This window comes from Crocuta crocuta, unplaced genomic scaffold, assembly GCF_008692635.1.
Source record: "Crocuta crocuta isolate KB4526 unplaced genomic scaffold, BGI_CrCroc_1.0 scaffold167, whole genome shotgun sequence".
NCBI lineage: Eukaryota > Metazoa > Chordata > Mammalia > Carnivora > Hyaenidae > Crocuta > Crocuta crocuta.
Window position 1 is genome coordinate 1460369 of NW_027532406.1, and position 107591 is coordinate 1567959.

Sequence of the window (107591 nt, forward strand, 5' to 3'; positions counted from 1 at the left end):
GGGGGGGGGGGGGGAACGAGGGCAGGACAGAGAGCTGAGCTAGCTTTAGAGTGTGGGGGTGAGTGTAATAGAAGAAAATTAAGGTTCGAGCTGTGGTTGAGATTAGGCCTGGGGCTGAGCTGGGTGGGAAACGGTTGCAGGGAGCTCTGCGGGTGTGGGGTGCCAAGAGAGAGGCAGGAATGGCGCGTTCCCCTCCTGCTCTCTCCTCTACACAGGCTTCAGGAAACTGGTAGAAAGCAGATCTCTGAAGAGGCCCAAATGCCCCACTTCCTTAGCACACTTCCTTGAGGTGCCTGTGCTACTGGAGTCTATAGAGCAGCCCTTAGGGACTCTGAAAGATGGGGGGCGGGGGGGCATTGGTCATTTCTCTCCATGAGCCCTGGGCCCCAGACCTGCCTTCTCTCTCCCAGCACCTGTACCCACTTGACCTTACACAGAGGGCTCAAGGCAGAGGCAGGTTTAGGTGGCAGTTCTTGCCCCTGCCAAGTGCCAGCCATTCTGGGCCTTGGGTTGCCTGCCTATAACATGGAGCTCATCTCTTCCCCAGAGCTGGTCGTTACTCCCTGCCGCAGGGCCGTGCCATTTTGCTAACCCGACACTGGTCCTGTTGGTGCTGCTGGAGGCTCTGGCCCAGGTGGATTCCAAGAAGACGGTAAGAACCCAGTGTGGGGTCCGCCCTAGAGCCTGCTGCTCCATCTGCTCCCTCCGGCCGCCTGCTGCACTCCCTGCCAGCCACTGCCTTCAGTCCCGGCAGGTGGGAATGGTCTACCTGCTCAGCCAATCCCAGAGGCTCCTTAGCCAGGGACTCCAGGTTCCCTGGGGTGGGGGGATGGGGGTGGGGGGGGAGATTGGGAGGGGATTCTAAGTGTTCATGATTGCCCTTGGCCACAGCTGCCTCCACCACCTCTCCCCAGGGCTCAGGGGACCCCAGCAGGGGCTGAGCCTTAGCTCCCTGGAGCTCAGACTTCAGGGAGCCCTGTAGCTGTGGCCGCAAGTATGCATTTGTCTCTGTGTCTGTCTGTCATCTGGGGGTATGAATAGAGGAGTCCTGAAATATATATGAAGAGGGTCTCTGGAGAGCAGGAAGGATTCTTAACAGGCCCAAATCCAAGGTCCCTAACTGACCACAGTGGCCTTGGGAAGGACCTAAAACACCATCTTGCTGGCCTCAAGGGCACAGTGAGGTCTGGGTTAAGAATACTTTCTGGGGGAAGGAGGAGTCTGGCAGAGGGCAGAGTGGCTTCTGGACACACAGCCTCTGACGGCAGGCCAGGGCAGGTCTAAAGGCCTGCTCTGAACCCCACTCACACCTTTGTGAAGTGTACCCACACCTCCCTCAGCCTCAGTCTTCTAGATCTTAATCCCAGGCCAGTCCTATAACCCTCAGCCCCCAACTAAGCACCCCTGGACCTGGGTTCTGATGTTGGCATCACTGCCAGTTTGTGTCTGGTGTTGGCTAGTCTCTTTTCTGTCCTCTTCCATGGAAGATCCTTCCAGCTTTAACCTTCTGCCCATCCTTCACACCACCCTCGAAGGCCAAGGGAACTGTTAAAATGGCCTATTGGATCTTCCTTCTCCCTGCCCCACATATGCATACACATCACAAGCAGACCCCCGTGAGCTGCCTCCACTCCCAGCAAGGCCAGATGCCTGGCTGGGCTTGGCACTGACCATGCCAGGGACCCGGTGAGTGAGTTGCAAGTGTCAGGGGGAGGCCAGAAGAGGGGAGAGGCACATCATGCTTTATAATTAAACTCAAATCAAAAAATAGAAACAGCATCAAGTGTGCGGAGACAGGCAGCTGGAAGCCGGCAGCACAAAGTGGCCGTCAGAGAAGACTACAGCCTGGGCCAGATACCCCCACAGGTGGGTGAGTGCCCCTGTCTCAGGGGGGGCCATAGAGCATGCTGAGTCATGAGGGCCAGGGTACCTGTGCCTGTGTGTGTTGTGGAGAGACTGGGTTAGATCGGAGGACAGAGCGGGTTAGAGATAGAGGCACAGACAAAGCAGAGTCGTCAGAGAGATCTGGGCTCGAATCCTGGATCCCATGTGACCTTGAACATATTGCTTAATCTCTCTGAGCCTCAGTTTCCTCATCTGTAAAATGGGGATGATAATGTTATCTGCTTCATAAGGGTACTGTGAGGATCCAATGAGAAAATGTAAGCATTTAGCTCTGTCCGGTACGCAGTCCATCCTTAGTAAGTGGTGAATATAATAACAATTATTTCTGGACAGAGAAAGAAAGCTCAAGAGACACAAAGCAATAGAGACTAAGCCTCATTGTCCTGTGGGGAGGTTACCCTCCACCCAGGATATGGCTGAATCTTGAAAGGGTAAGAGTAATAATAGTAGTAATGATAATAATAGTAAGATACACTGTTTTGGGGGCATCTATCATAAGACAGACCCTGTCGGAGGTGCCTTACATTTAGTATCTCATGAAATTCTCATGGCAGCCCCATGAAAAAAACTGGCTTGGAGAAGACCATACAAATACCAGACCTGAGAACTGCCCAGATCTGTCTTCCTCCAGGGCCTGCATGCTGAGTGCAGAGCCCCACCGGCAGCTCGCATTGGCTGGCTGCCCGCCACCCTCCCCAAGGCTCCCTTTACCAGACTCCTCCTGCCCGGAGATCTCTGGCCTCAACTCTCCTGTGGCCGCAGTCCCATCTGGTCTGCCTGGGGAGGAGGAGGGGGAAGCAGAAAGCCTGGGTAGGAGGGAAGTCTGGGGAGACATCTGGAGCTTTCGGCTGAGGAGGTGGATGGCAACAGCTGCCCCCTGCCCTGAGGAGGCCTGTGCCTTGGCCTGAGGCCAGCAGCATGCAGAGTGGTGTGTTGAGGACTATGAGCTCCTATGAGAGGCTGGGGAGAGCAGCACAGAGAGGAGGAGGGATGCACACAAAGACAGAAAACAAATACCTAAACTTGTCAACAGCAGGAGCACAAGAGTGGAGAAACCCCTGCCCACAGAGGCAGCTGTTCAGCTTAGGGAGAAGACATAGGAAGGAAGCAGAATGAGGGCCAGAGGGAAGGAGAAGAGCCAGGCCTGACCTGTCCATACTAAAAATGGTGGGCATATGCTTCACTCTGCAGTGGCCGAGGAGATGTAAGAGAAGGAGTCACTCCAGGTCTAGGGGCAACAGAAACCGGGGTTGCTGCTGCAGCCACTGACTTCCTTTCCTTCTGTGTGCCTGGAGCTTGAAGGATGAGTCCTTGAGCAGGAGGCTGGACCCCCAGTAGGACAGAGTGGACAGATGTGGGGTACATCTGTGAGCATCAGCATGTGAGAACCTAGGTGGGACCAGATAAGGAGTACCCCAAAGTCCAAGAAAAAGGCCCCCATTCTCCAGGCTTGAGTCTAAGGCCCCTAGGAGGTTGAAACATGGGCTGTGGCCTCGCAGCCCCCAATTCCTGACTCCTCTGTTGGTTCCTCCTCTTCCCAGGAGCCCCCTGGGCCCAGCTGTGTTTCAGCCAGAGCCTGGCTGCCTGCTCCCTGGCACAGCTGGACTGCGATGCACCCATTGGCCACAGGGTGGCGGCCGTACCCCATGCCAAGCTGAGAGGCCAGAGTGGGCCTGCTAGGCTTCTCAGAGCTCCATCTCAGAGCTCCATCTCAGGCAGCTCCGGCTGCAGGCTGCAGACCAGTGTGGTTCTTGGACAACCCTGGGGCCTGGGGCTTTCTCCACCCCAACACACTATGCCGCTCCCTACTCTGTAGCTACCGCAAACCCAGCCACGGCTCTCATTCTCAGGTCAGACCCCTAGGGAATCCTCAAAGTCAGGCAAGGCCTTAGATGTTTTAGGATCTTAAAAATGAGAAAGACCATAGGCCAAACAGAAGGAAAGACTTGCTGGAGACAACGGAATGAGTTATGGCCATGCTGTCCTCCCTGCCTCCGAAGTTCTCTTTCTACCACTTCAGGTAGCTTCCCATGGACACAGGAAGTTCAGGGCCAAAAGCCTTTCATACCAATGAGATGCCAAGCAGAGAGGGTTTAGAAGGACGGTGCTTCAGTCGAGAGTAGCCTAGGTCTGCTCTCAGACCCCACCCCCACAGGCTCCAAGGGAAGGACCTGGAATTCTAACCGCTTCACAGCGTTTGTGTTCTGGGCGGAACCTGCCCCAGCCCAGTTCCGCTCATGTGCTGAGTCCTGTCCCTGTACTCAGTCCCCCATTCCCGGCCCCAGACCATGCCCTAGGTAGGTGGCAGGCCACTCAGCCTGCCCTGAGAGGTCACAGTGGGGGATGAAGGGGAAAGCCGGGTCTTCACTTCCACCCTGCCCACCGGCTACCCGCTGGGTGAGCTTGGCCAAGCCAGTGGCCTCCTGGGTGCCCATTTCTTTTCCTGGTCCTGGCGCTGCCTCCCAAAGAGAAAAGATGTTCTTCCCAGTTTGTACCTTCCCTAGTTACTGGCTGAGGGGGGCAGGGACAATTAGCCAAGATAGGCACTCCTTCCCAGCACAGCACCAGACCCAGGTTCTGGTGCCACTGACACCCCAGCTCTGCAGGGTCCCGGACACCCTCAGCCAGATGACTCCTGACACAACTCACCCCACCTGGGTGAGGCCTGATCTGCAGCACTGGCCTGAGTCGTGGGGGTAAGGAGGAAATTCCCGGGGCCTATAGGCAGATGTGTGACCCCAACACCAGGCTCTCATGTAGAGACAGATGGATTAGTGACCATTCTCTGGAGTCCCCAACAATGGCAACTGGAAGACGTACAGACAGAACTGAAGGAGCACAACTGGATGGAAACCCCAGGCTTGCTACTTATCAGCCATACGGCTTTGGGCATCACTTAAAAAATTCTCTCTGACCTTCGGTTTCCTCCTACGTAAAATAGGGACCTGCAGAGACCTATTTTACAAATGAGGCCTCAGGCCCATAAGAGGCATCAGCTTACTCAGCGTGGAAATACCAACAAATGTCAAGTCATGATCCAGGTCCCCTCATTCCTGGGATTAGCCCTGGAAGTAGCAGAGGAGGGAGCTTGAGATGAGCTGCCAGGTTGTGGGGGCCTTCCTAGGTGCCCTCTGAGAGCCATAGCCATCTGAGGTCCTCATTCCTATTAAGTCCCAAATACCTGTGACTGAAGGGGCAGGGTCTGTGCTGACTAGTTGCCACAAACAGGGAACTCCAAGGGCCTCTTGGCCAAAGCTTCCGCCATCAGGGACCTCTTGGAAGGGGCAGGAGAGAGCTTCCCAGCTTCACAGGAGTGACAAGGGATTGATTCCCTTGTTCCCCGGGGAAAGGGTCTAGGCCTCAGCCCCACCCGAGCTAGTTAATGACCTCATCCAAAATAGCTTGGGCCCTTCCTGCAGCATCCGGCTGGCACCTGGGCACTGCACCATGCCTGGGCCTCTCCATCAGCTGGACCCACAGTTGGGGATCCTGCCCCCAACCACAAGAGCACCCCCTGTGTTTCAGGATGGACTCGCTGCAGAAGCAGGACCTCCGGAGGCCTAAGATCCATGGGGCAGTCCGGGCGTCCTCCTACCAGCCTCCCACACTCGCCTCCCTACAGCGCTTGCTGTGGGTCCGTCGGGCCGCCATGCTGAGCCACATCAATGAGGTCTGGCCCAACCTCTTCCTAGGAGATGCGTAAGTAAAACCCACGGTGGGAGGTAGAGGGGGCAGAAGGGGGACCCTCTCCCAGAGTCCTCCAGGGCTCCCACCATCTCTTTCCACTTGTTCCTTTCCTTCTATATTATTATTAACTTTAGCTGTGGAAATAGAATACACATAAGAAAAGTGCATAAAAGGGCTCATGTGGTTGAGTGTCCGACTGTTGATTTCAGCTCAGATCACCATCCCGGAGTTGTGGGATCGAGCCCCATGTCCGGCTCTGCTCTCTCTCTTCCCCTCTGTCCCCTCCCCTGCTCGCAGAGGTGCGTGCTCTCTCTCTTCCTCTAAAATAAAAAAAAAAAAAGAAGAAGAAGAAGAAGAAGAAAAGAAAAGTGCAAAGAGCACATGTGAACAGTTTCACCATCCAGGACAAGAAATAGGACATTACTTATGCCCCAGAAGCCCCACTGAACCCTTTCTTTGTAGGTAACTAAGTGTTGAAATAATTATCTCCATGCTTTTTTTTTTATATTGTTTTAACACCTATATACCTGAAAATGTAGTTAGTTTTGCTTGTCTTTTAAAGTCATATGAATGGAATCATATTGCATGTGCTTTGTGCCTGGCATCCTTTGCTCAGTATTATAAGACCTACTTGTGTTCTATGCAGCTGAAGCTCGTTCATCTTTCATTGCTGCATACTATTCATTTGTATGACTGTCCCATAGTTTATCTATTCTATTGTACACGGTCATTTGAGTTGTTTCCACTTTTTGGCTATTATGAACAGTGATCCTAGAACATTCTAGTACATGGGTCCTGGGAACACACACACAAAGTTTCTCTCTCTCTCTCTCTCTCTATATATATATATATATAAAGAAAGTAGGATTGTATATCATTTCCTCAAAAGTTTCCTAAAATTTGGAATATATGGATGAATATATATGGATTTTCGACATGTTCCTTAATATTTAGAAAATATGGTTCAATATCTTGTTAATAATATGGCAAATATGCTATCCCCCCCACCAGATAAACAGTAATAAAATCTTTGTTGACTTTTTAAAAATACACACACATATGGGGCACCTGGGTGGCTCAGTCGGTTGAGCCTCTGACTTCAGCTCAGGTCATGATCTCACGATCCTTGAGTTCAAGCCCTGCATCAGGCTCTCTGCTGACAGCTTGGAACTTGGAGCCTGCTTCGGACTCTGTGTCTCCCTCTCTCTCTGCCCCTCTCATGATCATGCTCTGTGTCTCTCTCAAAAATAAATAAACATTAAAAAATAAAAACACAAGGACACATACATAAATGCTTTTTCACATTTTTTTACAGAAATGATACCTCTTTCTCATCCCATTTTGTCATCTATTTTATTAGATTAAAAAATTTAAAAAGTTTTGAAAGCTTTTTAAATAAAAGCACACATCCTTTGAAAACATTTTAAAACCAAGTTGTGTATCCTACATTTAAAAAAAATTTTTGAGTGTTTATTTTTGAGAGAGAGAGAGAGAGAGCATGGGAGGGGCAGTGAGAGAGGGAGACAGAATCCGAAGCAGGCTCCAGGCTCTGAGCTGTCAGCAAAGAGCCCAACGTGGGGTTTAAACTCACGAACCGTGAGATCATGACCTGTGCAGAAGTCAGAGGCTCAACCGATCAAGCCACCCAGACACCCCAGTGTCCTGCATTTTTTTACAAGTTTATTTATTTATTTGAGAAAGACAGAGAAAGTGTGAGTGGGGGAGGAGCAGAGAGAGGGAGAGGGAGAGAGAGAGAATCCCAAGCAAGCTCTGAGCTGTCAGCGCTGAGCCCAATGCTGGGCAAAAATTCACGAAACTATAAAATCATGACCTGAGCCAAAACCAAGGGTCAGACACTTAACCCACTGAGCCACCCAGGCACCTCCATGAATCCTGCATTTTTCATAGGTGCTCAATATAGCACAAATACCCTTCCTTGTTTACCTGTAACTATCTACAACATTTTAGTGGTTGCATACTATTTCCTTTAGCTATAGCATACTCAGTCTCCTATTACCAGATAGTGATTTTTTCCAATGTTTCACTATCTTGAATATCATTAGGTCCAGTTTATAGATGTCTGTGGGCACATTTTGGGTTTTTTTCAAGTTCCTAGAAGGGATGTTGCTGAGGCAAAGGATGTATATATTTTGTATATTTTTAAGGCTTCTGATGCCTGTGGCCAAACTGCCCTGTAGGAAAGTTGGGCTGCGTGAAAGGAGTCTTGATCATCTGGGCCTCTTCACTCTTTTCAGTCTCACATTTGGAGGAGAGGTGACAGAGGAGGGAAGGGGACAAGTTCCAGCCCAGCCAGAGGTGACCTAGTGAGACCTGCCCCACCTCTCAATGTCCCCACGGCCTCCCTGCAGGTACGCAGCCCGTGACAAGGGCAAGCTGACCCAGCTGGGCATCACCCATGTCGTGAATGTTGCTGCAGGCAAGTTTCAAGTGGACACAGGTGCCAAGTTTTACCGCGGGATGACCTTGGAGTACTATGGCATTGAGGCCGATGACAACCCCTTCTTTGACCTCAGTGTCTACTTTCTGCCTGTTGCTCGATACATCCGGACTGCCCTCAGTGTTCCTCAAGGTGAGCTGCTGGGGAAGACGCTGAGGTGGAGGTGGGGACAGGGATGGTGGTAAGAGGGTAGGATCTGGGGCACTTTTTCCAATAGTGCTGGTGGGTGGGGTGTCCAGAGCTACATACCTCTTCAACAACCCTCCCACCCCATGGAGCAAATAGCTACTACGATTTAGTGAGTGTCCCCTTCAGGGGACCAACAATCAGCTAAGGTCTGATGTGGTTCAGTGTAACCATCCCTCAGCAAGAGGGCTGGTGTTGGGCAGAGGTACACAACCGAGCAAAGGCTGAACAGGCCCCTCTAAGATGAGGCTTTGGCATAGGGCTGCAGGGAGGGTAGAGAGGGAAGAACTAAGCAGGTTGGGAAACTCCACATAATCAGCCACAAATCCAGGGGACTCTAGGAATATTGTCCCCTCTCCCACCCTTTACAACAGGATAGCAGAATTGGAAAGGATACCAGAGGAAACACCTTGGACCTGGAAAAGGGAATCCCAGCTGTTAACCTAGCTGGGCCACTAACTTGCTGTGTGACCTTAAGCCAGTCCCTTTCCCTCTCTGGGCCTCAGCTGCCCCATCTGACTGTAAGAACATTGTCAGTATTCCAGGGTGCTGTGATAGGTGGGCTGAAGGATGGCAGGAAGCATCTCCAGTTCCCAATGGGGTGGGTGGTCAGTGTGAGGGCAGGTAGCTGACGCTAGGTTGGGTCTTTCCCACAGGCCGTGTGCTGGTACACTGTGCTATGGGGGTGAGCCGCTCTGCTACAGTTGTCCTGGCCTTCCTCATGATCTGTGAGAACATGACACTGGTGGAGGCCATCCAGACGGTGCAGGCCCACCGTGATATCTGCCCCAACTCAGGCTTCCTTCAGCAGCTCCAGGTTCTGGACAACCGACTGGCGCGGGAGATGGGGCGGCTCTGACATAATGAGCAGCCAGGAGCCCTGACCCTGGCCAGCATGGCCCAACCCAACAGCCTGGCCCTGGGGACAGCAGCCTCTACTGTTTCCAATGCCCTTGAGGTATATATAGCAAGTGGGGGCTTAGCTGAGGCAGAAGCAGGGAGAACTGAGTGGTGACCTTTAGCAGGTGGATTTCCCTGACCCAATCCAAAGATTCTTTATACAGAAGACAGTTCTGTCTGCTCTATAATAAAAGATTCATCATAATAAAGACAGGAGATCTTCTGGTGGTTTGTGGGGGTGGTGGCTTACTTCCAGGATAGCCACGAGGCTTGCCAGCTCTGAGTCAGCACGTTGGCAGCCTACAGAGAGAGTCTGAGTCCATGTGGAGTCTTCATGAAGAAAAAGGGCACGTGAGGATCAATTAGCAGTATCTGCCTGGGGGGGGGGTAAGGGAGGGGTGGGGGTACCAGTGCTGAGAATTACCTGATCTTTTCCTTATCTTGTCTTTCTCATACCACCACCTGAGAGCTAGGTTGTCTGCATAAAGACCAAGGTTCAGTGCGTCACCATCCTCCTCCACGCCCGCCCTGTCAAAAGCGATAGTCAAAACTTGCTGTGCAAATAGCATCTCTTAAATCTTTACACTTACACTGTACTTTCAAAAGGACAGACTGAAAACAAGCACCAACTGAAAGAAGAGGGTCTAGGGAGGAGACAGCCCAGGAATCCTGGATGAAGGATGGTGATCGGATGCAGTGAAACATTTAGTTCCAAGTTTCTACGTTTTGTGCCCTAATACCACAATATAAAAAGCCCCAGGTTCCTCATCTGGAATAAAGTATCACAAGGACTAAATGGGCTGCTTTCCTCCCACCTCTCAGGCTGCTCTTATTTAGCCTTAGTCTCTTCCAGCTGACCCTTAAACCTCAAGGTTTCCAGGGTTCTGGCCCCTGCCTTTTTCTTCTTCACAGTTCTCTCTGCTGGGGGGGGGGGGTTCCTTTGCCCCCAATCCCAGCCTCAATTCACATCTCTAGGCTGATGACTCCTCTGAGGCAGCCCAGTTCGCTCAAACCTCTGCATCCCGCTGTCTGCCTCTATCTGAATATTGCACTTGAATTTCAAACTCGGCTGAACTTTTCCGCAGCCCCGCCCCACCAGCTGAACTCTTCCTAGTTCTTCATTTTAGTGAAGATTTCTGACAGCCAGCGTTGCTCAAGTCAGTGATGGGTGTCATGTCCCCTTGGGACCCCTGCCTCTCATACAATTAGCCTATTGATTCCACTTCCTCAATACCATTGGGGTCTGCTAACGTAGCTTCATCTTTGTTGTGAGTACCGAGTTCAAGCCACCCTCACCTCTCACCTGCTATTGGTCTCTCTGCCTCCAGCCTTGCCCCTTCAATCTCCATGCACACATCTTACTAAAATGGAAATCTGCTCACATCACCACTCTGCTTACAACCCCCTAAGTACAAACACCTTGACAAAGTATAAAGATGCTCCATTATCTGAGAAACTTCTTGTATCTCTAGTCTTCTCTCTTGTAATTCTTGTTCCTATACACACTGTGTAATTAAGAAATGGTAGAACCACTCGCAGTTTCCAGAATGCACCACATTCTCTTACCTCTGGTAAACATGCTTTAGGTTGCACCGCCTGAGTGTACCACCCTCCCCCACTTTCACTGGGGTCTCTATGAGGTCTCAGTTTAGCAGTTACTTTTGGGAAGCCCCCCCCCCCGACCCTCCAAACCTGAGAGAAGTACTCCTCTTCGGGCCACCAAGATGTCCACCCACCATTTGTGGCATCACCTGTTACTCTGACTCACAATTTACTGGTGCCTTGTCATTCTCTTCCAACAGGCTGTTTCTGACCAGGCTTCTCATGGTCTCAAAGCTCCCATGGCTCCTAAACTCTGGCTATGACCCTGCCCTCAAGTACAGCTCTCTGGTTGTGTGGGCCACAACTACAGGTTAGCATCACTACCCCTAGGCCTTCTCTATGGAGGTCACCAGGGGGCGTGGGTCCCAGCCGGCTCCTAGAGCAGGCCTGCCTCCGGAGGGTACCTCTCCTTCCCCCAGCTCCGCCTGCATGCCCACCCCTTGGGAACCCTGACACCCTCTTCCCAGCCCATCTTGTTCTTTGGCCCCCCTGACGCTGCCTCCTCACTCCCTACCAACACTCTCTGGGACCAGCCCTGCCTTCTGGGCAGAGGGTTCCTTGCCCTTCTCTGCCATCTGGCCTATTCCCAGAGGGCAAATGCTTTTTGTTTGGAAAAATCAGACAAGGTGCCCCCTTGGGAGCAAACCGGCCTTTCAGGCATAATGGCTCCTGGGCTGGGTTGAGGAAAAGGTGTCCCTTTCTCCCAAGCAGACATAGCTCCGGGTCAGGGTGCCCGTCGGAGTGAGCTGAGCACAGGCTGTGTTTTAGCCCCGCTCCTCCTTCCTGCAAATCATAAACTGCAAACCTATGCTGCCTTGTCTGAGACACAGGGATTAACACTCCCATTTTATAATGGAGCCACCCAAGGCTCAAAGAAGATGAAACGTGGCTGGAGTGTTGCCACAGGGATGCAGGACCTCTGGGCTATGGCCTCAAAAGGCAGAAACTGCAAGCCAGCTCCCTGCTCTCCTCCCTACAGCACTTGGTCCTATTAATGGCTGGCTGTTGGCTACCTCAGGTGCTCTCTGAGCCTCTTCCAAAGGGTAAACATACATCCTAGCTGGAGGGCTGCAGAAGGGCTGCTGCTGTGCCCAACCAGGCGGGGCGCCTCTCCAATCTGGGGACGGAAAACGGTTCTCCATTTATCCTCAGGTTGGTGGGGCCTATAATTCTCCAGAGTAGAGAAAGCTAGCCCCTGCTCAGTAGACCAGCCTGTTCACCCCCAGTTCTTGTGGATTCCCCCCTCTGCCTGACAACTCAGCCCTTGTTGCTATTTCTTGCTCGTGCACTGTCAGCGGGACCCAAAATAGTGGATCCAGAAGTCAGTCTCTAAATCAACATCCGGGTCTATGAGTGTGGGCAGCCTGTCCCTGCTGGCTGGGCTGGGGTGCCCAGAATCTAGGACAGAACCACACCCTGGGGCTTGAGTTACAGCAGGTCATCTTCCTGGAGCTCTGAGGCTTGGGCTCAGAAAGTGGGGCTGCAGGGAAAAGAGGGAGGGAAGCCCTGAGACGGCACGTGGTAGGAAGGCCAAATATCCCCCAGAGCATCTGAGCTGCAGGCTGACACCTCCATCAGGAAGACTTCCTGCCTGCCACACTTGCCCTGGGAAGTCTATGATGATGCATCTGCTTCCCTTCTTCTCTAGAGCAGCCTCATGAAAGAAGAAGGGGTCTTGTTAAGAGCATGACTTTGGAGCCAGATTACCTGGTTTCAAATCTGACTTCTGCCTTTTACCTGAGGTTGTGACCTCAGTTAATCTCTCCAGACCTTAGATTTTCCTTTTTTCCTGTTCTGCTCCACAGAACAGCATCTTGGACTAAAAGTTGGAAGTGCTTTCAGTGTTGAATGAACAATTAAAAATTAGCTGACTGGGGCGCCTGGGTGGCAAGCTCTTGATCTTGGCTCAGGTCACGATCTCACGGATTGTGGGATCGAGCCCTGCATAGGGCTCTGGGCTGACAGCACAAAGCTTGCTTGGCATTCTCTCCCTCTTCCTCTCTCTCTGCCCCTCCCCACTCACGCACATGCTCTCTCTCTCTCAAATTAAATAAACTTCAATGAAAAATAAAAATTAGCTGACCTAAATGCAACATATATTTTGGATTAGATTCTGGAACAGAAGGATGTAAAGTAGAAAAACTGATGAAATCTGAAAAAAGTTTGCAGTTAATAATGTTACAACGATTTTAATCTTTTTGATGAATATGCCACGGTTATGAAAGAGGTTAAGAGAGGAAGCTGGGTGGTGGGTATACAAGAAATGTCTCTATTATTATCTTTATAACTCTATACATGTAAAATTATTTCAAAATGAAAGTTAAAAAAACTTCCTGACCATTATGCACTGCTTTGCATATATCAACCACAATGCTAAATAAATGAGACATCATTTATTTTTCCAGTTTCATTCATAGGGTTTTATTTCTTTAGGAAAAAAACACAGATCAAATATAGCAAAATGCTAAGATTTGACCATAATGAGTTGTGGGAGTTAGTATATATGTTATAATTATTAAAAGTTATTACATCTTTTCTTTTGTATTCTTAAAATATTCCCTAATTTAAAAAATCAAAAACAAATGGACTTTTAAACTTAGAAACATCCTATTCTTATATTTAGATTCTGAAACCCATATCAAATGGTTTTGAGAAAGTATTCTGAATGCAATGGTACCTATCAGTTTTATTGGCTTCCAACCTAAAATACTGGAAGTTCACCTAATTTTGTTTCAAGAGAAAGGTAATGATAACACTTCATTGTGATTAAAGAGGAGCTAAGCCATTAAGTCAAACTATATATTATTTCATCCAATCCTCACAACTCTATGGGATAGGTTCCCAACATCACCCCCATCGTACAGATGAGAACACAGGTGTATAGGGGTTAGGCCTGAGAGTCCCTGACTTTATTTTTTTTAACGTTTATTTATTTATTTTGAAAGAGAGAGTGCACGCTTACATGAAGATGAGTGAGTGGGCGAGGGGCAGAGAGAAAGGGAGAGAGAGAATCCCTAGCAGGCTCCACACTGTCAGTGCAGAGCTGGAAGTGGGTCTCAGTCTCATGAACCATGAGATCACAACCTGAGCTGAAACCAACACTAAGATGCTTAACTGACTGAGCCACCCAGGTGCCCCAGGAGAGCCCCAACTTTAATTGAGAGCTTAGTATGTATCATTGCATTAGTCAGGGTAGGCTAATGGCTCTGACAAGTAAACTTTATTTCTTCCTCGCAACACAGGTTGATGGGGGCATGGAGGGTAGGGGGAGCAAGCACGGAGGATGGAGAGGCCAGATATATCTTGTCCCTTCTAGTTCCATGGGCAGAACTCAGTCATGGTCATATCTGACTATAAGGGAGGATGAAAAATGTAGTCCCGCAGGGCACCCAAGAAGAAGAGGAAACTGCAGATACTGGTGATCATAAGCAGGCTTTTATACAGCAGTTGTTGATGAGACATATAATTATTTAATTCTCATGGGTCATAAGAGGTAGATACTATTACAGTATTCCTATCTTATAGATATGAAGACTGAGGCTCCAAGGGTTTAAATAACCTTTCTCAAGGTCACTCGGGTAACAGTGGTAAAATCATCCCACACTTCCTGAACCGTCATTCTGGGTTGGCCTTAGTTACTTGTTCGCCAATAGAATTTTGAGAAGTAGCAATCTGGGACTTCTGAAGCTGGGTCATAAGACGCCTTATAACTTCTGCCTGGGTCTCTGGGAACACCCTGGGAGCCCTGAACCCACTATACAAGAAGTCATCCTGCTCTAAGACCACCATGCTAGAGAGTCCATGTGTAGGCAAACTGGTCAACAGTCTCGGCTGAGGCTAGCCTTCCAGCCTCCCTTTCAAGGCACTGGAAAGATATTTAAATGAATCCATCTTAGACTCTCCAGACCAGTATGTCTGGCAGCTAAATACCACTGAGTGGCCTCCATCAATGTCACATGGAACAGAAGAATAGTCCATCCAAGCCTGCCCGAACTAAGGACCCATAAAATCATGAGATATAAGAAAAGGCTCTTGTTTTAAGTCACTAAATTTTGCGGCAGCTTATTATGCATGAATACATAACCAGCACAGCAGCAGAGCCTGTGGCCAAAAGCCCTGGCTTTTGAACACCAAATTAGCCTCTAGAGGAATGGGGTGAATGAGGGAGAAACAGGGCAGCCACATGTATCCACTCCACCGCTGACAGAGTTCATGAAGATGAGCTCCCACATCTACAGAAGAAGACAGAGGACAACAGAGGTCTGTCTTATATCTTCTCATAGCCCCGCTCAAAACTGGAAGATAGGTAGGGGCTCAAGGGGAATATTGGTGGCAAAGACCTTGAGGTGGACAGGGTGGGCACCTCCCTCCCAAGCTCTGTCCTAAGCCTCACCCACCCTACCTACCAGGCCAACCAGACTCCTGCTGAGGAGCCCAAGACTTCCTGGCTACCAGGGGCCCCTGGGGATCTGCTGGCCTCTACCTCTCAGCCTCATCTAGACAGCTGCCTCCTCCATTTCCTTCCCCTTGGAGGGTAGGGAGGGCGGCTACAATATGGGCTCTGCAGCCGCTGGGGCCTTGAGGAAACCTGGTTTGAGGAAAGCTCAAAGGGAAATAATACCCCACCCCCACCTCCACAGGTACTGCCCTCCCTGACAGGCAAGAGCACCAGCTACCAATATTCTCACTTTTCTGAGATCACTCTGCTCTCCCCAGTTTATTCCCCCAGACTTCTGCATTAACTTCCTTACCCATGCCTCCTGAGCCATTTGATATCTGGTCAGCCTGATCCTCTCTCCTTGAAAGCTGTTAGAATTTCCCCTCCTCTGAGATTTCCTGCACCCCAGCTGCCACTTCAGAACCTTTCATCACCCCATCTGTGTGTCCTCCCTCCCTCCAAAGCCTTCCCTTTTCACATGCCTTTACAGGTATTTGAGCTTTGCCTCCTATATCCTCTGAGCCTAAAATGGGGCTTCTGAAACCTACAACTGGGACCCCAAAAGACTAGCTGTCAAGCTTCCCAGGACTCTGGCTTAGTGCTGTTGCCTCCTAGGGCTATCCTGACTTTGGCAGTGACTGGGATGAGGGTTGCTGCTTAGGCAGACATAAGAAAAATACATAAATAATTGAGTACAGGTTGATTTTCCCAGGATCGTGTGCAGGCTTTAAAAGGGCTAATGGGGAAGGCATTGTTTTACTTGAATGGTGAACTTGCAGGCAGGACAACTAAGTGGAAACTTGGGGGAAGAGATGAGGGGATCTTTCTAGTTCTGCTTAGACCATACCACACAGATAAATATATGCACCCTGTACCATCCATGCAAGGCCCCCATCATGCCAATACTGGCCTGTAGTCCTTTCTCAGGTATTGCTGGTATCACACACTCTCTACCATATGGTTCTGCTGTCCTAGCCATAGGTAGATACATCAGGATGGGCACCTGGGCACAGACTTCTCCTTGCTCCCCAAATCCTCCCTTTTTGGTAAAGAACCTCAGTTATTAGCTGGCTCACGATGTACCCAGCTAACACAACCTCCCTTGCTGGTAAGTGTGGCCAAGTGACTATATTCTGGCCAATCAGATATAAGTGGAATTACTGTGTAGAACTTCTGATAAGTCTCTTTAATGGGTACAGGAGAGTGTCCTTGGAGTTCTCCTCTCCATGGTGCTGCCTGCGGTGTGAATAGCAATGGCTGCTCCCTGCTCATCCTGACTGCCTCTGCTTCCACACTAAAGAAAGAAAGGCTTATCCTGTTTAGGCCACTATTTTTCAAGTCTCCATTACTTGCAGCCAAACTGGGCCTTAAAACTGTTAAGTCTCCTGACCCACAGGTAGCGAGAGGCCTGTGGGGTGGTCTACGTGAGCGCCTGATGGGCGCTCATTCCCAGACAAGACTGCTGACCCAATGAGGTCCTCTCTTTTGGAGAATTTGAGTGGGAGACGGTAGCAGGTAGCAGGATGGTACAGAGGTACCCCGAAGGTCAGGAAGCAGGAGCTGTAAGGAGGTGGGAGTCTTGAAGTAGAGGAACAGAGGGATTCAGATGGCAGCAGCAGGAATATCAGAAGCCAACCAGAGAAGAGCCGAGTCCACAGAAAGCCAGAGTCATGGGGTGAGGAGCAGCCTGCACTTGAGGAGACCCCATGTTAACCAGGGCAGTAGAGTCACGGTATATCCTAGGAGACATTCCCATTCTCCAGGAGATCCTTGTTTTCAAGTGTGTTCTTCCAATGAATCTCTGAGGTCACTTGATTCTGAATCTATCTTTTGGCCCAAAAGAACTTCATCTATTCATTTCACGAACTTCAATCAGACCACAGGCATGCCCTGACAACAATGAGTCCGTCTGGCAGGACAGTGGGTCAGTGGATTCAGGACTGTCCCAGAAATGGCTGCTGGACAGAGGTGCCCAGCCTGACCTCTCTCACTCCCAATCCAGCTTTGTCCCTCCTAAGAAGTAGCAATACGTGTCTAGCCAAGGAGACTATAATATACACCACTACCGCCATCAAGTGGAGATGTCTGGGGTGGGAGTAGAGTGATGGGAAGAACAGGAACCTTGGATATATGCAGACTTAGGTTTTCACTCAGACTCCATCCTTTAACAACCTGTGTGAGCCTGAGCAGATAGCTGACCCCTCTGAACCTCACATTCCTCAAGAGTAAAAATAAGAGGATAATAGCATTGCATAGCTCTGGTGCAATGAAGGATTGAATGAAAGATGAAGACAGAGAAGGAGCCCAGCACTTAGCACACAGTAGGTGCCCAACAAAAGCTTGAGTTTCTTTCCTTCCTGCTGAAACAATCAGGGGGGTTGGGGAAGGGCTGGATCTCCATCCTTCCTGGTCAAAGAGACCTCAGGACAGATGCAGTCTTTTCCTACAGCTTCTTAGGACAGCAGTGGGGCACAATGTGGCGGTCACAACCAGCCTGTTTCTAAAAGGCCATCATCTGGATTTAGTTTCGCATTCTTTAAAAGAAATGTATATGATTTATAAACTTTTACCAAGCAGTTTAAATACATAACAGGCTCTGCATTCTATTACAGGTTTCTTAAGTAGGGTTGTAAACTTACATTAGGATATTAGGCTGTAATGACAAACGCAGCCCTCTTATATAAAACCTCAAGTCTCCAAACAGTAGAATATTTGTTTGAAAAGAGTTTTACAGGCTCTCCAGACTCCCAGCTCATCTCTATTTTGGTCCATAATTTAGAGAAGAAGAGAGAAAAATTATATGTCACACACACACACACACACGCACGCACGCACGCACACACACGCGTATGCACGCACACACATTTCTGAAGGAGGCTTATGAGGAAAATCTGGAATGTCTTGGAATTTTTTTCTTTTCAATTACAGCTCAATAAAAACGTCCTCATAAAAATTCTAGGTAAGCAATCACTTTGCCAGCAGGATAGAGCTACTCACATCCCAAGGAAGACTGCCTGGTGAGATGAAGGGTGAAGGGCAGGAAGCCAAAGGTGATTCCTTCACCATCTCTCCACCCCACATCCTCAAACACACATGCCATACACATACACGATGAGTTCCTCTAAGGAACTGGAACATCCTTTGCTAGGGAGGAGGTAGAGGGGAGCCTTCTTTCTGAAGCCCCTCTAAGTCTGTCCAGCCAAGAGGCCAGCAGGGGGTAAGACTTATTTGGGGCATAATACAGTATTTTGGAAATACTGTACAGCTGTGTTTTTCATTGCTCTTTGCCATAGCCAAGTTCCCTAGAAGTAGAATTACTGGAGAAAATACAGGACACCTGGTAGATTTGAATTTCAGGTAAGCAACAAATAATTTTTTAGTATAAACATTGCAGAGAACTTACACTAAAGATTTACTTGTACATCAGTCACCGCTACCTGGAAGTCTCTTGCCCTTAAGGCCCCAGAGAAATGGGAAAGGAAGGCCAAACGGGAAAGGAAGAGGCCCAGGGGTTTTCTGGTAAGAAAGGAAAAGCAAGTGGATGGTTGAGGAAGAAGGGGGAAGGGGAGCTGGCAGTGAGGCCTACAGATGGTGACCTCCATTGTCCAGTCAGTGTCCCAAGGACAAAGTGAAAAGTGGGGCACTTATTCTTTATCCACTTAGGCATCTGGAAGGGAATCATTTTGTCCAACAACAGCAGCAGCCAGGCTCAAGGGGCCCCCCAGCATCAATACCTCCTCCCCACCTTGCCTCTTGCAGTAAACCCTGAGGTACATCCATAATCCATCTTGGGGAAGAGAATTCTGAGAGCTTGAGCTTTTAACTGGGAAGAGACTATTGTTATTATTCAGCAAATTAAGTGTCCTGAATTCCCAGCAGGGTGGGGTGGGGCTTGTGGGGAAGATTAGATGAGGTAAAGGAAAATAGAGATGCCTCACTTTATTTGTACATCCCAATCAAAAGAAGAGCAGCAACATGAGGGGAGTGAGTGACATAATATGTCTTACTGTTACTTTTCCTTCAGTTTCTAGAATACTGCCTCCCACATAGTAGGTGCTATATGGGGATGGACAGACTGAGTGAATTTTCAACCCACTGCAAGCCAGACTGACTGCAGTGATGAGGATCTCTCTGGGTCTGGGCTGTACTCTCTCCCCAAGACTGGCCTCAGGGGCAGTCTGAGATTGTGAGCATAGACACCAAAGTAATAAGTTGCTTAATAAAACATGAATTTCTTTCCTAACTCAGTCCATCAGCACCTTGTGCAGGAAAAAGTTACATCATCAGGGTCAGAAAGCCTTTATGAAAACAACAACAAAAATAGTTATATTGTTATGTAGTTCATTTATTCCTGAACATGCAAACTCCTCAAAGTCAAAGTTATCAGGCGGTTCTTTATCATCTACCATCAAAACATATGCAGAATCTGAGCCACTTCTCACACACTGCCACTACTATCCTTGACCAAGCCACTAGCATCTCTTTCCTGAACAACCAGAATAGTCCCCTCACTGCTCACCTTTTGTTTACCACATTCCATTCCCCACATACCAGTCAAAATGTTCTTACAAACGCGAAGGGGACTTACAAATGCCTGGGCGGTTCAGTCAGTTAAGCATCTAACTCTCAACTTTGGTTCAGATCATGTTCTCACAGTTTATGGGATCCAGCCCTGCGTTGGGTTCTTCACTGACAGTACTGAGCCTGCTTGGGATTCTCTCTCTCCCTCTCTGCTCTTCCCCCACTCATGCACATGTGCTCCCCCCATTCTCTCTCTCTCAAAATAAGTAAACTTAAAAAAATGTTAAAAATGCAAATTAGATCATGTAAGCATCCTCCCTAGAATAAAATCCAAACTCCTTCCCATGGCTACAAGGCCCTGTGGAAATAGGCTCTCATCTACGAATGTTCTCTCCCTCACTCTCTGTTCTCTCCTCACACTGGCCTTTGAATGTATTAGAGTAGGTTATTATAACAGACACTCCAAAATACAATGGTTTAAATGGACAAATGTTTATTTCTCTCTCGCACTGCTGTAGGGAGGTAGTCCAGATACACAAGGGGACTTGGCTTTAAGAAGTCATGTTGAACCCAGGTTCGTTCCACCTCATTGTTCTGCCATTCCTGAGAGTGTTGTCCTCATCTGCTGGGTTGAACACATCTACATTCTATGGCTTTCCACTGTTGCTACTTTCTAAGTGCTTCAGCATTACTTGTTTGTTCCCTTAACCCTGCTCATACTCTGTAATCCCTTCATTAATGTATTTTCTTTTTTAATTTATTTTTTATATTTTTATTATTTTTGAGAGAAGAGAGAGCGCACGCATGTGAGTGGGGAAGGGGCAGAGAGGGGGGAGATAGAGAATCCAAGAATCCAAAGTGGGCTGTATGCTGATAGCAGAGAGTCTAATGCATGGCTTGAACCAATAAACTGTGAGATCATGACCTGGGCCAAAACCAGACACTTAAGTGACTGAGCCACTGAGGTGCCCCTAATATCTTTTCATGTAGACCATCCCTGGTGAATTCTGTCCTTTGCTGGACCCTGACTGATCAGGGTGCACAATGTGTCAAAGTCAATCCCTTCCTAATACTGAGATCACTCCAAAAATTGGACAGTGACATGCAGAAGAATGAACCTGAACCACTTTCTTATACCATACACAAAAATAAATTCAAAATAGATGAGAGACCTAGATGTAAAACCGGAAACCATCAAAATCCTATAAGAGAAAACAGGAAACAACCTCTTTGACCTCGGCTGCAACTTCTTACTTGGTATGTCTCCAGAGGAAGGGAAGCAAAAGCAAAAATGAACTATTGGGACCTCATCAAGATAAAAACCTTCTGCACAGTAAAGGAAACAATCAGCAAACTAAAGGGCAGCCTACAGACTGGGAGAAGATATTTGCAAATGACATATTGGATAAAGGGTTAGTATCCAAAATCTGTAAGGAACTTATCAAACTCAACACCCAAAAGTGAAGAAGTGAGCAGAAGACATGAACAGACACTTTTCCAAAGACATCCAGATGGCTAACAGATGCATGAAAAAATGCTCAACATCACTCATCATCAGGGAAATACAAATCAAAACCAAGATGAGATACCACCTCATACCTGTCAGAATGGCTAACATTAACAATTCAGGAAACAACAGATGTTCGTGCGGATGTGGAGAAAGGGGAATCCTTTTGCACTGTTGATGGGAATGCAAACTGGTGCAGCCACTCTGGGAAAACACTATGTAGGCTCCTCAAAAAACTAAAAATAGAACTACCCTGTAACCCAGTAATTGCACTACTAGGTATTTATCAAAGGATACAAAAACGATGATTTGAAGGGGGCACATGCACCCCAATGTTTATTGCAGCACTATTGACAATAGCCAAATTATGGAAATAGCCCAAATGTCCATTGACTGTTGAATGGATAAAGATGTGGTATACACACACACGCGCGCACGCACGCGCGCGCGCTGGAATATTACTCAGCGATCAAAAAGAATAAAATCTTGCCATTTGCAACAACATGGATGGAACTAGAGTATATTATGATAAGTGAGATAAGTCAGTCAGAGAAAGACAAATATATTATTCCACTCATATGTGGAATTTAAGAAACAAAACAGATGAACATAGGGGAAGGGAAGGAAAAAAAGATAAAAATGGAGAGGGAGGCAAAACGTAAGAGACTCTTAAATACAGAGAACACACTGAGGGTTGCTGGAGGGGAGTTGGATGGGGGGATGGGCTAAACGGGCGATGGGCATTAAGGAGGACACTTGGGATGAGCACGAGTGTTATATGTAAGTGATGAATTACTGGGTTCTACTCCTGAAACCATTACTACACTGTATGTTAACTAACTTGGATTTAAATTAAAACTTTTTTTTAAAAAATTGAGCCCATCCTGGCTGGTAGTATTAGTTCAGGGTACCTGTCATGACTAAACTATTATGGGTTGGCTAATGCCTATCATTGAACAAAAGTTTCCATGACAGTTTGAGGTAATATCACTCTCATGGCAACATGAATTTACTGAGTGCCTATCGGGGTCATGGGCGACCAGCATATTATCATGTGACACTCCCGTCCAGCCTTCTTCTCCCAGTGCTAAAGTTGGCCTTCACAGCCCTCACTCACTGAGCTGCTAATGTTCACTGGAAGCCTTGCTTCCCTACTGGAGAGTGAGTTCACCCAAGACAAGGCCTGATTTCCAGCCTCCCTGTTCTGCCACCTGCTTCCAGAACAATGCCTAGATGCAGAGTAGGGTGTCACTTCAGTAAATGTTTGCTAAATCCACAGGAGATTTTGGCTTCTAACAAACAGTTTGTTAATTTCTTTTTTCTTATAGTTTATTGTCAAGTTGGTTTCCACCCAGTGCTCATCCCAACAAATGGCTTCCTCCATGCCCATCACCCATTTCTCCCTCTCCCCCATCCCCCGTCAATCCTCAGTTTGTCCTCAGTATTTAAGAGTCTCTTATGGTTTGCCTCCCTCCCTCTCAACTGTTTTTTTACCCCTTCCCTCCCACTATGATCTTCTGTTAAGTTTCTCCTGATCCACATATGAGTGAAAACACATGGCATCTGTCTTTCTCTGACTGGCTTATTTCACTTAGCATAATACCCTCAAGTTCCATCCACATTGCTACAAATGGCCAGATTTCATTCTAATCTAATTCTTTATAGGGACTTCTTAATCCATGCAGTAAGCACTAATACAATTAACCAGAGTTGAAGGACAATGAGAAAAAGAATAGCAATGACTAGCGTGTATTGGTTGCTTCTTCCAAGCCAAGAGCTTCACATGTATTATCTTATTTAATCGGCACATTAATACCTATAGAGTTATCATTTCCAATGGACAGGCTCAGGTAAGTTATGGGACTTGCGCCAGTTCAGAGCCAAGTGTCAAGGACAGGATTGGAACCCAAGCCCTTATGCTTCAAAAGCACATGCCTTTCACTCCTCTGCTTTCCTGCCTCCCACACACGAGTAATCACACACTGTCAAGCCTCATCAATGTCACTTTGATGCACTAACAGGCCGTGAAGAGGAAACAGCCATCTATCTGTAAAATAAACAAGTTCTGGCATGAAGACAGAGGTGCTAATAGAGACACAATTTACCCATTTGCCGAGATCACTGACAGATTCGAACAGGGCTCAAGTGGCATTTAACCCCCTGGGAAAGGGAAGAGTTCAGGGGACCCCTGTTCCACTGCCCATGCCCTGGGCCCTAAGAGCTCCAGAGCCCCCCAGCGGGAGGCTGGCAGCAGGCACTCCCAGTGTTTTGACAGCCAGGGAGATAAACAGAGGTATCAATTTCAGAGAAACATCTTTGGCCCTTAGACCTTCTCTTCAAAACACAATGTCCTCACGTTGCTTGGCTATCAGAGTCAAGAGCGACAGCTTTACAACAGACGTGGCACGGCCAGCTGCAAGCAAACTCCCAGGGGGCGGAGGGCGGGCACATAAACTTGTAAGGCGTCCACACAACAGGCTTCAGGGGCTAGGGACAACACAGGCTGGGAGGAGGGATGGTCTATGGTCATCCAATGGGAGAGAGGCAGGCCAGGCCTGGTCAGAAGGACAAATGCAAGTCCCCAGGCCATATTACCGTCCCCACACTGACTTGTCTCATCCTCATTGACCTAGACCTGGACTGTCCAGTATGCAAGCTACCAGCACCATGGGGTTATGGAGTACCTGAAATATGGCTAGTCCAAGTTGAGGTGTGCTGTAAGTGTAAAGTACTCACAGATTTCAAAGACTTCATATGGAAGAAAATAATGTCAAATATCTCAATAATTTTTCATATTGGTTACATGTTGAACCAATCATTTCCATGTATATTTTCAGGAGAGTTCTCTTTCTAAAACATTCAAGGTTTCTATTAAAAATAAAAGTCGGGGGGCACCTGGGTGGCTCAGTTGGTTAAGTGTCCAACTTCAGCTCAGGTTATGTTCTCACAATTCATGGGTTTGAACCCCGCATAGAGCTCAGTGCTGACAGTGCAGAGCCTGCTTGGGACTCTCTCTCTCTCCCTCTCTCTCTCTCTGCTCCTCCCCTGCTTATGCTCTCTCTCCCTCTCTCTCTCTGTCTCTCTCAAAATAAAGAAACTTAAAAAAATAAAAGGGAATACATAATTATTGAATATCAAAGTTTTAAATCAAAATTATCTAAATGAATCTGAAAATATTAACTGACTGTTTTGAAAGTTCTTGTAAACTGTTATAAAAATAAAATCATCGACAATTCTATTAGCCAATGTATAGAACTGGCATTATTCTTAACACTCATCACATCTGGACCTATATACGTATACGTGAAAGAATACTATGATGAATCAATGCACCAACATACTTATTCTTCAGCTGTTGTGGAACAGTTGTGACTGTCACACGAATTCTGGATCCTATCCAAAACCCTGAAGCAGAAAACACAGACCCCAAGGGCGCTCAGCACCACAGCCTTTTGTACTGAGTGGACAACTGGGTGAGCTGAGTAAGACACATTCTGTCTCACCTAAGCACTTCCACACGTGGAATCCCCCCATACTCCAAGGTTAGCAGCAACACAACCCACCAACCTGCATGGAATTCAGACTCAGTCACCTTTTGTTTTGAGGACACAGAGCAAGAATGGTGGGTGTCAATCACAAAAGCGGATATAGCTTCAGGTCACGTTCTGCCATGTCGAAAGCCAGATCTCAAGTGAAAGAGGTACCCATGTATCCTTTTTATTTCTAAATTTATATATGGCAAAACTCACTCCTCTTGCTTTTACAGACATACGCAGTTAGTTGTGTAACCATCACCGTGACCAAGACACAGGATAGTCTCAGCACCCAACAGTTCCCACAGTTTGTGTGTATTTGTTTTTAGCCATTTTAATAGGTATGTAGCAGTATCTCAATGAATGTGTGTCTGTGATATGCAGAGATCTCTAAAACACAAGCTTAGGGTGGGGCCTCCTGGTTCCAGGGTCTATGGATGTTATTATCTAGGGGAGTCAAAAAATTCCCCTTTTGGACTGATGGCATATCTAGGAAAATGCCTAGTGGGGGGCTTTTTCATGACAGAGGGAGGCCCTGAGCTTAGCCTGCTTGGGAAACTGGGACTGAAAGGGAGCACCTGCTCTGCGTGATCCTAAGGGAAGAGGGATCTGGAGCCCCCTTGAAAGAGTCAGTTCTAGAAAGGAAGGTGAGAGACCAAGAATGGGAAAAAAAAAAAAAGGAAACCTGTGGTAGCACATACAGAGAGGAGTCTTGTAAAGAGGACAGGGACAGGGACAGAAGTCTGTGGAGGGAGAAATTCCCTGGGGAAGGGGCCCAGCCAACAGTCTTCTGATAGGAGGCCAGACATTGAATTTGGAGTTGTCGTCTGCTGTACCATGGTTCCTTCTGCCACAAAGAATGGCATTGGGTGGGTTGTTTGCTTTGTTTTGTTGTTTTTGTTTTTAAGCTTTTATTTTTATGTAATCTCTCCACCCAAGGTGGGGCTCGAACTCACAATCCCAAGATTAAGAGTTGCATGCTCTACTGACTGAGCCAGCCAGGTGCCCCTGCTTTGTTTTGTTTTTTAACAAGAAAGAAGAGAGAGACCTCTGGGAGAGCAGAGGACTTATGGTCATCAGACTACACACATCTGCTATGGAGATATGGAGAGGAAGAGCCCTCTCACCCCTGGGCTCTAGCTGGATTCAGCGTCCACATAAACTCGGGTGTCCACAGAGCACTACGATCCCTCTGGATGTTTTGGACTCAGAAAACTCATATATTACTCAAATCTCACATATTAGTTTCCTACTGCTGCAGTAACAAATTATGTCAAACTGAGTGGCTTAAAATAACACATTTATGATCTTACAGTTCTGGAGGGTAGAATTCTGACATGAGTCTCACTGGGCTGAAATCAAGGTATTGTCAAGACAGCATTCTTTCTGCAAGTTCTAGGGGAGAATCTATCTGTTTCCTTGCCTTTTTCAACTTGGCTGTGGCCCCTCCTTCCATCTTCAAAACCAGCAATGGGAGTTGAGTCCATATCACACTGCATCACGCTAACCTCTTCTGCTACCCCTCTCTTCCACTTTTTAAAGTTTTATTTATTTAAGTAACCTCTACACTTCACGTGGGGCTCGAACTTACAACCCCAAGATCAAGAGTCACATGTTCTTCGTACTGAGCCCACCACGTGCCCCTCTCTCTTCCACATTTAAGGACCTTTGTGATTACACTGGACCTGAATGATCCAGGACACTCTCCTTATTTTAAGGTCAAATGATTAGCAGCCTTTTTTTTTTTTTAATATACTCAACACCTTTTCTTTTTTTTTTTAAATTTTTTTTAACGTTTATTTATTTTGAGAGAGAGAGAGACAGAGCGTGAGCAGGGGCGGGGCAGAGAGAGAGGGAGACACAGAATCTGAAGCAGGCTCCAGGCTCTGAGCTGTCAGCACAGAGCCTGACATGGAGCTCAGACCCATGAGCAAGATCATGACCTGAGCCGAAGTCGGACGTTTAACCGACTGAGCCACCCTGGCGCCCTGCAACCTTACTTTCATCTGCAACTTTAATTTCCCTTTGCCTTGTAACATGAAAAATACATAGGTCCCAGGGATTAGGATGGGGACATCTTTGGCTGGGGAGTTCATTCTGCCTACCACACCTTGTCCCCCTGGGCCTAAGTGGGATTCTGAGCCAAAGAAGTTGGGGCAAAGAGTAGTGTCTACCTATATTTGAAGGTGGAGAAAGCACAGAGAGATTCTGTGGAAAAGAAGTTTGCTGACGAAAATAACGGGGGTCACAGAAGTGGCGTAAGGAGACACTCATGTTAAATGATGCTGTAGGTAAATTCCCAAGAAGCTACAATGAAAATAACAGCTGCTTCTACAGATCATACTTTACCTGTGCCAGCGCAGTCTGCTGTTGCACAGAATCCTGGAGGACTATCTTTGGAGTTTGGAACAGATAGAGACATCTTCCCAAGTCTGGCCAATGGTTACCTGGCTCGCTCCCATGCCGGCAAACTGGTGTGTCTGCTGAGTCCACATAAGACAGCACTTGGGGGAACTACCCATTGCCTGAGTTCTGCCCTGAGAGTTGTGCAGAGATTGCTATTGTTTCCATCACAGGTCATCCCTTCAGCTGCTAGAAGTTGGGTCACACGTCTCCTGACACCACCACCACTCTTTCCTAATAAAACCTTCCCAGGGCTTTCTATAATTCCTTGTAATTAATGATGTGGTTTTCCACCCTACTCTTGTCACCCTTTTGGGGGCATACTTGATTATTTTTTTAAGTGTTTATTTATTTTGAGAGAAAGAGAGAGAGTGAGTGGGGGAGAGGCAGAAAGAAGGGGAGAGAGAGAATCCCGAGCAGGCTCCGCACTGCCAGCACAGAGCCCAATGTGGGGCTTGATCTCACGAACTGTGAGATCGTGACCTGACCTGAAACCAAGAGTTGGATAATGAACTGACTGAGCCACCCAGGCATCCCGTGTCACATGTTAATGTGTGAAGGATTGGGGGCATTCAGAGTGTGGGGAGAGGGTCACCAGTCTTCTTATCAAGTACATGTAGGGTCTGCTCTAATGCAGTGATAATCCAGCAACTCATCTCATTCTTTTCTCGGCTTTATTTCAATATCCCTCTAGACAGTGTGAAATATTATCTCCCACGCTTATTAATCATCTATCTCAGATGTCTTTAGATATTTGATTTTTGCCCCCTGCTGAACCTACATCTTCAGAGGCCCCTTTTGCTTCCTTAACCCCTGACGGGCTGGAGCTAGGGTAGGGGCTGGGACCAGCTCCTTGGGCTCCTAGCTGTACAGAAATCATTCTTCAACCTTTGTCAATTCCAGCATCTCTGACTCCTTTAGTTCCTGGGGTAATTGCAGAAGGGCATTTTGACTCTGCCGCTCTGACTCCAGCACTTGACAGCAAGGACATTTGGGCCCTGATATTTTGACCTTCTTATACACTCAGGTCCCGAGTCTCTGCCCTGTGACAATTCTTTGCACCAGGAAATCAGTAAAAGCTGTCTTTCAGCTATTTCACAATGAAAAATACTAGTAGAAATAATCCCCCTAAATAAAACTGGCAGTAGCTAAACATGCAAATTATGAGGAAGATCTTTGGTTTGCAGAGTACAAAGCTGCAGAGGACGATATAATGACCCCAACACAAGAAGACTGTTAAGTGAAGCATATGGGAAGACTGGTGACCCCTTCCGCTTCCCCCTAATCTTTCACACATTAAATAGTATGTTCAAAGGGATGGGGTGACAAGGATGGGGAATGATGGAAAAACACTTCCTCATTCATTATAAGGAAGTGTAGGAAGCCCTGGAAAGATTCTTGTCTTACGTGTATTTACTTTCGAGATAGAGAGTGCTAGCAGGGGAGGGCCAGAGAGAGGGAGACAGAGGATTGCAAGCAGGCTCTGCACTGACAGCAGCGAGCCTGATGCGGGGCTCGAACTCACGAACCCTGAGATCATGACCTGAGCCGAAGTCAGACGTTCAACAGACTCAGCCACCCAGGTGCTGCAGCCCTGGAAAGATTTTAATAGAATATTAGAGAAGACTTGACAGGACTATGGTTCTCAGCAGTAAAAAGGAGAGCCATAGTAATAGACAAAGAAGCCTAGAAACAAGGAGATGGGAGGTTGGCAGAAGGCACCACTAAGAAAAAACACCTGGTCATGACTGTTGGATTGGAAATATTTTGGGCATCCCAATATCATTGAGCATTAAAAAAATATTTATTTTTGAGAAAGTGCATGAGAGAGAGGGGAGAGAGAATCCCAAGCAGGTTCCTCGCCATCAGCACAGAGCCCAGCATGGGGCTAGAACCCACGAACTGTGAGATCATGGCCTGAGCCAAAACCAAGAATGGGACGTTTAACCGACTAAGCCACGCAAGCGCCCACTATCATCTAGCATTTTTAAAGCGTTTACCATGTACCAGGCACTGTGCTAAGTATTTTCCATACTTCATCTCATTTAATCCTCATAACCACAAGAGAACAGCATTATGATTATTTTCCCCACTGAAGCCTGGAAGGGTTGGACAGTCGCTGGAGGTCTCACATGAAATGACACAATGCAAAAGAACTCAAGCTTACAGAGTCTCTATCTGCTGTTTCACTGATCACAACCCACCCATACTGCAGCATCTATTCCATCCACCCCCCCAGAGACAGCTGCCCAAACTCCTTGAAAAGACGGCAATGGAGAGTCCTTCAGTCTGGGTGCTCCCAACCTTCCCACAGGCTGTACATTAGCTGGCAAAGCTCCCCTGTTCCAGTTGTTCTGGAACAGAGCCCAGGGCAGGGCCCCACAGACACCTGGCCTCGTCCATCCCAAGAAAACAAAACTGGAAAATCTCCCGTCTGTCCCCGCCCTGGACAGTCACGTGGCCTGCCTCTGTGGCTGGGCCAAGGGCAAGTGTGTGGGCTCCAGGTACAGGTCTCCCAAAGTCAAGGGTTTCAGGTCACACTGGCACATCATTTTGCAAACAGATGCCACGGGTCTTTTCTCAGACTGGGCAGCACGCAAGGTCGGCGTCAGCAGATCTGACCCTAAAAATAGGCTCTTGGATGCCAGTCGAGGTGGCCGGGTGTACAGCTGCCACACGCCCCACAGACCAGCACCTCCTGACCCACCCAGGCCCCAGCGCACACAGGTAAGGCCCTTTGGTGGGGAGGCTGACTCCTCTTGGGTCTGGTCAAGTATTCTTTGGGGGCTGGGGTGTGGGGGTTAGAAGACTCCTTTCTACTGTTTCTAGAGTGGCAGAGAAAAGCTGACATCTTTTTAGTATGACAGGCTTCCTGTTGCCCCATCTTTCTCTAGGGACTCCATGGAATTTTCTCTACTTCCCTCCCTCTAAATCCAAGTCTCTAGATCAGTGACCATTTGTTGTTTTTTTTTTTTTTAATATTTTTATTTATTTCTAGGAGAGAGAGAGAGAGAGACAGCGTGAGCAGGGAAGGGTCAGAGAGAGAGGGAGACACAGACTCTGAAATAGGCTCCAGGCTCTGGGCTGGGAGTCAGCATAGAGCCCGACAACAGGGCTCGAACCCACAAACCGCAAGATCATGACCTGAGCGAAAGTCGACGCTTAATCGACTAAGCCAGCCAGGCGCCCCATCAGTGACCATTTCTAAAAGACAATAGGGTGGGTTAAAGCTCACGGGGCCCTTGTGAGGCACTGGATGCATTGTATCACATATCATTTTCCAGCAAAGGTCTATATTTGTCCATTGAGCCAGTGGAGGGGGAAAAAAAATCTCAGCAGGAGGGGAGGTAGAAACACTATAGTGACTCACATCATGCATAGGGCAGCACAAATTACAAACACAGTACTCAAAATCCCAGGGATGACCATTCTTTCTGTGTTCTGGATAATGCTAAGCATCATTTGGAAAAGAGTGGCCATTTTTAAAGCTTTGCCCAGTCCTGGTGGGGGGGTGAGGATGGAGATGACTGCCCTGGTAGAGGTAGGGAGACTGGGTCACTGAGGGACAGAGCCACTTGACCAAGACAGCAGCGTGTGTAGGTAAGAAGGTGGGAAGTCATCCTGTGTCCCAGAGCAGGGCTCACCTCGTAGACCCTGGTGCCCTTTTCCTGTGGCCCAATGGCTCCTCCTGAGCCTGGAACCTGAGAGCTGAGGGGAGTGTGAGCTCTGACTGCTCAGGAAAGCTGAAAATGTTCAAGGGAAAAACTCCCAAGTCAGAAGGGAGGGGGCATGAGGCGCATGTTTAGAGAGGCCTCCTTACTTACGGCCCCAGCACCAGTGTGTCCCTGGTACTTGGTATTTGTTCAGTTGCCCTGACCTATGGCTTGTAGTCCCTCCTTGTTCTATTTATGAAAAAATCACTTTGGTCCCACAAAGGGACATTTATAAACAACAGCTGAAGGGCCCCTGAGCTGAGACTTGTACAGGGAAAAGAGCCTTGGGCCTGGGGTTTAGGGTTGGGACGTGGGAGAGGGTCTGAAGAGTTAGGAGGCTCTTCAGGGGCAAATGTGTGCTAAGGGTGACAAGGCAGGCAACGGTTCTCCACCACTGGAAGCCCTCACTGGAACATTTCTGTCCTGAGGTGGACTGGGTTGGAGGGGACTCTGAGTCCTCTCTGAGGGTGGAGCTTCCATGGCTACTGTCTATCCCACAAGGGATGAGGAGCAGAGCAGGGGCACTGAGGCTGGAGGCGTGGCTGTCAGCGTCTCCTGTAACCCTGCCGAGGCCCAGCTGAGTCCACTTGGGGAGGGGGCAACCTGCCCTCCACAGAGCCAGAGCTTGGCTCTGCACCACCCTTGTGGATCTGTAATGTTTCCCGGTGCTGACAGTGTGTCAGGCATGGTTCCAAAAGCTTTTAAGTATTAGCTCGTTTACTCCTCAGAACTGCAGCAGCCCTATGAGGGAGGTACCTCATCATCTCCATTTTAAGATGAGGAAGCCGAGACACAAAGAAGTGAAGTGGTTTGCCCACGTCACACAGCCCAGACAGTGGCAGAGGCCAGAAACCAGTGTATCTTAGAGTCTGATGGCATAGGCCCTGTGCTCTGGGGCCCCACGGTGAGGTGGGGGTGGGGGTGACATCTCACTCCCCTGGTTCCCTTAATGCCTGAACTCCAACCTGGGCCTGGCCCCGAGGGGACAGCCACCCCAGATAGTGGGGCCAGGGGTCACAGCTCCATTTGTCCTCTGCAGCCTGACTCCAGAGCAGATGGTGCTTGAACTTTTGCTTCCCTTGATGGTCTGGGCCCACCACTTCCACAGCAAACAGGGAGTCGAGTCTCATAGCAGCCTGGCATGGCCACCAGACATCAATAAGATGGAGAGAGTCATTTCTCCACTCTCCTCCCCCCAAGCTTTCTTATACTTTGCACATGAGCAAATGAGCCCCGTCACCCATAGGAAAATGTTCAGACTTATTTATGCGCCATCCCATCTGCCATAACAATACCACAGAGACGCTCTGCCCTGGCCAAACTGCTCTACCTACTAGTTCCTACTTTGGGCTCAGCACTTAGCTTCCAACACAGTTGGAAACTCTCTATCCAGCTTCCCAACTTCTCCCTTGTCCCCTCTCATGGAACATTTTCTGGGTCTATGTCAGTGTGCCAGAGACTTCTATCATCTCATTTAATCCAGTAACCAGTTAGGTGGTGTATTATCCCTATGCTTAGATGAGGAAGCTGAAGCCCAGGTATGTGAGACTCGAAGGCCAGTGAGAGCTCTCTCCACGACTGCACATCACTCTAGAATGCACACTGGGGACGAAGGCATAAAACTGAAAGGCACACACCCACCCCTCAGGAGCATAAACTTTGTGGCCAAGAATATAGTGACCTTCTATCGACATGGGTTGGGATGTTTGGCTGCCTGGGTGGAACCCCAGTCGTACCATTTGGTGTCGTGTTACTAACCTCTGACCCTCATTTTGCTCATCTGTAAAGTAAGGGCAGCTATTCTCTGTCTAGAGGTTTTGGGAGTATATTATCACTGAGCACACAATAAAAGTATAGGGCACCTGGGTGGCTCAGCTGTTAAGTGTCCAACTCTTGATTTCAGCTCAGGTCGTGATCTTGAGGTCATTACCAATCAGTGTGAAGCCTGCTTGGGATTCTTTCTCTCCCTCTCTCTCTGCCCCTCCCCTGCTTGTGCGCACTCCCTCTCCCTCTCTCTCTCCCAAAATAAAGAAATAAACATTAAAATAATTAAATAAATAAAAGTAACAACTGTATGATCATTTCCCTGGGTCCTGCCAGGGCTTGATTTCTTAGGGAACTTTCATGGCAGCTTCAAATGTTAGTGCTTCGCCCAAAGCCTTCCCAGGGCCCAGAACCACCTCTGTACAGCACTGAGAGTCAGGTCTAGCAAGTAACAGTGGCCCATGGTGACGGCCACACCCCTAGTCTACCCCACCTCGTCTTTTCGAGCTTCAAGGAAGCCTCATGCTCTGAGGTGATGCACAGTGGGAGACACTTCTTGAAAGTTGTGGGCTAAAAGGCCATCTAGTCCTGAATTCACGAGCTGTGAAGTTGTATACAGTATTTCCACACATCTTCAGAAGAGGCAAAAGCTGAGCTGTTTAGGAGTCAGGAACCACAATATCATGGTCTCTCGTTCCCTGTGCTACAGCCTCCTCTTCCTCACCCGGTCCAGGCCACAGAGGTAAAGTCCATCCCAGCCAACTCCCATGTCTGAAAAGGAAGCGGAGTATGGGCCTCCAGCCTCCTCACGGTTTCCGGGAGGCTCAACTCTGCCAAACCAAGATTGGGGAAATCAATTAGGAGTTCATAAATTACCACCCTGAAGCGCTTTGAAACCATTTGAAGAGTTAATCAAACAAGTTATGACATCAACACCATCACAGAAGGAATATTAAATTACCTCTTTAAATGAAGGCATTTCTGTTTTTTTAATAAAAGGACTTTATATTAATTCACATAATTGCCTCCCGTTAACATACTTGCCAGAATCCAAAAGAAAAAAAAATCTGTTAAACTTGGATTGTGTCAGATATGTTAGGAATTAAATTATAGGCAACAAAAAATTCCTGGGTTTTCACGTCCAGGTTTTAATTTTTTAAAAATCCACAACTTTTATTTTCTAGTTGGGATCATTTTTATAGATTTAAGATGCGTAAAGACAAGCACTGACTTGCAGTAAATTAAAAATGTTTATTTATATACGTACACCACTGCCAAATTCCATCCCTTCACATACCCCCACAGAAGGTATTGCTCTCCTAATAGAGTAATTTATCCAACCACAGTAACATTTTTACTCTCCCTCTTCTTTCAAGGCACATTCCAAGCCCAACTTGGGTGGTGGCATGGAAGAAATGTGGTTTGCCATGTATTTAAATACAGACTAACTTTCCCCCATGATCCCAGTGCATCAGGGAGATAAATACACAATGTACACATATGCACAGATACAGAATGACTTCAAAGGGAGAGGAGATTGTCTGAAGATTAGTTTATAAATTGCTCCACAAGGCCAAAAACTTCTAGAAGGCAGAGACCTCTCTGGGCCAGCCCATACCTAGTGCTTAACAGAGGGATGTGTGAGGAAAGCCTGGGGGTGGAGGGCAGGGCCAGGTCTAACAGATGAGGTGAAGTCAAAAAGAAAACGAAGACACTCTTCATGTCCATTCTTGACTGGCCAGACCACCCCTGATGCTGGCTGACTCAGACTAAACCAAGACTAGGTAAGGCAAGTCCAGGATGCTGGCTCTGACGCCATGAGGCAAGGAAAGGGTGCTGCCCTCTTCACCTGAGGTCTGTCTCCAGTCAGAAGGGAAGGAAGTTTCAGAGGTAGATTTACTCCAAAGCATCAGAACCCTGCACTTACATGGGCCTCTTCCAAGGCCCTGTAACCTATTTGGTTTTCCTTTTTATTTTTGGGGGGGAGAGGGAGAGGGCGCAAGTGAGCAGAGAGAGAGGGAGAGAAGCGGGGCTCACCCGAAGCAGGACTTGTGTTTTACCAGAAGTGTGGCTCCTGCTCATCCGATGTGGGACTCGAACTCATGAAGCTCGAGATCATGATCTGAGCTGAAGTCAGATGCTTAACCCACTGAGCCACCCAGGCGCCCTTTGGTTTTCCTTTTCCTTTTCTTTTTCTTCCTTCCTTCCTTCCTTCTCTTTCTTTTTTAATGTTTATTTGTTTTTGAGAGAGAGAAAGAGTGTGAGCAGCAGAGGGGCAGAGAGAGAGAGGGAGACACAGAATCAGAGGCAGGCTCCAGGCTCTGAGCTGTCAGCACAGAGCCTGACATGGGGCTCAAACTCACAAACTGCAAGATCATGACCTGAGCTGAGGTCTGACACTCAACGAACTGAGCCACCCAGGCACCCTGGTTTTCCTTTTCTTACAGAAATTGTATAAGCTTCAGGACACACAAAACTCGATTCTCCCCTGGTTTCTCAGGAAGCACTGAGGGATTAGAATGATCTGACAGGACCTAGGCCTGGCTCTGCTACCAGAGGCCTCAAGAAGGACATGGCTCTGCCTTTGGGGAGCTCACACTGACTGGGAGGGTGCTCAGGGCCATGCGAGATGTAAGGAACACCTGGCTAGGCCTTGTCCTGAAGGTTAACTTCCTGTGCCTTAGTCCACAGGTTACAGTGAACATCTACTTTGTCCAGAACAATCCTAAAATAGAACTTGCACAGGCTTCCCCCCACCCCCAGCCTTCATATACTCAAGTAATACATGTTCAACACAGACATTTTAGAATAGATTGTTCCTGAAAAAGAAGACAGAAAATCACATATAATTTCATCGTCCTAAAATAAGCATACAGCCAGTTAATTATTTCGGTGAACACTACATGCTCTGATCTCTTCTCTCCACCTGCTCAAACCTCTTTCCCTTTGATTTCTCAAAACCACCACCAACGCAGCTGTCTGCTGCATCTAACAGTTTCGAGGTGTAGGTTGACAAAGAGAGGGCTGACATAGCTTTAGGGCACCGCCCAGTAAAGCACTGAGAATCCCTGCTCTCAGCAGAATGGTATGCCCTGGACACTGCACACCTGGCTGTCTGCGACCCTCCCGCCCTTCCCTCCAGCAGGGCCCCTCACTTCTTCTGGAAATGTTCTAGGAGGCTCAGAACTCCCCTTGCTGTCTTATACAGAACAATTTAGCTCTCTTTGGTTAGCACCATGCTTCAGGAGTTAAATTATTCTCATCCAAAGGGTCCTCAAATGGTATTTTTTGTTGAGCAGGAGGCTTGTTCTGTGGCTCACATTCCATGGTTACCTGGCCAGTCTTTGCAGGTGTAGAGGTCTACTTAGAGACTTCATCTTCCCACTGAAATAAGTAATGCATCTCTCCACCTGGTTTCTCCCATCCTCCACCTTAGAAAGGGTTTAGGTTGGCTTTTTTGTTGGTTTTAAAACAATTTTTACCCTTCTTCTTACAGCTCCATTTTTTTAAATGTTTATTTTGAGAGAGAGAGAGCTAGAACATACTCTACAGAGCAAGGAGAGGAGCAGAGAGAGAGAGAGAGGGAGAGAGAGAGAATCTTAAGCAGGCTCCATGCTGTTTGCTCCATGCTGACATGCGGCTTGATCTCACAAACCACGAGATCATGACCTGAGCTGAAACCAAGAGTTGGCCACTTAACCAACTGAGCCACTCAAGTGCCCCCATAGCTCCATGTTATAAAAGAAGAAAGTGGAGCTCAGGGAAGCTGAGATATGTAGATCTGAGAGTCTTCAGTGAGTTTGGGGGCTGTGAGAGCAGAAAAGGGCCTCGAGCCAGTGAATGCAGGGAGAGAGGGACAAGGAGGGAGAGGGGCCCCAGGTCCTGGGAGCAAGTAAGATAGAGTAGAAATCACAAATTAGAAGTCACAGGCAGCTTCCTGCCCAGCTGTTCTGTTTGGTCAACACAGTTTAAAAATATAGACAAGGTTATTTATTATAAAATATGATTATTTATTCAAAGAATCCCAAAATAGAAAACAGAAAAAAAAAAATCTCCGAGTCCTGCCACTTGCTCACAGCATTCACATCTTGATCTTTTTCTTCTAGTTTAAAAAACAGAACAAAACAAAACTATATCAGGTGTTTTGTTTTGTTTTTACATAAAGTCAAATCATGCTGTTGAAATTCTGGTTTTGAATTCATTCAAAGCCTTCCCTCATTGGACAGGGGAATGAGCTGTACCAAACGTGAGCTGTACCATTGAAAATTCTGAAATGGAGTCCCTGTGTTAATTAAAAAGCGGTCCCTGTGTTAATCATTCCTGAAAATAGCACCTCAAAGTCAGGCCACCATTTCACAGACGGAAATGCCACTCTAGGACTTAGTGGTCAAGTATCACTTGGCCTCAGAATTCTGTTACAGTATCTTTCAATGTTTTAAAATTAGCAGTAAGTATCTTAGTTTAAGTTCCCTCAACAACTGACCCTGAGACGACGGTTTGGGTTCAGGCTGTCTCTGTGCAAGGTGCTCCAGAAGTGCAGTGTAGAGGGCAGCGAGTCTGAAGGAAGACAGCCAGGGAAGGATGTGTGTGAGCAGAGTACCAATCAGGGAAACGGGCTGGAGCGCAGGGTGGAGCTTCCAGAAGACAGTGGAGAACAGACTTCCCATTGAGGTCCCACTGAGCAGGGAGGAAGCTGGGGTACTTCTCCACCAACTCCAGCCCCTCATTCGCAAATAACTTTCAAGGGTAACTCCTTTTATTTTAGGCCTGACCAGCGACCAGCGCAAAGCCAGGAAATACCCTCTAGCTGGGAAATACAGGGGCTTGAGGGAGGAAGCCTTTTGTGTATGAGGGAACTGCCCCTTTCTACCACAGCGAAGGAGCTGAGGCATGGAACAGAGCAAGGACAGCATCTCCTTCAGCTGTCTCCATTTAAAAATCCGCAGATTTCTCACAAAACTCTGCCTTTCTGACTTCTTATAAAAATTCCCACAGGGAAAGGCAAGGGGCCACACCCTTCAGGAGAGCATTTGTTTTCCATACTACCACGGTCCCTACCATTCCTTGTCGTCTCCTACCTGAGGGCAACAGTTAGGTTTTTGTTTGCTTCGTTCTTTAACATGCACCCCACTTCCCCCCTCTGTGTTACACTCCTGGCCCCTCCAGGAAGGAACCCAAGTCTACTATCCTTTGAGGAGGAGACAGGCTGATGCCGTACATACACTGAGTAGCCTTCAAGTTGGCATTTGGTTTCCTGGGACCAAACCTTTAAATATGAAGCTGTAACAGAAACCTGGAGGCCTCTCTTGACAACCTGCCCAGCTCTCATTATGACATTTAGCCTGTGATTGATATTGTGTGTGTCATCGAGACCTTGGCAGTTAATCTCTGGGTCGAATCTATGGAAACCAAACAGAACAGATTTGTCTTCCCCTTCCATTTTGGCTGTGGTCTGGGAAACAGACGCTCTCGGCCTCTCTGAGATTCAGAAATTTGGGAGCCATGCAGAGAGGGATGCACACAAGCCGCCTTTAGGATTTGGAAAGATTACAGGTCTGTGGTTTCTAGACTGTTCAGCGCTTTGTTCTCTTCCCCCATCAAATCTGCACACTGGAGGATAATGGATCCCAGAGCTCCTTCTGCGTGCCAAGCTGCTCTGGGTAGACCGCACCACTTCCTCTTCTGTCTGGAAATCCAGCCCAGGCTTTCAGCACGGAGATGGGGATGGGGATGGCTCCTTCCACAGTGTAATGAAGGAGGAACAGCCTCAGCAAGGGTGAGGTCAGCTTCAGTGATCAAAGGAGGCAGGCAGAGGTTTCAGAATGGAGTTTACTCCAGCGTCTCCTAAAATCACCTCTTCTGAGGCCTCGTTAGTGGTAGACAGGGTTTTGTGGGCTGGTTCCCGCAACGGAAGTTTCTGGCTATCCCTGAAAACAACTCCTCCCTTTGTGACCGGAACAGCAGCAGGCAGGCCCCAGAGCAGAGTCTGGGCCTGAGCAACCACAGAATACTATCCGTCCTGCATCGTGCACTTTGCTCACCTTTGTCCCTCCTCCATTGGCCAAAAGGCTCAGTCCTGCCTCATCAGCTCTGGCTGAGTCCCTAGCACAGGCCTCGTGACCCCTCATTCATCCACCCCTCAGTCAGTCATTCACTCCCAACACTCATTCACTACATGTCAGACACTGGGCCTAGAGAAATAAACACAGGGCAGGGAATCCCTGGGAAAGGTCATCCAGCTCTTCCCTCCTCCCAGTCCTGCACCTTATTCTGGGCTAAAGATATGGCCTCTATTTCAGTGAGAGGATAGAAAATATTCTTGTTATCCTTCCTTTGACTCACCAGCTCCTTGACTCTTTAGACACACCCTTGGGCAATCATTATCAATCCTGAGTGAGCATCAGACTCACTTGGGAGCTTGTTAAAATACAGACTCCTAGGTCCCTGGCTCTAGTCCAGGATGCCACCCAGGAATCTGTATTTCTAGCAAGTGCCAGATGATTCAGACAGATGTGGTCTTTAGATCCCACTTTGAGAGAATCCAAAGAAGCACCACCTCTGTTGCCTCCACCTCCAACTCAGGACACTACAGGACAAAGTCATGGATCCTGGCTTCCAGGATCCCCAAACACACACAGCTGGCTAGTGATCGTTTAATTCATCAGCCATCCGCCTGGGTGGCTCAGTTAGTTAAGCGTCCGACTTTGGCTCAGGTCATGATCTCGTGGCTTGTGGGTTCGAGCCCCGCATCGGGCTCTGTGCTGACAGCTGGCTCAGAGAGTGGAGCCTGTTTTGGATTCTGTGTCTCCCTCTCTCTCGCTGCCCCTCCCCTGCTCATGCTGTCTCTCTCTCTCTCAAAAATAAATAAAACATAAAAAATATATATATATATAATTCATCTGCTGTAAACCTGGGAGAATCCAGTTCCCCATTTTCAGCCCTCTCCTTTACCTCTTAATATTAAACAAAAATTTTTTAATGTTTATTTATTTTTGAGAGAGACAGAATGTGAGCAAAGGAGGGGCAGAGAGAGAGAGGGAGACACAGAATCCAAAGCAGGCTCCAGGCTCTGAGCTGGCAACACAGAGCCCGATGAGGGGCTCAAACTCACAAACTGCGAGATCACGACTTGAGCCCAAGTTGGACGCTTAACTGACTGAGCCACCCAGGCGCCCCCTCAAGTATATTAGTTTTGAAGCAGATCCCAGACATTATATCATTTCATCTGTGAATATTTCAGTACGTATTTCTAAAAGGTAAAAACCTAGCATACTGTACATACCGTGTTAGCCAATTTGACAAATAATTGTATTTAAAATTTTTTTTTTAATTTTAAAAATGAAAAAAGTTAAACAAAGCAAAAAAATAAATTAATCTAAAAAATTAAAAACTAAAAGGTAGGGGCACCTGGGTGGCTCATTTGGTTAAGCGTCTGACTTCGGCTCAGGTCATGATCTCATGGTTTGTGGGTTTGAGCCCCATGTCGGGCTCTGTGCTGACAGCTCAGAGCCTGGAGCCTGCTTCGGATTCTTTGTCTCCCTCTCTCTGACCCTCCCCTGCTCACGTTGTCTCTCTCTCTCTCTCTCTCTCAGAAATAAACTAAAAAAAATTTTTTTAAACTAAAAGGTAAAAACCTATGGTATAATTTGGCTGTCCTCTGAATCTCCTGGAAATTAACTGTTAGGTCTAGACTCTGAGGACTCTGCTAAGACAGGTTTTTCTTTGGTGAGACTCTTGTGGTGATGGTGTGTTCTCCCAACAGAAGGCCCGTAATATCGGATTATCTCTTCTGTTGTGGTCAGAGCTGAAAGCCTATATCCATTAGTTCATCAAGTGTTGTAAAAAGGGGCTTTCTTCCATCTTTATTATCTGGAATGCTTCTATAAGAGAGCAAATTTTCCTCATCTACCCAGTAGTACAGTTTGTATCAGAAAGGAACAGTAAGTGCTAGATTGTTTCCCTTTACTTAACTGTCTTCAAAATAATGAGCTGGTCCCTTACATCTTCCAACAGTAATTGTTTTGGGTGTCATTATGATTTAAATGTTTGATTTGTTTCAACCTACTGCAGTTATTTTTATTATTCATGCTCCAACTGTCCCCTTTTTGACAAGTGGGAGCCTCTCTGTGTTGCGTTCTAAGTCCCTGCCATGAATCTAGCGGTCTTTGAAGTTAGCAAACTTTTTTTTTACATTCTTCAAATCCCTGGCTTGCCCCCCTCACGCTGTACCCCTACCCTCACCCCCACCCTCTCAGCAGTTATTTGCTTCTCAGAAGACTAAGACCATGTGTTATAAACAGCCTCAATTTACAATGTTCCTCATCTGTACAATAGAGATAATAATAATGCCTACCTCACAGGGTTGTTAAGAAGATTAAATGAGTTAGTAATTGTAAAGCACTTGGAACAATGCCTAGTGCAAAGTAAGTGCCAGCTAAGTATTTGTTAAATGAATAACACTCTCTCCCCATCACTCACCTGCAGGTTTCTCAGTCACTCTGCTTTTTTTCTCCTTGTCTCTAGGCTCAGAGCCTCCCCTAAGGCTGTCTGAGTGTAGATGCATCAGTCACTCAGCTCAGGGAACAAACACTGCCCAATTCCACAGCAAATTCCTTTCCTTGGGGACAGTGGGAACTCTTCTCCCACATTCCATTTGCAGAGCCTGACAAGCTCTCCAAATATGCATTTCAATCTGCAAACACAGCTTTCCAGCTTGGAATATCTCTTCTGGCCCCTGGTAAGTTAGCACAACTGCCGGCCCCTAGCTTGAGAGCAGCCAACATTGCCTTCAACATCCTAACATGTTGAGGGACCCTCATGCAGCCATGCCTCCTTCTACCCGAGGGCTCCTAGAGCTTCCAGAATGTGCATGGCTGCTCGGCTCAAATGGGCTCTGGATTTACAGGTGTGCCCTGTCCACTGGCTGGTGGGTCCCTGCAGGTGTTGAATACCCCAGGCCTGGAATGGTAGGGATCTTCTGGCCCTTCCTATTAGGATTCAAAATGGTCAGAGCCAACAGATTCCAGTGAGATAAATGAAAAATTAGGACCAAAGAAGGGGTAAAAGCTAAAAGAAAGGAGGCAAAGGACTGGTTGCCCAAGGGATTTCTGAAGCTTGAAGCCGGTCTTGGCTCTGCTGCAAATCCTCCTTGGCCCATGTCAGAGCACTACTGTGCTGAAGGACAGTGGCATGTTGGTGAAGTGTTTAACTGCCATCATGGCCCTCCTTGGTTACTTCTGTGGCCTGGGAAGAGAAAGTGGGAGCACAGCAGGCGGCGGAAACGCCTGCTGAATCTTAAGATCAGCTTATTCCCACCTCTTTTTGTAAAGGCCTTTCCTACCTCTGTCCCCTGCTAACCCAAATCCTGACCCTCTCTCATGACCAATCACAGAAAGGGAAGAAAATCCCTTGGCTCCAAAATGACATCCAGAGAACCAAAGACAAGCCTCAAAAATGCCTACCCATCTGCCAAGAGGCTGCTGCCGAAGGTGGAGAGGGAGGCAGAAGCAGAGGACTACTGTACCCCGGGAGCCTTCGAGCTGGAGCGTCTCTTCTGGAAGGGCAGTCCCCAGTACACCCATGTCAACGAGGTCTGGCCCCAGCTCTACATCGGCGATGAGTAAGTGTCCAGGCTGAGCCTCACCTCTGGCCTCACGCAGGAGAAGGCAGCCACCCCCACCCCAGCTCACACCCCTCTCTCCCTCCTAGCCATGAGCTGTTGTTCTTTGGGTTAATGGTATTGTGAGAACTCAATTAGGGCTGGGTTTATCCTCAAATTATAGAAAACCCAGAAAAGGGGCTTATGCAACATAGAGGTTTATTTCTCTTTCATATAAAAGAAGTCCAGAGGAAGGTGAGCTGGGGCTGGCATGGTGACTCCAGGGCCATCAGGGTCACAGGCTCCTGAGTTCTGCTCCACCATCCCAGAGGTGTGGCTTCCCTCCTCAAAGCTGTTGCCTGGGCCAACAGTGCTGCTAGAGCTCCAGCCACCATCTGTGGGATCCAGGCCACAGAAACATAAAGAGAAAGTAAGTGCATCTTTCCAGAACAAAGTGTCCCCCATGTTCTCCCCTGCCACTAGCTGCAAGGGAGGCTGGGAAATGGAGCCTTTAATTTTAGCTGGGTATAACGGCAGCACGAACAAAGTCAGCTCCCAGGTTGATGACACAGGAACACATCAACTTACGTGTTGGTCTAGCATGGTAGGCCTAGCAAAGCTGAGGTCACTGTCCCCTCCTCTAGATTTTTATAGCCACCAATTCCCATTCCTCAAACAGCAACTGGGAAATGTCTACTGTAAATAATATTAATAATAATACTAATATTAATAATGCCTATCACTTACTGAATACCACGTTCCAGGCACGGTGCTAAGCATCTTGCATGAATGAGCTCATTTTGAGAAAGAGCTCATTTTGAAAGTCTTCTAATTATTCCATTTTAAAGATAAGGAAATCAAGACACAGGGCAGTTAAGCAATTGGTCCAAGGTCCACAGCTCAGTAGGTGGCAAAGAGCTGGGATTCAAATGCAGTTCTGCTCAACCCAGAAGCTTTTATCTTAACCAGTACTCCTGCTCCTCCGTCCACCCCCCAGGGTTCCTGCTCAGCTTCCATCTCGCCCAGGAGCTGATGGCGTAGGAGCCCTGCATCACAGGATGTTAATAAGCACCATGCTGCTTAAAACCCAGAGATGACTGCCTAGTTGTGGGAAATCCAGGGGGCAGCATCCCTTGTCTTTATATTTCCTTAATATTTAAAAAATGTTTTTAATGTTTATTTATTTTTAAGAGAGAGAGAGAGAGAGAGAGAGAGCGCATATGCATGAGTGGGGGAGGAGCAGGGAGAGGGAGAGGATCCAGAGCTGGCTCCATGCTGACAGCAGAGAGCCCCACGTGGGCTTGAGCTCACAAACCATGAGATCGTGAACCGAGCTGAAGTCAGACACTTAATGACCAATGAGCCACCCAGGTGCCCCTCCTTAATATTTCTAAATTGAAAAAGTTAGAAAAATTATGTGCCTTTTTATACTAAATTAAACTAGAGGGTTATAAAAACACATTTCCCTCTGTCCTCCCTTAATTTTGCCACCAAGTAATCAGTATTGAGCTCACTCGCATACTCCCACTACTTTATGTATGCTGCTGCAAATGTAAGGTAGCATATACACACATATAAAGGGTTTTTGCTTCTTTTGAATACTTTTTAGGGGAAAAAAAGGAATCATGCTACTGGGTGCTTTTACTACCCCACAGTAGAGCTGTACTCCAATTTGTCCAATTGTTTCCCAGTTGTGAACATTAGGGGAATATCAGTGAGGGGTTTAGGGGACTCTGTACAGTTTTTTTAAATTTTTTTTTTAAAGTTTATTTATTTTTGAGAGAGAGAAAGAGGGACTGAGCAGGGGAGGGTCACAGAGAGAAGGAGACAGAGAATCCTAAGCAGGCTCGGCTCTGTCAGCACAGGGTCTGACAGGGTCTCAAACCCACTAAGCCGTGAGATCATGGCCTGAACCAAAGTTAGATGCTTAAACAACCGAGCCACCCAGGCACCTTTGTTTTCTATTCTTAAATAACAGCTTTTTTGAGATATAGTTCACATTCCATGAAATTCACCCTTTTAAAGTGCAGAGTTCAGTGATTTTTTAAATTATATTTACAAAGGTGTACAACCAGCACCACTCATTTCAAAGCATTTTCATCTCCTCCAAAGGAAGCCACCTGAAAACTCTCCATTCTCCATCTTCTCACAGTCTTAGGCAACCACCCATCTGCTCTGTTTCTATTTACCTATCCTGGGCATTTCCTATAAATAGAATCACAGTATATGATTTTTGTGTCTGGCTTCTTTCACTTAGCATAATGTTTTCAAGGTTTGTCCAGGTTGTAGCATGGGCCAGTATTTTTTTCTTTTTTATTGCCAAACAATCTCTTGCTATTTTTGCAATTTCCCTAAGATTAACTCTAAAATTAGTTCAAAATTTAAAAAGGTACAGACATATTTGACCCCAAATATCACTTTAAGAAATGTAATTTACAAGTTTGGGGCACCTGGGTGGCTCAGTCGGTTAAGCGTCTGACTTCTGCTCAGGTCATGATCTCACGGTTTGTGGGTTTGAGCCCCGTTGTCGGGCTCTATGCTGACAGCTCAGGGTCTGGAGCCTGTCTTCAGATTCTGTGTCTCTCTCTCTCTCTCTCTCTTTCTGACCCTCCCCAGCTCACGCTGTCTCTCTCTCTCAAAAATAAATTTAAAAAAATTTTTAAAAATGTAATTTACAAAAATAAGAGTATCAATACATAAGGAAATATGCATAACTATGTGTATTTTATCACTGAAGTAGCAAACAAAAAAGGGAGGGGAATCTGAATCTCTTATCTTTTAATTATAAATGCAGGGGCGCCTGGGTGGCTCGGCTGATTAAGCAACCGACTTCGGCTCAGGTCATAGTTTCACAGCTCATGAGTTCAAGCCCCACATTGGGCTCTGTGCTGATAGCTCAGAGCCTGAAGCCTGCTTCAGATTCTGTGTCTCCGTCTCTCTCTGCCCCTCCTCTGCTTGCACTCTGTCTCTGTCTCTCCCAAAAATAAATAAACATAAAAAAATTAAATGTAGCAAATATATGGTTTTCCTACTATAAAAATAATACATGCTTATTGTATAAATATAGAAATCTTAATTTCTCTATTTGTGGTAGGTTAACAAGAGAACCTTCCTCATTGGGTTGTATGGGTTAAATGAGATAATATATGTAAAGTATTAGTGCAGTGTCTAGTACATAGTAAGCACTCAATAAAGGTTAGCTCTAATAATAAAGTAGTGATTAATGTAAGGAAGAAAACTTAAATTTCTCAGAGCAATCACCAAACCCCAGTATTCTGAAGCCACTCCTATTCGTATTTCCAGCTGGAATTTCTGTGTATTATTTTGGTTTTAAAACTTGTTTTTATATAGTTGTAACTATATTATTCATTGTATCTTTTTTCCCACATCGTATCATTCATAAACTTTTCCCTTACAACATACTTCTCATACTTTGAATTATAATATAATAATATATATCAAATAATAATATATCAGGTGAATATAAGGTCATTTATTTAACCACTTCTCTATTGTTGGACACATCAATTATTCCCATGTTCTCACTTTTTTTTTTTTTTTACAAATAGTTTATTGTCAAATTAGTTTCCACATAACACCCAGTGCTCATCCCCACAAGTGCCCTCCTCCATGCCCATCCCCCCCTCCTCCCCACATCCATCAGTCCTCAGTTTTTGTCAGCATTCAAGAGTCTCTCATGGCTTGCCTCTCTCCCTTTCCCCCACCATTTCCCCCCTTCTTCTCCCCCATGGTCCTCAGTTAGGTTCCTCCTAATCCTCCTATACGTGCAAACATATGGTAACTGTCCTTCTCTGCCTGACTTATTTCGCTCAGCATAACGTCCTCAAGGTCCATCCATGTTGCTACACATCCCATGTTCTCACTTTAATAAATAATGCTGCAGTGGACATCTTTATGTATAAAATCTTTTCATAGGATTATTTCCTTACATCTGACCCTGACAGTGGTATACCTAGGGGAAGAAGGATTAAGATTTTAAGATTTATACCGTCTCTGGCTCTTTATCTATACTGTTCTCTTTGCCTAAAATGCCCTGCCCCTCACTTCCTCTCTGTGTCCAGATTCTATACATTTTACAAAAACCACTCAAGTCACTGCTGCCATGAAACTAGCCTCCCCCAATCTGCATAGGAGAAGTAAGTTTTTTTTTTCTCTGTATTTTATACACTATATTTACAGTTGCTACAGCTTATAATAATTAATAACAATAGCTACGTTGTATTGTATACATCTTACCATGTGCTGTGTCCTGTTGCTAGGCATCATTTAAACTCAACAACTCTATGAAGGAAGTACCATTATTACTCTTATTTTACAAATAGGCAAACCAGGGCTCAGAAAGTTTATCTATTTGTTCAGTCAGTATTTAGTGGCACTTTGCTATGGAGCTGCAGGGGATACAAGGAGGAAACTGAGGATCAGAGAAATTAAGTGACCAGACCAAGCTCATACTACCAGTAAGTGGTAGAACTTAAACTCAGATCAAGAAAATGAGGTCAAGGGGCACTAGCTTGCTCAGACAGTGGAGCATGTGACTCTTGATCTCAGGGTTTTGAGTTCAAGTTCCACGTTTGGGTGTAGAGATTACTTAAAATCTTCACTTGATCTTAGCCGAAAGGCCAAGAAGTGATAGACTACTTAAAGTCTTTAAGAGAAGAAAAAGAAATGCGGTCAATCAGATACAGAATGCTGTTTTATAGCTAAGGAGAAGAGATGTGGAGAAATGTAACAGGGAACAGAAGGATAACAGGAAGCAGAGTAGGAGTGTGGGGTTCGAGTCTTGGCTCTGCCAGCCACCAGCTGTGTGATCTTAGACAATTTATTGTACCTCTCTTCACTTTATGTGGCAACAGAGACAGGGCTCAGTCCACGGGGTGAAGATGAGATGAATTAAAACAAGTGCTTGGCACAGAGTACGTAAATGCCTCTAAGTGTTTGGCACTATCATGATTCTGAGAAAGTGTCACAGAAGAGGCGGATTCCAAGCGTGACTCTGGAAGATGGGTAGGATTTCAAGAGTTCTGGGCAGAGGGAGCAGGATGAAGAAATGCATGGAGGTGAGAATAAGCAGGGTGGTGTGTCCAGAATACCAGGGATAGATGTGGGAGATGGACACTTTCAGAAGGTCTAGAACTGAGCCACGTTTGACTGCCACGTGGCCGATTCAGATTTAGCCCTGTTGCAGGAACAGGTGACCCCAACATCTTGGTGGCCTACCACAGCAGAGGGTTATTTCTCCTGCACACGCCACATCCGTGAGGGGCCAATTCTGACTGTGCTCCACATCCACGTCACTCTAGGCCTCAGGACCCAGGCTGACAGGATATATTGCCATCTGGGATATATTGCCAGTTTCCTGGAGAGAGGAGGGCCATGGAAAATCACGAGCTGATTCAGAAGTGACACATGCCACCTCTGCCCACGTTTCAGTGGCTAAAGCAAGTTCAAGCCAAACCCTCGTGTTTGAGGAAAGGCCAGGAAAGTATAACCTGTCAAATATTCCAAATGGTAACGCACAATCAACCCCAGCCACAATCTACTGCAGGTGTAGTGGCTTTGGGCAGGACCTTTTACCTTTCTGGGCCTATTCCCTCATCTCTAGAAATGATCTCTAAGAAGATTCAAAGAAATATGGAATATGAGAACATTCTGTGTGACAAATACAAATCTTACCATTATTGTTACTTAGTGAGAAAGAAACATGGGAAGGTAGGTCAGGGCCAGCTTGTGGAAGACCGAATGCCCGCCAAGCAACTCTCTTCAGAAGACACTGAGTGTCTGAGCAGGACAGTCAAGTTCTAGTTGAAAAACTGCCAGATAACAGGGTGTGATGCAGTAAGATATGCTTGCCTCCTTGACATCTGACCACAATCTTGTTCCTTCAACCAAGAAAATGTCACTGCCCTTTCGATTCATTCCAGCTTTGCCTGGTCGAGCCCCAAAACAAACATACACATACAGTCTAGGCAGGCCCCACGGTCAGTGTGTGTGACCTGCGTGCACAGCAGGGGCAGGGGATGCCAATCAGCATGGCATGGTGCTTCACGGTGCTTGTCCTCATCTCTGCTCAGGGTCCCTCCTAGACACCCGCTTACAAGGCTAATGAGACTCACAAATGCTTATTGAGAGAGCAATTAATTCTGATGCCAGTATGGCCACATGGAGGTTAGAACCCTGTTGAGAGCAGGCAAGGCTGCCTGTGTTTCTTGGTCTCTTTGTAGGTGTCGCCCAAAGCAGCAAAAGGCTCACAGCTGGCTCCTCATGCACAAAGTCTCAGTTTTAATTTGAAAGTTGCATTTAGCTTGATTTTTTTTTTTCCTTAAAAGCACCTACAATTTTTGAAAGGCAAGTATCAAGGGTCTGGAAGTGAGGATGGTTAGGATCCAGGAGTAAGGATGGATGTCCTAGGGTAGTCGGTGATGCCTGGGACCCATTGGGGACCAGACTTAGCCCAAAGAAAGCAGTTCACTTTTTCTCCCTCCTCTCCCTTCAAGGGCTTCTTCATAGAAAGAGGCAGAAGGGCTGAGCATCATCTGCTCCAACGCCACAGTGTCTGGTCAAACACTGGTCCCCATGTGGCCTTGGACAAGTCCCTCATGCCTTCTGAGATTCGATTTCTTTACCTATAAGGTGTGGATCCCATGAGTTAATACATATGTCACTTAGCACAGTGCATGGCACACCCATAAGTGTGAACTGTTACATATCAGGCAGGTTCTGGAAATTCAACTCACAGTGTGAGAGACAGATAAAGAACCTTCATTGTGCTTTGCCATTAAGGGTCCTTCTGTGCTTTTAAAAAAAAAATTTTTTTTAATGTTTATTTATTTTCGAGAGACAGAGTGACAAAGAATGAGCAGGGAAGGGGCAGAGAGAGAGGGAGACACAGAATCTGAAACAGGCTCTAGGCTACGAGCTGTCAGCACAAAGCCCAACGCGGGGCTCAAACCCTTGAACTGTGAGATCATGACCAGAGCCGAAGTCGGACGCTCAACTGACTAAGCCACCCAGGAGCCCCTAAGGGTCGTTCTGTGTTAAGGGCAGCCTGGAGATAGGAAACACTCCTGGTCAAATTTCTCCCATGAGATGTTATCATGAACTCAAGTTCAGGCTACAAGGAAGGTACCTCCTAATGGGTTTTTTCAGGCTCATACATCAACTGCCCCCACAGATACTGTCCTGGCCTGCCAGGCACCCAGCCGGCCTGAGGCCTAAGGAGGCAATGCCACACCAAAACCCAATGGGCCTGTGGATTTCAGGACGTCTACAGCATTTTCACATCCCAGCTTATCCCAAGGGGATTCACCATGTTGAATGCCTGATGACTCCAAGTCTCCATTGCTTACCAGCCCTGGGAGGGCAGAGTTGACACTACCACTGCAGCCCAGTGGGAATCTGGGTGGTGTTGAGTGTGCTGGGTCAGTGAAAGGCCCTGGGCCAAGAAAACAGGCCACTGGTCAGATATTCTCACCAGAATGGCATCCTGGCTCCAGGCACAGCCACCCTCTCCCCACCCATGTCCCGCAGCTCGGTGGGGGTGTGAATCTGCTACAAGTGGGAACCGTAGGGTCAGCATGGAGTAGGGCAAAAGGCCCGAAATGGGATTCAGGGGCACAGAGTTCAAGCCCCCAGTGCTGGTGGTCATTATGTGTGGCCTTTGGCAAAACATTTTACTGTTCTGGGACTCAGTTTCTTTATTTGTAAAATAAAAGGATGATTTCAAAGGTCTCTTCCAGCTCTAAAATAAAATTCTTTAAGAAATGTGCTATTAAATAAATTAGACTTTATTAGGTTCAAGCACATACTTGTTTTATTACTTTTAAGTCATTCAAATTAGATTCAAATTAGGTTAACCAAGTGTTGCCCTCCAGAGAGCCAGGGACTTGCGTCAATGATGAGATAAGAATAATTCATCGCCTCTTATCAATCAGCAGTCCCTAAATGGGTGCTTCAAAAGTGCTTGAGTATGCTTGAAAGCACTGAGTTTCTGTAATTTAAATATTCTCTCTTTAATCTCATTCACATTTTTCATTTGCTTAGAGAAATCTTTTTTCTTTTTTTCCCTTGTAGTCAGCAGGAGGGGAAATATCCTGGTTACTGTCAAAGTGATTGCAAATTCCCAGGCAGGGCAGCCTCCCATAGGCTTGGCTGGAACAGGAAAATTGAGAAATTTCTCCTCTCTCTCCCGATGTCAGCCGTCCCTATGAGCCAATGCCAAGGTGCTAAGTTGCTCTGCCGCTTGAATGGCGGGGGTGCTAAGCACCTCTCCATTTTTATTAAAACTGTAGTTGCCTCCAAGGTCTGGCTTTTGGGGTCATCGACAGGCATCTGCCCTTCCCCCTAAAGCCTGCCTCCTCCTTCCTGTGGTCAGCCCTACTCAGCCTGAGCTCACTTTCAAGTGGTCTTGATATCTCGCCCTTTCTGCTTTTCTCCTCCCAACCAGACCAACAGCCTCGAAAGCAGAGGCATCTCCAGGCCTGGCCTGTAGTTGAGGAGGCTGGAAAGTGAGGTGAAAGCAAGTCAGCCAGCTGAGCCGGCCTTCCGCCTGTAAGTGGGCTTCCGGCCAGTGCACCTGATAGCTGCAACCTCCCTGGACAAAAAGAAGGAATTAATTCAGCCTTCAGGCACCAAGTGTAGCTCAAACTTGACTGCTTCTCCATGGTGGACCGTGGCTGGTTTAGGATGTGGTGAAAACACAGCCATGGTTGCCGATTTAACGTGCTGAATATTAGTAGAAAGAGTTGGAAAGCTGGGATTCTGAACCTCCCAGTACCAAAGGTGACTTAGATACGACTGGGCACCAGGCATGGGCTAAGTGAATGGGAGACCTGGCTGGGCCTTTCCAGCTTCTCAGTGAAGGCCTCAAGCAACATCAACCACTTCCTTTCATGGTTAGCAAAATGCCTAGTGTAATTATTAATAGGACATCACTTCTCAAATCCACGCCTCCGAGTATTCTCTTTCCCCTCTTAGCCTCCATCACAGGGGCAGATGATGAAGAGATATCTGACAAGAATTAAAAATGCTGGGGCCACCTTATATCTTTGAATAGCCAGTGTCTCCTGAGAACTAAGAAAACAACATCTATAAAAATCATGGTATACACCTGCATGTTAAGTGAATACATGACACACTCCTTACTGAAATTTACAAAACACCAAAAAAAGAAGAAAATTAAAATTCTCTATGATCCCTTTACCCAGAGATAGCCACTGATAACCTTTTGCTGTACATCTTTCTGCTGCTTTCTTCCCTTGAATTTATCTTTTAACCTTTCAAAGAAACTTGAGTACTGCATCATTCAATTTACAAGAATCTTGTAAGGAAAAGTACTGCCAGTGTAATTGGTTCAGTTTAACAAAGAAAGAAAGCTGAAGGTCCCAGATGTTCTGTTGTTTTAGCTTGTGCAGCAGTGTAAGTGTACAAACTGCACCTATCAGCCCTGTGTGTTCAGAAGGATCTCAAAGCCAGTTTCATTGTCAGTAAGTGACAAGAACCCCAAGAAACTAGAAAGCCAGGGAATTTGACTTTCATTGATGAAATTGATGGAGAATTGATGGAGATCAAAAGCTAGAAATATGCCCGCTGTTTTAAAATCCCCCTGTAAGGAGTAGGTGTGGTCAAGACTCCAAAGGAGAAAATCCCCATCAGGGTCATAGCCATGAAATAACGCGCGAACACCAAAGTGTCATACACACCAGAACGAACAGGGTGCCAGGGTACAGGATACAGGCTATTGGCAAACAAGAGTCCACAATCAGTGCAGGAAATCAGCAGGTCCTCACAGACACAAGGGTATGGAGAGCACCCAGTCATTAGTGGGCTTTCTTCAGTGCCCAATGTAGAATCCTGACAACGTGGGAGCAGCTGGTTTCCCACGGCAAGGGAGCTTTGGGAGGGCTTGACGAGATGTATATGTGCACGTCCCCCTCCCCTCTGCGCAAGAGCATACACCTAGGGAAAATGGGCTTTGGGGCAGATGCTGAGGTATTTGGGCTGGGACTCAGCAGGGCGCCAAGAGGTGTGGGAAAGTGGAATGTCAGGAGTGCCGCCCAAGGAGACTGCTTCACCAAGAGTGCTCTTATTCGCCATTCCTCAAGGGTGGTGGGTTCAAACAAGCTTCCTGGAGGAACTTCAGAGGAGCTGAGAGGAGGCTGGGTCAGGCCAGATAAGGAGGAAAGGAGGGGGGGACTCCGAATGAGGAAACCGGGCCATGCAAGAAGGGAGTCACTTCACTGGCCTTCCAATCTGGAGTAAGAATCCAGGGCCAGGCCAGAGGTTCACAGTGAGAGGAGATAAAGGGAATTGGGTCAGAAACAGATATGGCAATGTTCTTCAAAAGTAAACTGCATGAGTCCATGTGTGAGAAAATGTCCAACCTTATTGGCAAAATGAATGAAAATGAGACATCTTTTCTTTCTTTCTTTCTTTCTTTCTTTCTTTCTTTCTTTCTTTCTTTCTTTCTTTCCTTTCTTGCTTCCTTTCTTTTTGGACAGTGAAATTAGCAAAGACTAAAAATCAGAATGTAAAATGAGCAAGCTTTCAGGAGCATAATTTTTTAATTTTTTTCCAGGAGGATAATTTAGTAACACATAACAAATGTGTTAATGGGGGGGGAGGGGAAAAAAAAAAAAAAAAACAAATGTGTTAAAAATGCTCATACCCACTGATCCAAAAATTCTACTTAAAAAAAAAAAATCTCTTCTAAGGACATAATCAGAGATGTGTCCAAAGAAATAAAGTTATTCATTTATAGTGTTTCTTATAATACCTGCCACTCCCCCTTCACGAAAGAGATAAAGATAGAGTCAGAAGGAGAGAGAGGAGACAAATCCAGAAGCAGGGGCTTGGTGAGGCAAAATTGAGATTTCCCTGCAGAATGGAACAGCAGGTAGCTACTGAAGGCTGTATGTCCACAGAAGATGTTTACAATTTTTCACCATATCAAAGGTTTTGAAACTTACATACAGTATTGTATCCCAAAACAATTCTCTATATAAAATATATACATCTATGCATAGAAAAGCAACTGGGGAATCTTATATTGAAAAGCAAAGAGACTTTATCTCTAGGGGGTAGAAATACAGGTGATTTTTTTTTTTTGCATGTGGGAGGGAATATGTTTTTCATATTCTTTTTTAAAATTTCTTAATGTTTATTTATTTTTGAGAGAGAGAGGGGCTGTGAGCAGGGGAGGGGCAGAGAGAGAAAGACAGACAGACAGACAGACAGAATCAGAAGCAGGAGACAGGCTCCACACTGTCAACACAGAGCCCGACACGGGGCTCAAACCCACAAACTTTGAGATCACGACCTGAGCTGAAGTTGGACACTCAACCGAAAGAGCAACCCTGGCACCCCTGTTTTTCATATTCTGCACTGAGCAAGTGTTATTTTTGTAATTAGATGACATGTTTTTATGACCTAATTTCTTAAATAAACAATCTGCTAACATTAGGATTTTTTATTAAACAACCAGAAACTAAGGCTCCTGCATCATCTAGATTCTACAGGTAAATTCCCAAGTCTGTCTTTCTCCTGAGCTTTTCTCCTCAACAGAAGCACATTTCTTCATCTCTTTCCCACATGACATATGTAAGCAGATGGTCCTAAAATTTAAAGAAATTTCAAGAAAACAACAGGGTGCTAGGGAGCACCCTCTGACCCATCTCACTCCCAATAATTGCTGAGCCAGGCATTTGGGCCAATTGGGGAATCTGCCTCTGTCACAGCCACTATATACCCAGAGTCTAAGACTTGATCTCTTTGCAGATCCTCATTTTACCATGGATACGCTCCTGAGCTTGCAGTTGGATTCTAAGTAAATAAGGAGGAAAGGAGAGGAAGACTCTGAATGAGGAAACTGGGGGCAATCCCCACAGTGGTGTGTAAGGACACCACCTCCCCTTCCTGGCTCAGGTAGCCACACAACCCCTGAAAACCTGCGGTGGGCCTCAGATACGCACCAGGTCTGATCTTCCCCAGGAGCCCTCTTCTCTCCCTCAGACAGCTAGAACCCGCTCTGTGGGATGGCTGTGGAGGTGTCATGCAGTGAGTCTTGTCACATATCTACCCTGATCCTTGACCCCAAAAGCAACAAAGTGCAAATTGCTATTTATTCAAACTACCATTTGATTATGTTGAAACCCAGCTGCTGAACCCAGAGAGAACAGTCTTTATGGTGGGTAGGAACTTCCTGTCAAGGACAGTTAATTTTAATTTTTCCACTGAGCTCAACCTCAAAGTGAGGTTGATTGCTACTCAGCAAGATGGAATGCATTAGCGGAGGCTTTAATTGAGCACAGATCTATGTCCCAAAAGCATAATGTTTGTTGTATACATACTTTGGGACAAGAAGAAAAATGAAAAACAGGTCTTTCTGAGGAAGAACTGAAAGCAGAATGTAGTCCATAGTCAGGATGGCAGCACCAAAGGCTAGCTGAGTGGGTTAGAGGAACTCTCCACCATCGCATGGCTCAGTTCCAATGGGCTGTTTGCAAATGTTTCTAAAAGCTCAATGTCTGTGTTTGGGTCTCTCCTTCCCAAACACTGGACTCCATCGTGGTTCCTCTCACGACCACGAATAAGCTCCAGGAAACCAGCGACAGATGGGGGGGCCCTTGGCCAAGGGGCCCTGGCATATTTTTCCTGCTGCAAGGCTCCTCTTGGCCCAGGGTATTGATCAATGTTGGCATCCACTATGGTCCCTTCTGTCTACCTTACCAGTCACCTTGAGATGAGTCCTCAGCTGGAGCACAATGCCACTTCTGGCCTCTTCTTGTTATGGTTCCAGGCTCTTGTCATCTTTCCTGAGCTTCAGAACTGCTCCCTTTGTGCTGCTGAAATCTAGTTGGGATCACCCCCTCCTCAAACACTCTCCTTGACCCCTCCAAATACAGATCCAAGCACTTCCGTGTCCCAGCCTCACACTCCTTCTCCAGACTTCTCTCTCCTCTCTGCTCACATCCTATGCTCTGGCCAAACCAGCTTCCTCCTCCCTGCCCCTTTCCCAACCCCTCAGCAAGTCCTGCTGTGACCCCAGCCTGGTCCAACTACCTTCCTCTCCTGGCTGTACAACTGCGGCAGTCTCCAACAGAGCTCCCTGCTTCCATTTCTTCCCCTCTCCAATCCATCTCCAGACTGTCTTTTAAAAAGTAAACGATGCTCCTTCCTTAAAACCCTCTGTAGCATGTGGTGCTCCACCACACTTACAGTAAAATGCAAACTCTTTCCTGTGGTCTACAAGGTCCACCATGACCCAGCCCCTGCCTATCTCTCCGACTTCCTCTTGTACCACTATCCCCCTTGCTACTACAGCCACACTTGTTCCCATTCTGTTCTTGGCACTTGTTCTTCCCCAGGCCTGGATGAAACACTTTTCCTCCAATTCTACCGCTGCCTAACTCCTTCTCATCCCTCAGTCTTAGCTTAAATACCACCTCCCGGCAAGGCCTTCCCCTACCACCTTACATAAAGCAAGACCACAGTCATTCAGCACAGCTTTTACTGCTTTCTAAATTAAAAAAAAATTCTTTTTAATGTTTATTTATTTTTGAGAGACAGAGAGAGAGAGCATGAGTAGGGGAGGGGCAGAGAGGGAGACACAGAATCCAAAGCAGGCTCCAGGCTCTGAGCTGGCAGCACAGAGCCTGACATGGGGCTTGAACCCACAAATCGTGAGATCATGACCTGAGCCAAAGTCAGACGCTCAACCCACTGAGCCACCCAGCTGCTCCGCTTTTTTGCTATTTCATCCTTTGATCATAGTGGGTTTGGGGTAGAAGGGAGTGTCTGAGAGTGAGGTCCTGAGGGACCCTGACTAATCTGTTCACTGTTGCACCATCAGCACCCAGGACACTGACGGGCACACAATAGATTCTAAATCATTATCTGATGATAAATGACTGATTGCAGGAAATAACAAGCATTTCCTAAAAGGCCTTCATCATCTCCAGCCTCCACACCTTAAGTAGTGCTACTTCCCTGTCCCTGCATCCCTCTTTCCCTCCATCACTGTGTTAACATTCATAGTAAGGCCCTCTCCCATAAAGCCTCTCCTGGCCCCTCTAGGCAAAAATAATTCCTGGTTCCTCTGACGACCTTCCTCTGCCGCCTATCCCAAGGCCACCTACTTCAACATGACATTATTCTTTGTTCCTGGATATTCCTGTCTAGAAAGATAAGTCTGTAAATCAGAAAGTAACTTCACTGTTGGCTCCAGGAGCTTCCTGAAATCAACTCAAACAATAGACAGCTCAAATACCTTAGAAAAATGCTTTGCCAAACTAGGAAATGATTCTTATCATTGCAAGGGTTCTGCATGGTGTTCACCAACCCTGTGAACATCAGTGTCAAGAATTTTGCCCAATTTCAATAAAATCCTTGCACTGTAACACCATCTTAAATCAGTCATTCCAGCCCCAACCCACCCAACCCTATAAACGTCTGGAAGGTTCAGAGGAGCGACCTGCTTTAAAGGGTTTCCTGAGCCTCTGTAAAGGTGACCCCCTCCCTTACATTCAGCTTTGCTGGATGAACAGATTATTCTGGTGGCCTTCTCGGGGATTTGGCATGAAACAGTGCACTCCTGCGATCACCATAAGCGTCTAGCACTCAGCTCTTCTGTTTATGGTGAATGATGACAGACTGAATGGATGAGCCACTAGCTCACCTACCGCACCCTCCACTCTCTCCTTTCTTGAAGCGGCCGATCCAGAAACATTCGGTCAAGGGGTCAGTAAGATCAGGGTTTTGGATTAGGGAGGTCCTTCACTACAGTGACTAGGCTTTATTTTGGAGTTTATGGCATAAACCCATGGGCGGGCCTGAGTGTCCCCCCAGATCCAGTCAAGGCACCACTCAACCAACCAGCCTCTCCCCTTGTGCCCAGGGCGACAGCACTAGACCGCTACGGGCTGCAGAAGGCCGGCTTCACGCACGTGCTGAACGCGGCCCATGGCCGCTGGAACGTGGACACGGGGCCTGACTACTACAGCGACATGGCCATCGAATACCACGGTGTTGAGGCGGACGACCTGCCTACCTTCGACCTCAGCGTCTTCTTCTATCCCGCGGCCGCTTTCATCGACGCCGCGCTCAGCCACGACCACAGTAAGAGACCTTGTGACCCCTGGTGGCCCAACCCCCAACAAACGCGCCTGAGGCCCCGCCCCGCGCCCCGGGCCCTGCGCGCACGAAGCCCCGCCCCAAACCGAGGCCCTGCCTCTCACCTTGGCTGGAGGCGGGATCTGCGCACTTTTGAAGCCGGTTCTGAGGCGGTTGTGTGTGGTTGAGCTGGGAATGTCTGAGGCCCAGGATCCTGGGAGCCACACTGAGCATACGGCAGGTGGGGTTCAGGCCTTGATTGCTTCTGTGGGATATCGGGATTGGGAGGGTCCAGAGGAAAGGCCTTTGGCCTGAATACCAATTCCCTAAGGCTCATCAGCGATCCTTGGAGCATCAAGGACGTCTAGAAGGCCCTCAAACCTGGGACTACAGCCCAGACACTAATTGTGCCTGCGCCCAAACCTGACTAATAGCTAGGGGCTTCAATGCCAGAAAACCTTCAGGGAGCTGACTTGACTGGGATCTATGGAGAGACTTCAGATTTTCCTGCCAACCAACCAAGCCGGCAGCCTTCCCCAATCCCCTCCCTCCCACATACTCCGTCTAGTTAGGCCTCCTATAGAAAGTGACAACTTAGCCTTTATAAATGGCGAAATATATTTGAGAATCTGAGTTTTGCACCCATGATGTCCAAATTTCCCAAGGTTAATTATCCATTCTTAACTTTTTTTTTAAGTTTATTTATTTTGAGAGAGAAAGAGAGCAGGGGAAGAACAGAGTGAAGGAGAGAGAGAATCCCAAGGAATCTCCAAGCTGTCAGCACGGAGTCCAATGCAGGGGTTCAATCCCACCAACCATGGGGGCGGGGATGGGGGGTGGGGGGTGGCGCCTGGGTAGCTCAGTCGGTTAGGTGTCCGACTCTTGATTTCAGCTCACATTCCATGAACTGGGAGATCATGACCTAAGCCAAAACCAAAATTCTGACGCTCAACTGACTGAGCCACTCAGGCGCCCCAATTATCCATTTTTAAAATCACCGTGCTAATCCCTGCCCTCAAAATACAGTTTTAGCTGGTCTAATCCAGGTTAAGGCTACAAGGCTATTTTGGAAAGAAAGGCATGGCTTATGTATGCATTGGAGTAAAACAATATGCAGTTATTGCTGCAAGGTGTAACTTAGAGGCCAGAGGTACTTCAACTCCCTCATCTGTGCTCTGATTTTAGGCACATGTGTCATACTCCTTTATGGGGCCATCGCATAATTAAGGTTATCCAGCTACTGAAACCCTTTCCTGCCACAAGAGTCTGGGATTATGAGGCTGACTGACTGACCAGATGGCCTGCTTCAGGATCTTGCAATCTGCAAGTGGGAGCAGGCCAAGTCCCAGACCTTGATGGCCATCCCAAAATGGTCCTGGCCCCACGGGTAGCCTCAGGCACCAATAATTTGCCTTTTTTTTTTTTTTTTTTTGGTTCAGAAAGCAATATCACAATGAAAACAAGAAAACCCCCCAGAGCCTAAGTGCTTATATTAGGGGATGCCTCATTTCAAAGTTGTGCTTTTGTGAGTCTATTTATGGACCATCTTTTGTATTATGCACATTCTGGGTTTCCAAGCAGTATCAAAAAGCAACTGGACTGTCTGGCTCATCAACATGAGGTAAAATTTGCCTCAGATTATTTGAAGTTAACTGAAAACATATTTGACAAGAAAAAACAAAAGGCTACAACAACCCAATCCTTCAGTTTCTGTTTAGTGTACTCTTTTGCCATCACTGGACCTTCAAACTTTCTCTTAATGGAAGGGGTCTGGCAGACTTTGGAAAAGACAGGGTGGGGATCAAATTCACACCTTACTAACAATGTGATTTCTCTAAGCCTTGGTTTCTCAATCTGGTGATGAAAATATTTACCTTGAAATGTTATAATGAAGATCAGCAGTAACTCATATAGAGCATTTAGCAGAGAACTTGGTGCACAGCGGGTTCTCAGATGTGTTTGATAAAGAGAGGTTGTGCACCATGAAGCACATAACCACACTAGCATGTGTGCATCATAATAATAAAGTTTCCAATCCCAAAAGGAAAAAAGACATTCCAACTTTGAACTAGTACAATAGACTCATACGACAGCTTGTTTTCAGTTCCTGGCACACCATTTTAGAGTCTTCCACCCCCCTCCCCTTTACCCCCCACCAAATTAGGAAAGAATGGGGCTCTCAAGTCATGCTTAGCCCTGGGCAGATCAGAGAGCATTGATGTGGAGATGTCAGACCTGTGTTTGGGCCTGACTAATAGACCATGTGGCCAAAAGCACCTAGTAAAGAAAGGGTCAATAGAGGAAAGTATATGCCCAGATCAGAGAACATGCAGGGGTTAGAATTAGTGAGCAGTGGGTATGGGACTAGACTAGTTAGCTGGTGAAGGGAGCCCGACATGACCTCATTGCCAGGAGGGAGGCTGGGGTCCCTTCTCAGTGCCCTTTGCACTTGAATATCCTCAAGTCCGGGGTTCAAATCAAATGTGAACCCTGCAGAATCTGGCAGGGAATGTAAACAAATGAAACTGGCTGTGTGGAAAGCACAGGGGTGTGGGTAGAAGGTGCTGGTGGCTAAGTGGAGAGCCCCATACATTTTCCAAAGGGGGCAGCTGCTATTCACTCTCAGCCGGCATTGTCTTGTGAGAGTAAGTGCAAATGTGGTAGATCTGATTTTTCAGGAAAAGTTTCCAGTCTGGATTTTGATGTGAAATTGCCCAATTTTTAAGTGTTGGCAACAATTTGAAAATTTCTTAAAATACTCCAAAGGCCAAATGAAAGATATCCAGTGGCTGTCAGTTTGTAACCTGTGCTAAGTAGTCAGAGTAACAAAATAAAAATACTCATTAGCCCAGCAATGACATTGTCATAGATTCCATCCAGCGGGGATGGCATGTGCTCAGCCTTCAGGCCACATGCAGTGGGCAGCATGTCTAGTCATTCATCAGACTTCTAGGGGACACTGCTGTAGCATTTTAGAGCCAGGCTCACTCGTATGTTTCTTATTATACTCTTGATGTAAGAGGTGTTGATGGACAGTCTGGCCCAAAGGCAAGGCATCTCTCTCTCTCCCCTCTCTTGTCTTTCCTATTCTTCCTTGGCTAGTTTCAGCCAAGCATACACTGTTTCTCACTGCTGCCTCTCACATCCAATCTTGTTAATTCTAGTTGAAAAACCTTCCTTTTGGTGCTGTAGAGCTGTATCCATGGGGCCCACTCCCACCCCATCCTACTCTGACCCATCTCTTCCAAAAGAACTCCCCGGGCAACTGCAGTCACTCTTGAAAAATCTCAGAAATAATCTAGTCCAGTGTTTTGCCCTGAGACCTGGTGAAACAGGGGCCCAGAGAAACCAAGTGATGTGCCCAGGGTCACAGAGCTAATCAGAGGCCAGTGGGAATTCCCTCTGTCATTCAGGCCTCTCAGAAGAATCCTTTGCCCTTATTTTGAACGCCCGGTGACTTAACTGTATAAGAGGTCACCAAAAATCATGAAAGGTGAGGCACTCCTGCTGGTTATGACATCCGAAACAACTGAACTTGTCACTCTTCAGCAGAAAAAGAAGTACTGACAAAATACTGCCATGGGAACCCCGTTTGGACTGCCTTAACTGCTCCTGCCATGGTATTACCTCAGAGGTGAAGGAGTGTGGTTTTAATTTAATGAAAGCTTCTAAGAAATCCCAGGGAAGATAATGTGAGGCTCTAAAGATCAGATTTTAGTATCACCGTTCTCCTTTTGTTCTTTCTTTTTCTTAAACAGTCCACAGCCTGCCTTTGAAGGCATCTGAAAATGCATCATGGCTAAGGCAGGTATGACTAAACAAAGCAAATCTGCTTTTGGGCAGGAACATGGTTCTCTGGTGCTTCTAAGCTTTAACCAGACAGGGTTTTCAGGGTATTTTAAGGGTCCCCAGCCCCACTGCAGCGCACACAGGCCTGCCCCCCAGCAGTTCAAAACACACTTTTTCTGCTGATTCCCGCACCCCCAGAAGGGTTTTGGGAGAAGTATGAACACTGCCTTTGCAGGCTGCTGAGGGAGGTGAGCGAGTGAGAGACAGGCAAAGGGCATCTCCCCAAAACAAGGAAGGAGGTTGTGTATGACAGCGTGCAGCTGGCAGGGGTGGGGTTGAGTTGAGGGTGGGGGTGGTGGGGTCAGTGGGTAACAGGCTTGGCCTGTATATCGGATTTGTGTGACAGGGGCCTATCTTTTGTCACCAGTGAAAACATGCAACTGGGGAGCAGCAGAGATTCTGGTATACGGGTTTTCTTTATAAGACCATGGAATTCACCTTTTGGTAGAGGCTAAGAGGAATTATTAAGTTGAAATTACCATTTCTTCAACATAGATCGTGACCTATCGGTGTGTCATAAAGTCAGTTTCGTGAGTGCAGCCAGCATTTCTTAAAAAAAAAAAAAAAAATTGAAAAGAATTGAAAATATTAGCATGTATTGCATGTAGTGAAAGTTCATATTACCTTATGGAACTTTGTCTGATACACACACGCTTGTGCTATCACATAGCATTTAAGAGCTTTGAATCTGAGGTCAGGGAGCCTGGGCTCGAATCGCGCACGGTTCTGTTGCTTCCCAGCTGTGCAAACCGGGCAGCTCACTTCTTTGCACTTTATCTCCTCTGTAAAACAGACATGATAATTTCATCATCAGTCTGTTGTGCCGATCGAGTACGGTGAGCTCTGTAAAAATGTACTTGGAAAATCGGGGGGTGAGGTGAGGCTGTGTACACGTACACAGTGAACCGTGTTGTGTGTTCAGAAGGGACACAGAGATGTGAAAGCCACTGATCTAGGAAACATGAGTCCTGACAAAGCTGCCTTCTCCCCGGCCCACGCCCCCCCCGGCTGGTGTCTAGCAGACAGCCTCCTAGTGTCTCCGGTATGGGCCCCGCTGGGAGCAGGCTCAGTGCAGCTGTCCTTGCACTTGTCTCCTGAACCCTCCTGAGAGCTTTCTCACCACCCAGTGCTGGGCCCCAAAGGGTGGTGGTTAGAGCCACAGAGCAGAGGGAGCAGTGCCTGGTGGGGAGGGGGCGTGCTGAGACAGGCCCTTTACCAAGGGAGGGAGACCTACCTACCAAGCTCACATGGCTGAGGGCATTCATGCTGCTTTTGTAAAACCAAAATTCAGCTCCAGAAGCTTCTGCTGGAGCAGAGCATGCCCTTCTCCCCCTTCCCCCTTTCTCTCCCACCCCCCTCCATCTCCCTTCACCCTTTTTCTCCCCTCCCCTCCTCCCACTTAACAGACTTCAGGCTCCCAAAAGACTTAATGAACTACAGCTTTCGTCTGTTTCAAGCATTTAGTCGTGACAGAAAGAATTACCCTTTTTGCCAGGAGAGGAAGAAACGCTTTAGTTATCAGCACAGCTGGCGAGAGGCCAGGCAGCCTCTGGAACAGTCTGTGGGGATTAGAATGCCAGAGGTAGACATTCCAGACCGGGAGCACAACCATGCCCCGCAAGAGCCAGGGCCAGCCTCCCCCAAACCCGACCCAGCAATAAAGAAGCAGGGCCTGCTTCTTGCCTTCCTTTCTAGCCAATGTGCCCAAGGAAAATGTGGTGCAGTCACACTCTTGTAGCTTGGCATCATGGCGGGTGGGATCGCAGGGCCGTCTGGTAAGCGTGTGGAGATTTGTGAAAATGAATTGTGGTAAAATGAACAGTTCCTGTGAAGCACCTCTCTGTGCCAGCCCTGTGTGTATGGAGGGCCACCATGGAGTTCTTCATGTGGGGCAAGATGTGTGGGCCTCAGCAGCCAGGAGGAGGGGAGAGGGAATCCCATGCCTGATGGTCAGGCCCTATTGGATTTCTCACTCTGCCTGGGCATGGTCCCCTTGCACAGGTGAGGGGGTGGAGGTGAGAAGGACGTGGGGACATGGGGGAGCCATGTCCATTCAGAAGTGTTCTTCAACAATCTGTTCTCATATCCTGATGTCCCATAAGCTCAGTAATGTTCATAAGTGTCTTCTTGGTCACCCTTCTCAGCCACAGGCCTGAGAATCAGGAATAGAGACATCACTGGGGTCACAAGTCACACAGCTCCAGTTGCCCCTATCCCACAAACACAGGAGAGGACAGCCACTGGGATGGCAGTGCTGGGGACAGCCGGAGAGCCTAATCTCATTACTTTCTCTGTACACAGAGCACAGTGGCCAGTGGATAGTACACAGAAGGGCCTCAGGAACAAATTGCTTTTAACTATTTCTAGTAATGACATCCCCTTTTTGGGTGACCCCTGGCATGTCATTTCACCACTCTGAGCCCATTTCCCATCTGTAAAGCAGGAATGATGATAATGAAAGCTTGAAGTTTCCGTTAAGAATAAAATGAGATAACGCACAGTGATGTACCACCGTGTGAGCTCTAGAGCACTACTAAATGCAGACCTGAAGGGTGCGGAAGCTGCTTCACACTGTGGCTTCTCAGCTGGGCCCAGCTGACGCCATGGTAGTGTTGTTTTGGTTGAAGTATATAAAGAAACTCCAGCTTCATTCAGATATGTAGCTGGAGAAGGGAAGAATTTTTTTTAACAGCCTTTTTAGGTAATTGTGGATATTTTTCTTTAATACTACACCAAAACTCGACAAGTAATAGTTTCTTAAATGTTAGCTGTGATGTGCAATCTGAAACCATATCCATGAATGTCCTATGTACTCTGTTATGTGAAAATCCACTGGTCTCTCTTGCACTTTGAATGGATTTTTTTTAATGCATGCATGACTTTGTAATATCCACATTGGTCATTTGGAACATACTGGCTTACTAAGTTATGTAGATCTTCCAAATGTTGACACCTTTCATTGTGCATTATCAAACTAACTCATTTGTTAATATCACCACCAATCTTAACAGAAAAATCTAAAAGTATTAGGAAACTGTCAAGCTCACAGTAATAAACACATGTATTCCAAAATTCCATTTTGCTCAAAAGCTTGCATTTTATCACTGGGAACAAACACCACTGGTTATTTCCTTTGACATGACAGAATTATTTTGTTCACTTTTTTAAAATTTTTTTTTAATGTTTTATTTATTTCTAGGAGAGAGAGAGAGAGAGAGACAGTGTGAGCAGGAGAGGGTCAGAGAGAGAAGGAGTCACAGACTCTGAAACAGGCTCCAGGCTCTGAGCTGGCAGTCAGCACAGAGCCCGACGCGGGGCTCGAACCCACGAACTGCGAGATCATGATCTAAGCGAAAGTCGGACGCTTAACCAACTAAGCCACCCAGGCGCCCCTGTTCACTTTTTTTTTTTTAAAGATTTTATTTTTGAGCAATCTGTACTCAACGTGGGGCTCAAACTCACAACCCAGAGATCAAGTGTTGCATGCTCCACTGACTGAGCCAGCCAGGCTCCTCAGTTTGTTCACTTCTGAGACAAAGTCTACCAAATATCCAAGTGTGAATTATCATGGTTTTTCTGTCATTTGCCCTGTTAAGTAAAAACAGTGTTTCATGAAACAGTGGCTAATTCAGCTTGCAACCTTATCTCTTATGCTTTTTCTTGCGATAACCATCTTACTCTGGCACTCAGCCAAAGTCCTTTAAGTGTACATACCATTTCATCACACAAAATATTAAGCAGAAGTGTAACCAAAGGCTGAAATTTGATAAAATTAATTTGGACTGCTTTATCAAGGATATTCTTAAGAGAAATTGGTGTTCCCTCCCCCCCCTGCCCCAGGAGCTCATGGTGGTGAAGAATGCAATCATTACTAGTATACTGTGGTGCCTCTTCTCCCCACTGCATTTCAGGTAAGATCCTGGTTCACTGTGTCATGGGCCGCAGCCGGTCAGCAACCCTGGTCCTAGCCTACCTGATGATTCACAAGAACATGACCCTGGTGGACGCCATTCAACAAGTGGCCAAGAACCGCTGTGTCCTACCCAACCGGGGCTTTCTGAAGCAACTCCGGGAACTTGACATGCAGCTGGTGCAGCAGAGGCGACAGGCCAAGCACAGTGACAACATTGAGAAGGCTGGTGAGAAGGAGCTGTAGCGCCCCTCACAGGGCACGCAGAGACACTCGGGAATGGAGAGGGAAGCTGAAATAGCCCTGCCCTGTGACCTGGGACAGTGGAACCAAAGCTTGAGTTCCTCCAATCTTAAAACTTCCCAGGTGTGTGCTGATGAACAGGAGGGAATGAAATCTGCCTCCTGGATGAGGACTTGGCTTCACAGCAGAATGGGGCAGAATGCCTTCTCAGCCGAATTGGTTACAGATGAGCATGCAGTTCTGCACAAAGGTGCCCATATTTTTATTATTATTAATTATTATTTTCTGGTAAGATGGAAGCAGAAAAGGATCAGAAAATATGTAGGCATTGTGCTGTGATTAAATGTTTGGCATTGTCTGAAAGTCAGATTCTTTTTTTTCATGTTTGTTTATTTTGAGAGTGAGTGAGCGAGAATTCACATAAGCAGGGAAAGGGCAGAGAAAGAGGGAGAGAGAGAGAGAATCCCAAGCAGCCTCCACGCTTTCAGCACAGAGCCTGACACAGGGCTCGATCCCATGAACAGTGAGACCATGACCTGAGCCAAAATCAAGAGTCACGTGCTTAAACAACTGAGCCACTCAGGTGCCTCTGAAGGCCATATTCTTAAAAAATAATTGTAAAATACAAATTTATTTTCTAGCTGCAGAAAAGTGCCCAGGAGAGCTGTGTTACAGGAGAGTCTACACAGATTATTAGCAGGTCCCTTTCTGGGGCACCCGTACTTCCTTCCCATCTCCTGCATCCTCTTTTCCACGGAATCCCCAGGCTTGGATCACTCATAGATGCTGCTCTCTGTAGCCTGCAGAGAACAACTCATTTATTAGGGATGGGGCGGGTGGGTGTGTGTGTGTGTGTGTGTGTGTGTGTGTGTNTCCTGTACGTTGGCCCCTGCCTTCTCGTCTTCTACCTTTCTTGGGAGCCAGGGCTGTGCAGAATCTTAGCCAGAGCTGCCACTGCCCAGAAAAATTCAATGAATTGTGGACAAGAGTTTGACTTTACAATTTTTGGAAAAAAGAATGAAGATATTCTTTAGGGAACTAGCACCGGAGAAGTTCCTTTCGTTTTGATTCTAGTCAAAGAAACACAGGCTTGTTTTTGGTCATACCAGAAAGTATTTGCAAATGTGTTTACTGTGGAACGGGAGAACGAGGCAGCCAGGTGAGCTCAGGTGTGGAATTTTCCTGCCCCTGAGAGCTAAGCTAGGCATCCTGCCTGTGTGATTGTCATTCTTGAGGAGAAAACAGCAGGAGACATCAGGCAGATAGAGATGGTGTCTGGAACCAGGAACCCTAAACTAGAATCTAAAGAGAGATGGTGATGGAGATGCCAAAGGTCAAGGACCAGAAACTAAAACTGCCTGGAAAAAGCAAAAAGAGTGCGATAAATGCCTGTGGAGGAAAATATGAAAAGAGGCTCGGTCCTTCCATTTGGTTGTGGTTTTCAGCAGAAAAAAGAGGAAGATAATGTCCGGGGGCCCAGCAGCCTTGTAAAGCTACCCTGTGACTTTAGGTGGGCTGCCTGATTTTGTGCCAGAGGGAGGACTTGTGGCCTGGGCCCCTGGTGGCTGGCCTGGTTCCTGGGACTGCTCTGAGAGAGTCATCTTGGCCCAAGAGGAGTCAGGTCCTCATAAGGACGCAGATGTGTGACGGGAGCCATACAAAGGCTCATGGGAAAGAGATGTAGACCAAAAGGAGCTCTAGGGTCCTAGAGGCACCTACCTAGACTTTCCTGTCACAGGATCTCAATAACCCACTCAAAAGTCACTTATCTCCTAGGTCTAAACTATTCCTTGTCTAGAGAGAAATTATTTCCATTTTAATGAAATATTACATTTAATACATCATAACAACATACTTACATTTAAAAGAATCCATTATGGGATGTATGGAAGGATGTCATGCTGGTGTTCTCTTGAGTTCTCTATACTTTCCTACATGTTCCCAGCTCTTTGTGGGGCTATGAGTTCTAATGAGGACAGCAGGAGCAGAGAGCTTTAAAGTTGGGATTCTAGTCTCTTCAAGATGGCTCCTGGGAGCCAGAGGTGGGAGAAAGGGGGAACAGAAATTTTTGTAAAAGCATTTCAAGTCTTCAGAAGTACATTATTTATTTGGCCAACAAGTATTCATTGAGAACCTACCACATGCCGAAAACTGGGTAGGAAGCCCAAAGTAAAAACTAAAAGGAATGTTGTGGTAAAGTGCAATGAGGCAAACAAGTACTGAGGTGAACAAACGGGGACGGGGCAGTCGAAGACCTGAGGAGAGGGGGTGAGCTGAGACTTGAAGGAGCTCGCCCTCCAAAGGAGGAGGGTCATTCTAGGCTGAGGAACAGAACAGCACTGGTGAAAGCCCCAGAGTGACAAGTAGGTGTATTTTTGAGGAACTGCCCTTCAGTGAATCTGGAGCTCATGGGTAGCGGGAAATTGGAAGGCGTGGCGTATAGAAACTAGATTCTATTTCAAGTGCAGAATGGTTTTAAGTGGGGGAATGGTATGATCTATATTTTAAGGAGATCACTCTGGCTGACGTATGGAGAATGGATTGTTGGGAGTTAAGAGGGGAGGCAAGAAGACCAGACAGAAAGCTGTTGGAACCGTAGATAGGAAAGAGGAAGGTGGCCCGGGCTGAGACAACCCCAGGGGACTCCTACTCAAGATTATTTTGGAATTATGCTGGAGAATCAACAGAACCTGATGAAAGCGCAAAGAAAAATGAAAGCTATTGACTCGGCTTCTTGCCTGAGTACTGAGATGAGGTTGACCAGGGCAGAAATGGGTAGAGGGCTGGAGATCACCAGTTATGGCATAAAAATTACCCCATGTCATTTGACCTTGAATCTAGGAGCTCAGAGGAATGTTCACAACTGAAGATGTAATTCTAGGTGTCATCTGTGTGTAGGTGGTGTTGGAACTCATTGTCCTAGGTGAGATGAGAAAAGAGAGGAAGTCCCAGGGCTGGGTGCTTCAACATCAGTGTTTAGATCTGGGCCTGCGTGGCAGGAGATACAGGAAAGAGGACAGAGAAGGAAGAAGGAAAACCAGGAGTGTGGAATTATGGACATTTGGGCAGTTTCAACTTACTATAGTACTGGTGCTCTGAGTATTGACTGTAGACCACTGTAGACAATGTTTGCTTATGACAACAAAGTAAACTATATTTTTATGGCACTTAACAGTTCCTATAGCATCGTGTATCTGTTAGCTAAACCTTTAAATCAGAGAGATGCCAACTTATGGTCTTTTCAGAGTCAAGTGTAGGAAGAAGAGCTGCCATTTGGAGAACTGGGTTTGTTTCAGCTTACAAATTTTAGCTGCGTTTGGGCAATTAAGATAGCTTCTTTGAGCACAATCTCCTCATCTGTACACTGGAGGCAGCAGCCCCATTTCCTGCACAGGGTGGGCGTGTGGATCGCATGCTGTTTGGGAGGGCTGTTTGGGAAAGCTTGGTAACAATATTGTGAGTCATCATTTCTGAAATAGAAATGTCGGCAAGGAAGGCCAATGCCTTCACACCTGGTAGGCACTGCTTGAGCGATTCGAAAGTAAAGGTTGCCAGCTGATGACCACTCAAGACTTAACAAGGTAAATGAAAGAATACATTACTGGGCTTAAAAAACATGGCTTGCTAATGAATCTCAACCTAACGGCAACTCCATTTCAGTTCTGATGAATCTAAGTTCCTGCTTTCCAGGATCCTTGGTGTCACATTTGGGTCTGAATTGCTTTCTTTAGTGAGAGTAGGTGAGTGTAAAAGTGTGCAGGGTGTTCTGAGGCCACCTCAGGTCAGCAGTTTCTTCTCCACACCCGCCCCCCCCGCCCCCCCCGNCTGTACCTGGAAACACTGCGGTCTCTTGGGAGCCTGTGACAGAGTCCCCAGTAGTGTTCTTAGATTCCAGTCTTGTAGGTCTGGGGCAGTGACTAGAACTTGTCCACAAGCTCCCTAGAGGGCTGTGGGGAAGGCAGGTTGTGGGGGTGATGGAACCCCAGTTTCACACAAACCATAGGGCGTGAGTAGAGGTCCTGGCGAAAGGAAAACATGGGACTCTCAGTCCCAAAGGGCCTCAACAGAAGAGGAAAGAGACTCCATATGTGGTTTCAAGATGGGGCCTGTGGAAGCTTCCAGATCAGCTTGTTAGCAGGCCCACACCCCACCTCCCAGGCTCAGGCAGCCTCTTGCCTGACGGGTGCACCCACTGGGTGGCGAAGATTCTTGGCTGCCCCTTAACTAGTGGCACACCACCACCTCCCTCTCTGAAGGTGGATTAGGTTTTCTTTCCTAACAGCCCAATATCGTTCTTTCCTTTGTGACTACAGCCCTTGCAGAAGGGCTCTACAGAGAACCCCCTCGGACTGGGCATTTGAGGAAGGAAAGGACCTAAAGACAAGGTCTTGCCACTAAACCCAGAATGCTTTGTAACCGTGAAGGAAACCCAGTGAGGGTGAGAACGCAAAGCAAAACCCCACCGGGCCGCCTCCCTCGGCAGCGGCCTGTGATGCCAGGGTGCGTGCACTAGTCTGCCTCTTCAGTTTTATTCCGAGTCTACTTGAAAGTTTGTGCCTATGTCTACACAACACTTGATTTGGGTCACACCACTGACAGAAAAGCAACGTTTCCCCCTGCGCGGTACAAAAGAAGTGACGAGAGAGTTGTGAGCATCCGGACTGAGACACGTTGAGAGCTTAACGGGCGGGTTTCCCATGGGTGCCAATGAGGCATTTATTTCTAGGCTAGCAGCTCAAATAATAAACCGTTTTAACAGTCAGACAGAAGCTTCCCTGAATGCCATATAATAGTGTTTGTAAACAATGACTTTTTGTTTTTGGTCTAAACTTTAGACTCTAAAGAAAACATCCAATCATTCATTCACAACAGAGCAAAACTTTCACACCTTTTTTTTTGAGATGATTTTTCATACATACAATCCCAAATTGGGCGCTTTTTTTGGTATTAACTTTTATAAAAATGAGGTTTGCTACCACTGTGCTAAAAGGCCCTGAAGGGTGTTTACACAGACTGTACAGATGAGGCAACTGAATATTTGTATAGGATCCCTTTGCAAATGAAGATCAAAGTCAAAAAGAAAAAAACAAATTCACTTTATTTTAAAGACAATGATTGGCATACAGAAGGTATGCACCAGCATAAAATAAACTTTCATGAAAAGCATTAAAATCCATTATAAATTAATTTATTAAATAGGTATTTGGTATATGTGATGGTTTTATTAGATATTACTCTTATTTATTGCCAACCCCCTCCCCCAAAGTCAAAACAAATCAGAAAAATCTCATAACTCCAATTTACACTAAATAATTTATTTTCCCAAAATGTGTATGTGTTCTGAGATGTGACACATGATATACAGTTCCATTGGTCATTCTCTATCAATCATAATATGACAGGACACAAGAGGCTAAAAATGGCTCATCATAATTTATTTTATGTTAAAATGTACAGCTTTTTTTTGTTTGTTTTTTTTTCTTTTTTTTTGAAGTGACTGACTAAAAAGAGAACAGATAAATACAAGAGTGTCGCTGGCTCCTATTTTATACAAGGATTACGCCTCTCCTGCTTGGCCCTTACAGTCACCCTGTACAGGTACAAAGGCTACAAAAAAGGAAGCAATATAAACAGACACAAATAACTTTTTTTTGCTTTTTTACATGCGATTTGTAAGCTTAGTTTGAGCTATTCACAAGCTACTTCTCTATTTTTCCTTAAAAAATAACTCCAATATTTTATAAAGATAGAAAAATCTACAGATGGAATGAAAATGTAAAGTTAGAGGCATTTCCATAAAATAGCAACTTTACACCAAATTCACTATTTTTTTTAAATCCTGCCAAGTATTTGGACATATATGAAATGTTTCAAAACCTGACAGATAAACACTGAGATATGCTTCATTCAATAAACAGAAGTCTGCATTTATAAAACAGAAAGCTGCCTTTTTTCCCCAAAGAAATCTGTCACCAAAATGGAAAAGGGTCTCAACTTTACACCAAACATTTAGCAATAAAACCCTTTTGACTAACCAAATGGGAATAGCTTTTATAGCTCTTTACAGTTTTATAATTAACAAAAATATAGTTTTTTTTTAAACCCTCAAATTAGGGCACCCTAATCAAGGCAAAAAACTTAAGAAATGGCTTACTGTTAGCACAACACTTGTACAGTACTACAAAATGCACTGTCACTAACAAAGACATTAGCGGCATGCTGAAGTGTCACCTTAAACAAAATATACAATAACTGAAATGCTAAAGGCATTTACATGGAGTGGACAGGGAAGAAAAAAACGTTCTAGGTTCAGTATTAAAACAGATAATTTGGTGGGGCGGGGCTTGATATCCACATCATTTCATGGAAGCAGGCACAACAAGTGGCTGCCTTCAAATTGTAGTCCAGAGAGGCCTTCCTTTGCAGAGAATTTCATATAAAAGTAACAGAAACAAAGATACCAAAAAAGAAAAAGGAAAAAAAGAAACACAACTTGTATAAGGCTTTCTGCTGCATACAGCTTTTTTTTTTTTTTAAATAAATGGTGCCAACAAATGTTTTTGCATTCACACCAATTGCTGGTTTTGAAATCGTACTCTTCAAAGGTATTTGTGCAGATTCAATCCAATAGTGATGCCCAGGGGGGTCTTGTGACTGCCCAGGTTGCCTACCTTCTCATGTAGGACCCATTGAGAGACTGTTTGGACATGCCTGTGTTCATGTAGCCGTGATGTCCGGGGGCTGTGTACATCATGTTACCATGGGGCGGGGTCTGCATTGGCTGCTGGGCATATGGCTGGGTTCCCATCATGCCCATCTGCATCTGCATAGGGTATTGGGGTGTTTGATTCATGTAGCCATGATTGCTGTGGTAGCCACTGTTCATCATCGGCTGGGACATGCTGTACCCATTCATGGCATTGAGAGTATTCATGTTCATGTTCACAGAGTTGACATTGTAGGCTGGGGCTGGCATCAGGTTCACACTCATGTTCATGCCTCTCTGCATCGTTAAAGTCCGTGCAGGACCCTGCATGGCTACAGTCTGGGAGCGCCCATAGATCTGCGATTGATGGGTGGCAGCGGCTGGTGACAGAGATGCCGATTTGGTTCTCATGGAGACGTGGCCCTTGCTGGCAATCTGGGTTTGCAGTCTTTGGCTGTGGGAGATGCCAATGTTTGATGCAGCCATGTTCCGTTGCAAAAGAGGCGGTGGCAGATTCATCGGAGGAGGAGTCAGGTTGGGGGGTGGGGTCATTGTAGCTTGTGCTTGGGGTCCCCCAGGGACGGAGTGCGGAGACTGAGAAAGCTGGACAAGCCCTGTGTTGCTTAATGGTGTGGACAAAGAGGCACTGTTTGCATAGGAAGTTACAGCAGCGGAATGGCTGTAAGGCAATGAATGATCAATAAGTGTATTAGTTAACTGCTGTAGTTTGGCAAGGCTGAAGGTGGCTGATGGCTGTGGGTAATGCCCAGCCCCAAAATCACTCTGACCCATTCGTTCATATAAGCCAATGTTGGCGTTGCCAGTCTCGGGGATGTCGGCCAGCTGCATCGGCGGGGTGAAGTTAGCGGCCATGCTACACTGAGCCAGCTGCTGGCTGCTGCTTGGAGGCCTCTCCACCACACAGCCTTGAGGAGACTTGACGCTGCAGGTTGGGGGAGAACTGATGCTGGTTTGCTGCAGCATGCTGCAGCTCCCGCTGATGTTGGACATCTGCTGAGTGACAGCACAGCTGCTCTGTGTCAGATTGCTAGAGGTGAGGTTGCTATAGGAGCAGCTGTTCTGTGAAGAGCCGTTTCCGCAAATGCTGCCGCCCATAGTAGAATCGTAGCTACTGGGGTTCTCGTAGTTCTCGGTTGTGCTCTCGATACTGCCCAGGTCACTAAATCCACTGTCCACGACTTGCTGGGAATGATCTGAAACTGATGGGACATCCATCATTGGACTGGTTTCCATGTTCTGCAAAGACGGCACAGAGATGGCATTCTGATCTGGGCTGATTTGGGCATAGCTGTTTTCCAGGGCAGGGACGCTTGGGCTGTTGACGGAACGTACTGACTGGCCAGGATGGGAATGGACGGATGAAACTGGGCTACTGTGGTCTGACTGCTGGCAATCGTCCAGAGTGGCGGCTATCTGTGGGCTTTGGTCTGCATGGGTGTAGCTCTGTAGGCTTCTGCAGGCCTCTTGAGTCTCGGCACAATCCTGAAAAGTGTCGTCCTGTTCACTGTTCTCCTGTGTCAAAGACTGAACTGCCTGAACGGTCTCAGAGTCAATTTCCATGGCCGTCGTGTTTCTCTCTTTGAACTCAGAATCCACTTCTTCGCCACTTTTTTGGTCTTGCTTCTGTGCCTGTTCTTCTGGGGACTCCTCATCAGATTCAGGTGCAGCTTCAGTGTCTCCAGCAAGCTCCTTAGGTTCACTGTTACACGGGGCTGCAAGGTCAACGCCACAGTCCATTAGGACCTCGGAGTTCGAATGACTAGGCTGGACACTAAGGTCTAAAAAAGCCTCCTGGTTTTCCAGTACTTCTTTGAAGGATTCTCTTGGGCGTTCTTCCTTCTCCGCTTCTGCACACTCCATGTGACTGTCATCTTCATCATCTGCATCGTGACCCTCATTGTGAGATGGCTCTTCATCCTCTTCCTCCTCCTCTTCATGATCATCCAGAGGAACAGGGTCATCTTTGTCCATGAAGACTTCTGGTTCCTCTTTTTCCTGACTTTTAGCACCACCTGGGGCTTTTTCTACATTTTCTTCTTCTTCCTCCTCTTCCTCCTCTTCTTCCTCCTCCTCCTCTTCCTCCTCAGGTTTGATTAAATCATCTTCTGGTTTTTCACCTGGTGATTTAGTTGGACTTATCGGTGCACATGTTTCGTCCCTTCTATTTTCATCCCGAGGCAGCAGGGGTTCCACGGCTTCTTTGACCTCCTCCTCGATCCTGGTGGGAGGGGGGCTGGTTTTGCCTTCTGGAGTCTCCTTCTGTTCTTCTACCGTTATCTGGTCATCAGGTTCCATGGGTGTTTCTGGCGGAGTGTACAAGTTCAGTTTAAATCCGGTCTTCCTCTCTTTGTTTGGCCTCCACTTAGATAGACTACGTTTTGTTCCTTTTGGCCATACTTGTTTGCACTTTAGAGGTTCAAGATTGTCTCTACTGCCTTCTTTCAAGTTATCTGTATCATCATCCATATTGTCTTAGCGAGGAGACAGAGAGAAACGAGGGAAAGAAAAACAAAGTCTTAGCATAACCTTGAACAATTTGAATTCATTCTTTTCAATTAGTAAGTAAACACTGCTTTTGATTTCAAGACTTGATGATAAAGACATAATCAAAACAAATACAGAATCATATTGTGCTACCAACCGAGTAAATACTAGGTCTGGGAAAGTAATGTATGTCTTGTATGTTCCCTCCCTACCTCTGACAGAAAGTTGTGCTTTTTACAGAAAGCACATGGATACAGACAACTATAATACTCTTATTTAACAAATAAGACATTCTCTGCTGTTAAAGCCTGGAATTCCATAATGTAAAATGAATAGAAGCCTAATTCACATCTCTAATCCTGAGAAAGTGAACGCCTGTTTGTGGACATTTACTAGATTTTTTTTCCTTCAATAGTTTATTGTCAAGTTGGCTTCCATATAACACCCAGTGCTCATGGACATTTACTAGGTTTAAAGGATCTCAGATGACATTATTTACTTTGATTTGAATGTTCTCTCTGACATAAAAGTAAACTGTGTACCTCCGAAACAAACGAAGACGTAACTAAATATCCAAAACAAAAATGCATCTTTATCTATGCCAGAGGATCATCGTTTTTACATGACACAAACTATGATGTATTTACCATGAAATGACTGAATATTTAAACTACTGGTATTCTTTTTATCACTAATTCTGTCAACATTGTATTCTGATCAATTTACTGATGAAGTATAAGGTCTGAATATTAAAGTAAATAAGAAACAAACCAAAACTGCCATGCTCATTTTAACTCAGCGAATCTTATTTTTACTGTACCTTGATGCACATATGAACAGAAATCAATTTGTAAGTACATTTGTATAAACATAAGCAAGCAAACAAATATATATGTGAATAAATGCAAATATAAAACACCTAAGTCTTCATTAGATCTTTATAAAGTTAAAGCTCACACTGGTCTCCTGGAGGAGTCAATGTAAAGGAAAAGCTTTACGAAGAAAAACAGCCTTATTACAAACACTACTTTGGAGAACAAACATAAGATTTTACAGTCAATGTGGAACAGAGATCTTTTTTTGCCAGAATGGAGTGATGGCTAATCCAATCAGCACAGAGCAGGGTAAGCCTTAGCTCATTTATGTAATAAAGGATTACATGTAAACTTACCTGCAAGGATTACATTCAGATTGGCTAGCTGAAAACACATACGTGATGGAGACGGATTCCTTCAGAAGTTCAAAGTACAACGCCCAATTAACAGTCACTTCAAGATGCTCCGACAGTTTTATTTCTATTCACTTGGGCAGGTAATAACCATGCCAACGCCCCCGTAGTGCACATGCCACTGGACCTACACCTTTTGTAGGAATACCTCTCTAAATCAGAAGAGGAGTTTTCTGATGATTATTTTTTTTTTAAAGAAAGAAGATCCTGAAAGGAATCAGGAGTAATATGGCCACTTAGGATTTTAAAGACAAATGGCACCAAGTGGAGAGTGAAAGGTAGTGATGATTCATTTACAGGCTCCTGAGAAGAGTTAAGAACTGGAAACAGACTCAACGTCCACACAGAAAATGGTGTCTTACTGCAGTTTTGTGTTGTTTGTTTGTTTGTTTGTTTAAAGGAAAGAAGAAAAAGGTTTAGATTCTTTATACGCAGGGCAAGATGTATTCTCTCAGCAAACTACAGTATGTAGTAACAGAATACCTATTAATTATATAAGTCAGGAAGATGCTTGCTCAAGCCCTTGAAATTGTGGCTTTTCAAAAGCAAAGAGACACCTGCAGCTCCCAAAGAAATGAGATGGCCTTTTTCTAGATGGGAAGAGATGTTGGAGTAAGTTTTTAAATAGAGTCATTTCAACTGCAGAGTGGACAGACTGTCTCACAGATTCTCATGATTCAGCTGGGAGCTTAAGTTCCCAGCCCAAAAGGCAAAGAATGTTGCTTTTAAACAGGATATCAAAGATGGTTCACTGGTATTAGTATTTTTTTTAGAGGATGGGGTGGGGTGTCTCTGCCAATAGCAAATTTTGAATTAGTAATTTAAAAGGAAGGACAATTTCCTGATTTCTTGTCCTACATTGTCCTATATTACCAAAGCTACTACTGACGGTGTGGGTGAGTTGAAATGATTCTTGATAATAATATATCCTAAGACAACACTAATAACAAGATGCATCATCAATTTTTTTTTATATTTTTTATTTATTTCTAAGAGAGGGAGAGAGATAGACAGACAGACAGACAGTGTGAGCAGGGGAGGGTCAGAGAGAGAGAGGGAGATACAGAATCTGAAGCAGGCTCCAGGCTCTGAGCTAGCTGTCAGCACAGAGCCTGACGCGGGGCTCGAACCCACGAACCATGAGATCATGACCTGAGCTGAAGTCAGACGCTTAACCGACTGAGTCACCCAGGCGCCCCGCATCATCAATTTTTTATAGGAAAAAAGAAATTATTGCATTCAATGCTCACACTGACAGTAATATAAACCCTGATTCTGGAACTATTAAATGTGGGGGCACCTGGGAGGCTCAGTCAGTTAAGCATCTGACCTCGGCTCAGGTCATGATCTCACGGTTTGTGGGTTCGAGCCCCGTGTCAGGCTCTGTGCTGACAGCTAGCTCAGAGCATGTAGGCTGTTTCAGATTCTGTATCTCCCTCTCTGACCCTCCCCTGCTCATACTGTCTCTCTCTCAGAAATAAATAAAACATTAAAAAAAAATGGAAATATTAAATGTGAAAAAAAGCACTTAGTAGAATCAAGGAGATGCAGTGTGTTTCTTTCTGAGAGACTGCAAAGTTTTTGAGGACAAGCCACTTTCTAAGATGAACCCACCTAGAGGAATGTTCTGGCCTTAGAGTTGTTTACAATAAAATCTAATTCCAGGAAGAAGGGATAGAACCCTTTACGAATGAGAACAGACAGATGAGCCCTTATTCCTGGTGGGTCAACACAACCTCAGAGATGCCTTTGGGTATAAATCCAGGTACCTGCCTTTTGGCAGTAATAATACAAGATATTTACAAGGATAAGATTTTTATAATTCCTCCACTTACTTCTACAAGGGTCAGCATTCTTAAAACAATGATTGTCTTTTTCTTCCTCTTCCTCTGCTTTTCTCTTCTTCCCAGGCTGATGTTGGAATGCTTTTCTTAGGACTGGCTTCCCGCCATCTTCTTCCACTTCAATCTCACAGGTAGGCTCCAGGTGTGGCATTGGCCTCTCTTCATCTGAGTTGTCAAAGGGCTCATTTAATACTTCTGTCGTCTCAGAAATGGTCTCAGTTGTTACACTGCTGTTGATCCTCCTGCGTTTACGACCCCTTTTCTTCTTTAGCACAAAAGGCCGCTGAAATTAATTCCAAACATAATACATAAGAGCTCATGAGAAATTAAATGGTTGAGTCGATATGCAGCAAACATGTACTGAAGCCATGTCTCAGAATCTTACACATAAAGACTTCTGTAATGCCTTTGTACTTAACCTTCCATTTGATGTTTAACATCCCTCTCGGGCTCCAACTACACAGGCAAGTGTTTTCCAAATAAAACAGTTGTTTACTCAAGAAGATGCTTTGAGAGGGAACATCACCACAGCTGAACTGTAGACTTTAAAGAGCTAAGGTTTGCTTTTCTAGAATGTATTTTCCAGTGGTACTTGCAGACTTCAATATTCTGCATCATAGCTATTAAGTCCTCATCCACACAGATGTTTCCATAAATGTTGCAATAATCAACTAGCCACTGGCTCACTCATTCAACACTTGATAACTGTTCAAGGAGCACCTTCTCTACGCAAAATGCTACAGGAAGTTTGATGGTGTACAAGGCTAACCTGGTTGTTCCCCATTTCATAGAACTTCAGGAACAATGAAAAGGGAAGAAGATAGGGCCCTAGGAGGAAGGATTACTTTACTGTTTAAAATGGTAAGAGAGTCATGTATTGGTAACTACAGGGATGTCAGCAATTGATTAATTTTATAAAGTATTTTATTACAAAAGGCATCCAAAAATCCAAAAACATTAAAAAACATTAAAAGACATGTGAAATCTGTCTTATTTATAGAAGATATGAAAAAATTTCTTCTGATTGCAATACAGGTTGGTAGCAATTATAAAATACTTTTGCTCAAGCAAAAAAGCATTTAATAAAACAAAATTAAAATACAGGAACAACACATTTGCTGCTAAAATGGAATCTGTCAATAGTGGCCCTGAAAAATTATTTAAAATACATTGCAAAGAAGGTTCAGGGGCACCTGGGTGGCTCAGTCGGCTAAGCGTCTGACCTCGGCTCAGGTCATGGCCAACGCAGTTTGTGAGTTTGAGCCCCGCATCAGGCTCTGTGCTGACAGCTCAGAGTCTGGAGCCTGCTTCTGATTCTGTGTCTCCCTCTCTCTGCCCCTCTCCTGCTTGCTCTCTCTTCTCAAAAATAAATAAACATTAAAAAAAAAAAAAAAAGAAGGTTCAATATGCTTGGTTAAAACTCAAACTCTTGGGGTGCCTGGGTGGCTCAGTCAGTTAAGTGTCCGACTCTTGGTTTTGGTTCAGGTCATGATCTCACGGTTTGTGAGACTGAGCCCCATGTACTGGGCATGGAGCCTGTTTTAGATTCTTTCCCTCTTTCTCTGCCCCTCCCCTACTCACACATTCTCTCTCTCTCAAGAACAACAAAAAAACTTAAAGTCTAAGTAAACAACCCAAGAATTACTGTTGCTCACATTATCTCTTTGAATGTTCACATATAAACCTGAGAATCATATTCTGTAATTAACATTTACAGCTATTAACACCCCCAGTTGGCCTGTCCTCCCTAACTCATTACAATTTTCCCAAACATGAAAATATAGCCAATATAAAGAACTGGTCTTTATTTTTTCAATGTTTATTATTTAAAACAAAATTCTTTTAATGTTTTATTTATTTCTGAGAAAGAGAGAGAGAGAGAGAGACAGCATGAGCAGGGGAAGGTCAGAGAGAAAGGAAGACACAGAATCTGAAACAGGCTCCAGGCTCTGAGTGAGCTGTCAGCACAGTGACCAATGCAGGGCTCGAACCCACGAACCGTGAGATCATGACCTGAGCTGAAGTTGGATGCTTAACTGACTGAGCCAGCCAGGTGCCCCTCAATGTTTATCTTTGAGACAAAGAGGGACAGAGCGTGAGCAGGGGAGGGGCCGAGAGAGAGAGAGAGAGACAGACAGACAGACAGACAGACAGACACAACACACAGAATCTGTAGCAGGCTCCAGGTTCTGAGCTGTAAGCACAGAGCCCAATGCGGGGCTCAAACACATGAACTGCAAGATCATGACCTGAGCCAAAGTCAGGTGCTTTGAATCAATTTCTATGATAAGAGTCCATATCATACCTTGGATAATTCTGGGTTTTGTTGTTTTTAAAACAGATTTCTTTTGTAGTATACATAATACCTGAATACATTTTTCTGGTAAGTAATCAAAAGATTACTCATAAGCCTAAAGTTTACTTTATGGAATGCTCTTCTCTACCCCTTCCCCACAGCTGCCCTTCCTTTAAAAGACAATTAGGCTGGGAAGAAAGCGCATCAAGTTGGGATTCAGAACAGCAGGTTCTTTGACACACCGTACACAGGATGGCCTTGGGGCAGAGCCTCCACATGTATTATTTCTGTAAGTCTTGGCTATACTAATAATATCTGTTCCCTTAATATGTCACAGATAGATACTGAAGTCAAAGATATCAGATCTGGATTAAACAATCACCTAAAGACAAGATCAATTTTTTATCTTTTGCACAAAGTATATCTAGAATGACCACCAGGCTATGAGAAACTGTGTACTTGGCCACCAATGCAAAACATCAGCATCAGTATGGAGAGCATGAAGTGCTTTCTAACAATTCTATGTGAAGAACAAGAAAAATACTATCAGGGGTGCTGGGCTTAAAGTCTGAGCACTCATCTGGTTCTGCTCCATCTCTGTGGAGTTGTATGACCTTGGACAAGTCTCCTGGCCTCCCCTAGGCTTTGGTGTTTTCGTCAAAACGCACTTAAGGGTGGTTTAAGTGCTCTCCCGGGCCCTTTTCAGCTTCCATAGCCTGACTTACTCTAGTCCCACAAACCAGCAGGTGGCAGTAACTACTAGACTAGGAAGCTGGCCTGTGCCTAGTTTAACAAAACAGCACTAGTACAAACCTCTAAAAGTAAACACAATCATGACTATAAGATAAAGGATGATGATATATGATCAGCAGGACTGAATACAAATAAACTACTTCTAAAGAATAGAGAGTGAGACAAATACTAATCGAATGTTTGCAATGACAAATAAGATTTGACAAATAAGAAACTGACTCAGACTGAAAATCTAAACACACATACCTTTCTCTTTATAGCAACTGACTGTGGTTTAGTCAATCTTGGAGGAGAACTCTGAATATTTTCTTCTTCCTCCTCCTCTTCCTCCTCCTCTTCCTCTTCTTCCTCCTCTTCCTCCTCCTCCTCCTCCTCCTCTTCCTCCTCCTCCTCTTCCTCCTCCTCCTCTTCACTGCTCTCTTTAGACAGCTCCATAAGCTGCCCTCGCTCCCCTGCCACTGGCCGGCTCTCCGGGGAATGCAAATATTTATTTTTAGATTGTACTTTTGCAGGTGATTGCCTACTGTTCGCTCTAGAGGACAGGATTTCTTGCTCCTCCTTTTCCCAGCAGCTAGCTTGTTCCATTAGCCGCTCAGCCGAGGGGGGGGGGGTGGGTAAAAATGGTGGGCCAGTGAAAGGGCAGTTAAGACAGAGCCTCTAAGGATCAAAGGCAAAGGATCTCTTAAGTCGTTTCTGATCAGAACAGTCAGCCAGCCAAGCAACATTCCAGCTGCATCATCTCAGGACTCTTTTGCATCAGTTAGGATAACAAATCAAAGAAGATTGGGTTTCATGGGATATTTAGCAGTATTAATGATGCAGCGAATTGATTTGAGTCCTTTATCACTACATTACATGCTCACTGGCATGGAGCACTTTAAGCAAGTTCATAAACACAAAGAATCGATTGACATTGCAGCCTTGGAGCTCAGCACCAAATGTGATCTGATTACATGCTGTCAGTAGTGAAAAATGCTGCTTTGTGATCAATGATAAATGTTTCATTTTTCATACTCAATTCAATAAAATTATCATGTCTTACCATGCAATCTCAGTTAGGATAAATTAGTGCCATATCATTTCACAAGCTCTTTCTACATAACCAAGCCTTTGACAATGATGTTAATGACCTTCTCAACCGAAGAAAGCTGCAGGAGTGAAGTCATACAACTTAGGCAGACGAAGCCAATCATTACCTCTTTCTCAGCTTCTCGCTCTTCTTCAGAAACTGCAGCATTAGAAATTAAAATTGGGGTCCACCTTAGACTCTCTGGATCAAGTTCATTGGTTCGGGAACAGGTTTTCAGCTTTTCCATGTGGCCCAGTATCAACTTTTCTCTTCTAATGATGACAAACCTGTAAGGTGATGAGGCAGAACAAAGTGCAATCAAACGCTGAAATTTCATTTCACCTATACACACTGACGAATGCTACTCAGTTAGGAAAAAAATCAGAAAGCTCATCAATGAAAAGGTGTAGCAAACTGAAATCGGACCAGCAAAAAAGTATCATTTCCTGTTTTCTATTTAGGAGAAAGGTTTTGATAATACCTTTGGGGGAACCTCTTGTCTTAAACCGGAATGAGTCCACCTATCTCCAGGGACACTTTCTGGGGTAAGATGCTGGAGAGGCAGCCAGTGATGCCCCGGCATCGGTACTCACCTGCCATCCCTCTTGTCAATCATATGGAGGTGCTGCAGAGTGGTGGCGATGTCATGTGGGCACATGCCTGTAGCTCTGCTGATTGCCTTGATGCTGATGTGCCTCTCTTGGTGGTGGTAGAGATACTCTAAGATGACGCTCTTCCAATAGGCCAGGTAGGAGAGACGGCCCAGATCGGAGAGTGGCTTTTCAGGAGACCCTGCTTGGCCTTCTCTTCTAGAAAGCAAATAGCCTAAGGGCAGAAAAAGCCAAAGATGACCTCGCCGTGGTGTTTTTAGACATTGGGATTGGGGCCACTCGAAATAATGTAATTAACAATAAGATAAAAACATCACATCAAACTTTATGTATGCAATCTCTTCCCGGTTACAGTGATGTGATCTCCATGAAGTTTATGCTTTAGGATCCTCTACAGTAGCACTGTAAGTCAATTCACATTGCCAGCGGCAGCATTTCAAATATACGACACGGTGTGTTTAACAAAGCTAAGGTTGAGGACATTACTTCCGATAAATTTCAACATCTAAGTTTCCCACCAGCTTTAGATTTTTCTCAAAAACGAAATGTCAGGAACTCAGAAATCCTGTCGAGGGACCACCCCAAACATTAATGGGCAAGTTGTTTTCCACAGGAAGGACCTAATGACCCTTTGACAGCTGGGTCTTAATAAAAGAGAAGGCTTTCTGTTGACTCAGATTCTATATTGCTAGTTACATTTAACTAGCCGGCTGATCTGAAGCTTTGTTTTAGGACTAATAAAAGAATGTCTTTTTAAGTTGACTGCTGCAACTCACATCAACTCCACTAGCTCTATTTTCACCTCTTTCATGTAAATTAATTTATAATCCAACCCTAGAATGTAACTCCTACAAATTAAAACAAAACCACCTCCTTAAAACAAACTGTTTCATGTATACTTATGGTAAGCTTCTGAATACGCACTCTGCAGCATTACTGTGAAGGTTCCTTGGCAAAGGGACTTTAAAACGATTTAAAACTTTGAATCTACTTGAAGGTAATGAATGAAAGCTGGCGGCTGTCTTGGTAATTAAGAGCCACTTATGGAGTAGAGAAGGAATGTTATAAACTAATGATGTCTACCTTGCTCTAATTATCAATTTCAGTAGCCTCACCTTCATGAACTTCCTAAATTTAAACAAACATCAACCACATACAGTAGGTGGCAGCAATTACAAAATCATGCTGCTCTGTAAACCACCCAAATCTTCAGCATTTTTCTTCTTTATCTACATTTCCAAAATGGCTGCATTCTCAAGAATTTTCTCAATTTTGGATTTTTTTCTTAGAAGGACAAAATCAAGCCTCTCATGCATTTTCCTGCCTCTCAAAATCACTGTAAACAATCTAGAAATAAAGAACAAGAAACCCAAACTGACCCTATAGGGGTGTAACCACAGCATTTTGCATTTTGATGATTTTAATCTGAATGCCATGATAAAGAATAAGCATATATTTAACTTTAGGCTTTCCTGCAGTCTTTTGACTTATTTGTCTCTTTAACTCATGCTTAAGAGTAATGTATTTGATTGAATGTAAACAAGCACTACAAAATTTTACAGTCAAACCGCTGTCGGCACGTGATTCAGCTACATACAGAGGCTTTCAAGAGCAGTGTGTCATGAATGCTAACGGTGATGACCACGGCGCTGAATCCAGCCCAGATTGTGCCCTGTCAATATGGAGAAGAGCTCTCTGTAGCTCAAGTACAAAGGGTGCCCAAACCCCAGAGCACAGATAATTGGCATGTCCGTCACCTGCCTCCTAAGTGCTTGGCACATGCTGAGAAATTTACTCAGTCAGCTGGAGGACCCAGCTCTGTACTACTGTGGGGGGAGAGGACCACAGTATCATGGCTGTGAAAATATCCCCTTGATTCCACAATTAAAAGTCTGTGAAATTCCCTAATCCCTCACTGGTTCTTATCTGAACGTCCCAGCTAGGGACAGAAAGTCCCCCTCCCTCAGCTCAACAGAAAGCTTTCTATACAACTGAAGTGGTCAGAAGGGGGTATGTGCCCTTCCTACCTTAGGTTCTACTATGAGCAACCTTACCCACGAAGCACATGGATTTCTTTGTTCTGTCTTCTCTTCCCTCAGTCCCTACCCTGGACTCGGCCAGAATCCCCTCCAAAACATATTTTATACAGCTGCTCATGTTTTCACACCCTAAGGCAGTACAAATAGACCTTATCAGGACCCCAGCCTAAATTGGTCAGGCTACTGGAACTCTCAGGCAACCTGGGGTCTGTGGAGAGCCTTTAGGCATAAACTTTTCAGCAACTGCAATTCCCACCTCACTAAATGGCTGTCTCGTGGGACACTCCCTCGGACACAGTCTGCAGTCTGTGACTGGCACTGGCATGAGAGAGTCCTGGGACTTGAGGGGGGTTGCGGAGGTGGCTGCAGGGAGCATGCGTACACCGAGCCCAAGGAGCGCACTGGATTTCCCCAGCAAACACCTCCTCATGGCACTAGTGGAGGCTACAAAGCCAGAAGGCTACCAACACCTGCCAGCAAATGGTACTTTCCTGAGTGCTGGGGAAGAAAAACTGCAAACCAAACTCCAACCAGAAAACGTCAAGCAAGTTTTCAGGGATGCTGTGCACCAGCACTGAAGACCACACAAATGCTATGGTCCAAAGGTGTCACTGCATTGCCGGAAGTTAGTTTTTCCTTCTCTGACTCATGAGACCCTCAAGGGGCTTATAGCAATGGAAGGAACTTGCACTTAAGCTGAGAACCATTTTATACGTCCACAAAGTCTCCTCTGAAAGGAGAAATGTTTAAATGAAATACAATCCATTTCCACCATGAGAATGACCAAAGGTAAGTTTCTGATTCCTTACTAGTTAAGTGAAATCACTTGTAATGTGTTAAAACAGATAGTTTAAGAGAAAAAGCGCCCATGTCTACTCTCCTCCACTGGTGTACTAGGTTGCTGTAATAGAGAATTTTAATTTTACCGGCAGCACTTTCCCTCAAAAAAGCTGTAGCCGGGGGAGTGGGGGGTGGGGGTGGCGCCTGAGTGGTTCAGTCATTTAAGCATGTGACTTTTGATTTTGGCTCAGGTCATGATCTCATGGCATGTGAGTTTGAGCCTTGAATCAGGTTCTATGCTGATAGAGCGGAGCCTGCTTGGGATTCTCTCTCTCCCCTCTCTGCCCCTTGCTTGCTCATGTGCTCTTTTTCTCTCAAAAATACATAAACATTTTTTTAAAAAAGCTGTAGCTGGTAGCACTTTATTACTCTGATCTTTTAGCATGGAATGATTTAAATAATCAATTTCTAGCCATCTTTTGTTTCCTTCTACTTTTTCTAGGCTCCTCAAATCAGAATTACTATATAGCCAATTGACAGAATAATTTTTGGTAGGAACATTTAGTTGTTGAGTAATTATAGAGATGTGGTGGATGTTACAGCTCTTAAATTTAACTTACCAAAAAGATACCAAATAATTGATCTAAAGATGCAGGGAAATAAAAAAGAACTTATCTTGGAAGCTGGTATATTATTCTGAAGATCTGAAATAAGTACAAAACACCCCTGGTGAACAGATTCCCATGGTACTCTCACAACTTTCCTTTTTTCTTTTTTTTAACGTTTATTTATTTTGAGAGACAGGCAGACAGAACATGAGCAGGGGAGGGGGCAGAGAGGGGGAGACACAGAATCCAAGGGAGGCTCCAGGCTCTGAGCTGTCAGCACAGAGCTGACGCGGGGCTCGAACTCATGAGCTGTGAGATCATGACCTGAGCTGAAGTTAGATGCTCAAAAGACTGAGCCACCCAGGCGCCCCTCTCATACCCTTCCTTAACCGAGGATAACTTTCAATCTGCAAACCTGAACTATCCCTGGGGAAACCTGGCTGTTCAGACTAAAAACAAAGTGGTGTTTAGAGGACAAATTCCAGTAGCTGCAGTATAATTAATTGCTGGTGAAATTATTACCTTTAAATTGTCTGTGAGCTAGAGGTGCTGGTGAACAGCACTTATTCTGTGATCAAGAGACTTGTAATTGGAAATTGACTGGTCTATAAACTCTTCACCCACATCAACTATCTTGATACGACTTAAAGTTGGCTTTCTCTTTGGCTTCACTGAACTACTTACCCATTGGAAGGTGAAGTCTTGAGTTTTGGTGTATGGACCACACACTTAATTACAAAGATTATCAAGGTGTTTACTTAAAGGAAAAGTTAAGACCAATGTGGTGTCTGCAAAAGGTAAGCATATCTAAGCTGTACTGATTACGTAGGACCCAAATTTACCTCACCTCCGTTAAGGCTGACCTACTTGTAGCAAGAGAGTCAATTCTCATGATCCCTTGTGTTTGAAATGGTTCACTCCCTTCCAGGGGGAGAAAAAGAAAAGTGGTAGAAAGTTGCTTTTGTGTAGACAGATCTTTTAGGATAAGGAAGGAACTATCTGGAGAAGGTCAAGATTTGTTTTTGCAGACCTAAATTCCAAAATTAATTGAGCTCCCAGCTATTAACTGCAAGGTTAACCCTTGTTTAATATGAAACATTCTTTCCTTTTAAGCTAGTAATATTTCAACACTGTAGGCTGGATCAGAAGTGGAATAATGTTCATGGATAAGGATTTCCCCCCACAAAGGCAGCCACTCTTCACGCTTGCACACCTTCATCTTCTACCATCTGGAACTAAACCATACGAACTTCCTCAAATACAAAGTGTGAACTCTGGCAAGCTACTCCCAATTCCCATCTGTCTGGATTGTGTGAGTCTGGGGTTACTGGCTGCTTTTAGGGGAAGATAATCTTCAAGGATTACACACTTTTCATCAGCCACCTGTTTAGCTCCGTAAACCTTGCTGAAAGGTTCATTATCAGTAGACAGCACTGAGCTTGCAAGCCTGGGAACTGACATCAGGTCAGGGATTTATGGCAGGTCCTGAGCAGGGAAATCAGATGGCTCTAACCATGTATCTCATGATCAGGGGTGGAGATTCAACGGTCTGTGTCATCTGTTACTAGTTTCTAGGGTTAAGCAGCCCTGTGACCAAGTGAAAGAATGGCGTGCTATCCGTTTAAATAGTGATAAATGAACCTGCTGAAATTTTGTGGTAACTTTGGAATTAGTAAAAAAAAAGGAAGCTGAACCTTACTCTTCCCACTGTTTTCAAAGAACTGGAGTGTTCTGAATGATCTGTGACCTGCCTGATTTCTAACCAGTTTCCATTTATGAAAAGGTAAAGATGCCTCCCTAGAAAACATGGAAATTTTGAGATATTTTAGGCTTTAAGAGATTGGTTTTGAATATGTGAATGTTTAAGACATTTCTACCATAATTTTATGGGCTTAGAGTAATTAATTATGTAACAACTTAGAATAAATATTGCTGGACTTTTCCACAGACTTCTCAGTCTACTTATAAAAGTCCCCCAGACTGGCAGTATCAGCATCACCTGGTAACTTGTTAAAACCATAAATTCTCAGATCTATGAACCAGAAACACTGTGGGCAGGCCCCGGCACTTCAGTTTCAACAAGCCCTCCAGGTGGTTATGATGCATACAAATTTGAGGACCACTGCTATTAACTCTGCTATGGAGCTGCTGGTTTTGATGAGGATGTGAAAAACATCATATGTAGTAGGAGAGCTACTGGATAGTAGGACTAAACAGTCTCAGCTAGGCGAGGAGATGTCACCCAGCAACTTGGTGGTAGACAAGTGGGTCCGGGAATCTCCAAAGCCCCACCAAACTGATATTTAGCAAGAGATCACGGAGTTGCTGCGTGGCTGTGTCTATAAATTCTATGTCTGTGCTTCTCAATCTTCATTGTGCAGGCACCTCTCATTACAACTGGATTCTGATTCGGTAGGCCTGAGGTGGGGCTTGAGATCCTACATTTCTAACAAGGCCCTATACTATGGGCCACACTTGAATTCCAAGGGTTTATACATTAAATCAATGGTTCTCAAAAGTTTTTGGTCTCTAGATCTCTTTACATTAAAAAAAATTAAGATCTTCTGTGTAGAGGAGCTAGATCTTAACTTTTTAGAGAAATTTGACAAATATTTATTAATTTATTTTTAATTAATTCATTAAGAACCAATAAACCCATTATGTGTTAACCTATTTTTTATGAAAAAAATATTTTCTAAAATACAAAAAAATTGGTGAGGAGAGTGGTACTGTTTCATATTTTTCCAAATCTCTTCAATGCCTGGTTTAAGGGAGAAGCTACATTCTCATATCTGCTTTTGTACTCAATCTGTTGTGATATCACAGGTCATGACAGTTCTTGAAAATGCCAATGTATGCTCACAAGAGTAATACGAACAAATAGTACCTTAGTATTACTTTGAAAATAGTTATGACCTTGTAGACTCTCTAAAAGGGCCTTAGGGAGTCCCAGAATCAGACTTCGAGCCCATCTGCTTTAAATAAAAAGTGACAAGAATTTTTAAAAGTTGGGTGACAAGGCCACAGCTATTTGAAAACAATATGGCATTTACTAAACACAGTGTGACAGGTCATAAGAAGTTAAGAGCAAAGGTGCTAGAGCCAGACTGCCTGGAATGGAATCCAGGGTCCACTACATACCAACTATGTGACGTTGGCTGGGCAAGTTATTTAACCTCTCTTGTGTTTCAGGTCCCTCACCCATAAAATCTGAAGAATAATCATACGTATCTCTTAGGGTTGTCATAAGAATTAAATGAATAAGCACAAAGCATGTAGAACTGAGCTTGGCATGTTACTGAAACACTACAAAAGTGTTAGTTATTATCATTGTTCAACATAGTGAATGAATGGAATTTCAAGGTGATCGTTTGGGTGACCAGGTTTACTTCATGTAGGGGAAAGAAAACATGTGGACAGAAGGAAGAAGACCGATAGCTCTATAAGATCGGATAGAAAAGAGCTTTTCCTACTTTTGCCTTAGGCATCTGAAAGTCATTCCATTAACTCCAGTGCCTCAGACAAAAGTTCTCCTCCCTCTAACCCCCGGCTAACCACCCAAATATAAATTTAATTAAAGAAAGAAGCCATGAAAAAACCCACATATTCTGCCTCAGTAATGATCTTAAGAAAGTGGCGACTGCAGTTCACCCCAAGAATAGTTCTGTGCCCCCCAAATTCCCTTTGGCCTTTAAGTCCTTAACTTCAAGGACTATCCTTAGGAAACAGCAAGCTCTTCAAACCACAGTAACAATGACTGCTTGAGGGAGTCAGAAGAACCCCGAGACAGTCCCAGGACAGATGAAACAAAGACCCAAATGTTCTAGAAGACCCAAGTGTGTCCCTGGGAAAATAGTCTGAGCCTGTGAAACCCAGAGGAAGGAGACAGTGGATCTTTGGGGAAGGAGGCTGGTTACTCTGGGTCACAGACTAGGCTGGCTCTCTAAGTCCCCTGTTAAGATCTCTCTTCTCACAAGCTCCTCAGCAGGCTGCTCAGGATACTGAGCTCTGGCTCAGTTATGTGGAGGTACCTCTAGTCTGTCTTAAGGAATCCAGCACCACCCTGGCCCCTCTTCCTGGCCAAGTCCAGGGCGAGAGGAATGATGCTCCTTCAGCTCCCCACAGTGGAAGGAAGGTGTGTGTGGTAGGGGAATGACTTTCCTGCTGGGGTGTGTTTGTGCACAACCTACAGATCATGCTGGAACTTACCAGACAAGTTCTAGGATTCTGTGACTGGGAATGGACTCCCTTGAAGGAGGTGGTCATTCTGTGTGTCAGTCACCCAGGGAATGTACGAACTCCCCTATTATATGAACTCACAAACAGGGCAGCAGGCAGCAGGCAGGAGGCTGCTCTTCCCTCCGTGGTGCCCTTGGAAGAGGGTGAACACCTGTGAACAAGCTTCTGAGCTGGGGATGACCAGGGCCAGACAGACCTCTGTGAGACACTCACAGGCCAGAAATGAATCAATGGTAATTGTTTAACTGATAATCTAATTCACCAAGAATGTCTCTAGTTCTCCTTTCTTTAGACTAGCCCAGTGGTTCTCAACCCTGACTGTACATTAGGATCACTTAGGGGGTTTTACAAACTCCCTCTCGCCATCTGCCCCTCCCCTATAGATGTTTGTGCCCTACCCAATCTCAACTCTTGCTTCTCTCAGGCTGGTCTGGTCACAGATATATTATGGGTTATATTAAGCAGAGTGTCCTGAGGACGATACCATGGCGAGAATGTTAAACATCTATCTCGCTTTTCTACCTCTGCCACCCCGAAGGGCTATGCTAGTAGCAGTGGTGCCTACTGACAAATCCAAGAAGATGGTGAATCCTGACGGAAATGGAGGCATCTAAGAGTTGAGGCTAGGGAGGAGATGGTCACTGGGTAAAGAGGGGCCTGTGACAGACTTCACAGGAGTTTTATTTATTTGGACGCTTAAGGAATATTTGTTTATGTATGGCATGTCACCACACCAGCAAGGCTCTGGCCTGGTAGATTAGGAGAATATAATTTTTCATTCCAAGAAAATGACCGCATGTGAAATAGATTCAGTCTCTGACAAAGGTTAAAATGATAGTACGTGCTTCAGATTCTGTGTCTCCCTGTCTCCATCTGCCCCTACCCTGATCATGCTCTGGGTCTCTCTCTCAAAAATAAACATTAAAAAAAATTTTTTTAATGGTAATAGAACAAGAGGTCTGTCAATATCACTTATTCTCAAACTAAACCATTTTGGGAAGAATTTTAAAAGATATCTTTCCTTAAATATAACTGGGAAGTAACCATATTCTTCATGAAGCCCATTGCCTTTACAAGTCTAACTAAAGCTCTGATGCACCACCCAGAGGCACGTCTAGTTAGGTAATGATAAAGCACGGGTTCCGTGGCCTTTGAATACAAATTTGAAAGACATGTCAGAATAATGCCCTCCTCTTTGACCTTTTTTTGATTTTCTACAGTTCAAATCACTTTTAAATTCTGGCAGATTTTAGGGAAAACAAATTTACACACACACAATTTTTAAGATGAAGTTATTTGGCATTTTAAAATTATTTCCTTTCTTATAAACAGGTAAAAGTCCACATGAGAGATTCAATCTGAAAAACCGTCTCAGAAATTAAGTTAATTCTTCCACACTAAAACCTTTTAAAATTTTCACAATTTCTAAGAAACAAGATCCTGCTAACAAAAATTTACCACTGAGAAATTTAAGTTTTTAAACACTGCATTAAACACATACACACTTCAAATAAAGCATTTGCTCCAAGAGAAGAACTGCATATAACTTTTAATGCCTCACCTATATGACCATTCTCCTGATGCTAAAACATTACAATGGAAATTTTCCTTAAGCAAGCTAATAAAAGCAAAAACTGGAGTTTCTTTTGCCCACTATTATAGGCCTGAGGTTCTGTGGGTGTAGCTGAGATAGTTCACATCTTGTTGTGGGGTCTAATCCTGCCCACAGACTAAAGGGAAGTGTTGACACTACCACTGATTTTAGAACCAAGCTAAGTGACTCTCCTTTCCATTTGCTCTCCCACAACCCACCCAAAACTCTGTGTGTGTGTGTGTGTGTGTGTGTGTGTGTGTACCAGCTATAATTTTCTAAAAACAGAAGAATGTTATAATCTAAGTGATAAGCTTTCACACAGCAACACAGCTATACAGCAAGATTGAAGAAAGGAAAAAGTGGGGAATACAAATCTCTCCAGAAGTTTTCTTTGCTTTCAAATTATATTTTAAAGAGAATCTGTCAGATTTTGAGAGTACCTTCTAAAATCAAAGCACAGACCATCACCCAATCTGACTGATCAATTAATGTTGAAAATGTAAAGGCAGAGAAACTATCTCCGGTTGTCCTCAGGTCATCTAGACAAACAGTCCTCTCCCACTGGTCTACAGAAATCGAAAAGTTCTCTTTTCACTGATTTTTTATTTATCTCCCATATGCTTTTAAACAGGATTTGAGGTAAAAAAGCCTCTGGCAATAAATGGCGGTGTCCCCACTGGGTTACCGCTGAGCCCATTCTGACAGACATGCAGCACATGCAGGCTAGGGTGGAAGCTGAGGTGGGATGTGGTGTTCAACCAAGAGGCTGGCAGGTTTGGTGTCATGCAGGTATCTAGCCTTTGATCCTACAGGAATCTTAAAGTCCAAATTGGCTAACGTTAGACGTTAGCTGTTGGAAAAACAAAACCGTATGAAATATCATTGCCAACAGTATTAAAAGATGTCGGTCACTACCTGTTCAGTTAGCAGGCGATAGCTTTCTCCAAGTCCACTGTTGAGATTGCCTCCCTAATGCCAGCAGCACTTAAGAGTTGAGACTTCAGTAACAATATATTAATATTAGCACAGCTTTGGCCACGATATATCAATATTATCCCTGTGAACCTTTTATTGTGGGGTCACTGTTAATCAAAGAATCTCCATTCAACTTTCAAAGGACTGGAAAGGTTTAGTAGCGTGTTCCACAGCTGAGTGCCTACTGTGTTCCAGGCACTTTTCTACTTAGGTTGTATACAGACACTCCATTATCTAAATTTAATAAGGAAAAAAGCTCTGGGAGTTTAATTTCTTAACTACTACGCATCTGCTTAAACGCAAGAACCACAAACTACATAAATAACAGGAACTCAAACAGACATGTTAACAGCTAAATTCATTTTTAAGAATCAATTCAATATGCTACAGGCAAGCAATCAATCACACGGCAATCATCATTTACAAATCAAAGTACAAGGCAGATACTCATGGGGGTATATACAACTAGGTGGAAGTGTGTGATTATGGACAAGCAGATTGAAACTGTAAATTATGTAACTGTCTCTTGTAATTACCCTGCTTGAGAACCAAAAGAAACTTCCTGTATAATTTCGCAGGAGAATGGGGATTGAGATGCAGAATCGCTTGTTAGTTGGTTTTAACCCTTCAACAGCTATTTAATTATGTGTGATAAGGTCAAAGAAAGTTTACACTTAATTTATGACAAGTTGGCAGGGAGGTATTTCAAAGTAATCCTCTGAAAAGCTCCAGATTATTAATGAAACTTGATGATTTCTCTTCCTCTTCAGGAAAGATTTATCTAAATTATTTGGTAAAATAAACAACATTTAAAACAAATTCACAGGCGTCATTCATTTTATTTTCTCTCTAACAGCATTCATTATGGACTCTGAGTTTTTAACAGGATGCAAGGGAAAAGCTGCAGGGGTAGAAGGCTGTCAGAGTCCTCAGACGTATCTTCTGCTTTAGTAGGAAAAAAATCTCATTAACTTCCTGAAATTCATGGGGAAAAGCTCCAACACTGGGCAAACCACAGGGCAGGGCTTCTAATCTATGAACAGAGAACGATCATCTTCTTAAGAAGAAGGAAGCCTGTTTCGCAATAAATAATCAGCAAGACTTCATTTCAGCGTATTTTAAGACATTTTAGACTTTTTCTTTCCCTTTCTTAAAACCTAAATTTTAACATCTTTTCTCTTCTATAAGTAGGTTTCTGGTGCCTAAAGATCTGTCCCAAACATCAAATTGCTGAACACCCAGCATTCTAGGAGGAAGGAAGGGCAATTTCATATAGTTATGGTGTCTGCTAGTGTTGCTTTCCCTCATTTTAAACCAAAAAAGAAAAAAAAAACAGATAAAAGAAGGGAGGGAGGGTGAGAGAGGGGAGGGCAAAAGCAGGGAGAGAGAGGGATGGACAGAGAGAAAAGCAACAACTGATGTTCCAATGCTGCAGTGTCTGTTCTCCATCTCTGATCTCTCAGTTCCCTATTTTCTCTCCCAACCACACCTGCCTGGACATTCTGTCTAACTATACCAATTTATCACCACTCTGTTAACACATCACACTTCAAATATGCTTCTCCAGGTTGAAGAGTGGAAGCACAATTTAGAGGAATTCAGTTTTCTAATGGACTCAACACTTGAGAGGATATGATTCTGGTAAATTTCAGTACATTTCCTTCAAAAAAAACCCCCAAAACTTGGCATTGCAAAGTCTGATGTGGAGAAGACCCCAATACCCCAAATACCCATGTACTTGCATTTTGTTTTTAAAGCAGTATAGGTGAAAAACTGTATCTCTTTTAAAAATGTCATTAACGTAATGCCACCAATATACCAAAAAGCTTTCATTTTAAGAGTTACAAAACTCTAAGCTCCAAAGTAGATACCACAGGGGGTGAACTACCATTTTAAGGCCATTAAAAAACATAAAAGGCAAAAATAAAACACAGATCTAGAAAATGCCATTAAACAAATAACAAAGCTTACTGAATTATAAGGCAATCACCTTTGTAATCATCACCCAGGACCAAGAAATAGAAATTTGCTAGCCACTCCAAAAAACCTTTGTGTCCCATCTCAATCACTCCTCCCTTGTCCCTCAAAAGTAACCACTATCCCCTTTCATAACAATCCTTTGTGTTTCTTTATACTTTTATCACCCACACGTCCCCAGGTGCTACAATATAGTATTGTCCATTAAAAAATATATATATATCTTTCAAGTCTTTTTCAGACTATGGTTCCCCTCTCCACCCCTTTTCTTTTCCTTATAACTTATTTATTGATGAAATGGGGCCATTCGACCTACAGAGTTTCCACAGTTTGGTTTTTCCTGATTGCATTCACGTGATATGGTTCAATTTGGTTCTCTTTCCTCTGTATTCCTGAAAAATGCGAGAGGTTTGGTTCCATCCTCTGGCAAAACTGTAGGTGACGGTATGTCCCTTCATCAGGAAGCACATAATTTCTGGTTGTCCCCCTTTACATGATGTGTGTTGCTGTTGAAGTTCAATGTCTATGTTGAAGTTCAATGATAATTCATTGGCAGAATTGCAAAACGGTCATATTTTAATTTTATCATTTCACTTGTTAGCTAGAATATGTTTATAAAAAGATGTTTTCCCTTGGGGAGGCTAGGTGGCTCCATCTGTTAAGCATCCAACTTCAGCTCAGGTCATGATCTCGTGGTTTGTGAGTTTGAGCCCTGCATCAGACCGTGCACGAACAGCTCAGACCCTAGAGCCTGCTTCAGATTCTATGTCTCCCTCTCTCTGCCCTTCTCTCACTTGCACTCTGTCTCCCTCAATCTCTCTCTCAAAATTAAAAAAAATAATAATTTTCTTAATTAAAAAAAGATGTCTTCTCTCATTTACTATTCAGTTACCCAGTGGTATAGTTCATATAGGAAAGGCAAGTTAAATGCCTTTTTTGTCAGTTTTTAAGATAATGAACTGATTCCTATCATCCTCCAATTTTTATTTTATTTTATTTATGTATTTTTTTAATGTTTTTTATTTATTTCTAGGAGATAGAGAGACAGCGTGAGCAGGGGAGGGTCAGAGAGAGAGGGAGTCACAGACTGAAACAGGCTCCAGGCTCTGAGCTGTCAGTCAGCACAGAGCCTGATGCGGGGCTCGAACCCACGAACCGCGAGATCATGACCTAAGTGAAAGTCAGACGCTTAACCGACTAAGCCACCCAGGCGCCCCCTTCCTCCAATTTTTAAAAAATGCTTATTTATATTTGAGAGAGAGGCGGGGGGGGAGAAAGAGAGACAGAGACAGTGAGACAGCAAGTGGGGGAGCGGCAGAGAGAGAAGGGGACAGAGACCCGAATCGGGTTCTGCACTGGCAGCAGAGAGCCCCATGTGGGGCTCGAACTCATGAACCATAAGATCATGTCATCCGACTAAGCCACCCAGGCGCTCCTTAATTTGTTTTTAAATGTCATTATGAATGCCTGAGTTTAAACATTTGAAGAGTTTTAATCAATCGCAATTGTTGCCTTTATTATTATATTTATTGTCCAGTAAGAGCCTCTTCAAGTTAAATCCTGAATCCTTTTGACAAGACCCTAGTAATTTTTGCCTCCTTATTGTCTGGTATGAAAGAAACACTCCAAACACCCTTTTTTACATTAAGAACTCTACTCTACTTTAATGATTCAATTTGCCCCCCAAAAAGGATATATGCAAATATACTGTATACGGTGAGGTCTGCTTGAATTATAGTTTCTCAAGATTTCACCAACACTTTCTCAATTCTTTCTGCTATATAATTACACTGTGTATTTTTTTTTCAATGTGGACAAATAGTGACATGCATAACTGAATTGCTTTTAATCCACTCAACTATTTTAAAGCACTTTATAAATTTTAATTTGAAACAGTTTTTGTTGAAACAAGGATCTCCTCTATGATGTTAACCCGAAGCAAGATTCCATAGAAATAATTACAAAACAGAGGTTTTTGTATTAGTACACATAACAATGTAGGACTAATACTATAGGAAAAACAAGCTAACCACAAATTGATGGAGGAGGAAAAAACTCAGATTCTTAACTAGTATTTTTCTACCAGAATTCTAAACAAATGAGAGAAAATCTTTTGCTTTACCCAAAACAAATTGATGTGGGAAAAAAATACTACCTTACAGACAGCTGAAATTATAAATGTGCTGGATAGAAATACCATTATGAGAAGACATTATCCAGCTATGACCTTAGAATATTGTGCTTCAAACCTAATTCTACAAACTGGAAAATATGTTTAAGGGAAATGGTTCCCTCGAAACCAAAACCAGGTATAATACTAATCTCAGACAATCAGAACAAAATCTTTCTTCATCTTTGATGCATCTTTGATGATGCATTTGCTTAACTGGGAAAATGGAAAGGGAGCTGGAGGCCTTTTGTCTTCTGTACGGCACAACCCCGCGTGGCACTCAAACACGGAGTGTCACACACCTGGGATGCATGTCAGTGGGTCTGACCGCTCACTGCTTTGTGGGCAAGGCTGGCACCCTTTATCCTTTCCTTCATCCTTACCACCTAGGCCAACCCTGGTACAGCCCACTAAAGCATGTTTACTGAAGAAAGTGAGGAGGGATAAAGAAGTGGAAAACACAGAGAGGGGGAGGAGATCTCAGGTTAAGCACCGATTGCCATAAGCCAGCCAGGTGAATGTGTCAGGGATGCAAGGGAGAGGACAGATAAGATCTGGGCACGCATTTATTCATTCACTCCCACAGCAAACCTTTCTTTGACACGCCTACTATGTGTATCCCAGGGTGCTCACGGCTTAGGGTTCAGCAGTGAACCAGCCTGGCCCTCCTGATAATGCTCTTAAGGTTCCATTTACTGTTTGTCCATACTAATTATGTAAACAGAATTTCCCTGGTAGTGGTGTTTCGAAATGACTCAATACAAATGCAGGTCAATGTTAGACATCCAAACAGACAAAAGATTTGTAAAAACAATCCACCTGCATTTCAAATCTTGAAAAAATTCGGAACTGTGTAAGGCAAAACAGTAGCAACAGACTGTATGTTCCATATTTACAATGTTTTCATTGAAGCAATGAATACAAACTATTGCATAAGAGCTATTTGCTCTTATTTATGACAAGCTTTGTTTAAAAAAAAAGATACATAAATAAATCGTTAGCTGCACTACCTCATGCAAGTCATTTCAATGCATTCGGTAACAGTCAACCTCGGAATAAATCACCGAGAGCTCAATTTTCAACCTTGATGCTATCTTTAACATATTAAAATATATTGTACTTCAGCCCAGTATAATAAATAGTCACGGCAAAGGCTTTTAGCACAACATATTATAACAAGAAAATAAGGAAAAGTAGCCATTTTCCTTATCATATTATAAACTAGAATCCTATTAAAATATATGTCACCACTATACTTGATTCTAGAGGTCAAAACACATTTTCCAAAAGCCAGCAAAACTCTGAAGACACAAGCTGCTGGTCTGATCTCTCAACAAGTGTTGTGGTGGAGGTGTGGAAATGGGTTCCTCTCTTAGAAAAGGCTGTAAAGGACTCGAGCCCCATTTCCAAAGCCCAACTTACTATTCTTTAGTGAGTGCTTTGACTGCGCTCACCTGGGGAGGTGAGCTGCTGGAAAAGGTACGCAAAGGAAAAAGCTTTCCTGACAGTTCCTGAACACTAAAGTTGGAATTTTCCTTCCAAAATAAATGCATGAAGAAATGAATTATCTGATAAAAGTCAGGAAAAGAGAAGTTTTTCTCCAACCAATGGTGTGTAACTGTGAATTCTTTATAGTGGATAACGGCAATCTTCTTTCTTTTGAACAGGCTGTGTTGAAACAGAAGCACCAGACCTCAAAAGGAGCAGGGCACACCCAACAGCATTTGGAAGGAAGTGGACCAACAGCTGACTGATGATGTTCTAATAAATCAAAATTCTTCTTTATAAGAATCACATGTGAGGAGAGAAAGCACATCAAGAAAGCTCTCCTCATGGTAATTCCTTTAACATGTGGTCAAACAAACAGGACCTACTAAGTGCCAGGCTCTTCCAGGAGGTGGGACTGCGACAGAGAACAAAGTCTCTACCCCTGGGAATCTTACTTTTGGTGAAGGAAATGAGCAATAAACAATAAATATATGAAAGACCCATGCAACTTTCTAAATGACTTTGCACTTGCTCAGCCTGTAGCATTTTTTATGGTCACTGCCACTGAAAAAAGAGAAAACGATTAAATAAAAGTTGCATAAGCAAATAAATACCACATGTAAATTTATAGCTCCTTCATTCAAATTGCTTACAGGGAATCAGAAGGTTTAAGTCATATAACACGTCCCCAAGAGACATTGTCACGATCCCTCAAAACACACCTTTGATGCTTGGCTTATGGGTCTCAGAAATGGGGGAATGTGAAATATTTATACTCAATCTAAAAAGAGAGAATTGATGCCTCAAATGTGTGCTTCATGATCTCTACCCTGAGACAGAATTCACATGGCTCACTGGGGAAAAGGAAGAGGCTGTTAAGGGTGAGGTGAGAGGCACCAGAGTTCTGGCCACCATGGGGCTGAAGGTAGTATGATCTGAGCCATCCTATAATCATTCTCAAGTCACCCCCTGGGTAGTACAGCGATGCCCAGAGACTCTTGCTAGAGAAGAGAAATATGTCACAGGGCCTGTCAGGCCAGGACCCAGCTTCTGGGAAGATTCTGCTTATCCTGAAATTATACTCAACTTGCTTTCAGAGAGAAGTTAGTGACCCCTGTATGTAGTCTCAGGTCCTAGGAGTTTACCAATAGTCAGGTAAACCATAGCTTACTAGAAACCAATGGACTAGATTCCTAAATTAAAACTCCTACTTAGGGGTGCCTGGGTGACTCAATCAGTTGAGCATCCAACTCTCAATCTCAGCTCATGATCTCACAGTTTTGGGAGTTTGAGTCCCCACACTGGGCTCCATGCTGACAGTGCACAGCCTGCGTGGGATTCTCTCCCTCCCTCCCTGTTCCTCCCGCCTCATACTCATGCGTGCATGCTCTTTCTCTCTCAAAATCAAACAAACAAACAACAACAACAAAATCAAACCTTCTCATACCTTGGTTTCTATTCAACCTAATTTCTTAAAAAATAAAAATTAAAAAAAATAAAAGTATTCTTAAGTTTTACTCAAATTATGTTTAGAAAATTGTAAGTGGCAGCCTTTTTGAAGTAGTTTATTGAAGGCAGACTGTTAAAGCTGCAAGTTGTTAGCTGACAATCTCAACTACTACGACATGTACTCCTGAATTTAGGTATCGTACATTACGACATTTAAGCCAGTAGGATCTAAGATGTGGAAGATGTTTTCTCTTTGAGAGAGGATATGATTACCCTCTCAACATCACTAGGTAGAGATGAGGTATGAGGCTTTCCTTCTAATTCACTTTGACGGACCTAGAAGGGCAGATTAAGTAGAAAGCGGGAAACCAGGTACAAAATGCTTTCTTGTTCTAAGGAGTGCCTCCTCAGGACACCAGCCAGTTTTAAAAAGGGGGCTAAGAGGGGCGCCTGGGTGGCTTAGTCGGTTGGGCGTCCGACTTTCACTTAGGTCATGATCTCGCAGTTCGTGGGTTTGGGCCCCGCGTCGGGCTTTGTGCTGACTGCCAGCTCAGAGCCTGGAGCCTGTTTCAGAGTCTATGACTCCCTCTCTCTCTGACCCTCCCCTGCTCACGCTGTCTCTCTCTCTCTCCTAGAAATAAATAAAACATTAAAAAAATAAAAAAATAAAAAGGGGGCTAAGAAAAGATAAGCCTGGGACTTTCTAGGCACCTAAGAGATAGATGCCTATCATTAGAACCTAAAGGGCTAAAGAATAAGGTGTAGAGGATTAACCTGGTAATTCTCAGTGAGAAAAAGAAATAGATATTAAATTGTACTCAAAGTTTCCTATATTTTTTACTTTTCTTAAATCCTGGTGTGTGTGTGTGTGTGCGCGCGCGCGTACGCACGCGCTCAGATTTTTAAGGAAAGAGAAGTAACACAGAACAGTGCTAACTGTACTTCAAATGTGACCGAAGTCATACTTTGTAGGAACAAAACTGGGCCATCCGCACCCACCTTCCAGCACTCACTAAATACAGACTCGGTTTTTAAATAGTAGACATTCCTCGTGAAACCCCTCAATATAAATCACAGAAAAGGTCAGTAAAGGAGACTTCCTAAAATGAGTACTTAATTCATTCAGTCACTCCTACTTCCTCTGGTGTCCTATTGCATGAAGGACAATCCTAAGACATTACAGGATATTTTAATATTGAATAAAGAAATCCAAGAATTTAATCTGCTTACGAACTTTCATGATTAGCCTACAAATAAACAGACACTAATAAAAAAAAAAAAGGCTAAATGTACAGTTAATGGATGATTTATGTGACTGATAAACATGGTGCCTATATACTAGGCCCAAAAAAGCCAAACGTGTAAGTTTGTAGACTTTTGGACCCACTATCATCTCCCCTTCACAGCTTCCCCAAGATTATGCTGAGGCTGAAACAAACAAGAAAATGAGTTAATAAGAGTTAGAATTTTTATACTTCTAATTACTATATTTGATTATTTAAAATTAGGAAAGAGGGGCGCCTGGGTGGCTTAGTCGGCTAAGCGTCCGACTTTCGCTTAGGTCATGATCTCGCGGTTTGTGGGTTTGAGCCCCACGTTGGGCTCTGTGCTGACTGCCAGCTCAGAGCCTGGAGCCTGTTTCAGTCCGTGACTCCCTCTCTCTGACCTCCTGCTCACGCTGTCTCTCTCTCTCTCTCTCCTAGAAATAAATAAAACATTAAAAAAAAATTTTAAAAAAAATTAGGAAAAGAAAGTCGAATTTCGTCATTGCCTCTTCTGAATCTGTATTAAACAACCCATCTAGATATCACTTTTTCTGTCACTACTCGCCTGTCTTCTTTCCACCAGTGCTCCAGTCTCTGTGGTTTAAAAACAAAAATCAGGTTCCTATGCCCCCAGCCCTTGATGGTCGAGCTTTCTGAATTTACTTTCTAAAATTCCACTCTTCCAAAGTCTATTTCTTACACCGTATATTAATCTTCTCCGGGGCACTGAACACTGGCTGGGGAGTGATCTTGGACAAGTTCCTTAGTGTCCCTGTGCTTCCAAAAGAGGCAGTAACAGTAACCAACCTCCTTAGGTCTTTGTAAGGATTGAGCAAATTAACCTGGGTAATTCAGGTGAAAAGTGCCTGACACACATAAGCGGTCTAAAAAGGTCAGCTATGATTGTGACTACTTGTTGTTGCAATGCTGACCTCTTTTGGCTTCCCTGAAACCATTCTCCCCAATCCTCCTCCTACTCCTGGACCCTTCTCAATTTCCTTGATAAGCTCATCTTCCAGACCCTTCCTAGCCCCCAAAATGTTGGAACTTCAAGGACTTCATCCTCAGCACTGTTTCCCTACACTCTCCCTGGGTAGTCCTCAACTATACCTATGGTTTCAACTACCATAGTATGCTCACTGTGCCAGTATGCCAGTAGCCCACAGTATGCCAGTAGCTCTTTTTAAGGCACACCCCTGCTGAGCTCCAAGCTCCAAGGAAAGTTGCATGTGAATCTTCAAAATCAAAGTGAAGGCAGCATGGTCAAAGCTGCACTTAACTACCTTTCCAAGTTCAGTCCATACATCCATTCATCTAGCACTGGCTCAGCACCACGAGGTGCCAGGTAGAGTTCTACCTGCTGCAGAATGACCAGAAAAATACCTGTCTCATTTCCTTGTGGCCTCATTGCCACACTCCCCTAGGCCAGGCCTTCACAGGTTTTTCTTAGTTTTCTTTTAGTTACAGTAAAAAGTATGAATAAGGAAATAAAAACTGCCTATAATTCTAACTCTAGACATGATCTGGAACTGTGTTTCTTTACTTCCTCGCATATACTTTTTACATAATTGAGAACACACATGTATATGTATATGTGTGTGCACATACAATTTTGAAATCCACTTGTGATAAGCATCTTATTTTATTAACAATTCTTTAGAACATAATTATTAATTCTAATTAGGTAATAATATTCCATTATATGGATGTACCACGATTTTCTCAGGGGAATGGTTCTCTCTTACCTTTGAATATCAAGATTGTTTCAGTTTTTTGTTTCTATTATAAATAATGACACTGTGACAGGCAATATACCAAAACATTAACTCTTTTAGTAACACAAGTCTGAGGGGCTTAATTTTCTCTTGGTATCTATGTTTTTCAAACTTTTCTACTCTGAGTTTATATTGCTATAGTTGGGGGAGAGAGTAAAGGGAAAAAAGAAGTCCAGTATTTAAAAAAATAACACAAAACAAAACACGCTCTTAAATTAAATATGAAATTAATGCATATTGATTAAAGTATATCGATTTCCTTAGCATAAATTCCTTTCAGATGTTTTAGATATATACTGCTAAAGTTCTAGAAAATGTCTACCAATTTATACTTTTTCCAGTGTAAATATAACAGTGTCCATCTATGTCAACTTATATATGGGTATGTTTTAAAGGTTTTGCTAATTTCGCAGGCAAAAAATTATAATCTTGCAGTTATTTCAATTTGCATTTTAAAATCACCAACCATCCCTCCCCCTCCACACACACATATTTTAATTAGCCATTGGTACTTGACAGATTTTGGGGCAACGTGGCTAAGAGTCAAGTGCTCAGACTAACCTTGCAGGCGCGCGATTTATGGTTTGTGTAACTGTGCCTTGGTTTCCTCACCCATACAACGAGAATAAAATGTCTCAACGGGTGTTGTCAGGGTTGAGTGGGTCAGGACTCTTAGGAAAGTGGCTGGCACACAGTAGCCACTAAGCAAACTTCAGCAATGTGGCTGCCACCAAGGATGTTCCTTTTCTATACATTCTGCATTCACGTCCTCTACGTCTTCTGCTCATTTTTCTTTTAAGGTTTATGCTTTAACACTATCAAACCTTTCCTTTTAAATATTTGTTTAAATACTACAGCCATCAAAGCTTTGTCTGGCATGTTTGTTGCAAATGTCTTTCCCATTATGGTTGCTTTTAAATATTAATACTTTTTACCATACAAACATTTTACCATTTTATATAGTCAAGTCCATCTGTATATTCTTTTGTGATCTTTCACTGCTTTAATGCTTATTGCTGAGGATGTCCTTGATCATCCAAAGACCATATAATTGTATATCCTTTTTCCTGCTTTTTAAAAGGTTTTGTGTTTTCATTTTTTGTTAATCATTTAAGTCTTTCATCTACCTGGAGTTTCTTTTGTAGTTAAACATCTGATATGTTTCCTCACATGGTCACAATTTAGATCCCCTTTGTCTGGAATGGTTTCATTCAGATTCTTATGAGCTCCCAATGTATACTGTACAAACATACTATCCAGCAACTGTTGACTTGTTAGAAAGAACTATGTCTTCTTCATTTTTGTCACCGGTGTTTAGTAGAGTGTAGACCTGGGTGCGCCTAATCACCAAAGGTTGCATGAATAGGTGAAAAATGAATGAAGTTACTTTTTATTCTCTTGTATCCAGCTTAGAATCAGATAAATGCATTCACAACAAACACACTGGTAAGTTACTGATGCCAACTTTTTTCACCACTACCCGACACAACGTTCTGCAACCTACTGCTGAATTAGTTTGCTTTCACTGGGTCAGTTTATGAGGATGGGTTTTGCATCCTGCTCCCCAGGCAGGGTTCTGGCTCTGCAGGCTTGAGTGAAAGACAATTCATTATCAACTTATCTACTGCCCAGCTATGCAGAGTCCTAAACAACTAACAGTATACATTACAATCTAAAACTGGTACATAAGTATGTATCAATTCACATATGCCCAAGTCTACTCACTGCGGCACTTTTAAGACTATGAAATACTGGAAACACTCTCTATGCCCATGTGTAGGAGAACAGGAAAGCAGGTGCATAAACTATGTACATCCACACAATGGAATACTATGCAGCTACAGAAGACAATAAGATCCCTAGGAAGTAGTATGGAGTGAGCCAGGACTTTCAGGTAAGTGGAAAAAAGCAAACTGTAAAAGACTATCGATAGTATGACCCCTTTTGTGTAAGAAAAGAGGAGAAATCTGAAAACACACCTTCTCATTTGTACAAAAAGAAACATGGGAAGAATAAAAGAAAAACCAAAGAGGTTGGTGATGTGCAGAAAAGAACTGAGCACTGGAGGTGGGTAGAGGGAATGAGGAAGGGGAGTGACCCTTCTCTTAGTGTATCCTTTAATACAGTTTCAACTTTGAAAATCATGTTTTATGTTTTAAAAACAAAAGGCAACAAGGATAGAGAAGAAACTTAAAGTGGATAACAAACAGGAACAAATAAGCCTAACTATATTTCAAATGAATGATATAACCACCTGAAGGTGGAAAAATTAAAAAGAACCAAGTCAAGTAACATTTGCACACGGTATTTTAACTAAATACACTCAAGATAAAGTTGAAAAAATATACGTATACAAATATTGACCTCTAGTTAGAAAGTTTGGATTTCTAGGTGGTATGGGTAAGCAATTCTGCAACTACTTAATGTGTAGTCTAGGGCTGAGCACATTAGGAAATATATTGTGGGTAATTGGGAATCTGGTTTCTCACTGTCTGGGAAGAGGGTTACAAATAAGGAAATGTGGAAAGACAGAATAAAACCTTGTGGTGATGCTGATCTGGAATGCAAGGTTACAGCATGAACTTATGATTGGGGTGTATGTGAACAGAGATGGTGAGGACTTAAAAATTTCCTGACTGAGGAAGAGAAGGAATCTCAGATTCCAGGAGAAAGAGACGTGCTATCAGCTTCAACCTGGACAGTCACTCCTTCAACTTCCCACTGAAGTTCTGAGCAAAGAGGCACAAAACCCATGAGGTGATTTATGAGCAGGCTGGGAGTTGGTACCCTTAAGTCACTCTGGACAAGCTCTGCAAATGATGTCCTGGGGAGCCATGCTCTGACAAACTGGAGACAGGTAGATCCAGGAAGAGTGAGAAAACAACTTATTCTAAGGGCAGTGTCTAATCCCATGCATGACCATCCCTCCTATTTGGGCTGTCCTGGAGAACACTGTTCAAAGCTCTGGATTTACAGTTCTTAACATACACACTACACATTATATTGCACCTGTATCTCCAATCCTGTGTGGGCAGCAACAGCTTTCTTCCTACTCCTATGTCGTTCTGGCTTCCTAAGCTAGCAGTTACTATAGACAGAACATTTTCCTGCCTTACAACTTTATTTTAATTACTGAAAACATATCCCCTGACCAAAAGTCCCTCAGGCTCATGTACAAAATAGAAATAAAATAAACCTAACCATTAAAAGGACCTTAAAAAAAACAGCACATTTTAGAAAAGCAGTAACCTTGGTTATCTGTTTTGCCCTGAGTTCTGAATTAATTATGAGGTTGACAAGGATTATGAGAGGTTATGGGGTTTATCTCCTTACTCTGCAAGACTGAATCTAAATCATTCTAGAAAGATATTTATCTACCATTATTTTAAGTAACTCCAAAGGAGATGCTATCAATTTGTTCAGCAGCCTACTCTATCTTCTTTAAAACCTTTGTGGCCAAGGAATTTTTTTGGTTTTAAATTGAATTTCTACTGGGCTTACACCAGTTCCCATTTTCTGAGTATTATAAAATCTGTCCCCTAGCTTCCTTTCCTCTAAAACAATAACACCAACTCCTTTCCAACTTTATTCAAATCATTCACCACACTCCTTAACCCAACCCCATGTAGGGGCAATGTCAAGGGTACAGGAAAGAGAAAAAATCTAAAACTATACCCTCTGCACTGCACAACCCAGGCACACCCTAATGGGTGACATTCGTCATGATGGCTCTGAGCAATCCAGAAAAGGTCCAATGGGCTCTATAGTTCCTGCTTAAAAATACAGGTTAGATTCAAATACAGTTTTCACTAAAGTGGCTAACACAGAGATTTAGCACTTGAAGGGAGTGTCTTTGTTCTTGGGTTGTTCTCTTATGTAAAACGCCTTATTACCAGATCGGGGTGTACAAATAAGATGCTACCGTATTTAGATACTTGCACTTTTATCCAGTAAGTACTATTTTAGGTAGAAAGTTATTGTAGGTAGTGACCATATATCACTTTGGAGATTCAATTCAAAGCAAGAAAAAATACACTGAATGTAGAATACTGACTGTGCTGTCCTAATGAAAACAAAGAAGGTATCCAAGGAGTTTACAATAAGTTGGAAATATGACGTTTAACATCAGTTATCACCACAAAGGCAGTAGTTGAGTCTAAGCACTATGCTACAGAGATATGGAGCCAAGAAGGGAATGAGATGAATCTCTAAGAGGTGGGATCAAGCAGAAGAGGCTCTTGAGGTGGCTCTTAACAATGGGTAGGATTCTGAACAGACTGAGGCTAGGGAAGGAGGAAGTGGTCATTTCAGGGAAGGGACTGCACAGAGAACAGAAATACGGAAACATGCTCAGAATATCTATGGAAAAAGAGATTAGCCCATGAAAACACTTTAAAAAACTGGCTGGAACTAGGTGTTGGGAGACCTTGAACACTGAGCTAAGGAGCTGGCTTTATTCCTTGGTTAAAGTTAAGGTTAATGTTAAGGTTAAGGCTTGGATGGTTGCTATGCATATCAGAAACTATACTGTTTATGAACAACTTCTAAATTGTGGCCACACAAAAAAGGGATTTGCCCATAGAAGTGATTGCACCTAGAACTCTGTAAGATAAAAATGGTGAACTCCTGGTAAGATGGTCCCTTGTAGGATAACTAGATCAGGAGACAAAAGATAAGACTAAGATAATGAATGAATAACCAGAAATGTTATCTAAAAATATAAAACTAGTCCATAAAAATACTTCAACGGAAGGAACAATATCCTTCAATGTCAATCAAGTGTGTAAATCAGTCTAAAACTGCTATATGGTCATTTCATACCCTGACTTTACTATTTCAGTATCTTTTATTGTAGATTTGAACTCAACATTACTTCT

The 107591-nt window shown here is 44.7% G+C and overlaps 3 protein-coding genes across 6 annotated transcripts in view; 2 read left to right on the forward strand and 1 right to left on the reverse strand.

Moving 5' to 3' along the window:
• Nucleotides 1-4139: 4139 nt before the first annotated feature.
• Nucleotides 4140-9331, forward strand: DUSP13B (dual specificity phosphatase 13B). Of its 4 annotated transcripts, none has more exons than XM_077778624.1 (5): nt 4145-4202; nt 4504-4601; nt 5431-5604; nt 7962-8182; nt 8893-9331. In XM_077778624.1, the coding sequence occupies exons 2-5, from the start codon at nt 4534-4536 to the stop codon at nt 9093-9095; spliced, it is 666 nt and encodes a 221-aa protein (XP_077634750.1). In that variant the 5' UTR covers nt 4145-4202; nt 4504-4533; the 3' UTR covers nt 9096-9331. The 4 variants fall into 4 exon arrangements, with proteins under 4 accessions (XP_077634749.1, XP_077634750.1, XP_077634751.1 ...); XM_077778625.1 differs by having other exon boundaries at nt 4512-4601; XM_077778623.1 differs by having other exon boundaries at nt 4140-4601.
• A 32705-nt stretch (nt 9332-42036) lies between these two features.
• DUSP29 (dual specificity phosphatase 29) lies at nt 42037-65346 on the forward strand. The gene is made up of 3 exons (XM_077778712.1): nt 42037-42236; nt 57127-57347; nt 65102-65346. Exons 1-3 carry the CDS (start codon nt 42037-42039, stop codon nt 65344-65346), a joined length of 666 nt encoding a protein of 221 aa, XP_077634838.1.
• A 5072-nt stretch (nt 65347-70418) lies between these two features.
• Nucleotides 70419-107591, reverse strand: part of KAT6B (lysine acetyltransferase 6B) — a 192626-nt gene continuing 155453 nt past the window's right edge. The window contains exons 14-18 of the mRNA XM_077778727.1: nt 82338-82569; nt 81873-82031; nt 80922-81273; nt 77618-77909; nt 70419-74541 (exon numbers count right to left, since the gene is read on the reverse strand). Of these exons, the coding sequence (XP_077634853.1) occupies nt 72011-74541; nt 77618-77909; nt 80922-81273; nt 81873-82031; nt 82338-82569 (3566 nt within the window). The 3' untranslated portion in view covers nt 70419-72010. The remainder of the gene's footprint in view (nt 74542-77617; nt 77910-80921; nt 81274-81872; nt 82032-82337; nt 82570-107591) is intronic.

What these genes read in the sequence shown, in the direction of transcription:
- DUSP29 (XM_077778712.1), top strand. Translation starts at nt 42,037, where the DNA reads ATGACATCCAGAGAACCAAAGACAAGCCTCAAAAATGCCTACCCATCT. An exon ending in CAGCTCTACATCGGCGATGA is followed by an intron (nt 42,237 to 57,126) that starts GTAAGTGTCCAG and finishes CCTTGTGCCCAG; the next exon opens with GGCGACAGCACTAGACCGCT. An exon ending in CGCGCTCAGCCACGACCACA is followed by an intron (nt 57,348 to 65,101) that starts GTAAGAGACCTT and finishes ACTGCATTTCAG; the next exon opens with GTAAGATCCTGGTTCACTGT.
- DUSP13B (XM_077778623.1), top strand. Translation starts at nt 4,249, where the DNA reads ATGAAGGGGAAAGCCGGGTCTTCACTTCCACCCTGCCCACCGGCTACC. An exon ending in CACTGGCCTGAGTCGTGGGG is followed by an intron (nt 4,602 to 5,430) that starts GTAAGGAGGAAA and finishes CCTGTGTTTCAG; the next exon opens with GATGGACTCGCTGCAGAAGC. An exon ending in AACCTCTTCCTAGGAGATGC is followed by an intron (nt 5,605 to 7,961) that starts GTAAGTAAAACC and finishes GCCTCCCTGCAG; the next exon opens with GTACGCAGCCCGTGACAAGG.